Source organism: Aphis gossypii, chromosome 2, assembly GCF_020184175.1.
Source record: "Aphis gossypii isolate Hap1 chromosome 2, ASM2018417v2, whole genome shotgun sequence".
Taxonomy (NCBI): domain Eukaryota; kingdom Metazoa; phylum Arthropoda; class Insecta; order Hemiptera; family Aphididae; genus Aphis; species Aphis gossypii.
The window spans coordinates 80,645,171-80,789,349 of NC_065531.1; the positions used below are offsets into that span (position 1 = coordinate 80,645,171).

General features: G+C 31.1%; 3 long non-coding RNA genes across 6 annotated transcripts; 1 reads left to right on the plus strand and 2 right to left on the minus strand.

Annotated features, from left to right (window-relative positions):
- Positions 1-57,082: 57,082 nt before the first annotated feature.
- On the minus strand, positions 57,083-63,140 carry LOC114123993 (uncharacterized). Of its 2 annotated transcripts, none has more exons than XR_007604273.1 (5): positions 62,447-63,140; positions 61,426-61,909; positions 61,111-61,287; positions 60,502-60,603; positions 57,083-57,302 (listed from the first exon to the last, which is right to left on the minus strand). It is a non-coding gene; the product is annotated as an uncharacterized LOC114123993 (long non-coding RNA). The 2 variants fall into 2 exon arrangements; XR_007604272.1 differs by having other exon boundaries at positions 62,468-63,135.
- A 234-nt stretch (positions 63,141-63,374) lies between these two features.
- Positions 63,375-80,184, plus strand: LOC126550235 (uncharacterized). 2 transcript variants are annotated; one of them, XR_007604275.1, is made up of 4 exons: positions 65,359-65,523; positions 65,963-66,144; positions 67,698-67,822; positions 79,515-80,184. It is a non-coding gene; the product is annotated as an uncharacterized LOC126550235 (long non-coding RNA). The 2 variants fall into 2 exon arrangements; XR_007604274.1 differs by lacking the exons at positions 65,359-65,523; positions 65,963-66,144 and adding an exon at positions 63,375-63,563 and having other exon boundaries at positions 79,515-80,180.
- A 15,237-nt stretch (positions 80,185-95,421) lies between these two features.
- LOC126550176 (uncharacterized) lies at positions 95,422-115,420 on the minus strand. 2 transcript variants are annotated; one of them, XR_007604216.1, is made up of 3 exons: positions 113,721-115,420; positions 97,340-97,423; positions 95,422-97,131 (listed from the first exon to the last, which is right to left on the minus strand). It is a non-coding gene; the product is annotated as an uncharacterized LOC126550176 (long non-coding RNA). The 2 variants fall into 2 exon arrangements; XR_007604215.1 differs by lacking the exons at positions 95,422-97,131; positions 97,340-97,423 and adding exons at positions 106,497-106,762; positions 106,900-107,031.
- Between the last annotated feature and the right edge of the window lie 28,759 nt (positions 115,421-144,179).

Genomic DNA, 144,179 nt, shown 5'->3' on the forward strand with positions numbered 1-144,179 from the left:
TCGTGACCTCGATTTCGACCTCACGCATAAATGGTAATGACTCTGTGAAGGGTCGACCACAAACCAACCAAATACGCTGAAACTAATTTAAATTAATTTAAATTGAAAATATAAAATAAGCAGTTCAAGTATATCCCTGGCGACCAAATAATAATAATAAATATACGTGAAAGAGTCAGCGGTATTTACTATTCCGAAATTTGAAATGTAGTGGTACTCTGAACGCGGTTTTTCGAGTTCTGGGCATTAAAGTTTCATCCTATACACACCTAAAACATTAAGATCGGGTGTAGGAGTCTGAGAATCAAAACAGTAAAACATTTGGTATTAATACTATACATTACCAATGATTATTTATAACTTAATTTACTTTTACGAGTTACAACGACAATGTTATATGACCCCACACACGTCTTCTCAGCAATGTAGCCGGTATTCATATGTGTCTGAAATTAATTTAAATTAATAAGATAAATTATATATATGTTGAAATTGACTACATTGTTGTCGTTCTATAAGTGTAAACGTATTAACGTTACTAACAGCGGTCACAGTAGTGGTTGACAATCCGTAATAATCGTTACTGAAACGATTGATGTACAAGACTCTTAGTCCGTTCAATATCAGCCTATGGGCTATGGCCACTGTTTCAGCAGTATTATTTAAATAAAAAATATCTAGATTTTAGGAATATTAATATAAGTATTACATTTGAATTGTTGAAGATATTTAAAAATATATTTTAATAATAAGAGTAATATTTTGAGTTCAGTAGTTTATTGATCGGCATATTATTATAATACCACTGTTATTTAATATTCAATCATGTATTCTCCGATTTGCTCAGCTTGTTTTTTTTAAATTTATAGCTTATATTATGTCACCGTTAATAAAAAAAACAATTGGGTTTTTACAGCAGTTCATCAAGTTTTAAAATAACAAGTCATAAAACAGTAGGTTTTAAAAGGTACCTAGGTACTTTGATTTATAAAATCTTTTGCGTTCTTAAATAAAAGTGAAATATTAATAAATTCATCAACCATTCTCGTCTATACGTATACTTACTATGTGCTATTATACATTTGACACACGAAGTGTCTAGTAGCGAACCTATATGTATATATATATTAATATATATAGGTATTATCGTTTAATTTTTACAGTTTTACACATCCCGTAAATCTCGTGTTAATAAAATTTATTTGTTTTTCACGAAACTGCCCGTAAATCAATGCGATGCTTACCTAAATGGTTATAAAAGACGCTATAATGAAATGATGTGCGGTGTAGTCGTTATTTGTTTTATTACAAAAATAATATCGTAAATCGATTTAATTAATTCCGGACGATAGTATAATAAAAGTGATATGCCAATAAAATATAATCCCATCTCAATTTGTAGTCAATCCAGTGTATTATCGCTGAAATATCGTTGTTTCAGGTACAACGCAGACGTTTTAAAATTCATTTTCAAAACAGTTAATGTTTACACTTGCGCCGCAGTCTCCAGATGCCGTGAAACACTTGAAAAAAATATATTCCACTTACGGTTCAGGCAGGGCTTACCGAAATGACATTGTTTTGGTGTTCTGTTTGAAAAAAAAAATAGTATTCGATTATTTCGATTGTCACAATAGTATGCCGTTGCGTAAACAGTCGCGGATTGCGAGTGCGGGCGGAAACTTAGTACGACATCGATGTAACTTAAAATTGTAAATACCACTGACCAACACGCAAAAGAACAAAACTGTTAAGTACCTGTGTAAAATATTATTATTATTATTATTATTATTATGTACGTGTATGTAATATTTGTAGCATAGGTATACGTAGTATATTTACATGGGTGATCGTCTATCACCGCCGCGCCGCCGTCGTCATTGGCCAACGAAACGTTTTTGGCTTTTTGTATCGCTTCCAAAAATGTGTGCAATGTTTTTACGGAGAGACGATGGGTTTTCGGCGATTTTTGGCAACGGCTTCTCGGCCCTCGGTCGTTTGGAAATATCACGGCGACACGCACTATATAAAACAATAATAATAATAATAACGCAATTTCGTTCACGAGGCGACGATGACTCATCGCAACAGCAGTAGTTAAAATATACGCCAAAGTCTTTCCGCCGCCGCGGCCGACGTAGTTTGCCAGAAATTTGATTTTACATTACGTCCGTCCATATAGTATATATAATATTCCAAAGTGGTATACACGTAAAAATGAAGTACGCGACGACCGTCTCTCGACTGCGTCGCCTCGACACAAGTTGACCATAAATTATTATTATTATTATATTCATCTACGCCGTGACTGCAACTACATAATATTTACGACGCAATAACGAAATTCAAGGTGGAAAACTGAAATTCCTTTCCAGCAACCATATACGCGTACCTAAATATCATTCACTATATTATATTATGTCATGTATGATGTATACAAACGTGAATTTATTGAAATTCTGATTTTTTTTCGAGTTTTCGAATAGGCATATAATATGTTCAAAGACGTTTTTGAACGTTAGGATTTTTTACAGCATTTCAGGTAGATTGTTATGGGCCAGATGATACGCGTACAATCTTTATTTTTCGAACGAATACATCTCATTTTTATAAAAATCGAACCAGCAGTTTTCGAGTTAATTTATTTTGCGATGTTCACTAGTAGTTATAATATTGTTTTTACATATAATATAGTAAGTATATTGATTGTTTAATGAGATTAATATAAATAAAAAATATAATAAATATAATTTGAAAAAAAAACTATGACGTATTATCTAATGTTACATGTATATGACAAAGAAAATTATTAATTAGGACTTTATTATATCTTATATGACAGTGGCATAACTTATATATAAATATTTAGTTTATTAAATATGAAAGTAGAATCACGATAAAAACTAGTTAAATGTGGCCCACAAAATTATATCCTCTTATTTTTCAATACAAAACGGTTGAAAAATTATAAAAAATATAACTGTACAACAATGCGTTTCATAGCTTTCTTCAAAGATCAATAATTTAAAACTCCAAATTTAATTAAATTGTATTTAGGTACCTATATACCTATTATTTATGGTATTATTTTCGTAGCTGAATGAAAAATACGAATCGGTAATTGTGTAGGGTACACATTGGCTGTTATTCGTTGTGCAAAATGTAAAAGAATAATGTAATATTTTGTAGGACTAGAGCAGAGATCTTGTAACTACAAAAATGCAACAATATGCAATTAAAAACAAGAATTAAAAAAAAAAAATGTTTAATAAAGAAGATTAAGATACCTTAATTTTAGTCGTTTTGAATTCAAAAATAAATTACTAAATAATATAAATTGCAAATAGAACGTATATTGTTGTTTATCGTTTATAGAAGCATGCCGAGCACTAAATATAAAATGTGATAATACATCGAAATATGTGTTGTGTCCGCTTATCGGCAGTGTCAATCAGATTTTGTGCCATGAACCTAACTCTATATAAATAAAATAAAAATGTCGAGAAAAAAAATTTTGTTCAAATTAATAATAAATTAAAATACGTAACAAAAAGTATAAAATTGAATAAATATACCTTAAAATTAAATTATGCAACTACAATACGAGTATACAAAATAAAATTACAAAATTAGCTTTTTTCTAACATAAAAATTATTTATTTCTCAATCTGCACGTTTTGCGATAGTACAAAACAAATTTGTGAATAAAACTTGACGTCTTGTGTTCTATATAAAACTATTTTAGTATCAGATAATCTCTGAGATTATTAATATTATTTAACATGGTCTCTTGTTATATTGAAACAAACTGGTTTGTGGATTTTGAAAGTTTTCCACCTTAACCCCGCGGATTTGGACTATTTCTGAATTTCAGCCACGAATCATTCAATGCGTAATTTCAACTATAATTCAGATATTGTGGTTTATTAACAGAACAGCGAACAACTAATCCAATAATGTAATTTTCTTTCCGATTTACTACGTGAAATTGTGCTACGCACGAATGCTGCAAAATTGTCTACACGATTCGCCGTGTTAATACGACCTCCCGTTCAGAATATTATATAGTTGCAGTGTCAATATTCCGGTGTAGAGGTATCCGACAATAATTTATTATTATATTATAATGTTATTATTTAAGCATATCTTAATATACTATTATGTTAATTTTAAGAATATTATTTTTCGTTATTTTGGTAGTAGATAATTGAATAGATTCACCGAAAATCAATTACCTACTGAAAGTAAAAATATTCTGTAAATTTAATCGTTAGGTGGAAAATTACGTATGTGCAGCATTGAAATTTTTATAGATTCACCATTCATAAATATATTTATTTAAATAAAGGCATGGATATACATATTCTGGGTCATCGGGACAACAACGAATAAAACAATGAGTTGGTTGCCAAGACCTGTAAAGTTTATAATATTAGGTCCTAACTTCTAGGATTTACACTTTATAACTCTAAGGTTATTTTACTTTCGAACTACTTACCACTATTACTAATACTAGATGATCAACGTTGATGATCTCTTTAACCCATACAAAATCGTACTTTTTCAACTAACCACGATTACGAGTTCTGAAAGAGAAAGCGAGTAAAACAATTTCTTGTTTCTTTTTATAAAATGCTTCCCTCCGGCCAACGCTTTGGTACGTACCCTCGATATTAAATGCTCTAAGAAAAAAATTTAAGATGTTTAAAAAAGGAACAAGTTATTTTTGGCTAAAACAAAATTTAATTTATTAATTAATAATATTAATAATTGTAATAATAATGTATAAAAACTGTTATACTACTCCATATACTCTTCACGATTAAGAATAAATAAATCAAACAAATCAAAGGTTAAAGTATATTTAGTGTATGTTTTTAAATAAAGATTGGTTTTATACTATATATCCCTTTCACTGACACTGTACAAAAGTTGTGTATATGTCACCGAACGATTCAACTAGATAACTATACAAAACAATGTGGATTTTACCTGCATGTTCATGAATAAGGTAATTAGGTAGGTACATGTGAGTTTTGCGACTTACGTAAAATATCCAGAAATATTTTCAGCACCTGTTACAAGTAGCTTTGTGTCGATTTTGTTAACGTGTAGAGATCGCTGCACAGGACACGATGATCAGTACCAAAATTATTATTTAAATGACGTAGTACTTTCGTTGTAATTTTGAGACTTGTTGGGAGAAGACAGGTAAGAAATAAGTTAAACACTTTTACTCGTTTATATTATGATAACGTTGAATATTTTATTCATACAAATCGAAAACATTAATTTACTTAAACGTACAGCCATAAGCTCACGAGACCTTCGACTGACGCTGACTATTTTTTCTTGAAAATGATAAGTGCTCTACTCGTATTTGTAACAATTTTTTATCAATGGCATATGGTGGCGTGATATTCTATATTCTAATTTCATTCACTTTTATTGTCGTAGAGCACTATTATGTGAGAATGCGAAAACAACTTCATCTAGGCTTTCTGATATTTGTGCTTTACACCTACACCATATTATTATATTAACAATATTTATATCTAAATTAAATTTATCAGAAATCATACTAACTATATAATTTAGGTATTGTGCATTGAAATTCATAAAATAACTACATAATAACACTAGATTTTGGGTTTACTACAAACGTTATTATTATTATTACTATTATTACTATTCAGCATACCTTTAGGCTATAATTTGTTGCACGGCGTGTTGTATAGGCAAAATAGGTACATGTAAAAAATTTTAGGGGATAAAAAAATGTAAACTTCTCTAAATGGTTTCACACCTTAAAAACACACGATAAGTTTTACACTTATGCAAATTTCTCATTTTAAAAAGCTGATAGAGAAAGTTTAAATTGCATTTATTTTATATTTTATATGATACATATAGTGAGGTCTTTTATCTAATCGTCAATAAATTTAATAATAATAATATAAATAGTTATATAACAAAAAATTACAATGCATTTCGTTATATAAAAACAGTTTTAAATTTTAGATACTGAACGTAATGATGAATGTATTGATTTAACAATGATGTATGTTTTTTTTTTGTTTCTTAGCTTTGACAATTATAATAATTGAAAAAAAAAATCAATTAAATTTAGATTTTTAAGCATAATTATTTATCAAGATCTTGAATATTTATATATGATTTTGTAAATTTATAAAATTGTTGGTATTCCTTAATAAGATTTAAAAATGCAGTACAAGAATCAAGAATATCGTATCAGTTGTTATTATTAATTCAAAGTTCTAATTTATGTAATACAAAATCAGGTATTTAAACTTGGGATAATAATTTTAGTTATTTTTAGATTCTGAACGGAGTGAAGAATATATTGATTTTACAATGATGTATGTTTTTTTTTTTTTTGTTTTTTTTTGTGTCTGTGTACAGCATAACTAGTCGAAATAATGCTCCAATTTCAAACTATGGGGGTGGTTTCCGATGTAAAAGAGAATATCCTTGGTGCATTGTAAAAAGTTAACATTTTTCAACAGTTTTCAAAAAAATCAAGAAAAACAAAAAAAAATGACGGAAAACGGCAATTTTTACGCAAAACCAGTTTTCGACCAAATCGATTTTTTTTTATTGTTGTAATTCAAAAACTAATCACTGAAAATTCTTGAAATTTTCACCAAATGTTAATGTCAGTGGTATCTGTATATAGTTAAATTTTCAAAAAATTTTGACTTTTTTTGAGTTATTTATAGACCACTGAAATTTTCGATTTTTTTGAGATATTTTTTTTTAAGTGTCGATAAAAAATTTTAAAAAAATACATAGGCACAATTTTTTTTCATTAGTATTTAAAGTTCAAATATTGACACAAAAAATCGTAAGTGTTTGCAAATTATTTTGTAGGTATAATTCATAGAAAATTGAGTGCAGTAACTGGTTTAAGTGAGAAGTCGGAAAGGTGGGATATATAAGGTTACACCATTGCTAACAAAAACGATTCTGAGTGAAGCTCGGTGGATAGCATTACATTATCAACAATCTATAATTTTTTATATAGTAAAATAAATAAATATGTACATCTAAAATACAAAAGTAATTTAAAAAATATCATATTTTTTGTTCTCAATTAATATTTGTTTTATATTGTATTTTACATTGGTAGTTATGACAGCCAAATTTGTTACAAATAATTTTAAAATATTTTATGTACTATGTATATTTGATTACCTAGGTAATACGATTTATGAAAAAAATGAATTAAATTTGTGAAATCGTACGTTTTTTCTCATTTAAACGTTTTTGTTTCAAGTACCGTTTCGAAAATCGAAAAATGACCTCTCTAAAGTACCAGCTCAAGAACATAACCTTTCAGAAAAGATGTTTAACTTGATACTTTTGAACAAGTTTAGGAGGAGAAAAAGTGTTTCCAGTATAAAAAAGAAATAAACATCATTGTAAAACCAATACATTCCTCGCTTCACTCAGAATCTAAAATTTTTGTATAAGTAGCTATGAGCTGAAAATCTAATACAAGATTTTCCATAAGTTTAACTTATAATAATTATAAAAGAATTTAAATTTTGGTGTATCCAGGCCATTACAACATAAACCACCTTTTTTATCAACCACTGCAAATTATATCCTATGCTGACTAATCATATCCCTTCAGAATTGTTTTTTGTATATAATGATACCTATCATTGGATTTAAATTTAAAACATCAATTATAGTGACCTACTATGACACAGCAGAGCGTTACTCACTTAACCACTCTTTTGACATTTAAAGTATAGTGTTAATTCGTAAATGATGGTAAATATGATTTTTTTTTTTTAAATATAAAATATAATAAAAGATATATAAAAACAAATATAAATGCAAATTAAAAATGCATTATATCATTAGGTACATTTTTTTAATTTGTTCTTTGATTTTTAATATGCAAGAGAGATTGAAAACTATGTCGAATGTAAAGATTAGAAAGAGGAGGACGTTAAATCAATATGATTTATATGATTATATATTGATTATATGATTAAACGAGCATACGAGTCTACAATGAAATACCAAATTTTTGTCTTTGGAAACCGTTACCAGGGTTAACCAGGTAACCAGGGTAACCGTAACGCTTTTCGATTCTATGTGCCTAAGCAAAGAAATAAAATGTCAATAAGAAGCAGCAAATGTAGATTTAATAGTTTTTAGTAAGAACTATCGAAGAGAACAATGTATATTAGTAGGTACAAAAAAACTGGGAAGACTGTTTGAAAAACGACGTGAAAAAGATACAACCATAAATGAAACGTATGATTATAGCGGTAAACGAGGCAATGATGATGCCAATCGTAGAAGCTTAGTTAAATTAACTCCAAAACGCAATCATAAAATTAATTTATGTGACTTGTGAACATTTTCGCTATATTATGTAGGATATTTTCGGTATTTTTGTTACTTGTGTAAAAAATACACGAGAAGTTTTGTATTGTTAAAAGTTGTCGTTAAAGGGACCAGAAATGTTATGAAAAAATAAAATAAAAATACTATGATATCCTGCGACATAATATGATGTGTGTGATAAACCTCACTTCGTATTTGTTTTCATAGGTACGTTATAATTGGCCAGACCTTAAAAATATAAAATTAACCTAACCTATTTTTACCCGTTCAACTAATTTAATTATGCATTTACTAAATACCCTGCATTGTTCTCTTTTCGGCCAAACCTTTATAATTGTATATTATTATTAATTTTTTTTTTTTTTATACAGCCCTTATGTCTATTTTAGATTTTAGATTTCTATATACGATTATTTTAAAATGTGTTTTGAATATTATAATATATATACGTGTGTGTCATCAATAAAAAAATCCATATAAATTCTCTTTTGGGAACTATAACAACGCATTATAATAGGTACTAGATTATACCTAAAATTTATCATAAATAATGATTCACGGTTATAAATTATAGTATAGTAGTGCAGAGTTTTAAATTTTTTAATTTCAAAGTAAAAGTTGCACCACTATAATACTATATTCTTCATTCCATACATCAATTTTATACTTTTATGTAAAGAAAACAACGTATTAGAGCGAAAAAAAAAAGAAGAATTCAAATTCGAGAATACATCGGACTCGAAGAATATTAAATCAATAATATTCGCTAATTAGTTTTTATATAATTTATTTCGACGTAAAATATCAAATAAATCGATATAAACACTCGTATTTTAAGAACTAATTATAATCGCCAAATTATTTCTTGTATTTCTCTTCAAGAACCACCCACTTCTATAAAGTAAATAAGCGGAATATATTTAATTATTGACTCGCGTTGATTTTAATAGTTAGCAGCCTGAAAATTTTTGAGATCCGACTCACTGACTGCTAAAATAATATTGCATTTTAATGGTACATTTGAATACGCAATTATGACACTGTAGAGGGAAGAAAATCAAAAACATTAAGATTACACTCGATTTTCACAGACTGAAAGCATTTGAAAGCATTTGTTAGCATACCATGAATATAAATACAAAACAAATACTACGAGACGAGAAAAAAATAAATTAAATAAATGTTACAGTAACACACCAGTTCTAGGAACGCTATCACGTAAAGTTTTTGAATTATTTACGAAACATCATGCATAATAGTTCAACGCATAATATAGTAGTAGGTAAATATAGCAAACGGTTTATTAAAAAATTGAACAGACCAAATAGGGTCTACTATTGCTGAGTTATTGTTGTGGAACTACTGTATTGTAGTGCAGTCCTAAATACACGATAAATATTGAATGATATTTGATTATTTGAATACCTGTTGACGTCCGTGATTGCAGAGACTGGAAGTTTGTTTTATTTATTTTTTTACATTTAGGTATGTAAACACAATCGAGCGACCTATGTACATTGTTAAAAATTTAACATCGGCATATACGTATTATTTTTCAAGACGTGGTATTGTTAAAAAATAATTTGTTCACGCACTTAATGGTGTACAGTTTGTCGATTGTCGTTCGTCGAAGATTTTATCGAAATATCTATGCACTACGCACATACATCATTCTATTCGCATAATATTATGAAAACGAAATAATATTTTTTTTAGTTTTTTTTTTTAGTAGATACATGTCATATTAATCAAACTTGAAACGAGCTATATAATTGTAATTTTATTTATTTATTACAAATATTAAAAAGATGGAGCGGAGTTTAGTTTATTAATATTATTCGATTCGTTTCGTTTCTTCTTATTTATTTTTAGTCAGTTATGTAGGTAACAGATTTTTCGATCATACGCTCTAAAAGTTTAATTAGTAATCACTTAAAATACTTCATCTACAGAATACCGGTTACGTCACTCAATTCTCAGAAAATGTATTTTCAAACGTTTCATATTTATTTGTTAAACGGAAAATTGTTCAATATAAACTTTGAAAAATAACCATAATTAATATTTAATAAACGACGTGACAAAAATGTAATATAATTTTTGAAAATTTTTATTTTTATTATTTGTGGCTTGTATCCACTTATTATTATACCGTAATTTTTCATAATTAAAACTAACAAACTAAATAACAATAAAAATTCACAATTTAAAAATGAAAACCTAATGGTGTTCTAAGTATAGTGCGGTGAATGGATGAAAATATTTTATTTATCAACAAATCATATTGATACATCGCAATATAGTTTTTGTCCTCTTGAAAAAAAATTACCATCGATTCCACCACTCATTCTTATTAATTATTATTGGTCGGTGTAGAAAACCTTAAACTAAGCAGACATGTTGTTTGTAAAAAAATTTACCTAACAAGAAAAACACTCATGTCTTTCAAGTAAGTCAGATTTTGACATATTTTTTTTTTATTATTCAAAATATGAAGACACAAATTAATTCATATTGGAATCAAATTTTAAAAATAAAATATTTTCAAAAATTGTGACAAACGTTTACTATAACAAAGTTTTATTATCTAAAATTTGTATTTTCTTAATGTAATGGAAAGTTTATATTTAAAAATCAATGTTCAATTTTACACCCGAATAATATTTTCTTGAATCTCGATGTAAAGAAAATTATCAAAACCCGACTATTTCGTGGAACGTGATCGTTTTTTCTGTTAGGGAATTTTCAATTATTGAAATGTTTCGGTTTTATCTTCTGGCACGACTTATTGTGTACGACCGTCGCGCCACGTAACGAGAAATAATTGTGTGAATTTTACACCTTAATAAATAACCGGCTCCGAAACCGTTAAGAAAAAACTATTGTTGTTATTTCTTTTATTAGTGTTGTGTAATCTAAAGAAGATTATTTTAATTTAAAAGGAATTTTATAACCCACGAGTTTTTAAAAAAAAAAAAACGCCCAGTATAATCGAGTTAAAAAATCTAGATAATTTATTATTCTTTAATTAATTATAATTTGTCATTCCTAAAAAAAAATATAGTTACGTAAAGTATCATTATTGTTTTTATTTAAATCACTGCATTTACCGAAATTAAATCTTTTATAAGACGCACGTATGAAATACTCACATGAATCATGTGGAGTATAATATATAGTATTAAATTGTTTACGTAATTCATATTTAAATCTCCACAGCTTTAATAGTAATATATATTTCTAAATTGTATATTTATATTTAATACAATATGTATTTCAATCAGTTAAGTCTCCGTATCTTTTTTTTAAGGCATGCATAGTTGAAATCATAGTCTTCAATGTACAAAAGGGGTATGAAGTTGTAAATATATACGTTAAACAGATCAATTACCAACGTTTAAAACATTTTGACAAATAATATTATCCTATTTTTAAAATTCGTTTTTTTGACATTTTTTTATCTAGAAAAGTATTTGATTGATTTACTTTTATCGTGACGAGTCCAATAATACGTATGATGTGATAATAATTTTTTTCAGTATGTAGTTTGAATAATAATTTAAATTCTTAAAAATGACTCCCGTAAAGATAGAAATTCATTGTCCGGACACCACACACTAAATTTACTCGGGTCATTTATAGATATTTATGAAAATAAACACCGAAACATACTATTTATTTCAATACATAATTATTCGTAATGTTACACCACTAAAATAAAACTAAGGGACATTAAGTCAAATCTTCCCCATCGTCGACCGCAGGCGCCCTTCTATCGTTCGACTTTGTTTTGCTCGCGTGCCAATACAACATTAAAAATAGTTCGTTAACGTCATACGTATACCTCTTTTTCGTGTCACCCGATGCTATATTGTAGTCAACCAACAAGCAACGACTCCCGCACTTCGTCATTTGCAAAAATTACTAAACTTAAATCATTAGATTTTAATAAATATTCTTAAATATAATATAATATCCTTAGTATTCTACGATCGGCCGTCGAGTACAATATACTCTTCGAGATAAATACCTACCGACAAAATGGATCCACGACAGCGGTGTAGCTAAGTGGCCTATTTAAGACGCCGTGTGAAATATTTAATTCTACAACTTTCTTCGTTCCGCCTATTTCAGAAGAATGTCTCAATGACCTCTGAACGAATAAGCGCCGACGGTGGCAATACATATCAAATACGATTTTATCCTCAGTCCATACCGAATCATCCGCGGTGTTGTGATATAATAGAATTTTCGGTTTGTCTTATTAATATATTGACTTATCAACTGGATTACGTTTGCTCTACTCTTACTGTGAATTATATTATAATATGGCGTCGTCTAGTGTCAGAATTTTAATAATATATTTTCTCTTTTAATTTAATTTAATTATTGTTCATTACGTAGGTAGTGATTGTGAAAAAGTGTCCTCCGATCGCAACGTACAATATAATAATATTATTTTTAACAGCAGCATTGCATAGTCGCGTATAATTTACTCGGAGCGGGAGTAAAATTTTCACATAAAAAAGATTTTTATGAATAAAAATTATACTGCGCCGCGTCTATGAAGGTGACTAAAATGAAAAAAAAAATTATTTTTCTGCGCACCTATGTGCACAATAGTATAATCGCGCAGTCGTTAATGACGCGAAGAAAAAAGAAAAATAATAATAAAACCACCGTCGTAATTTCACACGCTGTTAGAAATTAATTTTATTTTATACGGGCAAGCTGCTGGTATAGAGATAGGTCTTAATCTCACCAACATTGTTTCGTCTCAATAAAAGCCACTCGATTTCGTTTGGCGTAAAATTCGTTTTCGCGTTGTCGTCGAGTTATTTATATTATACATACAGTGCATACACCAGTGCCGTGGTACGACGAAACTGTGTTTTGAAAGAAACTGACGGAAATCTCACTATACGCGATAAAATTATACATACAGTACATAATAATTTTAAAAACTACTTTGGTTTTCCAAGAAATTAAAATGTCCTTTTTACATTAATCAAGTCAGAAGAAAGGATTCGGCGACGAAAACTTTAGTCGCGCGTTTCTCGCCCATTAAAACTCGTAAAACCATGTCGTAGTGTTGTAAACGCGCATATAGTGCGTATTATAATAGTATACATGTATACAACAACAATGAAGTCGATTAACTTTGAAACGCCAATTTCAGTGCGAGTACCTTACACACACACACATACACATACATATATTTTATGCATATTATCTCACCGATGAAAGTTTTAATTAGAATTTGCCAAATCAACAACTATATATATATATGTATAATGTATATATACATTAAATCCCATACATATATATACATTGCTGTACGTCTATATGTATGTATATTATTCTGTTGTAGATCGTTTCCGATGGGCTTAAAATTAACTTGTACGTTTAAAATTAATTACTACACTTGGGGCGCGTTTTAGATTCAAAACGGAGCGTAGGATATATTGATTTTACGACGATGTGGATGTGTGTTTTATGTGTCTAAAGATACTTTTTAAAGAAGTAAAAAAATGCTTTGATTTTAAACTTGAGCATATTTTCTGGTAGAAATGTAAAACTATAGTCGGTACTCGTTGGCGGGTCGAAAGAAAAAAAATTCCATAAAAACTTTTTTTTAATAATTGAGAAAATTCTAATTACATAATATTAATGTGCGTTCTTATCGTATTAATTTAGTACGTACACCGTACAATATGTGGTCAAACGTATATTATTTATATGAAATATAATATGATATATACAATACTCACAAAACGAATTCGTTAAGATTTTTCGTTTACGAGAATATAAATTAAATTAAAACCCACACTCCGCACGTACAAAATATATGATTTAGCTATTATATTACCTAGCTAGGTACCTACTATTGATTTATGAATTAGGTCAAAAATTCAAAGTCCCGTCGTTGCATGACCATTTTTTTGTTTTTTAATAATCTTACTTTGCCACTATGCTATACAGTGATATAATGAAATGTTAATATAAAACAACAAAACATTATATTGTATAATGTAACGAAATAGTAAGATCTTATAAATTACGATCTGACAGGATAGCGTCGAATGACATGTGGTAATAAAATATTATTTCCCTATTGGTGAACAGCAAATCGGTAACATTATTATAACGAGACACATTCGTTAGAACTAACGAAAGCAATAAATAAATAGCCTCTTGAACTTTGCTCGTGTGTATATTACAATTTTTAAGAACGTAGAAACTACATAACAAGTAAACATTTTCACTCAATCTACACTGTGGCCTGTGAGACTGACTTCATCACACACGTCCGGTATAAAGATGATATTTCGTCCTAAAGTGGCTGTACGGTAATAAAAACCAGATATTTTTTTAATAAAAATAATTAAGTCATTTTGTGGCTATTTTAAGTGAAAATTATCGACGCACGGCATACAGCACGTGCTCGTATCTCGTATTATGTTATATAACTACTTATAAAAGCGCATATTATATAATATATGAGTATAATATTATTGTCGCACGTTGTCGTCCACGTGCGGCATTTCATAATATAAACTAGTAAAATACATTCGATTCGTCACAGTCGGTCCCACACACACATTATATATATATATATATATATATATTTATTATATAATTCCACCGACATTAATAATTTATTATACGGAATTATTCCGCCAACGACTTCCGTTCGACCATCTATATTTTATGATATAGGTGTAGGTAACCTATCTGTATAACTGTCGAGGCTGCGACTACGCGCACTTATATTTTAAGATTTGTTGAGAAAATGTATATATGTATATCGCACTTGATAACGGTACAATATATATAAAATGGCACAGATCTCAACGCGGTCTCCTATTATACGCCAGCCACGATTTCCGGTCTCGGTTGTCGTACTATTGCACTGCACGACGTCGATAATGATGATAATAATAATATTTTTAATAGCAGAGAACGTGGCTATATATTATATTTCATACGAGAATTCAGTACGCGTATAGACTGTCCTAGTACACTTCTCGACTACCAACGACTGTACGGATGACGGTCTTTGAGGGAAAAAAACCCTTACTAATACCTATATAAAAACCCAGATAAATCAATTTCTTTTTTTGTCGACTGAACGAAAATTAATAACTACGATAAAAATAAAGTACGAGGTATAAAAAAGATTACATTTATACGAGTTAGTAATAACACTATAACTGTATAACATTATAAGTAAGTCGCTACGTACTATTATTTTAAAATATAACTTAATCATTATTCACAATCGAAAATAAATTTGATTTGATTTTATCATTGCAGCTACATGTTTTCCACAGTTGTCCGTTATCGCGTGGTCTCTAGCAGGATGACAGCTCACTGTAATTTTTAATCTTGATCGCTGCACGGAAGATGCTCCTCGTCCCAATCTGGGTACAAGAACCAGGTACCGGAAATGAATATCAATTCCGCTATCCTAGTGATTGTTATTATTATTGTGATTGTCGTGATCGGCTAAAATAAAAACCATGACGATATTTAGACGCGATTGTTATAACAAAATCTTACCCTTTATAATAAATCGTTTTTAACGGTGGAAAATTGTACGAATTGCAGTCCCAGAGTGAAAACTTAGACATATTCGTCACAGAATAAGTGATGAAATATCTACACACGGATATTGATTCCAGTCATAACGTATAGTAGTAATAAACACTAAAGAAAATTGTATTTAATCGTTTGAGCGAGTGCAAATAACTTACAGAAATATTGTTATTTTTATAAATACATATTAAAGACCTTAGTTCGAGGTCGAAAGCACGAGTTTTAACAACAAGTAAAAAACAAGGCGAGCCCAGCACAAAATATTTGAGTAGACCTGTTTTGATCTGTAGTTTATCAGGTTCAACATGGTTACAAGTTGTCTGATCATTATAAAGAGGAATGAAATTTTAGATATTATTAGTTTTTGATATTGTAGTTTCTATAATATGATTTATATTTTTACTAAGAAAATACTTAAAAAGCAAATAAGTTATATCAATATACTTTATTTTAAACAATATTAAAAATTACTTGAAAATATAAAAGATCGGATTTGTAAAAATATTTAAAAAAAGAACCGTAAACATAAATATAACTTCAGTCTTTATATTATTTATTTTATATACTTTTTAAAGAAAAACTAATATCTAATACTATGATATTAAACTTTAGCTGGTCAAGTGTACGCAGTGATGATCGGTTATAGAAGTTAACTAACAAATGTTTATATTATTTGCAATGGGCTGCTGGACTTGCGAGATATAAACTTACTATAATGCAATACAGACAAATAATAAATAATTAGAAGTTTTTTCGGTCTGATTGAACCTGATTTTCAGAGATAATAAAGGTCGGCTGAGCATGTAATTATTAATTATAAACCGAATTTATACTTTAAACAAATTAAAAAAAAAAAACAAATTACTAATTAAGTAATTATTATTATAGTAATCACATAATAAGCGGGTGGCCAATTTCACAGACATGTAACAAACAGTTCTAATCAGCTACTACGCGACTATCTCGTGTGTATATTGTGTCCCATGTATGGCATACAATGAGGTTGTTACTTATTTGTGAAGTTATTATTATCATTATTGTTATTTTTATTGCAACACGCACTGCAGTGGTATTATTGTTGCAATAAAAATGTTTCGGTTGTTACGTTTCAAATGTTCACAGCTACATAATATATGAAATAGGTACACGTACGAAACTCGAAAATAAATGATATACGTTGTCGTAGAAAAAAAATGGACAAAATACTCTGTATCTTAAAATAATTTTGATCTATGTACAGTAAACGTAGTAAATATAATATAAAATATCCGAATATACAACAAAGCGTCTTAAAAGAAGTAACACAAATGTATTATGAATGCATCGCATTATACTTGAATGGAAACGGCCTGGCTTTTATTATTATTAGAAAAGAGAACGAATATATATAATATGTAGCCTGTGTGTATTGTATATACATATATGAAAGAAAATCTGAATAAGTTATAAAGTCGAATACGGGTTTTTCTTCAGTTATGGTCTATTTAATTGCGCTTTTTGTTATACATACATATATTTATATATATATATAATGTATGTGTAGTGTGTACGTCGAGTATTGTGAGAAAATTAAATTTTTAAATTTTACTCGAAATAATCTGCGTGTGTGTCGTAAATTTTATGTTTCAACGAACAATTATTTAAATAAACAAGTAAAAAATGCATTTCGTAATAATAAAATATTGTAATGTAAAAAAAATAAAATAAAAGTATAATTAAAACAATATTAATCACTTAAAACGTTAAAACTTTTATGAAATATTTCTAAACATGCATTATAATAGTATACATTTGTATTCATATTACATTTACATATTATTAAAATAATGACTTATTTTAGTATGATATGATGCTATAAATTATAATACGTATTATTCCCACGGTAAATATTATTATGTTATTGTTCTTAACAATTTTTATTTTTTTTTTCCTTCAGGCCAACTAAAAATAACACGAAAACCGACTGATCTAACAAAAAACATTCTTGATGTCCTTTATATGAATAAAATTCAGTTGTGGCCCACTATGAATAGGAAAAATCCTTGTTTAATTATTTTTATCCAACATGCGACAGTCGAGAGTCTATATGGCTATAATATATATATATTATAATATGGTATATGCATATAATTAATTGATTTTTTTAGAACTATAGACAACTGTTGTATACATTGGTTCATATAAACTAAAACATATTATATTATTGTTGAAATATTGTCTAGCGAAGAAGTTACAACGCGTTTTACGTTTTCTAATGCTATTATATTATTTTTCATATTGAACTTCTTTGTTAGACATTTCGTAGCGTTTTTCTTATAAATCTATATTATATATAATCTATCATTTTCGTATTACTTTTTTGTAAAAATATAGATAACTGAAGAAAACACTCCTTAAGAATTTTATTTAGCGTTAGATATAATATTAACGCATTTTTCGATTCACCGAATTGAGTTGTGCATTACCGAAAAGATAAAAACATTTTGAATTTTTAGCATAAGTCGCTTTTAATATACGATTTGAGATTTCACAAAACTTTTTAGAAAAATGTAATTTATAATTTGTTTACAAACTAGTTTTGCTAACAAAATTATAAAAACTTCAATAGCTCTACTTACCTTAATAGCTATTTGATATGCTCGTCTGTTTACGATAAAAACTTGATTTATATATTATATGTTATCTAACACGAATTGGGTTCATTGGATCGTTTTACACTTAATTACTACAGTCTTCTTAAGCATTCAATAAAACAATAACACCTGGACGTAACTAAATAAAAACAAAAATATTTATACTATGTTTAATTTTTTCCCCAATTTCATAAGCACCGAATAACGTCGATTAACGTTCATATGTTCATAACACTCATAATCACCTTGACATAATATTATTACATTACTATATATGATAAATGATCGATCAGACACCTTGAGATATTAGCAATCAAAATCAATCACTCAACGTCACAGACGTTATCGTCCGAATATTATTCCAGTTGCTCGAATTAGTGTCAAAAATATTATAAAATATTGATAATAAAATTTACAATTGCACATTTTTCAACAACGCAGTTTTACGATATAATGGCCAATGGGTTTGGAATTTATGATGATTTTGAGATAGCCTAAAAATTTTAATAATAATTAATAATTAACAAATTATTTTTAAAAATGGTCTAACTTTAATAAATACTAGATCCAGTATTACACATATTTTATAGTTTTGTAAAATCATTTTCAAGGATTATTATCCTTTACAGTTTACACAAACAGTTCAATAGCTGAGAAACTATTAGTTTTAATTTTTAACTAGGTGTTTTGATTGAAAAAAAATGTATTCACTAAATACTTTACGGTTAAAAACAGTGATTTTCATTAAAAAAAAACCTGAAGTTTGTATTGTTACAGTACCTATACTTCTTAATTGTTTAAAAAAATCTCAAAAATATGAAAATAAAGTATCTACCTATATTAAAAATTCCGAAAATCAAAATTTTAAGAAATTCATTAAAAAATGAAAATGACTGATGATCATTGATCATACTTGGCAAATCACCCTTGTATATTATTTGATTTGAAATACGATCGAAAAATGAACGTATAATAAAATACAAAACATTATTGATAGCAATATCGATGATAACTATAAATAAATATATTGATCAAAAAATATCAAATGAAATATTCAACAAAGATCAACTGAAAGAAAATATTAATACTACATTTCTTTTCGGTTGACTGAAACACCCAATGGAATTATTTACCTGAATAATATTGTATCGATAAGACAAGGAGTGTGTATAATCCATCCAACCATGTCTACGGCGATTTTACAACAAAATTTCATCAGAGATACATTTATTTTTATCCTAGCGGACAAAGTTAAATAAATTATTATAATATAATTCTTATGAAAATAAAAATGTTTTTCTAATCTAGTAATATTCTCAAAACAAACTATTATATAACTATGGTTTGTAATTATTTTACATATTTATATAAGTACCTACTTACATAATTCTATGGGAATTTTAGCCTGATATAATAATTTTCTTATTCGATGCTTTTCCTCGACTTTTACTAATATTATTCTAAATATATTTCTATATATTCAAATAATATTACTAAAACCAGTTTGCCACGAATAATGGTTAAACTATCCATATATACCGTGCCACAAAACTGATCACAGATTTCTTGTCACACCCACAGGAGTTTACCACATCGTTTTACTACCTTTATTATTTGCAATAACATCAGAACAATCTTTTTTTTTTTATCTCGCAAAAATCACTTTTTCGGTGCTGATGGGAATGGCCTACGACGAATAGGTCGTGATTTTTCTGCTGCTGACTTTATTTCGACGGTCTTGGATACTTCTAACCCGTCACTTCCAGCTATCTTTTCTGGAACTTATTTTGGCATCTAAAACCTCAAATTACATACACAAGAAATTCCATGCAGTACCTACACATCTTCTAAATGTCCGTGGTCCGTGAATCAATGACAAATGTTTGAACTCCGGAATATACTATTTCGGTATTTTTTTTTAACCGCCATAATATTTTATGCAAGATATGTAACAATTACTTTAGTAAAACTATATTTAACCAATATGAAAGCATAATATTATATCATTCAAGTATTTTTTTTTTTTTTTTGATTTTACAAGTGAAAAGGACAAAATTTATATGCGGTGAGTAATGTTTTTATGGTCTAATTTACTAGAAATTTATTGCTAATCTTTTTCGACACAATTCATGGAACATGCTTACTGCTTAGTTTAAACTAACCCTCATACTCGTCATAACAAAATTACTGATGCGCGAGTAAAGCTGCGGAAATAGCTAGTTATTAATAAAGTAAATTTAATAATAAATTGTATACTTACTATTCATTATTAAGTATTAACATACGAATCATTCAAATCGTATAATCAGGTAATTTCTACGCGCTAATAACAAAATGTTCTAATTTTTTAATTGGTTCATTACACACATGTATATAAAAAAAATTAAAGCTATTATGTACATATAATTTTTTTTAATATATGAAACGTTCATCAAGTTCTTCCTTAACTTTTATTTTTTTTATTTTTTAATAAAACAAAACTTCAGTTATATGATTTATTTTACATGAAACGATATTGTACATGATTAACGATGTTAAATAAATAAACGAATCACGCGTGAATCCCGTGACATTTTATTATTTTTGTATAGTTTAACTGCGAACAGGATACTTAATGAATAAAATATAATGAATTATCGCAACTCGCTCGGACGTGTATTGTATTATAATTACTATTAAATTAATATAAGTTTTATTTTTAAATGCAACCACCGTTACACGGAAACACATTTGGTAATCTGCGGTGTATGACTCATGTCGGTGTAAAAACAAAATATAAAATTACTATTATTAAATACATTATTATTATATTTTATATTTTATATAAATCAAAACGATAATACGGTATACCTAACTACGAGTTATTGTTATTGTAAGTTATTAAGTATATTGTATATTGTATATGTGTGTGTGTGTATTAATAAAAATAAATAAATCACGAGTAAAATACAGGAAACAATATATTATTATATATAATAAATTATTAGACTTCTAAATTTCTAAATAGACAATTAAGTATTAGTATAATCAACAAGAAAAAAAAACCATTTTTCTTCCGTACCACGAAGGGATTCATCGGTGTTTTCATACATGTTTAATTAAAACTTTTCGTCCTATACTTATTCATTTTTATTATACAATGAACCGTTCGTCTCTTGAGCTTGTTTCCTTAAACAACTGTACTACAATATCAAGTCGTGTATTCTTACATACCATCATCTCTTTAATAATCCAATATAGTTACGTTTTCTCCCCCTCGTAGCAGCTGTTCAACGAAAGTGTTATGATTATACGTCTACAGTCTCTGCAATTTGTATGTGTAAGTGTGTATCTTCTGCAGATAAGAAAGTCTTTCCTAAACAACGTACTTCGAAAAGATCGTTTTCCATATAACTCTATTGGTATTTAGCTTCTCTGTATAGATATCATGAAGATACAATGTAACAGAAACCGAAGAAATCGATTATACAGATCGTAAGTTCAATGAATATCGTTTTTTTTTATGTCACACGTTTATGATTTATTGACTCGTCACTATTATATTCTACGCCTACCGTATAGGTATTTATGTGATTTATAAAAATCAGATCCTGATAAATTAAATTTATAGTTTTCGAGTTAAAATATACTGAAACGTTTATAATCATACAAAACGACCGAAAGCTTTTAAAATACACAGAAAATTATGTATACCATCACTTATGTGCATAACGAAACACACATTGTCGACAACAATGCCGTGACGAAAGCATTCCGCGCGTTTTTCAAGTCCGCTGTACAACATTTGTCGCACGTCATTATATAGATAGGCACACAAACCAAATATTCGACTATTTCAGACTACGGTAACACTCGTAGTGATTATAAAACTTATACTTTTTTAATCACTTTTTTTTCAGTAAGTCTTGGAAATTTTGGTAATTATTCGTTTCTTCGTTGTTTCTACAGCATAATATATATAGGTAAAATAATATCAAGCAACAGTGCGTCGTCTGATCGTGACTCGGTCATTTTCATTTCTATCTGTGCGTCGGATGATATTTTGGTAAATTCGATATTAATAGGTATAGTGCCGATGTGCAGTGTTATAATATAATATTCGTAGATATACGTGAATAAAAAAACGACCGACCGTTCGATTATTTCAGTCGATTTCGGCGGTCGCGGCTGTGCGGTTCGTGACGAAACGATAATACGTATACGCATAGTACTATATTATAATTTATAAATAATCTCCAAAGCCAGAGTGAAAATCACGATCGGTCGCGGCGAGTTTATCATATATAGAAAAAAATGTGTATAAACTTCGTCCAATACCAGTGCTGCGTGGATTATTATTTTGGAGTAACTATTATCGACAGCGCGTAAATTGTGGTCACCGTAAATATACTTTATACGACTACTGAATCAAAATAAATAAACTAAAATGACACTTTAGAAAAAAAATCGTCATCGTTATACCACCAACGGACAAATACGTCATGTTTTTTTTTATTACTCGAGTTGTGTACCGCGGACATTATCATGTAAATCCCGAGGCCGTAAAAACAGTTTAATATTATCACTAGGTATATAATATATACGACGTACCTCTACCTACGCGGTAACGGGTCGTTTTTCGATATATACATTGTAAGGTGTGCGTTATATATTATTATATCATGATAAAACCGTGTGGTAGATGCGTTTCGGTGAGCGAACAGAAAATCGTCGTTTTATGGTCCGAGTGTGTACCTATGGTCGTACCGAAATCGATAGTGCGCGAACGGTTTATAATAATTCGGTTTTTACTTATCGTACAAGAATAGCAAAGAGAAAAAAAATTATCAAATCGTCTTTGTTCGCGTTAAGTGCGATGAAAACTACTGTTGTCGTTATTATTTGAAACACGAGCGAAACAGTTCAATTATTTTACAAATAACTTTACCTGCGTCAATACACAGTCGGTTTGTTCCTACCCAAACATAGTTAATACTATACACAATGTGTACGTATAACTACCCGTATGGCCTACACTCGATACAATAACGATTGCAGTGATGGGAATTTGTGTTTACTTATTAAACGGTCGAAACGTAGTGCGACGTTTAAAGAGACAGCTTTTTAGGCTACACCTTCCAATGTCGACGGATCGTGAACAAATTTTGTGTATCTACATAGTAAATACATTCTCGACGAAATTCAATCGACAACCCTAGCTGTGATATGATAGTAGAAACACTAGAAATATTTTATTTTTATTTTGCTCGATATCTACTCGAATCTCATCGCCGTTTCCCAAACGACGTTTTGTAGAACGCAATATTCCACTCGTTCCGTCAAAACAATAAAATAATAATATGATTCCTGTTATTGATTTAAATCATCTAATCGAATTCTTACCTATATACGCGTATAATAAGAATAGATGGAAAACGTAAAAACAATTTCTCTGAAAAATATAATAGTAGATCCTACCTATAAGAAATTGATACACCGTATGAGGCAGACGCATTTACTAATCTATATGCGTTCATATACAATACCGTATTTCATATTGGTATAAAATATTGGTGGTGTACCTATACGTTTCTATATAGAGGGAAAAACACTGTTTCGATTCGACCCCCACAGTCATCGAAAATTTACCACCGTTCTACCCATAATATTTATAATTCATAATTTAATTTACCTTTTGAACACTCGGCGGAAATTAGTAATTATTCTGCTTTCAAAATATTGACGTAACAATCATCAATTAGTCGAATTATATTATAGTATTATAATAACAAAAAAAAAAAAAATGTATTGTTGTACACGATATGCCATTATTCTACTTGATGTCGTACATAATGGCCAATAGGTATATGATGACGTGTTGCAGTTAAATCTTCCGTTTTGTTTGTTTCCGCGATGGGTATAAAACAAAAGCCATTAAAATAAAATGTACCTATGCAGTGGTCGTGTGATTAAATTTGTTCGTGTTCGCTAGTTTTTTTCGCGATCGCTTTTATTGTGAAAACTCGTTGAGGCGCGGTACACAATGTTTACACAAATGTTTCCTGCGTTATATTTCTGATAAAATATACTAACCCGAAAACAGAAATAACCCAAAGATCGAATGCAACGTCACGCTCTCGAAGTGTAACTGTGACACACTCACTTTGTACACTTACACTATATACGATGTACAAAACATGTATTGGACTAGAAAATCCAAAAACGCATACGTTAGACTTTTTAGACGGACTTTCAAACGACTGGAGTGTTCTGAGATTTGAGAGTTAGTTATGGTTAAATTTTAATGTATATTCATAATTTCTCATATTCCGTTTTCAATAACAGTTGTGGGAATCATAAAAGTCATTGAATACGTTAAAGTCGATCGAGTCTTGCAGAATATCGACAAAATCCTAAGTCGTACAGATTACGAAGGTATCTCTAAATCGGGTATGGGGTGCGTTATTAGAACGCATTACACGCAGTACGACGTTCCGTCAACCCTTAGGAGGACGGGTTAAGTTTTTCTTGATACGACGTACGCTATCGAACCTATACATCAGAACAGCCTTAGAACGTCCGGCATCCGGTTCGAACCGCGGCATAACTATGAGGCATAACTACATAACTCGCGCGGTCCCTTCAAGTCTTGTCCACAGCGACTAGGCAAAACTGAGAACCTAACCCTAATACTCGAGCCCCATACCCCAGAAAAACCCATGCCCTGCTACGATTACAGTTTTTCAAAAAAAACTGCGGACGGTCTAACGTACAGTCGTATCGTCACAATTTTGAACTTATTATCGTGCTGCTCCGCGGACTTTGCGTCCTCGAATATTACATAATATAAGCCTCTGCAGGTGACGGCCGTGGAAGAGCGGAGGGATGGAGGAGTGCGTTTCGCAGCGATCGCGAGCCGCCGCCGCGTTTTTATCGTGCCGTTTGCATTGTCGTGTCGTCGTACGCGAGCGCCGCGCCCGCTGCGGCCAAAAGAGCGATGAGCCGGCGAACGAGCGATCGAGCGAGCGTTCGAGCGCACCACCGACACAAAGCGGCTTTTGTTGCGTCGCCGGGTTCGACGACCCCGCTGCGGCGGCGGCGGCGGCCGCGACGTTCGGCCGTCGTCGGAATCGGCCCCGAACGGAGTCGTCGGCGGCCGTTGCCGCGTGGTACACGCGCGCATTTCTCCGCGAGTTCGTTGACCCGGGCCGGCCGCCGCACGCGCAACCCGCGCGCGCACGCACGCACCGGCGCGCTCGGTCGCCGGCACACAGGTAAAACGGCGGGTAAGCGCGAGCGCTATCGATTTGACGACATTTCGGGAGGTTTTTCTTTTTCTTTTTCGGGTTTTCGCGTTTTTCACTTACGACGACGGCACCCGCCGTATCGTCGAGCGCGTAATAATATTTTAATATAATGTGTTCCACCCACTTGCACCCGCCGCGCGCCACGCGTTTTCTCGGTCCGGGCACGCTGCTATATACAACAGTGTTACATAGTATAATACGAGCGTTTTGTTCACTGCTACTATAAAAGTCCCTTACTGGAAATATACGATTTCCGTTCACCGAGTTCCGATAACATTATAATATACCTAATATTGAACATCGCATATTTCGACAATATAATATAATAATCATATGGTATACTAAAATAATTGTATTATTTTTTGAGACGACACGACAAAAGTGAACTTTGTACGCAAAAATCAACTACTTGTCCGTTCGATGGCACGATTGTTACTAAAATATAACATATTGCGAGTATCGACACGACCCGCGTTAATAAATAATAAAAAAAGAAAACGACTAATAAAATATGTAGACGACGGTCCTATATCAGATAAAATACAAGTAGGTAATATTAAACCGTGTGCCCTCGTCTGTGTATGGGTTTGAAGATTATCGGATTTGAAAATGTCTTACGTGACATAATATACGATGATGGCTATATTATTATTGTTTGTCTTGACCGACGACGTCATTATTACGCGTGGTTAATTTTTTTATAGGGGAAAAGTCGGACTTTTTTCCAGTATCTTTCCGACGACACTTATTCGGTACAATGATATATTATATCGTAAAGTACGACGTTGCAGAAAATCTAAAATTTTACGCATATTCATACAGTATACATTCCATGACAGAAATAATATACGCGATGTACAAAAAACAGACTCCTTACAGCAACTGCGATGCATCGTATCTGGCATAGACCGTGGAAAAGTTTTAGATTATAAAATATGTTTCCGAACGCAATACCAACCATTAGCGTTATTTCTATCAAACACGATTTAAACGAATAATATTATACATTATTATACTGTAAATGTGATCGTACGATGTTTAGGGACTCGTGAACGCCGTTACAAGTGTCGCATTATAACGATTTTTTTTTTTTTTTTTTGGTAAAAATGCAATCAGAACGTGCACACGAAATATTATACGACTGTAATATTATTATAATATGTTAGTGAATAAGAAGTAAGGACGGTATAATATCATAGTAATTGATTTTTAATATCGCGTAGTCCAACTACACGTGTCGACATCTGCTTCTCCTTCGATATTGCGCCGTATGATGACCCCATAACACGCGTATTATATTAATAGTTATTGTTATCGTTTAAAACAGCTTTCATCTCTGTTCCATCTTAATTCGTGCAGAGTAAAAGATTCGACGCGTGTTTCGAACGGTTCACTTATCTCTTATTGACTGTACGTCCGAGATCTCGGTTAGAAATAATTATGAGTTGCAACCGAAAATAAGATAGTAAATATTATATTAATGGAAATAATCAATTCATGTATGGGCGTGGGAGGTCAAACAGAGCTTAAGCAAACAATTTACCGTAGTTCATAGAATTTTGAGGACGTACTCCACCCACCTTCTTTTTAACGCTCAACAGTTTTAATCATAACGTATTCTTTTATATATATTAGCCCTAACAAGTTCTCTAGTATAACTTATTTTGATACACGAATGAACCAAACGCTAAATGTAACTCTGTCGTGTGTAATGTGTAATGTGTTGGTATGGTTGCGTTTCACTAAACATTCACTACTCAATTCTTTTTTATTTTAAAGAGAGATTAATAATAATATTATTTTAAAATAATAAATAATATAATATTAGTAGGTACCTACATAGATTTTTTTTTATAATTCCATAAGTATAAATCTCGACATTAATATATCTGTTACGTAATTTAACTTAATTATTATAGTATTACACACTGCATGACGCAGATTTAAATACATATTTATTTTGGTGAGTACTATTAAGTCTATAATATAATGATGATAATAGTTGTTTCGATAAGAGAAGAAAATGAATATCCACGACATTTAAAATTCGTTACTGCATCCAGCTAGAATTATAAAAAAAAACTATTTTTAAATAACACAAATTATTTATTTAAATAAATCGATTGTTTTTGTGTACCGAATAGTTTTCTCAAAATGTCATAAAACAGTCTTATCTTAAGTATTTTAAAAATATTATTTTCAACTGTTTACAATCCTCGCCGTGGTTATTGATTAAATGACAAAACTTAGTATTTGATTTTTTTTTTCAAATTCTATAAAAATAATTAATTATTTATATATTACATTATTAAATTATTTGTGATCTTCCTATAATCATCACGATTAAATATTTATTTAAAGTATTTCATTTAAAATGCTTTTCAACACGCATATTGTTTGAAGTGCGTTAACGCTTTGTCCAAAATCCGAGAAAAGAGCGTGAGGCGTTACAACGATCGTTTTTCAACGGACCGATTCGGTCGGCGATTTTTCACGAGCGCTAGGAAAATTCATACTCCTTCTTCAAAAAAATCTTCAAAAAATTGGCGGAAATAACATAATATCGAGCTGGAACGATTCTAACCACGACGGTTAACCGAGTTCTGGAAAATCACCATTCGACGACTGTTTTTCCGATGTGAATACGATTTATCACTGCTTGTTATAAAAGTACGCAGGATTTACCACGGTTCTTTGCCGTAATCGGCTGGGCTACCAAACGAAGCGAAACGATATTTTAATGTTCGCAGCGGACGCGGTGTCTCTGTTGCAATATTATTATTATTATTATTATTTCATTGTCCGGATTTCTGTTTCTGTTTAGTTTCAATCTGCATACAGGCAGTGCGACAGTATTATTACCGAATCATTGTGTGGTATACATTCTATAACGAATACGATCGATGAAAAACGGTACGTTTTGTGTGGGGGAACTTTTAACGTTATACCATTAATATTGTAGTGCATAAATACCGCTCGATTCAACATAATATAATATAATTGTATTATTTACGTTCCGATACTGTACGGCGGACGGCAATTGTATAACCTATATACCTACCTATGTATTATAATATGTTATAATAAATGATCGTCAAGCACGAGCGTTTTTGTATTTTGTAATGATATTAATTGTGTTTTACACCTTTGTCGGTTATAATAATATTGGCAAATAAACCACATCGCGTTTTCACGAGAGAATCTACACAATACGATATGATTGCACGGATCGACGGTCGGCTGTATTTGTTATACGATTATTATAATAATAAATATATTTTAGTGTGGGTGCGAGTGCGTACGGGATGCAAATCACCGGGATTACGACATATTATAATATGTCACAGCACGTCATACTTCGAAGTCCAATTCATATCATCGAGCTAATACTGTTCGATCTGTAATATCACATTTTATTTATTGAAATGCGTGTATTCAGGTGGTATTTTTCGTCCGAAAAAAGCGCTTAAATGATCCGGGAAAACGACGTCGGGAATGGCGCAAACCGTTACCAACGTGTTACAGCCGCAGCGCTTTTGCGACGGACTTTATACCCAACTCTGCACAATAATATCGTTACGATCATTACGGTGGTTAACGTCGTATAATACAGTATATACGTATTACCTACGTCACTGCGCTGCAGTAGGTATTATACAGTGGCGAAGGGTTTTTCGAGGCAATCATTTACCTCGAGTCCAAAACGGACGGGTGTGGTGTGATAAATGTTAAAAACGCGTAATAAAACATAACAATGTCGTTTTTCAGCTGTAATAAAGAAATATATATATATATTCATAGGACATAAAAATCCATATTTCGGACAGTGGGTCTTTAATTCTTGCTCTCCGTGTCCAGAGATTATCGTTCGGTATTGTTACAGCGGTACATGTAGACTGCAGCATAGTACATTACACGTATAGTACCTATATTACTATCGAGTTTTTCCTCGTTTAATATTATGCATCGCTGCAGCTGCATGCAGCGGAGACCGGTACGAACGCGCGTTGTGGTAATAATCGTACGAATATTAACATCATTATCATCATCATCATCATCGTCGTCGTCGTCATTATCATCGTCATTTATATTATATATTTCGACGGTCGTGCTGCAGCGTCCGGCGGACGCGCGTGAAGAGATTTCCACGGGCGGCGCGCACACACTTTCGAAAACGCATTCGTCGGCCGTGGCGGCAGCGGCGGCGGCGGGGTGGTGTATAGGCCACTGCCGCGTGCGTTGCCTTCAGGAAATATTTGGAGGTCGACGACCCCGGCGCGATAAAACGAGCTCCGCGTGCGTCGCCGTCGGAACGCGATGCAACTATAATAATACAGGCCGCCGCACAGTAGCCGTCTCGGTGGAAAGAGGCGAAATAACTCGACTGTGCGGCGGGTGGGTAGTAGTTGAGCGAAGGGAGGGGGATTGATGGGAGGTTGTCGAATTTTTTATTTTTCGATTACTTATTTTTCGGATCAGGTGGGACGTTTCGCTCAACAGGGGGAGGGGGGTGCGGTAAATCATAAAGGTATATAATTTGACGCATCTATGTATATATATATATACCTATTTATGATAGTGCAGTGCACTCGCATAGAAACGCGAAGAACGTACTTACAACTGAATTGCACTCTCGGCGTATAATGCAGTGTTATTGGTATATTATATTGTATGTAACGTCATATTGTAACCTAACCTCGTCTATATACTAATGGCGAGAATATAATACAATATAGATAATGCTATATAATAATATTATTTATTAGTGCTAGGAAAACATTGTATAAAATCTAGTCAAAAATGTGAAACTAAATACATTATATACAATACCTTTAAAGTTTAAATAGAAAAAAAACTAATAATATTAAATATTATTATTGAATTTTTTTGTTTAAAATTACATAATGTTGGATTTATAATTCTGATACTATACGATAATAATAATACAAATAATAATAATAATAATTCGTCTTAAAAATTAAGAAAAAATAATTTTAAAACGCGTATATTCTTAAAAATCATTAGAAAACTAACAATTTAAAAACCATTATTAGGTATAATTTTATATACTTTTTATTTAAAACTTTAATGGATATGAATCAAATTTTATAAAACTAAATACTTATATATTAATCAATTTATGTACTAAAATATTTTAAACTCCCCAGCACCTAATTATCATTATTATTATAACCAATTTATTATACTTCAATGAAAACTGTATAATACGGACCCAGATAAAACAGAAAACTATCCAATACGGAATTTATTTTGGTCCCGGCATGTTCTTAAAGTTTTAAATAGACGTTGAACCTCAATAAAACGAAACGTTCCGAACTTGGAAACAGAACAGTTTTGTATGTCCCATACAACTAAAAAAAACCCTGTATGAACAAAAAAATGACAAGCGTTACGTTAATATGAGTATAGTAGGTACCACAAACTTAGATATCTTAATCCGTGATACTGTGGTAGTTACCTACGTTGTTAAATGATAATTTAGATAACTACATACATCAGTAATGTTAGGTCATATGTGTTTTTGATTATCGTATCAGTGATATGAACTTTTTCCTTATGTATAGTTGTTCAAAAGTTATGCACTAACAGTCTTACGCTGAACAGTTTGCTTGTACAAAATGTCTTCCGTTCAAATACATATAAAAATGCCAAAATATAGGTACGAGTCTATCATCGAGTGAAAGTTATCAACTTATCGAGCAAAAAGGACATCCAGTAAAACAATCACAAAGCGCATTCTGCAAATGTGGAAAAATATTTAATTGTAACATAAATTATCAATAATTTTGTAATAAAGTAACTAGTAAGTCTATAATAATTAATGAATAACTCAAAAATGAAAATTCTTCTAAGAAAATGTTCTAAACTAATTTTGTAGTATGAAAAATTGATACGAATTGATAATCGGGAATTTTTCCGTTTTAATCAATAAAGCGGAAAACTTTAAACTGTTTTAAGTGGAGTTTTCGGTTGGTCTCATATGCTATTCCGCATTAGACAGTTTTCACTGTATTGTTTTTAATATCCTCGAAAGTGTCTCATCGTTGTCCGTTTCGCATTTTGTTAAAATATTTTAGGTAGACACATAATATTGTATCGGCCACTCCATCACTGCAGCACTTGCATGTCTCGTTACGCATATTACCATAATATATATTTTAACGTGTAGGTTATTATATATAATATTGCGTTTATACGTCACGACGTTATGAATTAACATATATAATATGTATAATAATAATATTTTACCCGAAGCACTTGCAGCAGTGGTGCAGTGTGAATAATAATAAACGCGTTCGGGGCGAAAAAATACGCATAAAAACAGGTTTCTCACACAGTTAAGACAGGTTTTTTTTCTTAGCAAAAAATTTGAATTTTATCGTCCAATTGTGAAAACGTCACGAGTCTGATCGGCACTGATGTGACGCGTGAATGACCAGTATATTTATAGGAAATGTAAAAAAAAAACGGCTACTACTTACTACCTGCATAATATTCGTATACTTTTTATTTAAAAGATCTTAAAGATCAGTTCGAGTTGAACATGGTAAGAAAAAAACAAATCAATACGGTGTGGTTGGGTTAGGTTCATATTTTTCCTTTAACAGCACCTATTTAAAATTATAATTTTTGCAATTTCTAAGTAGGTATTAAGAATAAATTTTAAAATATTTAGATATTTTATGCTATTTCAAATAGTATTATTTTCTGTAACGACAGAAACTTCTATTTTTTTTTTCAAGTAAGAACCAAATCAACCCTGTTTTATTTTATCTATGCGTTTAACAATTAACAGGAGAAGAAGATAAATCTCATTTGAAAATAAGAAATTATATCGCCATACGATACTCTTTAAGTGATATAGAAAAATATGAATATTTAAAAATTGCAACATCTGAAGTATAGTTAACAATTTAAAAAATGAAGATGTTAATAAATATTTATTATTAAAGAAAAAATATATAAACGAGCCAGTGAGTGTATTAGATGAATACCTCAGTATTCTTTTGTTTGTTTTCTTACCTGCACGATCGTCTCGAATTGATCTATTATTATATAATAATATACGACAAAGACTAAGTATTTTTTAGTTTTGAAGTTTAATTTTTTTATTTTGTTTCACATGGTATAATTTTTTTACAAAGCTGTGAGAAATAAAAATAAATATAGATACCTACGAAATTGTCTCACATAATAGAATTGCTGCAGCGATGCCGAACAGTAAAGATAAATAAATAATACCAGTACACACGTATAAAGAATACGGTTGTGCTATTCCAATCGTATATATTGTGTAGGAATTCGATTGTTTTCCTATCAGCTATCGACTGAAAATGGTTTATTTTGAAACTTTTATACCGTCACTGTCTCGCGTGCATAAATAGGCTAATGTATGTAAACTATTAAAGTAACTACTTACACAGAATTTTCTCGGTTTTTAATCAACTATTATTAAAAACCGTATCTGTACCTTTCTATGACATTAAACCCGTTACACACATATATATTCATAATTGAGGTATGCTAAATCTGCTATTTATAACTGTAGAAAATTGTGTACGTTTAAAAATTCAAAAACCATATTTGAATATAATAACATACATACATACATACATACGTATATATACACATGATATATTGTATAGGTGTACTAATAAAATGACTTGTACAGATATTATACCTAATAAGGTATAGGCGAAAATTAAAATACGAACAATAAAATCGTATTCAACGAACCATTTTCGGCTAGTATATTCCTTTACCGGTATTGCGTTTAAGGCTCTGAATCATTGGTACATATTATATACAACTAGTTTAGACTCATAATTTTCCGCGTATAGAAACTTATTTTGCAATAAGTTGCATCACTTTGATGTCTTCAATATTACATTTTATGCAGGAATGTAATAACAACAGTACGTAAGTCTCCGTAACAATAATAAATGTTTGGAACGTCTTTCGGCGTAATTATCTATAAAATTACTTTTGGCTTTGGGTACCCTAAAGTCACGAAGAAGATTACTCGAACATAATAATTACAAAACGGATAATCTTTTCTTCAACTTTTACCGAGGAATACTTCAATGATTTGTTAATTAAAAAAAAAAAAATCTTCAAAATGTTTTTATACGAGTATTATGACTTACAAGGTTATATACACCGACTATAACTTATAGGTATAGCCTATTATGGTCTATAAATATACAACATAGATGAAACTCTCAGGGTATACACTTATTACTTAAGATATTTTAGTTTTGATTCTTGTATACTAGTCGTGAAATATAAATTAGAAAACATGATATTATATATATATACTTACTAAAATATTCTCTCATGGCTGAAATCATTCTAGTTCCGATGGTCCTACAGTGGTTTATTTTTCCAACAATGCCTTCATGGTCTGTCGAACAAGTTGAAAAATAACTGTACACGGCCGGTACACAGTTTTCACATATAGGTAGGTACACGGAGTAGATTTTTTTATACGGGAACAAAGGAACGAAATTCACGTGTAAAATAAAAACACATAGCTACACTGTAATTGAATAGAAAATTACTGAAATATAAATACGATTTCTCAATTATGTATGGTTTTAAAGGCGGAAAAAATATATAGACTCACGTATTTTGGTTGTATATAATTTACCTATATCAATTTAATATATGTATCGATTTAGTTGAAAACATTTAGCAGTCTGTAATATTACTCTTCTAATAACTTTATACACTCAAAATTACATTAATTTAAAAACGTATCATATTTTATATATTATTATATCAATAATTCGTTTTCCATCAGCAATGATTTTTTTTTGTATATAATATTAAATATAAATTAATTATAATAATTATATCAAATTGTTGAAACATTTTAATATGTATTTAAAAAATAACAATGCATTTTTATAAAAACCAAATTATGATAAAAAAAGCATAATATTAAAAAAGACAATCTTATTGTGTATTGGTATGTCTGTATTTAATAATAAAAAATACATGGCATGTAACATTTTTTTTTGCGTTTAACGTCAAAGTAATAGATAACATAACGTCCGCGCAATTTTACATATTGCAGTAGAAAATATTATAATACTAAATTGGATAAGATTAAACATACGACATTTGTTCAGACTTTCAATGACCAGAGACCGGATACATAGTGGCCATATTATACACGCGCACATAAAACCTATTATTAAAATATATTATTATGATATATTATCAACGTGCATCACGTAAAACGTATATTATAATATGCATAATTTTATCAGAGTTTCAGTCGTCTTAATTTGCATAAGTATGGAAATTCGTGACGGACGTACATCTGTCATTCGTTGTCACAGTCGTTTTTTATTTTTTATTTTTTTCCCCTTTTCGCTTATCTTGAAATAAAAATATTAAGCTCCATTTTGAATAATTTAAACAATACAGTACGTTGCACACATACTTAAAGCTTTTCGCGCACGATCTACCGTATAAGAAATTATTTACCGGAACCATGCATTTAGGTTTGATTTTCGTCGTCTACGTTTATAGCGACAACAGCAACAGTGTCGCACCTTGCAAAAGTTGTGTGGGTTGTGCAAATCGCGTACAACATAAAATATTCACTTTGTACCAATTATTATAGTTGATACAAGCTGGTTAAAAAAAATGAACAGTCAGGTTTTTTTCACCTGTTAGTTTATCGTCTGTATGATACATTATTTCAAATAATATATTTTTACTATAATATATTATTATTGTTTTATTGGGTGTGACATAACATATCATTCCGACCAGACAGTAGTTATATAGTACATATTTTTATTATTGCGAATTATTCGTAGAAATGAATTGTATTAAATGATTTCGACCATTTCGGATGAATGTATGATTGGTTGTCAATGACCAAAGACATTTCAATCACAAATTATTTATTTATTATAACATAAGATCGACAACATAATATAATTTAAAGACCAACTGACTACCGCGTTAAGGCACTAAAAAGTACAAAGAGTCTCAAAATGTGTATATCCTCGTACAGTCCACTTATACTATTATACTCATATGCTCCTCTATATCCAATTCTAGCTGTATATAATAGCCATGGCCGTAGTCCTTTAATACCGTAATCGTCTTTTTTTTTCGAATCTTATTTCAAAAATATCAAAAAGAAAACTATTACCAACGAAGACAAACATAGTATTATCCAAACAGCGGTGTAATATTTTGTTTCCTATTTGGGAATATTGTAAATACGCATAGATTCAGAAAGTTCAATTTAAACGCAATAATATAATCGTAGCCAATGTTTAATGTATGAATTGTATAACCAGTTGTTATTTAATAATCTTAAGCGATTGGCATAATTTTTATTATGTTACTCGTATATTTGAGCATAACATAATGATTTTCACGGATATTTCATGCAACAATTTCATCATAAAACATTTATGTAGTTGAAATTTTATTACGTGTTATATTCGTTTTACTTTTAAAGTGTAGCTTAAAATCAAATCTGTACGCTAGTTTAAAACGTCGTTTTCGGTGTATCATATATATAATATATAGGTATGTAGATAATACCTGACAATATTTACAAGTCAATGTCCAAAACTCTATACTAGGACTTGAATATTAAATGAGAAAAAAAGTGTGTTAATAAAGATAAACAATACGTCATGCGGTCTATAGACATTATTGCCGGGTATAAGTCCATACTATTATATATAATATAGTTTAATCAATATATATATTTATTATAGTGCTCATAGAATATAACCCTTCTTCTCAGATCTCAGTTATGTATTTAATAAAATGTTTGTTTTTCGTTATAGGTAAATAATAGTTTATACTTTATACACTCACATAGAAACGGTTTGGAATGTATTTACAAAATAATGGCCTAATAAACATTCGAGCGTATATTATATTATATACATATTGTACGTGAATAATATATTATAATCGATTTTCGATTGAAATAAACGCGTTTCCGGTCACACTATTTTTAATTATGAATGATACGGGCTTAATATTTAATTTGTTAATTCAACAATGTAGTACTTTGTTACCATACGTGGTCTTTTATTCAAACTTCTAAATTTTTTATGTTTTTCGGTGACATTCAAATAATCTCACTAGGCGATTCTGAACATACCTATAGAAGTGTAAAATATGACATGTCCTATACGTATACTATACTATCTAGCGGAATTTGAACTATATATTGTACTGTACTTATTAGAAATCAGAATTAGTGATGTGAAAATTTAGGTATTAAAAATAGCATAGTATTTATAATATTTTTGCCAACGTAGATGATTTAAAACAGTTAGGCCAGATACTGTGTTTGTGTGCTATGAAATGTAACCTTAATAAACCATCTATTACAAACATCATAAACTTAAAAATGTAAATGTTTTAAAGTTATTTGATAAGAAATTCCAATCAAAAAAGTAGATAAAAAATATTTTATCCTTAAAAATGTGCAGGCGTACCAATATTATTGGTATTCAAACATAATATTGAAAATCATAACTCAAATAATATCAGTAATACGATGATAACTGTGTATATAACTATATAAAGCCAAGTTTCATTGTATACTAAATTTTTAAAATGTTTGCACATACTTATTTAATTTATGCTATTTGTATAAAACACACGTCGGAACACTTGTAAATTAGTAAATATGCGTACAAAATAATCAGTTTCAAACACAAATTGGTTGATTAAAAATTTGATATTTTCACATGTCAGTCATTTTTTCTTTTGTTTAGAGCTATTTATAATCTACATCATACAATATGGGTACCTATATGAAATATATATTACTCTATGAAACATAATTTTTGTACGATGTGAATAAATATTATGAAATCAAACCGCAAAAACGAATATAATAATAATATAGTCTTGTATACGATTAATTTCTAAATCATTGTATAATAAATAATCGTGTCGCCCCTTTTATGGATAAGTGAATGAATTTTAAATAAAGGAGTGTTATTGTCCAAATTATAAGGCAGTTTTTTGAAATTCTTCAGCTGCTAGTGTATAACTTGTGCTTTTAAAACCTATTTTTGTTTGTTTTAAATATGCATATATATATATATTCTGTAACTATGTATATATAATATAGTAAACATTCTACAGGTCACGTTTAACTCGGATTCATAATTCGATTGAAAAAAATGATAAAAAAAAAAAAAAAAATCTCTAATAAATCGATGGTTTCAAATGTATAAAAGACTTATGACAGCAGCGTCGGCAAATGAAATATTTTAAAATATTATATTATATAGTCGAACGCGGCAACCTGTAGAACGTCGTCATCAATTATTTCTGCGGGAAGTACACACAACGTGTGTACACAATAAAAACCATTCAAACGATTATTATATTTGTCGATTCTGCAGCTGCGGGATCTGCATGATATTAAATTTTCGGAAGTGGAGTGCTGTGAAAAGTCGCGTTAGTTATAGCAGGTTATAGTCGGCAATAGTTTGGTTTTCGTTTGTCGTTTGTCGTGCGCATTATACACACGGTTTGGAAAACGGTACCGCCAAAATTTCGCGTACCCAATTATTTCAGCGTTCGGCCGGGTCGAACGATTACGTTTCGTCGGCGACAAAACGGTGCGAAAAACCCCCAAAAAGTCGTACATATTTGCAATTTTCGGGGGGGCTGCTGGAAAAACGGTGTGACTGGTTGTCGGCCCAGTCGGTTTACCTGTTGGTGCAGAGGGTATGAGAGTGACTGACGTCACGCCGCGCAAGACGAGCACTCGACCGGGTCGTGCCCCGCGCCGACGTCGTGCCCCCCCCGGCCGAAGGTGTGCGGCCCGCGAATTATTATTACTACCGTCCGCAAGCACACACACGCACAACTCTCCTTTGTGTTACGCGCGACGGCGCACACGCAACGTGTGCGTATAATAATAATAAAAAAAAAAAATAATATACACATTTTCGATGCCGCTCTCTGTCAGCACGATGCGATTGCGTACACTATGCCCCGCGCCATCTCCGTTCGTGCACACGCAGGCTCGCTCTTTTTTACCCGTACACGGTTTCCTATTTTATTTTTTTATCCTTTCTCCTCCTCGTTTTCTTCCCTATACACAATAACGTGCATTGTACACGACGACTTGTAATATAGGCATATATATATATATATATATACTGTTCGACATCGGCGCGTTATGCCCTTCCATTCTTCCGCTGCCGATGTGTGTTTTCTGGTCATCGGTCTCGCGGCGGCGGCGGTCTCACGCGCCACAACTGCGCCGCATCACGAACCCGCGTGTACAGTACTATTATAGTGTATATACGTACTTATATTATACGTATATATATATACGACTATAGGATTCAGTGGCGAAAGAAAGAGTCTATAATAGAGAGAGAGACAGAGTGGGAGAGATGCGTACGGACGAGCGAGAGACCGAGAGAGAGTAAGATAGATAGATAACATATACGTACACGTAATATTTATCTATATAATCCCGAGCGGATAGGAAGGAAAGAAAGAAGGAAAAAAACCATACAATAATAATATGATATGTATATGTACTGGTGGCGGCAGCGCGGGAGAATATAGTGAAAGGACGTTGTCCGGTCATAGACCTCTCTCGGCTCTCTCTGTATATATACTGCACCACAGCCGCCGCACGCACGCGGTATATATAATCGGTTCGGGATGTGTTGTATTATATGGTATATACGCACGCACTTTACAAAATACACACACACACACACACAAGCACACTTATATATATATGTGGGTGTGGGTGTGTGTGTGTGTGTGTATTGTATATAATGTAATACGCACTCGGAGAACAAACCTTGGCGGTCGCCGGTTGTCGGCGAGTGGTACGGTGAGGGGGTTACGCGCAGGCCGTTGCGCCGGACGAAATTAATGTGCACGCCGATATAATAATATCGCGTTGGGTTCATAATATAATATAATAATATTGCGTTGTCGTGGATTTAAAATTTTTTTTTCAATATAAGTATTATTGTTATCATTATTGTTTGGTCCAAGACGTACGCTCTGCGCGCGAGTAAAATATATAAATGGCGCCGCGCACACATTGTGACGAAGCCCGCCACCCCAGTCGTCTCGATATAAAACGTGGTTTAAATCCGCGCTGTAACAGGTTTATAATATAGTACCTACCGATGTATGATGAATTTATAACACTTCGTAGAGCTTATAGTCGCCCAGACGTCTTATCGAAAGGACAGTTTTTAGAACCATAAAAATCCCACTGACCGGTTTGTCTTTTAAATATATAAGACCTTTTTTTCTCGTTTTCTTATAAACATTTGAAAATTAAAAATGTTGATGTTTTAAATCATGAACCGGATAAAAACTAAAAATAGTATGACAGCTTGCCGAACGTTACCCTTTTCGCCCAAAAACAATTTATTGTACTCTTTTATCACGTACGAAATTTTGCAAGGCCTGTCTCAAAATGGTTTATATTTGATATTATACTTAAAAATTATTATTGCTTCGTATTTTTACTACTTACGCAAATTAATTTATTAACTCTAAATGATAATCAATATATGGATTAAATGAATAACAAAAAACGTTATATTATAAAGTGTTAGAACTAATATAAAGATATTTACGAGTAATACAGTGCAGCGTTATATTATGTGGACTGTGACAAATCTTATCTGTTTATAAGTGGTGATTTATATATACCGATTGATAGAGTGGTCTGTGTGGAGTCAGTACCAATAAGTTGATAATATAATTACCTACTGATAAATGATAATTTACCATCTAAAAAATTCAAATAGTGTTAAAGTCATTTTGAATTAGTTTTACGCCTATTGCCCCTCCTCCACACATCCCTGTAGGCTATAATACATAATATTACAAGTTACAACCCTTATAAATGTACCTATATAGTATATATATATATATATATTATACGAAATACTCATTGTAAATAAATATATACACACGTCACACATTTTGAACAGTTTAATTTTCCACATGATGCAAACCATCTCAACGTATTATGTGATTTTCATTACATTCATATTTTAGTGAAATTAGTAAGATCGAAACATGAATACTGGCAATGATATCATTCATTGTCTCCCCCTTTTTTATGACGTGGTACAGTTATTTCCATTTGATGCGACAAATTGATAATGAGAATACCTATATTGTTTGCACAGATTACGTAATCGGACAATGGCTTTTGGTTCCTCGTTGAGATTTTATGATAAAACATAAAACGACATGGTTAATACAAAAAAACTTTTTTTATTACATCGCAATTAATGAATTTTTCTGTTATTCCACTAATTCAAATAAAATCAGTTAAAAACAAATAATCAATTTCAAAATGTTCTGTTTTTTAATTAGGCTATGGCTACGATTGTATACGAAGAATAGACCGAATCGCTGCAAGTATATTGTATACTATACAATGTTTGAAATTAAAATTGTGAATTGCATAAAACGTTTTGTTTTAGTATTTGATTTTTAACGATTTCATCATGCACCTTATTACTGCGGTAATACAAATATGTAATAACATTATTCGATGTTACTCGAGAGCTATAGTTACGTTTTCTTTAATATTTGTACGATTAATGCGGTAAAAAAAAAAGACTTGTGAACATTGTATGCCAATGAAAACTTTATGAACTATATAGTTATTTTGAATTTAAATGTGACACTGTTGTACAATATTAAATCTAAATAATAAACAGAAACCAGTCGATGTCTACACAGACTGCTGTATTGCTGCAGGAAGCGGAAGGATAATAGCGTCATATTATATTTATATGTGCAGAGTGCAGCGTTGTGTTATTGATGTTGCACAACGAATTTTTCACTGTACACAGTCATTAATTATTGATATATATCGTACCGTGTGTATACCATTTGTATCAGCTCTCTATACAGTGTAATTGCTCAATTGTCATAGGTTATACATGTACGCAATAGTTTACAATTATTCCGATCATTGAAAAACTCATATTATAATATAGTTAACTGGTTATAAATTTTAGATTTATCTCCACACGTTCGGTCGTATAATATGTGTTGAGATAAACTTATCGACCACTTATTATTTATTTATTTATTATTTTTGTTAGATAAGACGGATTTATGTGTGTCGTTTATCACATTATGAAATAGTTTTATGGTTATATATATATATAATTTTTATTTTGTTCACCGAAGAAATTCTTTAAAATCGCGGGTTTTCTATAAAAATAAAAATATGTGATATATATTACATACATCCGTGCACAGAATAACCTAAATAACTACATATTAAATAGTGTTTTAAACTGTTTTTATCTGATTATAAATTGTATTTAAACGTACATGCATAGTAGTAAGTTAAAATACACCAAAATACTTTCTGTATAATGCTATTTACTTGTCAATTATTACGTTGTTGACGGGTATAATATTATTGTTTTTAACTAAATGAGATGAAGTCGTTTGTGAACTAAATAAAACTTAAAACGGGGCTTATAAAATGAGAATTCAATAATTAAACAAAATGATTCATTAAAATAGCTTGAAGACAGCACTTTCTGGAGCATAAATTTACGTATTATTTCAACTTATTATTCAGTAATATTTAATATGTATAATACATACAAAACCTGATAGAATACAAGATCTGGAAATAAGGATAGATTATACTATACATTGTATTCGTTCTAATTAAGCGAATTTAATTAAACGAATTTTGACAATTTCCTTTCATATAAAACTTGTTTCACACAAATAATTGTATACATCTCATTTCAAGTGAATTAATTTGCAGAGGCACTACAGGAGCCAACCCAATACTGTCTGTTAAATCAGTTTATGATCAAATATTAGGGTTGAATTTGAAGAGGAATACATTGAATACTAATTAAAATTAATTAATTTTTGAATCTGATCTGCATACTATATGCGTATTAAAAATTATACACACTCTCGTGCAATATATTTCTAAAACATAAAACGATGAAAACAAAATTCATAGAAAAACATATTTCGTTTGAAATATTATTTTAATTTACAGTAAAAAAATCATGAAAAAAGCAGTTTTTTAATCAACCTTTAAATACATTTATTTGACGTAAATTTGTTTTCGTAAAATTTCACTGAGAGAGTTTTATATAATACATCAAACGTATAATATTTATATTTTACTCTATTATTTTTAATTGCTTATAATTATTTTGATTATTTTACTATTAACAGTCTCCTAAATAATTAAAAACTCGATTCTATTTCAACTCATCGCAAAATAACTTATACATGTTCTTCTTATACAAATTATTAAATGGTATTATGTCTTGTTTTCCACTGCTTGAACATACATGTTTCTATGTACCTCAGTACTACTCACAATCATCGTATATATGTGACCAATATTTCATATAAAAACTCACCCACACAAATTATAGTCAATAAACTCCATTGAATTTACTCTCTACTGAATGTGTTTATTTTTCTTCTAACTTGTTTGATTACATTTTTTTTTTTTTTTATTATAATATTGTGTTATTTTAATATTATGTCTTAGTACTTTATATCATTCATAACATGTTATCATAATTTTGTTAACTGACTTATTATATCTGTACTCGAACCTTCGGGTGTTTATTCAAATAAATAAATTATATACTATACCTATACGATGATGGTGCATGACAGTATATTGCGTTGTTTAATTAATTTATCAAAAAACCTAATGACTAATTTCTAGGAATGCTTGTTCGATTTAAATCGAATAGTTTTATTAGAGAAAAAAAACTCAATACACTAATATTTTCGTCATAATTTTTAGATCCTTTTATATAATATTCTGTACTATGTTATTTTAAACAAATTATAATAATATCCGGGTATCGAGGTGTTTTCTATGTAATCCATCTTCGACGTGTTTTGGGTTGTTTGGGTCTCGTCGATGAATTTTGTTTTGTATCATTTTACAGAAGTGCGAAACTATACAACAGTAGGTATATTTCATACATATTATACTATTTTTTTATTTTCTCTTATTAAAACGTTTTAAATGTAAATTGATTGTGCAGTATCATCCCAAACAGTTATCCCATTGTGGCATTGTAACTTACTTGCATGGTGCATCTATACAATAGCACGTGAAATAAAACAAATAGGTTAATGATTCTTTTGTGCGTTTCACGTTTAAAAAATTACGTTCTATGCATTCCAAAGCACTTCATTATAATAATTTATCGTAAGCGTGTAATTTTTCTTTCAAAAACATCATGAAATATTTACAAACACTCAAGCTTATTAGGTACAACATAATAATATATACAAAAACGTATAAAAGATATCCGTATAATACTATATAGGTATATACTTTGGTCTTTGGCCATAATAATAATTACATATTTATGTAATATATAATTTCAAGGCAGACCAAAACCGTTCGTTTTATTTATGACTCAATAATCTCTGACGTCCGCAGCCATAATCAAAAGAACATTAATATAATATTTAGTAATACGCATGTAATATTTCAATATAATATTATTATCACTGTGCGCTTATTAAAACCGTTATAGTTTATTTATTATTTTTAATTCGCCGTCGATTCGTTCTAGTTGTAACTATAAATGATACCTCCACAATATACAGTGTTTTAGTAGTATATATAATAATATGTAGGTACCACTTATCGGTTCGATACCGCTGCACAAAAGTATTATACTCGTAAAGTCTTACTACATTTTCTCAGAGATTCATTATAATTGCATTTGTATAATTAAATAATGTGTACCTTCGGGCAACAGGTAAAATAAGCAAAATTTAAATTACCTAATATTTGTATCGTTAATAAAGTCATTAGCTATTCTTATGTTAATAATTTGTTTGCGGTAATACCGTAACACATATGTAAATACACGAGCGAGTGTGTGTACTTGGCGTTTGCTTACCTCTTATCTATTTTGCTCGAGAAAAATAATTCGACTCGTCATTTTATTTTATTTTTTGAGGATTTCTACGGTTTTCAGTATTATATATTTATTATAAGGATTTATAATTTTAGGCTTTCTCGATGCGATCTTATTCGACTCCAAAAATAATCAAAACCACCATTCGTTTACGATCATGCACATTTTAAGAAATGTCATAACACATAATATTATTTTGCCTATATCTTTATACATTTAGTAATTTAACATCCGGTACTAGCTGATGTCGAGAATATAATACTCAGCGGTAAAATAATGAGTCATTTCGTGGTAAGACATGACGAGATCAATCGTCATTGAACGGAAAAGTTAATAAATCGAAAATAATTGTGAAATATAATAGTACGATCATATCCAAACGTTACCTATAACTCGCATTATCGAAAACGCAATAATAATTATTACTCATGTGTACAGGTGTAGTAATATAATGAGTTGAATAAAAAAAAAGTACTGGTGACGTTAAAAAACCGTTAGAAAACCAACGGTCGTAAAACGGTAGGTACACGGTGTATATAATATGTATATATGTAAAAATAAAAAAAATAAAAACGAAAAAACGAGTTCCTAATATTATACAGTCAGACGTCTCGGCGATCATCGGCTATATAAGTACGTCGTGAAGTGGGATCATTACAATAATACGAGTATCGCCGATACGTTTTTGAGTCGACGTAATATGGTAATATGTAAGTACCAAAATATAATAGTTTTAATATATTATACAGGTTACATAGTGTATCGCCTTGGTTTTCCAAGTACGCATATTATACTTGTATCACCCCCTTTCGCGAAACTTTAAAAAATCATCCGACATTATGAAAGAAACGAGCAGGATATTTTGACGTTTAAAACGTACTCGTAGACTAAATCTGTGCGCAGAATTAAGAATATAAAAACTGACCACTTGAGATTTTTTTGAAAACGTTCGTAAGCTCTCGTTTGTAAGCCGTTTGTCCCTTAAAAACGGTCGTGCCAAAATGACAGTGCGGTTTTCCAAATTTCACCCTTTAAGCACATCATACGTTTCTCCTGCCGACCATGTTGAAACGCTTAAGTACGTTTAATATAACCAGGCGGTGGTCCAGCTATAAATGTGCAGCTGCGACAGTCGTTATAATATTATTGTCAACGCGCCACCGTCTAGCGCGTATTATATGTATAATAATGTATACGATATTTTTATTATATTATTAATACACTGTACTCTCTCGTCGTATAGAACACGATATTAACTATCGGTAATCGTGCCACACACAACGAAAACGGCCGAGCGGCTAATAGCCATCAACGCCGCTTACATATAGAAAGGCGTGTCGTTGGAAACGCTATTTTTTATTTCGTTCGGAAAATAATATGAAAACCCAAATGCCGACGGATACCTGCAGCAATATCGACCGCGGGTAAAAAACTCGCGTTTTTTTCCTCTTACGTCTTGTCAATTTATACGTTATTATTATTATTTTTTTTTTTCATACGTGGGCAATGGACGTAATGTCATACACACGAGTCGTAAATGGACCAGAGAGACCTAACGAGCAGTGCGCTCGCATGTTATTTCGTATATAAAAAAATGTTCGTGTATTACGACTACCGGATACCCCCAAGGTCCCACATACACGAGTATATATAAATAGGTATATGTACTAATGTACTATATAATGTGTGCAGGACACTATATACTGGATACGACCGATTGTCGAGATGACAATAAACCGTATAATATGTACAAAATGCACCAGTCACCGTTGAAGTAAACCGGCGTCGCCGCTATATATTATAATATGTACATAATATTACATATACATATTGATTGGTGTCACCGAGCATCGAAGACAGGTGAATTGATCTATTCATCATTGGGAATAGTAAACTAGATTATTAATCACTAAAAAACATCTATCTTCTATGGTTTAAAATAGATATTTTTGGACCCATTTTGATTGATGAAGGTACTAACGACATTTTCGTCTTCATTTATTCCAATACCCATGCGAATCTCTACCTTGCTTTGCCAGCTAGGATTTCATATAAATATGAGTTCTGAGACGCTGCCAAATTTGAATTAGTCTGATCACCAAAATTGTAGAAATTGTCGTTGGGCCTTATTAACAATGTTGATTTTCTAAGCCCATCTCCAGTATTACTTTAGGGCTTAATAACAGTATTTTATTGAACTAATTTCTCGGGTAGAGTTGTATATAACTCTATCCTCAGTTTTTTATAAGTATTAAATTTTTATATTATTTTAATAAACAAACTTATATTCGATCTACTCTATTCACCTTCAACATACACACTCCTCAGATCCAAACGTGAAACGACTCGGCGCTGCTAGAGTAGTTTTTATTATTCTTCGTCGCGTGACTTTGAGACACCAAGAGGTCACTACACCGTGTTATTATAAATTATTATTGTTACATAGTATAGCCGATGGTCTGTTGATTTTAATGTAATAGGTTGGTGCTGACTACTGACACGATTGTGTTGACATAATTAGGTGTACAGAGCGATTTTTTTTATCGAACAATAGGTACTCAATATCTCAAAATCTATTAACATTTTTGAAAATATTTTTTTTTTTTTTACATAATTTCTAGTCGAAACAAAAACAACAATTTTTACTTTTTTGAATATCATACATTTTTGATTGATTTCATACTCTAAAGCAGAATATTTTCGAAGTATTTCGATACACAGAAGTCGAAACAGAGTATGAAATTAAAAATCATGTTGTCATTCAAAAAGTAAAAGACTTAAAAAAGCATAATAATAAAAGGTCGTATATAGACCTTTGAATCGGCCGTTTTCATCATATCATTCGCTATCGTTGTGTAGTATAGGCTTTAATGCTTTATGTAGGTTCTACAAGACTACAACTATGCTTTACATACTATATATTCGTGTTTATCTCCCGTCTCGGTTATAATATTTTATCTGATCTGTTCTCCGAAACGCCTTAAAAATTATGCTCAGTGTATAAACGCATAATGAGTAATGACGTACGATATGACGTATTTATAATAATAATAATATAACATCTTCGCGGTACTCCTGAAATAAACAACATGCGAGTTTAATCGTCTCGTTTGGTACACGAAATGTAGAAGATTCGGCCACCGAAATGATTAATTTTCTTGTACTCATCGACAGTCGATTTATTGCAGCGCGCCGGCGCACCGCAATAATAATATAACAGATAGGCACGTTGCAGTGTACTACAGTGCAATTATTATTTCAACATTCCGACGAGTCGCTATATAATATAATCTCACAATACATTATTTCATAAACGCTATACAATCTTCGAAATATGCGTTTAAAAACCTATTATATACTTTTCATCGACGTCCTTCGCCGATTGATTTTTTTCTCGGCCTTTAAGAGTAATTATTTATTATACATATACTGCTGTATTGCGTATTTATTAATGTACTACGTGAGCGGTCATCAAATCATACATCATAATGTATAATATATATATATTCTTCTCGGTAGTTGGACATCGTTTTTCTTGCGAAATAATTATTGTTTATTTATGAGCTAATACTTAATAGGTGGTAGTTGGTATGCAATAGTTTCTGTCGAAGCCTTTATTTCACATTCTTCCGCCGAGAGGATAAAAAATAAGACATACAAACATGTATCAATAAATTGTACGTTAACTTAACATATTATAAATAATGTGCTATTCTGACTTTCGAATTAAACTAAATACATTTGACTTGGTAAAATATGTAAACAAAAAACACCGAGAAATATTTTCTGAGTTTGAATTTTTTTACAATTTTATCCTTTCCGTCCACGATTGTCACTTGTCAGCTTCGCGTGGGACCGTTATAACAGCAACGTTATAGTCTGCGTGTATTCTATATTTGTACATTATAGTATATAACTATCGAATATTATCCTCATGTCATATACAGAACTACAGCTTATAGGTACATGCCTAGTACATGCCTAATCATACATAGTATACGTTCTGACGCGATAAATGTGTATTTAAAGTCAAAATGTTTAAAAAAGGTAAATATTTTTTTATTATTATTATTTTACACGTCCATTTATAATAACTATAATGGCGTATTGATGCTTGTTTTATAATATACACAGTATAGAGCTCCCTGCCAAAAAATTAAATTTAAACTAAAATCCAAACATTTCAGTCAAAACCCCTTTGTCTAATCGCAGACTGCAGATGCCACAAAACTATAAAGGTATCCATTTTGATGGCCATATGCGAACGGTACAAAACACGGCCATCTGTTTACAGTGTATACAAAAATTTTTAATTTAATTTTCGCAACCAATTTATGAAGTTTATTTATAAAAGCAAATAAAAAAAAAATGATTTGATTTTCGTAAATCAAAACGTAATCGATGTGTATACCGCCCTGTATCGACTTATATGAGCTGTAAAACGAAATAATAAAAAAAACTACCCGAGTTTTGAGAAACGTAAATATTTGCGAAATTCGGTAACGATTAGTGTATAATATTTTCCATGTCCATGAGTCTATCAGCCACATACAGACTTAAATCAATTTATACGTGAATGTGAGTGTGCACTGTGTACAGAGGATAATTTATAGATCGTACATGAGAATTATAAATAAAAAATATAAAAATAATACGTATTATTATGTGCTTCAGAACACGATGCCATTTACGTTATATTGACAATACGCCAATATATATAATTATCGTGATATTTAGGTATTTTACTTCGATCGGTAACATAATGTTATTGCGTGTTGTGCTGTTGGTGGCAGATAATCATCTGATGTTATTAAATGTTATGAAAATAATATAATTGAGCAATAATTATTAACTTTCATTATGACAATTATCCTGTTTTTACAAATATAATAGATTGCCAATACAGTCTATAAGTCGGGTCTGTTGCATTTCGTGACGGCATATATTATTATAACGTCTCAAGACATTATATAGTAGCGGTACACATTAGACATTGCACAGTTCACAGTACTCGTTAAAGTTAAGTACCTACTCTAATAAGCTGCAGATCGTCGTTTCACAAACGCTTCCTAATATTTCGTACGTATTTTTAGTCCGTCGTGTCGGAATAACGTCCTGATGGCTGATTTTGTGAACTAGTGCGTGTGCACTATATGTGCGTTCGAAAATTATTATTACCGATTTTGCGTTGGGGCACAATAATTACCAACACGCTTCGAAACCCGACGATCATATCAAAACATCAAAGAGACGCGACATAACGTTTTGTCGTACATACTAAATTCGGTATGAGGAGAAATTGTCTGTGTTAAAACGATTCATATAATATGTCTTTCCTATCTTTACGTTACGTTCTGCGATAAAATATTCGGCCGATGGAAATTCTAATGATTAACCAGCCCGAGCGAACGTGCTGTAATGCTTGTAATCGACATTAAGTCATGAAGTTTAATATCATATATACGTTCGTTGAAGTTAATATGAACTATTATATGTAATTCTGTAGAATTTACTAATATGAACATCAAAAATTACCCTACGAATTGGTTTTGAGGAAAATAACCTCAGTTTTAACTGCGTTGTAAAACGATTATTAACATGACTAACTAGAACAGAAACGAGTATTAAAATCGTCCAACTCCAGACAAATAACATAAAAATTTAAGACCGCGAGAATCCTAACTCTAAGACTGCACTTCCTTATTTGTGAAAACTAATCGTGTAACTAGTTTAATTGTTGAGAACGAACTCGAACTGTTATTTTTTTAATTTAACGCACCCAGTTAAATCGTACCTACTATACCCATGTACCCAAACATATACTAATCCAACTACAATTTTAAAAAAATTAAAAACTACTTAGCATAACTTTAAATCGATAAAAATATTACCAAAAATCATAAAAGATTTTATACTTGCTAAACAATAATTTCATTTTATATTTTTTTGTAATGTTTTTGTCGGTGTAAAATTATGCTTATAGTTTTTAGATTATCGAACAGAACTATTATGCGTTTGTTTAGGTTTGAATATATACAATTTTCTGTTAACTTTTTCGAACGATTTGTATACTCAAAATTACTATTTACATCAAAAAGTCGGGTAGGATAGCAAGCGTAGTAATACTGTGGACACGTCAAAATTGATCCTTAAACGTCCTGCAGCTGTGAAATACTGTGTAAAATATTTACACGTGTAACCATATTAGTATTCATTACTGAATTACTTATAGCATATTATAGTATTAATTGTTGACTTATTTTCACTGTCGAAGTCGTCAAGTTTGTTCGTTAACAGAAGTGTACTTAATTTTACAATATATATACTAAATTGACGTGTGTATATAGGATATATATAGGTACAACGCACGTCTCTAAGTCGATGTATATACATCTGTTATATAATGTACTGTACGTACCTACGCGATACTTTACTGACCTTTTTTTTCTATCGTTTTCCCAAAAAATATTATTGCTTTTTCACAACCACAATTTGCACAATACAAGTTATACGCTGTACATGATATGCAGTAGGGGTCGTTTAGCCGTCCGCATAAGCAAAATAATAAACGACAATAGAAATACAAAATATTTAAATATATTGTTGTACTACACTGGTACACTACCTATGTATTATATTTCTAGTGCGTTTTTTCGGAAGAACGATTTCGATATCTACGTACAAATTATTGTATTTATATTTCATGGTACATTCGATCGAGCGTAACAAACCAACTCTTTGTATTTAATTCGATTATAGTAATCGAAAAAAAAAACTAGAAATATATCTCTCTCGCGTTTAACATAATAATATAATATAATATAAAATATAATTCCTACGTTATACTCGTAATGCGCCACGTGTTATCTAAACGCAGTCGTAATAGTAAATCTACATATTATACGGCAAATATTTTTGAAATTCTTTTTAAATCTTTTAATTTTATCAATCGATTAAAAATATGCTATCTCATATCGTTTATCGTTTTCGGTTTATTTTTTTTTTCAATTATAATTATTACAGCTAAACGCGTGGTTAAACATAACCGAACACTAGAAATAACATAGTTAATTATTATATTATGCGGACTGGAACAGAATCTTATAAAAATCTCAACACGGCCAACAAATATATTCACGCCAACGGGGATCACTAAAGAAATGTATATTATCGCTGGAGAAGATTAGAGCAGTATATACGACGTATTATTACTGTATAATAAGCTTGTTGATAACAATACGATACGGTTTCTGACTTTTTGACATATTGATATGGAAAAAAATTAAAGTTATTAAATCGGTGTCCTCGTAATAACGTACAAAAATTATTTAATAACGTGTCGCCTCTATCGTCGAGCAACGATATAAAATATAATAATAAAATTCCAACGGACATCTGGACGTTGGAATTTCATAATTTTTAATTTATTGTAATATTTTCTAGATACACAGTGAGCGTATAATATTCTGTTCTTTACACTATTACTTTGATCACTTTAGATAATTTGATTACTTCAAATCTAATTTACCCATACGCGTTAAAACCGTTAATGGCTTTGTGGAAAATCGCATTTAAAATATTAAAATATCACGCTTAAATATTACAACTATAATAATTGAGGATTATTCATACGAAATGTAATTACCTAATGACAATAATGACTTTACATTAACATAATGATAATCGTTTAAACGAAACGGTTTCACTATAACGAGTAAATACCGTAATACACTTATACACCAATTAAGGGCTAAACGTGCGGCGAAAACACTAAATAAATATTATACGTTCGCTCAACAGAAGACATCGACAAATATTGTCTGATGGTATAAGAAAACGGAAATCGTAATACCGAGGTTAGAGCAGTAGTTGTAATGCACTCGGTATTTGTATTATTAATATAAGCGACGTAGTGCTGCAAACGTATCTGTGACCTGCGGCATCGTTCCGGTCCAGCTGTAGGGACTATATACGAAAAATTAAGATGATATTCCCTGTGCGTCTTTCTTACGAGTTTTCAGTGACTATTTCTGGCGTAGGTGTATTACGTAGTATAACAGAAATAACTGTCAGATATTTAATTATATAACTTATTAACTAACCTTGTAATATATTTTATTCTTCTCAATTCATGATTTTTTTTTTTTTTTTAATTTAGACGTATCGTTAACTATTTATAAAAAAGATAAACATGTAATGCTTTTGATAAAAACAAATTAAATTATAAATATATTATAATTTATCACATGGTTGTAAAATAGCTATTATATATTTTTCAACTATTTTTCTTACTCTCTTTATAATTAATATGTTAATGTATGTACCGGACGTATTGGTATGGCATGAATTATTCTATACAGCAATATGGTTTGAGCTGAAACTTATACTTTCCCCAATAATCAATATATTTAATCTCATTAGATGTAAGAGATAACTTATATTCCGTCGGAAATGTGGTGAATCCATGTAAGTCGAATATTTTATCAAATTTTACAGGTAAAGCAAACACCTAACTTTATTGAAATGTTTGAAATACGAGTTGTAGTGTTTCATAATATATTATATTATTATATTATTTTAGGGAAATTACGTTGAAACTTTTTTCTTATAGTTCATCATCATAGCTGATTAAAGTGTCGCTAGTGAGTGACATTTTCTTTACATGCAAAAACTAAGAACTAAAAATTATGTTTATTCTACAAAAAAAAAAACAAAAAAATGTATCTACGTCTCATCAGTAGTCATACTACTCTTATCCACTTAGTATGATCATATTTTTCAGGAAATAGATATCTATTTTATGAAATACAGTCAAAGTAAAACTTTGCTCCGTAAAATGGTCATCATTTAATCATATATATATATATATGATATCTCATAAAATGGAAAATCTTATTTTATACTGTTTGTAATATTTTTCATTAATTAAGTACATAAAATGGATAAATTTTCATAAAATTCTGATTAATAATATGATATTATTTTATTATAAATGTTTTTTTTTAACTTGATATATTAAATTAAATGATTAAAATACAAAGTACTAATAAAAACAAATTAATTGAGCTTAAACGAAAATAGAAGTTTTGAATTATTAAGTATGTATATTATATTATTATTAACAATATTCATTGTATTATTATTTGTTATTACAATTTATTAGGTAGTATAGTGTTTTGACAACGATAGTTACACATAACAAAAGCTTAAATAAACAGATATACAATGTTTTGTTTCACACTTCTCTATTGCTGTTCTTGTAATTTTGTATTTATGACTCATTGACTTATACGTAATTTCAAGTTCTTATATAAAAACCATTAATAGTTTTTCTACATTTTACGTTTTTTCTCCAAATTTATCAACATTATTGTTATTAATAAATTCTTGTTAAAATTCGAAAAACGAATCAAATCCTATAATATGTCAAATTAAATAAATGTTCAACTGTTCTATAATACTTAAAAATCGCACGTATCGAGTCTGAGAATGTATACTGGCATTATTCATAAATAAAAATAATGGGAAAAAAGGAAGACCGAAAAAGAGATGGTTTGAAGTTATAGAGTGCGATATGAGAATGACTGGTGTTTGTGAGAAGGATACATAGGATCGTAGTAAGTGGAAATTGAGGACCAGGGTGATCGACTCCAAATAGTTGGGAGAGAATGCGAAGGAAAAGAAGAATAAGAAGTCTGCAGTACACCTATAATATAAAAATAATACGTTAAACAAAATAAACTTGTATAATATAATAAGATTAAACAGTGTAATCATTGAGATTTCACGAAAAGTTAACCATACGGTACAATTTATTTAAATATTACACAAACTATTATATACTCGTTTCATGAAAAACGCGCTAAGTGAATGCAACATAATATAAATCGCATTTTATTATTAATGTACCTATCAACGTAAAAAAATAAATGTACAAACATTATAATATATAGATTGTGCATAATGACATTGATCGACTGTATAATGTAGAAAGACTGATGTTGCCCAATGGTTCGTGATCTATACTTAGTTTTACTGATAATGTTAGACATGGGCATGCGGCTACTAATAAGCAGTATAGGTATACCTATATCCCGGCGTTTGTGCATCTTCGCGCGTTGCAAGTAAACGACGGTAAACGAGGCCGTAGATCGCGCACGCGCCTTAATTTTTTCTCACATAACACATTATTTTTATACTTAATTAATGGCATAACGTCGTCATAGTATGTATTTTTATCACTGTAAGAATATTGCCAGGTCGACTGCGAACGGTAGCAAATGTTCGGCGACGAAATTCGTGCGAACCACTTGCATGTAAATGTGTTGTGCAGACCTGCACGAACTGAACGCGTCCGCGGTGAAAACTCTCAATAACGGGAAAACTACAATAATTTTACAAAATCCTTGGCGAAAAAAAAAACGCGAAGAGTTTCGTTTCACATTTTCTTCAGTTTTTGTTTTGAAATTTGTAGTAGGTATATTGCAATTTTTTTTTTTCATTGCCTTACGCCAAATCAGCGCAATCCACTTCAGCAATAACAATGACAAATAGCACGTTGTGTGTTAATACGAATATAGCTATATTATTTTGTATACCAACCGATACACGACGACTGGCATTGTACAGTTTTTATTATTATTCATTATACCGACAGAATTTTGCCATCATTGCGTTTGACGCGCGCTCGTCCCTTTGCAGTACTTTGCGATGTACTGCAGTCGTAGGCCGTCCTAGGATATAGAATATGCTGCGTCCGCTTGATGCTGCGCGAACCGGAAGTCGTCCACGTGCGTACATATATGACATTAAAACGGATAATAACTCTATTATGAAGGCACACAAATAGGTACATTGTAACAATATTCATATCGTAGACACACGTGTCTCTCCCGACTCCACGATATACATATTAATATTATGGAAATCTAAACGGATTTCGTATATTCGCGTATCATCGATGTCTCCGCGCGGGTTTCAGGGATACACCTACTACATATATACACACAAAGTGTCTCATATCCAGTTTACGCTGATATCCGTAGCCGAATTGGAGAAATCTCGTTAGACTGTGGCCAATTAATTATATATTATTAGACAATGTCGTGTGTAAGTATGGTCGAATAAAATTCGCATTATCGTCAATAATCGCGCCGTCGAGCGTTTGAAACGGGAATTTCAAAAATTATTGGACTGAACCTGATCGAGGTGACCGTACAAATAGACACCCTACATAATAAGGACACGATGCGTTACAACACTATATAATATTGAACGACCGAATCGGCATGCCTGTAAAGTGTGCATCTGTGTGCAATGATGCAATGCAATATGCACATATTTGTATCGTGCGTATTGGGCGTACGTATCTGTATTATGTTATGAACGGGTCGGACGCAATATTGTATTTAATTTTGTGCTATGTACGATTGAGACAACTAACGTAAAAACTTTTAGATGATCGAGCGTGTTATACTGATAAATATAATATATTACGCGTATCAGTGACCAGAGTGTGGGTTATTTTTTTTTTCTAGGCTTGCTGCAGTTTGGCCGCGTGTTCTACTGTTGTGTCTGCCGCTCAAAGCTTTAATATAATATACAGTATATCGTATGGTTATTTATAAACGCGTCGGCCGGCGCTTTTGATCGTCGTGCAGTGCACACCGGTCAGCTTGACAACGGTCCAAAGTTTACTTTTAGGCTCGGCTGCATGTCGGCCGCCACAGCAGCCGACCGTTTCGCGTATAATAACGATGATAATAATAATAATAACAGTAGGTATAATTATATAACTCGGTATACGACGTTTCGCAGCAAATGGGTCGAATCGACACGACACGCCACGCCCTCACAGAAATGTATACATGTGGGTCGACCCTGTGACCTAGTTAATAATACGTAAAAAGCCTCTAAGTCGTCACTGCGCGGCTATATACACACTAGCCATTAGACACGACAACGGCGCTAAATACGCCTATATATATATATTATGTGTATTGCGTACGGCAGAACGCTGGCGACCGCAGTGTGGACTTGGGTTTAAGACGGCGTGACTTTTATTTAATTACGGCAAAGGTCGTATATTATAGTATAACTGTATAACACACTAATAAACGCTGCAGGTTACTGGAAAAAGAGACGTACACGTGGAAATGAGTAATTTAGTAGAACTAAAAACAAAACGTCTAATAATGTGCTGGGCTGCAGTAGATATATTATAGTTCATTTCATTACATTATAATATACTGTATCATAAAACATTTTATGGTTTTGTTTTGAACTTTTACACCGATGCTGCCGCAGTGGTTCTGATTATAAATTAACCACATTGCTGTTTGTTACACATGAAAATCTGATAACAATTTGATCAATGCAATATGCTGTGATTTACATGATTTTGTGTTTTTTGACTAAAACGAAATAATATATAAATTATAAATAAATATAAACATAGTATTTAGTATTTACAATTACATTTTATTCTTGAATTTTCTATAGTTATTGTTATAGCACAAAAAAAAATATATATTTTTTGGTCAAACTTATGTATAAAAGAAAAAAAATGAACCGAAATAATAAACCACATTAATAATGTATTCAAACATTCCAGTTTGCTTTTATATTCACACAGGTTTGTGCGAACAGTTTTATGTAATATTCAGAATCACTGTAATTCAAAAGTACAACCTTCGGATGGACCCCAAATTAGAAAATTATTCTTATTTAATTCTTACTTAAAAGGTACGTATCCAGAGAAACACTTTGAAGGACGATATTATTTCAAAACATTTATTATACAAACATTTTTCTCGTACATTGTGTCGATAATAAAAGTACCACATTGCATTGTCAATTATTTACATCAGTAAAATTATAAAATTTTATAAGAAAAACAATTTTTTAAATTGATATTATAGTCTCTCCTAAGAATGAGAAAGTGAGTTTTTGTATCGACAGGACTTGGATCAGGGACCTCCGATGTAAATGATCATATACAAACGTATATACAAGAATATCACTATACGTATACTTTGCTATATAGGTCTTGACCGAAATACAGCAGACGAAATCAGAATAAAAATCAATACCTACGTAGACAATATCAGTTAAAAACGAAGTCGTAAACAATTAAATACACTTATAATCCAATTATATCATTATAATAATATGGTAATTTGTACGAAAAAGGCGTTCTCGTTGTACGCATATTAAATTTCGTCAGTTACACGAACTAAGAGGAACCTGCGCACGTACGTTTGATAACTTTACTGCGGTTTTTCTAGCGATGGCTTTATCTTTTTTATACAGACCCACGAAAAGTGTGCTTGATCGTAGGTACTACTATAAAGACTCGAAAAATGTGATGAACTTTCTAGTATACCGAGTCGACGTACCTTATTATGGGTACGAGAGACGCGTTTTTCGTTGTATAATGTAATACTGTGTACGTATGTGTTATTTATGTTATACGGTGTGACGCGTTTCACCTTTTATATGCCCTTTGAAGTGTTGCTGCTCATGCCATTTATTGTTTATGCGTCGTGTGTGCGTCGTGCGTGTGCATACGATTAAAACGAGTCCATGATATTATAATATAATATAGTATATTATAGCATATTATATACGTACGGCGGTTTCGAATTAAACAGCAATGATAAATAATAATCATCGAATTCAATCCCAATTCACGGCTTCAGTAATACAATAATATTATAATAATTTAATTTATGCAATACAAATATTGATTTTCGTAATAATATTATAACACGATAATGATAATATGACGGTGGCATAATATATAATATTATAGTAAATTATTTCATTGTTTGCGCGGGCAAAGCGGGTGTATTCAATTAGTTGAATTGTCACTCGTCAATCATCGTTTTCACATTTTTATCGTGTGCGATTTTTCTCGTATGTTTTCTATAATAGAATATTAAAATCATCAGACTTAAAACGAATTTTGCTTTATGTGTAACGGGTGAATTTAGCGATAGAGATTGTAATTGGTATATATTTAAAACTAATGCGTATAACTACAATACACCCATAATAAATTATGATACGTATTTAATACCTATTGATTGTAAAATCGAAAAATATTATGTTATATAATCGTATAATTCAATAATCGTCTCATACATCCGAGTAAAAATCGAGTACGAATGAATCGTAAGATCGTCGCTTTTCCGCCTCTAGACGGCTGATTTGTGTGTATTACAATTACTTTAGAAGGCATTATTTTAGAAATTAAAATATTAATGTAAAAAGAAGCATAAATTGAGAACAATACGTTGGACATACTTGACTGCGTGTTTAAAAAAAAATGCACTTAAGATGATTACAAAGACGATGTTCGCAAGAAAACATTTTATAACTATATAAATGTATGTGTGCACTGCGCTTATATGTATCTATATTCTATATTTATAAGAAAACAACTTACATTTATTTGAAATTATGAGATATACAATTTAAAAAAACTTCCATACATCTATTACATTATGTTTAAAATTTCAATTTACTAATACATAACTCATTTTTTTATTAAGTTACTTTTTAAGAATTATTTGTATTATAATATAACTATTAACTATAATATTATCTTCCCTTCTAAATCTCGGTCTTGAGTTCTGCATGGACTTAAATGAGTAATTTTCATTGTAAACATTTATTTGTTTTAACTCAAACCCCGTATAAAATATTTAAACCATTATCAAGCATAAAATTCAAAGCTAATAAAACCTGAAAATTGAAAAACACATTTTGACTATATATATACTGCTTTACACGCAAGTACTCTTTGTATCGGAATCGTCCGTTTATGAACTTCTACCTACTTCGAATTGAACAGTTTCCTGTCTTAAAACAATTATTCGAAGTGACCGGGAAACATTGTACTGACAACAATAATACACGCATTATAAAACTGCAGTAACAATGATCGTTACATGCCGAGACGTTTAAACGAAATAAAATCTCGTTGTTCGTTCTCAACCGAAAATTATTCTCAAAATGTCTAATAGTACATAATATCAACAACGCTTCACTGCGTTCGGTCTCTGACTTGGTCTTTTTGTGGCTGTATAATAGTATTATTATTACGAATCATGAAACGATACGATTCCTTCGTATATCGCACATGGTAGGTATAGTATAATAATATGTATACATATGCTTATATGATAATATGCTATCCTTAAACTACGACTAATAATTCTGAGTTCCGTTCGTTTAACTCGTCACGAAATGTTTATGGACAAAATAAATAAAAAAAAAATGTACCGATGATCAGCTCTCCTGTCGAAGTACGTTCCGATAACATAAATCACAATAATATAATACAGTTTATCTCAGGTCGTATACATTCGTTACACATTTATAATAATATATTCGTGTTTGACGTCTTATCATCTAATCCAGGAGTCTCCAAACTATTTTACTCGAGGGCTATTTACAAATTGAAAAATCTTTGCTAGCCATAACATATAATTATAAAATCAAAATAGTAATTTTTTTTTTAATAGAAAATTTATAGTTTAGGACTTGGTACAAAAAAACCTAAATAAAAATAAACAAAATAGTTTAAGTATTTAATTTGTAACTCACTTTTTACTGTAGTTAGCCAGCCAATGAAAACTGGTCTCGCAGACCGTAGTTAGGAGTATTTTTATAACCCGTTATAGAGAAGTCGTATGAAGAAGAAAAACACTAGTAAAAAATATAATATATTATTATCTGCAATAGAGTGATATTTTAAGCATGCTAAATGATCAGTGTTCATCTGTATCATCACATATATGATCAAATCAAGTGTATATTCAAACTTCAAATCCTAAATTTGAAAATTTGTAAGTAGGTACATTCAAAGAATATATTTTTCAACTAGTATAAGCTTATGACGTTTAACGAAAGTCCTAGAATGATGTGTGATATCTTTATTTTTAAAACAATATCCTTATTTTTGTTTTTTGAATCATTAATATTTTTTTTTTAAATGCTGATTTATTTAAATCGATCTATAAATCAAAAATTCGAAACTCAAGTGGTTATTTGTACACAAAAATTAAAAAATAAATAAATTTTCAAACAATTTGTAAAAAAAAAAAATTTCAAAAAAACCAGCAAACACAAGGCGAGAAGCACGCTTAAAAAAATCACTCTGTATAAGTATACGATATGTTTGAGAATTGCATTTATCATAGTATTATTATATACCGAGGCGATAACGTCGTGCGAGGACCGGTCGTCGCCGTTTAAAATACACGAATAATTGCGTGACATTCGGATGAGGTCAAACCGTTCCAGGAAACCCGTTTTGTTTGCTCTTCGGGACGAAGAAATATCGTAAACGTTGACCTTCCGTCCGTCAAAAAGATCTTTGTCGAAACGCTCCTATGCAGTACCAAAAACAAATTCAAATTATATTTTACGCACCACACTGTGCGCACGAATGGGTATTTTAATATTACGATGTATAAATAATTGTATTATATACGGTCATGTGAGTTATGGGTACTATTATTACCATACCATAATTATTTATAATCGATGCGCTATTATCCACGTCATAATTTATACTGATGCAGTCTTTAGGCGATCGTCGGCTGTATGCAGTCGGTCGCAACATAAGTACAACCGTACAGAGCAATGACGAGACATACACAAAAAAACAAAACAAAACACTAAGTGCAGGTATCCGTTTCGATTTTTCGTGGACGCCGAGAACTATGAGGGTAGAGTTAAACGAATCACAAATAAGTGCATCGATAAAATATCCGATTTTTATCCGAAGTGCGTTTAAATCCTCTGTAAGCTGACCGTTGTCGGTGACACATTAGAATAAACAGCGTTCAGATCGAACGATCGTGTTATCGTTTTCTATAAATGTTATTTGTGTGGAAAAAATAATAATATTATTTTTCAGAAATAAAATTATTATAAATTGTCGTTTCCCATCGATGTACGGTCGGTATCTAATAACCAAATTGTATTTTTCAAAACTCCCGTTGTGGCACTGAAACAAAAGATATTATATTATAATATTATTAATTCAAACGCGCGCTATAATATTATAACATATGTGCGTGTGCGAGAGCTGCATCGGCGGTATCCGGGGCAGCGCGCGCACACTAATGACTACTATAATAATAATGAGCATTGACTACAAACACTTCCGGCGTGCGTTTGATCTTCTTCGGGAGGTTGCCTATATCTAACTCCTTAAAAACGGATTTTAGCTTATTAAATTTTATTTATTGCGAAATCACGAGCGCGTCTTCTGATGCTGTTACAAGACTAGAAATAATCGTGGTGTATTACATTGATGTTTATTTTTATTTTTTCTCGTCCAGTAATCGAACTCCCGGAGTTACCCGCGTATATCCCACGGTGCTTATAGCACGTCAAAGAACATAATATATAATGATAAATAATAACGCCGATACGAGTTATAATATCGAATGATATTATGTATTGAAAAAAAAAACCGTTCCTCTCGAGAGATTTATTGTAATAATTATTCCGTCGACAGAACGCACACGCATATACATACCGTTCCGCTACCGTTACTCACGTCGTTCGTGACCTCGGCTCGGTCTTCTCGCTGCCGACTTGTTCGTGTACGCGAGCATATTAAAACCGCTGTTATTTGTTTCGAATCTCAGCTTAAATAGTTTTGGCGGCTTTTCACGACGACGACGACGACGACGTACACATTCATCGCGAAGATTATGCGGTTAATCACTCATATGGCAGTTCTCGTTTCGTTTGTCGAACTCGAGGAGGAAGACCGCGGTAATCTCGCGTTCGTCGCCAAATTCGTCTACTCGTTACGTCGACACTTCCCCGTCCGGTAATCCTCCAAGACTTTGGTACCTGCAAAGTCGAGACGAACAAAACTTATATTATGTCGTGTGTCTATACGTCGAACGCGGTCGACGACGACGACAATCGATCCACCGACGTTTTCGAGCAGAGAGGCGTATTGGATGCTGAAACACACACCCCGTCGGCCATATTTAAAACTAATGAATGTGATGAAATAAACTACGCTTCAGATCTTCACGAAAAATGGTCCTATTATGGGTTTCTGTATGACGGTTATGCGACGGAGATCGTAGTACGACCGTGGTAGTGGTCGAACGAGACACGTTCTCTACTCCGCCGCAAAAGAAAATAAAAATTTCGGTCACAAGTACGCTGCGAAAAGTCGGCCGCTCGCGTAACGACACCGTCCGCGGCGGCGGACGTATATAATTTTTTTATTTTGTCGGTTGTACCCATACTGTAAACGGCGCACACGTGTGCGAATAATTTTTTCGTCCGGTTGCCAACACTCGTGCCAAGGTCAATGCGTTTATCTCTCGGGCTACCACGAATGCCAAAACAACAACAACTCGGCACACGCGCAAGCACGCAAACCTTATACGCGCTCACGCACGCACGACAATAATATCACAAATCTGCAGTGGCGTAATTAAACGCTTGTCGGACGCATGCGACGACCAACAGATCACCCGGAGCAGTATTTTAATTTGTTTTTAAGCAACACGTCATATCGACAATGTCTATTGAAGAGTCGAGACTCTAAATGTATAAATCCTATACAAAAAACAAAACTGTTAATGAACCGCAGACGAAAAAAAAACGGAGGAGAAGTAGCAATATAGGTAACGACTTTGCTACTATTATTATTAAACGATTCAGAGCGAAGACTCTATCCGGTTTTTTGCGGCTGACCGATAAGCTAGACGACCAAACGGTTATATTTTAATAATCGTATTAGAATATTTTAACGAGTGATTGTCTTTGTTTTTTTCACCTCGTCATTCCCGATTATATTCTAATAATTACAGGAAACTGTCAGTGTTGACCTATAATACCAAAAACGCCAGTCTATAGATTCAAATCACTGCCTAACCTCTATCGAAGTCGATGATCAGCTCGTTTTTGCTCTATACTATAGAAAAAGTGCATCGCCGGTAATAAAATTTAAAAATACACACACACACACACCTCACCGTAGTACCAATATACAGTTATCGCTACACTGGTAATCTAAAAAATTAGTTTTTTCATTATCAAATTTGTCGAATGTAAAGTGCACCTTATAATCAGTGCGACGTATATAGAAGGGGGTTTTAGGGGTTCAAACCCCCCCCCCCCTGAAATGTATGGTTGGTATGGACATTGGTTTTGATTGTTATGATTTTATATATTATAATATTATCATACATTGTTTTTTAACCTCCTCCGACATTAATTTCTTTATACACCACTACTTATAATATTCGGTTGTTGTAATTTATTTGAAGTATATATTGTAGGTACTGTTGCGCCAAAACCGAAACCAAAATGTCACGCGCACACTGCACTGACTATAAATTATGAGTATATATATTATAATAACGATAATAATATATTATAATAGTGTTGTCGGCGTGTACGATTTGCCGACGTCCGACGAAATACAGTCGCTTATTACGATCGGATAATATTATGTCGGCGGCGGACCGCGCCTATGTTATATTGTACGTACAATAATATTATATTATATCGGTTTCAGCGCACGGCACATTCCGAGCCCACACTTTACGGACTCGTATGTGTGCCCCCTCTCCTCGTGTTGACTGCGATGATGATAATAATTATAATCTTCACTTAATATACGATATTCGCGTCAGGGCCGTTTTCGTCGACTGTCGGCTGCTCTTGCACTTGATACTAGGAAAAAATTAACGTCGTCGGAATACAAACGTCGGGCGTATCGTAAAAACTTCAACGTTTATTTAAACCGAGTATATTATTGGTGACCGTGCTTTGTACACGAAAAATCGACGGTTTTTATAACAATGAGTAGGTACTAATAATATAATATTATAGTGAGCCTGGTTTTTATCAACTCGACTTTACAGTGTGAACGACGGTTTGCGTTAATCCGCACTAATATAAATACGGTTGGTTTCGAGACAGACATTTTTCTTGAAGTCCTGTATACATTGTTAATCAATAATAATACAACTAAAATAATAAATAATTACACGATGAAGACAAAGAAAATATATTTATTTCAAAAAAATTTTTTTTTTGATTTTATTTCCTTGGCATTTTTACCGTTTCCCGTTGCATACGTAACTCATACCTACAATGTTCACTGGCACAAATCGTATCTATATTTATATATTAAAGCACAGCAGAGTAACACTTATAACACAAACGCTCTTATAAAGTTCGAACGCTAAAAAGTGTATAAGTTCAATATTCGTATGCTGCTATAGTTTTTATACATGCATCAACTTATTAAGAATAGTATTTTATGGTTCTATGTGTAACACTTAGTCTGACATTGTTTATGACTTGCGTACTATAAGTATCATTTCGTTACACCGTCGCACAAAAAGCATTTTTAAATTGGTGTGGGTAATTGAATACATTTTTTTAACGAGATGTGCAAATAGCAGATAGTTGATTAGTCGATGCCAACGCACGGTTTGCTATTTTTCATTTTTCATTTTATATGAATATGTGAATATATTTGAATAACTGTTGAAGTACCGTAGTCGTGCCAAATCTTAATAAAAGGACATTTTAAGTCCCCAGAAGAAATCATCGTGTATAATGCCGAGTACCGTAAGTGGTTTTCCAGATACGTAGTTAATTTAAAAGCTTGCAGCCGACAATTTTTCAGTGTTTCTGCTATTAAAATTATATGTGCTCATGCATCGATAGTGACGTATCCGAAGTCTGCTGTGAATATAGATGTATAGCAAAGTGTCTCATATAATTGTGTTTTTTATCGACCGTACACTATATTTATAAATATCTAAAATCTCTGCACGCTCATCCGCATTCCGCATATAAACCTTACAACTTCCATTTCTATTGTATACTTTTATTATACAAATACTATACACTATTAAAACAGGAAATCAGTATAGTTTCAAAACATTTTCGCATGTACGTATTTTATCAATTCTGCAAATCGGACTCCCTGCAGTATGACATACTTATATAATATAGAATTTTAGCAAATTTAAAATAAAACAAATCGCTTTTGTTCTTTCTTCAGCTGTACAATCATCGAAACAATATTACATTTCCACAACACTCTCGCATGACGTAGGCACATTGAACGCGGTAGTAATACATTGAAAACTCCAGAAATTTATGTTTGAAAAAAAGTTATCGACCCGAACAAACACGCATCGATACATCCCGTATAATGTGTATCATACATATACACATACATACGTACGTATAATATGAGTATAATATTATAATATATTAAATATACTATAGGAACTTCTTATATCCTTCGTCTTCGACACTGATGCAACAACCCACAGTCAGTTGTTATAAATTATAATGTTCTACATACATTATTATTGTAATATCGAGATGTTATTATTGTTATTGTGACGTGTCGTCTGCGACTCAAGAAATCGTTTATATACAACATTATCATAGTATAATGATTATGTGTATGATGGTTCCGATATTATATATTATGCGTTATTTTATAAACAATATTATACATAGAAGTAGGTACGCTGGTACGCAGCAGTAATATTATGTACTGATACGTTATTCATATATTATATAATGTACGTACAAACGCGCGTTATCGACCGGACAATGATATGCGATTGGCATAATATACCAGTGTAAGAACCTACGAACATTCCACTGTTATTACTTATCTGAATAAACGCGCTTTTCATTCACCTTAAACATGGAATATATACGGTACACCACTGTACACTGTACAATATTATATTATAGGTAGGTATATAAGTCTCACGGTACTGCACACTTTTTTCTGTAGTCAAACGACCGATCTTGCAAGCGGAGTGAATAGATGGGAAAGAATTTCAAACACTTTTGGGATAATATACAACATACTTTCACATATCTGCTTAATGCTCATACTTCACCCCGTGAAAGTAAAGGATGATCAAAATAATGGGATATTATACATGGTTAGGTACCTATAATATAGTCCACGAGCATCATATATTTTCGAGCTGTATATTTTTTCAAAGTTAAAATTGCAGGATTGTTTATTCGCTGACAGTTATTAACAGTAACATCGGTAGTACTGTATGATACCTTATATAATAAACCTATATATATAACCATTTATTAAACTAAGCAGATATTTGCCACACAACGTTACCACATAATAATAACTTAATTAAAAGCGACTATGTATGATCAATAAACATAATGATAATAAGAAGGTTTAACATCTCAATATTAATAAAGATATATATTGTTTACATTAAATGTTGAGGGTATATTCATTCATATAAATGCAGTATATTGCAGTAGACGTGCTAGAAACTTAGTTAAGTGCAGTATAGAAAACTAATATCATGTTCGTGATCGTAAAACATTGAACAATAAGTCATTAAACGCGCATACACTTATATAAAACAAAAATTCGAACAGATAATATTTTCATAAAGATTTAACGGTCATCCCGATGTATAATAATATATATATTACGCTAGAGGTTTCTTAGAGAGATTTTTAGGGGTGTTTGTCCTCATATACACCACATATGCCCGTCTACTCCAAAATCTTACTTAGAACTTTTGCATTCGAAATTTCATTTTGACTGGTTGCAAATAGAATAGATAAAAACACGATAAAATCCCCTGCTGTTCAAGCTGCAATATATAAATTGATTTTTGCAGTTCGATGATAATAAACTTCTCGTCATCCCAAACGATATGCGTAGAATAATATAATAATAATAATAATATGATTGTTTTAATTATTTTAATTTATTCTCTTTCTAGTCTTTTGTTTCGTCGAAAACATTCTATGGTTTGTAATGTGAACGTTTATATAATAATATAATGTAGAATGTCGCAAGGTACACCGTACACCAGCGCACCACCCGCGAAGAGCGATATACACAGAGGTATGTGGTATACTATTATTATCATTATAATGCAGCCGAATCGGTTTATTATTATACACGAAAGGGTAGTGAAGCGTTTCGTAATAGAGCTACGAAATTCGTTTGCGCACGCCATTATATATAAGCGCATACACCATATACCTATATACATGTATTATAATATTGTATGGGACAATGAGTAGCTAAGTACTCGCCGCAGCTTATATTTTACACGAGTTTAGAACAATTATTATGTTTTTCGGGGGAAAAAAAATATGACCACGCACTAAAAACACGTCGATCGATTGATAAGACTTTATACAAAAATACAATATTATACATACACTTTCGTGACCGAACGCGATTTACAATGATATTATACACAAAAAGATGGATTTTTTTTATACAGAAAAAATGTATAATAATTATTATTAAACAACGCGAGTTTATATAGGTTGGGATAGATGGCTAGGTTTTTATACGATTTTAGGATATCACGACTCACCGATCGTACAAACAGCGGAAGAGTCACAAAGTGAACGGCGAATAACAGCTTTTTATCGACAATATATTTTTCTATTATCGTCGGTGGCAGTGGCCTATATATCCATAACATTATTATAAATTTATAACTATATTTAGTGTAAGACAAAAAATAAATGTAAATATTAAAGTCGATTGTTTTAAATTTCTATGTGCACATTACCTAATAAGAGATAAAAAAAATATACATCACGTCTTTAATATAACTATATACAATTACGGTTATTAACATAAATTAATTTCAAAACGTTCTTTATGCGATTATCTTACAAATGTATTCATGTTAAATCGTGTAGTTATTATTATCATAATAAAGCTATTGTAATTCGTTTTGCTAAAAATATTCAAATTGTTTGTTCGTATTATGACTCGTTCGACTGAGTTCTCGTTTAAGACTCTAAGTATAATACCAAACTATATATACTATAATGGCGGGAGGTGCCTCTATCTTTACGAAATATGATTATAAACAAACGTAGCGGTAACTGTATAATACTATTATTATGACAGAATTCATCATCGACTTTATCGGTCAACCATCGTGCACAGCCGGCGGTCTTAAATTCAAAGGATTGTATCACAGATAAAAAAAATATACCAAATACAATGGTAGGTATAATACAACGCAGCGTTAAGTATATACTAGAATAAGGATAAAGAAATATAATAACTTTATCTATGTATGTGTGCGTAACATCGATTATCTAAGGAACAAATTCGTAGAACCCTATCGATATTATTAATTATAATAATTGTTCGGTCTTATAATTATTTTTGGTAATAAACTATAAAATTATAAACATCTGCGGTAATATTATTAAAATAAATTTATAATATTCAGGAACGCTTGATTTAAACGAAAAACAATAATTAATGGAAACATTTTTTAAATTTTAAACCATAAGTCATATTCAATACATACAAAATCGCATGTTCTGCATATTTAATGTGCATGCACTAAGTTAACATTTAAAATAAAACTACAATTTTCCATAATTACTTAGAATTGAGTTAAAAATTAATATCAATCAAATACTACGTAGATAATCTATGTAACCATGAATATTTTCGGTTTTTTTTCATGTGGACCCTTTAATATTGATAAAAATCTTTTAAGTCCAAGCCAACCGTTTAAGAATTATTAATAGTTTAAGACTACACAGAGAGCTTTCAATAACTTTAATAAAATCGGCTCAAATCATAGAATTAGTAGAAGGTCAAAAGTGGTGTATGCGTTTGTTAAATAATTGGAAAACAAAAAAGTGTTGTCTTCGACAATGAAGAAAATATTCAATTATATTCTTAGAGAAAGGTTGTACATTTTAAACTTGGGTACCTATTTGGTTGTATTGTAGAGTTTACTGTCAACTAATTCATTATAAAAACGAGGTTACGTATACAAACAAAATCCATTATTCGAGCATGTGGCGGTTCTAACAATAAAAATGTCTGTAAATTTATCAGAAGAAATAAATTAAACGAATTTTTGAAGTGATAAAAAAAAATTACGATTTTCGTTAAATAATTTGATTTTCCTCTCATTTTTCACCTGTTATAGCTTTCTCGTGTGCGCACATGTAATATAATGTGCAGTATATTATTTATATACAAGTATTCAGCTATATTCAAAACTATACAACACTTGCACAGAATCAAATAGATAAACGACGCGCATGTCACGCTTGTTCATCTTAACGTATAATATATATACCTATAATCGACAAACTTATATAAAATCCATAATACTTTGCCGCCTATATTCGGTCCAACTACGGTGAAACACAACAGACGGGACCATTTTCCTACAAAAATTAGATTCCGTTTTTTCGCCTCGTAAAAGTCTCCTTTCCATTTCCCTCTAAATCTTACTTTTTTAACTAAAATTATGTATATTTTTTCCCCGAACATAAAAATTAATTAAATCAAAAATGATCGATAATTAAACCCGTCACCAGTGTTATAATGTTACATATAAGTATGACAACTAAATAAATAATAATATCAAACAACAACAACAACAATAAAAACGCTATATTTTATATTTTTTTTCTTCATATTAAATGCGTAGTATATGACAAAAAACGTATTCTCGATTTCTTATTAGAGGTAAACTGCGTTGTAGATACCTGAATATATAATCGGAAAAATCAATGGTTATGTAAGCATTGATTATTTCGTAGGGTGGTGACTACCTACGTATATACATATGTACTCTTCTCAATCGACACAACGGTGGTAGAAACGTTTATAAATATAATATTATATCTACAGACGCGTATTACTGCTACTGAACATAATATTATCAAATACTACATAATATACCTATACACAAACCAAAACGTATAACGTTAGCCCGCCCGAGTGCGCACTCGAATTCTCGAGTGATGTAGTAAATATTTATAATAGTTAACCAATTCGTTTTCAAGCTTTGTAGAAATACGAGTGAATCAACAAGGAGCTTATAGTATTATTATTTACTCGCTTGCTCTACACACACACACGGATTTTGTTTGATCCTTTGACCGCGAAACGAATCACGCGGTGCCTTCAAAAACACAATATTTTGAACCCTATACCGTTAAATATTGGTATACCAGCTATTATTTACACGGAAAGATGAAATGTCGGGCAGCAACATTTGTGGTTTCGAAAACAAAATTATTCCTATTTATCAATCATTATTGCCAACTCCCCATACATTATTTATATATACACGCTGCGATCGCAACGTTATCATAATATTTTATAATTATTTGTAAACTGTACGGTCCGAACATAAATACGTATATTATACAAACTACAATATTTCATTTGTTTTATGTAGATTCTGCTATATGTGTGCATGACCTCAATAATATATTATTGGAAAAAATCATCGTTACGCACAATAACTCGCGGTATAAAAACGAAGAGACATTGTTCTTTTGCAAATCAAGAGTTCGCCACTGGTCACTCCCGAAATGGCTGCATATTATATGGAAAAGCCGCGCGTTTGATTACGCGGAATTCAAGATTTAAGTATATTACTTAAATATTTCGAAAATTATAATCCAGACGAATGCATAATATTTAAGGATTTAAAACGGGAGTGAACGTGTCCGATGCATCGTTTTGCAGGTACGCGTATAGTATGCGCGCAATTATACATATAACACTCGGTCGTAAGTACCATTCGACTACCCCGCCTAAAAAGTTACACTATATATGTATATTATGTGCTAAGAACAGTATACACACACACACACACGTCGTGCTGTATTATAATAATTTGTAAGTCGTAAACGTATGCGCGCGCACGAGTCTCGGCGACGAAAAATAAGCGGTCGATAGAGCGTTCGCAGCAGTGTGCGCGGCGCGTTTAGGTATATAATAACGTATAATATACATATACGACTTTAATATACGTTAACGCTGCAGCACACGCACTCAAGGTCCAAACAATTTGTACGTCCAATTGAGTGTTAATTGAAAAAAGCCAACTGGGTCAGCGCAACCGTCGGCGACGAATAAGCCGTCGCCGCCGTCGGATTATCGGGAAACAGGCGACGTATTGCCAGAGCGGGCCGGAGAGATAGAGAGAGCTCATTACGATTTCCGAGGGGCCTAAAACCTTACAGTAACGTTAATATCGTATAAACGTGTGTGTGTGTGTGTGTGTGTGTATGTGCAATGGTGTGCGGCGCACAACGCGAAAAAAGTTCCGACCCACATGTCGGCACGACACGACTGCGACGACGACGATATTTAAAATAGGCGAATCTTCGTGCGTGCGACTAAATGCGTGTTATATTATATGTGCGCGACGTTTGTTAAAAGTTTTTTAACACAAACGCCTATATGCAGGTTATAAATAATGGAGTTTGTTTGGTGGTGGGTTTTTCGATTTATAGTTTTCTAGCTGGGGGTCGCGGGACTCGCTGCGGGGAGGGCGTGCCGCGCGTGATTAACGCGATATTCGCCGAGTCTCATCGATGATGGCACCGCCAACGCGTCCCGTTTCGACACGACCGTTTTGAATTTATATAATATGTGTACACATATTATTACGGATAGTTCGTATAGTTGTCGGTTTTGGGGTCGTGTGTCTAATGCTGTTGGGCATATGCACCGCCGCGTAGGCAGCTGCGGTGAGAATTCGTGATTTTGCGAGGAAGGAAATCTCCACCCCCTTTATGCGACAAAAAGGATATTTTTTTACACGTTTATGTCGCCTCGAGTAGAGTTATCAAGTCTCGAATTCGTAACACTATTTATCGACTCGAGTCGTTAAAAACTCGCATAACTACTGTTATTCCGTTGGAGCGATTTAGGTATATCGATTTGTCGATTTTGCAGTGGGCTTATCGTCTAAACGCAATTATCAAATGAGCTGTCTTCTCTTGATGACACAAAAATATTATCTAAAATCAACAATCTATAGAGATCTGGTTTAATATTGTTACGATGTGCAGTGATAACGGAAAACACTAACTCGGAAAGTGAGAATAATTAATCGAAACATTTTTCGAAAAGTTTTTATCTCATTACATTTTCGAATTTTCGCTCAAAACAAGAATATATTTAATGCAATATGTGAACTGTATAAATTATAATATATGCTTTTTTATTCAAGCATATTCCAAAATTAGTCCCTTATTGATTTGCACCTAGCGCGCACGCATAATAAATATTCTGATGTACATTACATCGGTGTGGGTATGTATTTTATTTATGTTAATGTGTTCGCTACGTTATTAAAATCACCTACCTGCAACCCCACAAAATTAACTCATCTCAAACACGCCACCGCCATATAATTATATATCACAATGTAGCGCAGTTGTAGCTTACACGTGTCGCGGTAGTTTCGAAAGTCTGGTTCGTATATGATGTCGTAGAGCGCCATAATTCTCAATTGGTCGGCCGGTCGCGGTTGTATTTCCAAATGAGAACAACTACGACTATTACATAGTTGTGCAGCTTTTTAAGAGCATTTCATAAAAAATCATAAAATATTTAATAATTATAACCCGTGACGTAAATAAATACGAGTTTCGATATTATATTACCGTTTTCGTTATTGTTGCCACATCTTACTTTACTATAAGCTGCAGTACACGTGCCGGTGTCTCGACGTATGGATTTCCTCACTTTCTCACTGCATCTCGCTTGTTCGTCTATGATATCGTAGCTATAGGTGATTAACTAGACTTTGTCGACGTTCAGGCACAGATAAATAAAACATTTTTTAACGGCCTACGAATAATAGTGGCACTGCGGTGGAGTGTGTAATGGCTTGTAATTTCGCATAATCGTATAGTTAATACTATATGAAGTTATACTATAGTGAGCCATGTCCTCTGTTCATTTCGTTCATCATATTATCTTCTTCTCCGTCGACCTATACCAGCCCACAGAAGACTTTGCCTCCAATGACCCAATAAATGCCACCCTCGGTTTGTCTCTTAAAATGTAATATTCGAGTAATTAAAAAAAAAAATATTTAAATTTAAAATACGACGTCAAAGTTACGACATTTTATATATATATATATATACCATATTAGGATATAGCAGTTTATATAGGTACACTACATTACGTATGCAGCCATCTCCTGCAATACGAATTATTTTGAAATCATTTTCATATAATTACCGTTCAAACCCTTTGACTACTGCTACACTGACCCTCCATCCAATAACCTTCCGGAAAATGAACCCCAAACGTAAATACGGCGCACACTACACTTTCCTCAATATAAATTGACCTAATTTAAATAAAATTTAAATTTCAGAATTTCAATACAACACAAACACAAGACATTATATACTTTACGTATATTTGAAATCTTTAGCATAGAACATATTATACTGCACAGTAGTGTATTATTAATGATACTCATTAAATTCATTATACCCTAATCGAGTACATAGAACAACGCGCAGAGTTTTCCCACATACCTATATATTTTCTTCTCGTACGCTAATGGCGATAGGCGCGTTCATAATATATCACTCGTAAAAATTAGGCCCACTCAGTGTCAAAATGCTATTCCCTTTCTTCATAAAAATATATTCTCCTTTAGGCTGCACACCTTTCATTTTATTTTTTTCGAATCCTTAACATATATTACCGTTCTTTTCGATTCTTTTCAATTTATATTAGAATTTTGTGGAAACCTGCTCTGCATTCACGCCAAAGAAATTTAACGACCAACTAGTTGTACATCAGTAAAGAGTAGGTACTCGATTATTATAACCGTTTAATGAATAATACTATTATAGGTCACGTTTTCAAATATTTGTGTATTATGTATACTATATTAACAACTACACATTATTGCAATAGAAATCGGATACAACGACGGCGACGGTCGTTTAAGCCACCACGTCCTGTCGACTGCATTTATATATATTATGTATATATAAACGAAAACAATTAGTTCGGTGAATTCGAAGACAACGGGCTTTACAATGCGCAATTACAACGTTTCCTGTTTGAACATTGTTCACAGACGATCTATCCGACCGCAATGACCGAATTATTTATCACGGGAAAGTAATATATTATTATCTTAATAATACATGTAATACGAATAGTTTCGAATTTCGGCGGCGCGTTTTCTTGGCACTGTGCAGTATTATAATTCGTATACACGTGCATCCCATCCACATTGATTTATACGCACGCTTACCTTATGGTTGGAATTCAATTATCCTCGCTCTTGCATCTGGTTTTGCGTAAATAGGTACCTACATGACGTTTTGCTGGCGACGTAGGTTAGGCGAGCATCCTGTTCACATTAAACTCCTACGAAATTAAAACTTCACCAATGGCCAAGTTTACCTTTATCAAGTCGTCAATAATGGACGAGTCGGACACACGAATCCGCCAAACGAAAAGTTCAGGGTGACTATAGATGATGCAGTACGCTATTCGAAAGGTCAGCTAGACGTAGACGTTCTCACCTGTAAATAGACGACTTGGACTTCGGTTTGATTTTTTTCGAAACCTGCTGACATTACTCGCGGTTTGCGCCGCAGAGTTGCCCACGCCAAAATACCGTAGACCGACAAAGTTTCCCACTGCATTCCAGTACACCAAATAGTATTATGCATTTTTTTTCGATTTTAGTTTTTTCCAAAACGGCTTGAACTAGCTCGTAGTATATTACGCGTAATCATTACAAAATAGATCATACTCGCACGATAAAATAATAATAACCTTAATATATATATGCAGTAACACGAAATGTGAGAATGCACGTTACAATATTATATTATATATATGTGTGTGTCTGTTTTTATATATTTATGAACGAAACAATCATCTATAATGCGTTCTCCTGAAGTACATTTGATAAGTAGGCGTACCTATGTAGAACTAGGTTATTCAAATATTTGTTTGCACTGCACTATGTACAACCGCGTATACTTTATAACGCACATTATCACACTGCATGCGTATGGTGGAAATACGTGAAGATTATAAACTATATTGACCTATGCACTGTATGCACTGTTTTTTCCACAAGTACCTCATTCAATAGAAATATTATACAGCCAAATCAGGAATACTTTCTGGCGATTATTAACGAGTACAATTATTAAAACTATGTACGTTATTATAGGTATATAAAAAACAAAGTTTAATGTGTATGGACACAACTCGATCGATATCAAGGTCTATATAATGTCTGCACATTTTTACAGATATATAAGTTAATACTTCTTAATATATTTATAGCTATCCCCGATATCTACGTAATACATATCAAATTTATGATTTTTGTAAGTTGTTTTCAAAATTTAGAAAGATTATTAAATCCGGACACTAAATAGTTAGATAGTATTAATACTCACAAAAAATTATAGTCATGTACATTGGGGACAAAAACAATTTTTCTTTGCTCTCGTGCACTGCATTGAGATGTCATCATCTCGATTGATTTTTCATTATAATTTACACGATCACTTCAACGCGGGCTCTGATATCAGGACAAAAGCCACGTCAAAACTAAATCGAATGAGATACGGAAGCGGCGGCCATAAGGAGAACGCTGCAAGATGAGTGACAATAAATTTTCATGAATCGGCGTTAGCCCACGATCCGGGTTCTGCAGGATACTGCCGGTCCTGAAGTGCATTTTAAACAACGCGCATTTTATTTTACCGATGGTCGTTTCGTTAACAGTATGACGGAAGGAGAACCGAAAGTCAGTATGGGACTATTTGTCTAGCGAGTAGCTCTAGCCGGCTTACAAAGAAAAAGAATTGGATACTGCGAGTCCAGAGCAGTGGGTTTAAGACGGCTGGAAAAAAAAGCTTATCCGAAGCTATCGTTATTCCATTGGCGTAACCACGGAGATGCAAAACACGATTATGCCACTATGCCCTGGATTTGGAAGAGCCTTCAATTTTCGCGAGTACAATTTGTGTTTACAAAAATTTTAATTTTATTCGAAAATTCTCATCTTACTCTTTTAGGAACTAAAAAAGTGCGAAATATATCATATTTCATATAATAGTATATGGGCTGAATTTAATTTTTATATTGTTAACTAAAAAAATGTAGACAACGCAAAATAAATCAAATATACATTAAACTTTATTTTATCAGTATGAGTGTGTGACTGTATACTGTAAGACATTATGTGTGTACTCGTATATGCACATTTAAAATCGCATAAATTAAATAAACTAGTTTTTTCTAATTAAACAATTAAACAATTTTGGTGACATATACAGATGGTGTCCAACACTTATTTGATATTACCCCGGGGACTACAATTTATTATTATTATTATTAATTACACCTCTGTAATCGTTCAGTGATTTTAAAACAAAAACGAACATTTTTTACTCATGACAACAACAACGATAACATTTAAAACCTCTGTGACATATTATGATATTTTATCAATGTCTTTTAAACAACCGACACTGTATAATTTAGGTTTACATGTGTATAATTTACAAGAGTTACGTCGAATCGCCTTCGAACGCGACTTCGTATTGTTTGGTCAACGACGAGCGATAAACTACAATTATATGTAATCTAACGAAATAAATGGAAATTAACGATGTTTTAAAATATCTAATGAAAACAGTTTTCTTAATAAACCGTCCATAGAGTAATATTGCGTGTACTATGTTTGTACTGCCGTATTTACACTCTTCTGCGCTAAACAATCAAACGTATAGAAGCAAACATAATTATAATATAATACAATAAAACAAACAATTGTTCGTCACATACAACGGAAGAACAAAGATCTCGTTCGGATGTTCGTGTCAAAGCATCTAAATTATAAGACGTGAGCGACCGACTCGTTCACATCCGTCTCCGAATCGTCACAATATTGGATATAGGATATATATATATATATATATTATATTCAGTTAGTTTATAATTATATATATATATAACTCCTAGTAGCGCTGAACCAAAATGAAATGGGGGGGAGGTCAAAAATTATTTCTCATTACCCACCACTTTTTGCGCCATATCCACACACGACTTACCAAAACGCAAGTAGTACGCTGTGTATGTTATTTGTCGGCCAGTTATTTATCCCTATTCTTTCGGTCCTGGTAAACATGGATTATACATTTATAACATAACGAATAGTTTTTTTTTTTGGATACTCGCAGGCCCCCCAGAAGAATTATTAATTACAAAATTGTAAGCAAAAAAAAAAAATGAACTTTATCAAACTGTATTCAATTATCTGCGTGTAATCGAATGCCATTTATAATTAATACATGATATTTATTTTCAAAAACAAGCTATATACTTTCGTCTCGCCAAATTTTTACTACGTTTTTCCTACTGCCGAGTTGTAGAATTTACCGAACTCGCAAGTCTCAAAATAATACATATTATACCGCACGCGTATAATATATTATACGTCCGTCTGCTGACGGAATCGTATATTCTAAGTACCTACACGATGTACCTACATACAATTGTAATAATGTACACGGATTATAATATTCTAGTCTCCTCGTCGTACGCGCGAGTAGCTCGACTTATTTTTTTTTTACTGCCATTTTATTAAGATAAAAAAATAAAATAAACGTTTCCTCGCATAGAAATTCTTGGCACCTCTCCTGAGCGGCCGTTTACCCAGACACATTAACCTATTATGTCGCTGATACAGCGATATAAAAATATGTTTACGTGTCTATATGTGATGTATATTCGTAAATGGCGCGCACACAGTTTATATAAAGTCGCTTCGTCGGATGCTGTACAGCCGCGAGACGTAACAACTTGTAGGTACAAGGCAAGCGTTTCCAATAAGTTGCGTATTTATATACGAAGAAGTCCGTTTTAATGTAAGACACGTCTTGTTATTTCGCAAAACGTTTCTTTCGCGTACAACTTCTAGTCATTGCAAAACAATCATTTTTTTTTTAACTTCTTCACTGTTCTGTATATGACAACATACATTTTTAATTTCGTTCTCCGAACCGAAATATCTAATTTCAAACGATTCGATCAATCAAAACCAAATTTCTGATAAATATAATACAAATTACGAGCGATGAAGCGGGTTACCACTACTATACGACTCCAATCGGCTAAGAAAAAAAAATTAAAAATTAAGTTATTGTTAATTTGGACAAGTAAGATAAAAAAAAGTCTTGGAGTTGGATTATTTTGTTGTGCTCGTCAGAGGACGGTCTGTATCAATCGGACTCCGAAGATAGGCACAAAAAATGATATTTCCCATATCGGGTAAATACTATACAGTCTTTGCACAGCTTCGTCCTTATTGGCAGACATTATAAAATTACGTAGGAACTATATATATATCTGTATTAATACAGCTTGATATCACTCAACACCATCGTGTGGAGCATCGTTTGTTGAAAATTCACAAACCGAGTATATAATCATGGGGCGGACTGTGACTTAATAAACTACTTAAAACGTATAATATCTGCTGTAAAAACCTTTACAGCGATGTCGGCTAATATCAATAGGTGACAATTAAACGATGTGTATTATACAGACATTATAATAAATCTTTAACTAGTTTGCAATGATATATTATTATATTTATATTTATTTGGTTATTTAACTAAATAAAAAACCACCTTTAGAGTTTTTTTACCTATATATTACGTTATTAAATAAATTATTCTATCGTATAATAGTGAACGGTGGGTTGCATTATTTTCAGATTACGGTGTGAAATGGAACAAGATGATGCGCAGGACTTGGCAGAGAACACCATAGACCAGACTTCTCAAACTTTTCACTACTGTACGATGAAATATTTACATTTTATCAATCTATTACCATCATTTACACGGAAATTGGAAATTTCCGTTTATTTCTCATGAACTCACGAATAAACAATTTTGAAATAGTTATATTCCAAAATTATAATTACAGATATTACCTATCACGTATTCGACTTCATTCGACTATTTGATAATAAGTAATAACGTTGTAATAAGTGTAGTTTTATTTTATTTAAAAAAAAAATACTGTGTACCGATATGATTTATTTTCATATAAAATATCATATATTTAAAAAGCGCACAAGACTTGACAAAAGTTCAAACGTAACGCACAGCCAAAGAACCTATGGCCTTTAAATCGTAAATACATTATGACAAATAAAATATAAATTTCATTTTTTTTTTTTTTTTTTATAGAAGTATATTATATGGATAATGGAAATGAAAAAAAAATTCTGAACAATTCGTTTTTTGACCAGTTCATTGGCAGCAGATATAGTGTTAATTTAGTGATGTCGTAGTGTTGACGTATTATATTTCAGAAGGTACAATCTGCATAACATTTATAAACGTACGGCTCAACGACATAATACCCGAGTGTCTACAAACAGAGAAGTCAGTGGACTATCAGCCCGCGCAGTTAGACTTTTAACCGTATTAGCCGTCATGGATGTTGGTCTTGCAAAGGACGACCTCGAGGTACCTAAGATAAAATACGAAAATTCCCGTTGCTGTCGGGGACGCAAACAGGCCGAGTGACTACATCACGCCATTTATATCACGTCTTCTTTTCCGGGTGCGAGATCTTTTATTTTTGTCGCACAAAAGCTTCCAGGAAGCCGCGTTGTTCATTCATGTCAAATATTTAATTGTATGATATACACGAACCGGAAGTTTTTTTTTGCGGAGGAAGAAGAAAAAACACTTCCACCGCTCTGGTCATATTATACACTGCTGCCAAGCGGAAAAAATATGATGTCCGGCCGGGAAAAACACGGCCGCTGCCAAATGACAATAATCCGTGACGCGAAATTTAAATATAAATCATTACGCATATTATAATATCTATAGTCGCGATCGTTGTCCATGGACGTGATGAACAGCATCAACACGTTTTTCAGGAGCAAATGTCTACCACTATTATACTCGCACCATAACAAATAGCTGTGAGTAATAGAACGTATTATATTCTAACGCACTCGTCTTAAAAACGAAATACATGTATATTATGCATAAATAACATATTATGCTAATTACGATGCGTCTTTTCTCTACCTTTTTATGTGCACAAAAACACCAGGCACGACACAGGCTACAGATCGACTCATGTCGACGCATGCCCGACTTGCAAATAACTCCACCACAACCGAATTGCACTTAAACCGAATAATATTCTGTTACCGTATATGCATTCAGCCGCAAGTGGTGGGTAGCCCAACAGGTATCTATATTTGCCGACCTGGTCGAATTTTCAGATTATTCATGTAGTCAGCTTTTGACAACTTTACTGAGTTTTCAAAATAAAAATCTGCCAAGTAATCATTGGGTACCAACACAAGAAAACACTTATATTTTATTTTTCTTATCGACATTATTAAGACGAAAAAACTATAAACGTAAAAAACAAAATATGATTATGACGCTTTAGATGGAAAAAAAATGAAAAAAATGGAATGAGCATTAGCTATACTAAGGTGTAGCTTATATCAGCAGGTCTTAAATTTTGTAGAATGATGATGGGGTATCGAATACCCTTTTTTACAAAATATCTTACGTTATGTGTCGAGGCCGGAACCACCGGTAAAACTCGTGCATGACATGAATGTCACGGACCCCCATGAAGGAGTGTGCTGCAGCTTAAGAACCACTGGTTTATATTATTGTTCATGGATTATTACTTCAGAAAGTTACATGAAATATTATATTGCTCGATATAATATCGGGTAGACAAATATTTCGACATCCCTTATTGTTATTATACTATTATCCGAACCCTTTTTCAGCTGCATATATTACATAAGCGTAAATGTATGTTTGTGTGTATGAGTGTGTGTGTGTGTGTGTGTAGTGTGTGTGTGTAGTGTGTGTGTCCAACAAAGATTTAAAGGGTAAAATTATTGCGCAATACGAACGGAGGAAACGTTGATAGGATAAAACATCGGATACTGGTTTTATTAATCTTATGAAATTCTGTAAATTTCAGTGATTGAAAACCGCGAGTTTATATATTGCGTGTATAAAATACTAAATATTAACGAATCGTGTCACTGTGTTTTTCCGAAAAAGGGAAAACGCTGTTACCTTTCGCATATTATGCGGGACTGCATTTTGTTATCGGTATCGATTCGGATTGAATTGCACATATATCCTTGTGGATAGTTTATACGTATCGAAAGTCCAAGCATAATAAATATTATATTTAACATAATATCATGATGTTTCTCTATCGTTCTATCGATATCCGTTCAAATGAGCGTCGACACACGATAATATACCATTTCGTATAATAACTACATATATAGGTAATAGCTGGTATGTATATACTATACAAGTATATACAATATATGTTTGTTTGTGCGTATATGAATAATGTATATGGAGAAAAAGTTCCAATTGTGCGTTATTATTTTTCAAATATTTTTTTGTATGTGTACTTTGAATTAGAAATCGTGTAGATAAAAAAACTGTTAATTTTTTAAAAAGCCTATATAAATACCTATATTTTATACCAACTGACTAATGTATGTCTTGTTGGTATACGCAAAACTTTACTGGTGGATTATGTATATTTAAGCCGTCAAATGTAATAAACCAGCGTTTATGGGACCAAACGAATATAAAAAATCAACCGTTCATTTTTGTAAGCTAAAAAAAATTATCATAAATTTGATCGGCCGCGTGAGTTGTAGAAGATAGGACTCGCATACCGATGTGATTATTACGGATAAAAGTCAAGTCCGAAAAATGTTTATGTGACCTTTTTTTATCATACATCGTACTCCCAAACGAATCATCCGATGCTTTTCATCTGATCTCTGGGTCATCTTATATTTCACCATGATGTGACAAAGTGTTTTGGGGATATGTTCAAGAAACTGCGGTATATCATCATTATCGACGACGGCACAGACGAAGAGGAATTGAAAAATTGTCGTAATCGCTATACGACGGATATGCGTGGAATGAATTTGAGTTCCGACTAGATTTCGCATTTCGTGTGATCAAAGGAATTCATATGGAACTTAAATGAGTACGAGTACCATCAAACAAATCCGAAACACTATTATTTTATTTAATGAACCATATAATTATATAGGTACGTATTACACTAAATCTAAGAACTAAAAACATGTAATCATTTGAAAAGGTTGAAAACGCCATTCGAAGTGCATTCGCGTTACGCTTTTAAAACAAACAATAATAATCCAATGACTAACTAAATCAATGAAAATTATTATTAAATCACGCACGACAAAACAAACCGCGGTAAGTATGATAAGTAATGGGAAAAAATCATTATAATCATTTGACAAACGCGCTTTCGAGACGGTGCGCACAATACACTAAGTACTCACACATATAACACACTATACATTATGTGCACTAATACTAATCACATAAATCCAGTGTACATTTTTGTCGTTATATAAACCGTACGCCAACTCGTCAAATGCCACATGGGCTCGAATAAATATAATATAAATAACCATCACTTCTCCGGTTCACGGAAAATTTTGAACCACTATAAGTACCCACACGCGAACGCCCCGATATCCATGGGGGGATATACAGTATTACGCTCGGAAACGTTTCGCCAAAGGTCTCTGCGGCGCAATCAAATCAATATTATTACATAATATCACGTCTTATGAAATTCGCATAATGACTTCCGATCGGCCGGAAAACGAGCGTCCGGCGATAATATACGCGAATGCTTATACACTACAGTAATACATCACACGATAATCCGCAGCTTCGGGCGACCCCAGCAATGCACCGGAAAAACGCCGTCGTTCATATTATAATATATTAAAATGACATTATTTACGCGTAGGTAATCGCGCAAACGCGTATTCGCATTTGGTACCTACGGCATGTGTGTGCACAATGATTACGAAAATATAATATTAAACACACGTATTATATTATGCGTATAATAATATCGTAAGGTCGTGCGTGGGTTAGATTTAGACGTTTGCGCGCGCATCGCACTGGTAGGTACAGCGGAAAAAAAAGATCAGAAACGACGGCGATGGCCTACAATATAATATATACCTACGTCATAATAATATTATTATTATTATTATCAAACGACGCATGTGTTGCAATACTCGCTATTTATAATAACATATTATAAGAGTACGGTGATAATAACGTAATAATATGTAACGCGAGTAAAGAAAAAAAGGCATCGCTCAACGCGCGTACGGCGCGCAAAGGGCGGCCAAAGTGCGACGTAATCGAGAAAAACATTTATGAAAAAAAGGTTAGCGAGTCATTGTGTTACGCATAATATATGAACTCGTAAGTGTTAAAATATATCACCATTTCTTCGTTTATTCTATCAAAAATATATGTATCCCACGTGTTTCGATTTAGTTTAAAATTGTAATTGTAACAGAATAAGTTGACGTTTTTAAAGGAAAAAAATATGATTTTTTTTCCCCCAAAACGATTTGCGTTTATACGATTTCATCGTGATTCCTGCAATCCGAATACTTTCCCTAAAGCGATGCACATAATAAACATCGATAATATCTTACACACACATCTTTTATTAATATGCCCAAGTTTGCAGTGGATAATAAGAAGAGTATGATGGCAATACAGAAAACCTATAAGTACTTTTTAACGCCAGATAAATTGAAAATGAAATAAATATTTGTTCGATACGAAATTATGTGCATCGACACGTTTGCTAAAGAATAATTTCAGTGCTTCAGATTACACAGAGTGAAAAATAAAAAAGACCGACGATGAAAAAAAAAATCTGAAAGTTGTTCATTTTATATGATAATTGTTATTTAAATTGCCTTTAAATCTCAAATATACCCTCAACGCACCACAACAGGGGGTTATATATCATTTATATAACCAAGGCTTCCACTTATAAACGTTAAACATGACAAAAAATGATTGTAATTTTTAAACGTATAATTAAAACGAAAACTGCAATTTAAAATACCATTAACAATATAAAATAGAATATTATTATAGAAAAAAATAACGTAAAAATATATAATTAAAACCATTTTATATTTCTGCATCGTAAAAATAAAATTTATTTTTTCATTACTAACGTATAACACAGACAATATATATACGTGAAAAGGAATCAGTTTTACTATGCTCTTTAAAAAAAAAAATCTCAACAAACATTTATCTTGGGCATCTCGAGATGTATTCTTGATAATTTGATTTTGAGGTTTTATGCAAAAAAAAAACCAAAGCTTTTAATTTCAAATAACGTGATACAAAATTTATTTCAAATGTAAGTACTAGATAATATAAGCACTTATCCTACGCTGCAATATTATATTTTATTTTGTAGAAGTAAAGGCCAAAGTTCGATAAAACAATGGAATAAATTATAATTAAAAAGTGAACAATACATCTAAATAGCTGATAATTATCAAACATGTTTTAGGAGAGTATAATAAAAATAGTTGTTAGATAAAAAAGGGAATATTATAGAAAGAAAAATTATTTTATGTTTTTAATTTAATTTAAATTAGCAGCTTAATCGTGCAGTGTTCGAACTGAAAATTCGAATGGAATTCACTAAATAATATTCTTATGATTCACAAGACAGTTGTTAAATAAACGAATCGAAAAAAGGAACAAATCAATTATAAGTTCGAAACATTCTTCTACCGGGATATTCACTCGGTATTTTCGACTGTTAGCTAATCGAGGAATTTTAATTGCAATTTCAAAATCATTTAATCTTACACTGAGATCATTAAATAGCTTATATATAGTACGATTATATTGTTACATTATATAATATTATATCGCTAAAATCGATCGATGTCGTCATTGTCAAATATGATTAAACAATAATATTATAATTTTCAATAAAAACCCAATACACGATCTATCGCTTTACACGAGAACACGACTAATATAGGGGGTCCGGACCCGCGGGGACCCTCCTCCCTTTGGCCGCGCCGCCACCGGGGCTCATTATAATAATGTGTATTATATTATTTCAGGCGTATACTGTATTATAATATACGTTATATTATACGATGTGGTTATAATATAGGACGGACGTACCATAATATTATGCGCAACGCGGGCGGAGGAGACGCTCGCGAGGTTGCAAAATAACGATAATGACGAACAGCGGTTGCCGTTGTGCGAGTGTGTTTTGCGTAGACCTAAATAGCACATATAAGCCATATGATATATTATAATATGAGAGGAAAAAAACGCACACACGCGCACACTTCTGCCTCGTCCAAGGACACATTTAGGAATGGGTTACGTAATATTATATTATTATTATGTTAATTACGTTCGGCGCACAACAAGAGCCGTCGACGATCGTCGCAATAGTACGTATACGACGCGACGTCCGACAATATAATATAATATTATATTATAAATCAATGATGAATTATACACATCACAACGCGCTTTTAACCTCCAACTCGTTAAGTAATATTATGAGCATATTATCATTGATTAATAAATGGTATTAAACATATATGTGTGTGTGTGTGTGTGTGTGTGTGTGTGTGTGTGTGTGTGTGAATAGGTATATTTCACGCGTGGTGCTCGCGTGTATAATATGCGTCGCCATCGTTACAGCACACGAAAATCCCCATAGCCAAATGGTATTATATTGTTTTATTTTATTATTTCTTTTTTTTTTTTTTAGGCTTAAAAATAGTATACGTACAACACGTAATATTATTATTTTGTGTACGGCTGACGGTATATATGTATATAATACATAGTCGAGTACGACGTATAATTATATACGAGGATCGGATGTCATCGCTGCAGCATATCTTATTTCCCGCTTTATTATTTCGAAAAACGATGCGCCTGATAATAATTTACATCGTCGAGGGCTAGGAATAAAACTAATAATAATTATTATGTGTGTATGTCTGACCTTTTATAATATTGTTCCATTACCTAGGTATATACATCGAAAACGACTGCACCGGCCCAGCTCAGGTTATTCGGTACAAGCTTATGATGAAAAGCGCTGCAGTTGCGGCGCTGGGAGGGGAGTCTTGTTTGAATCGATCGTCAGCCGGAACTATATATTTTTCTTCGTCAAAATCGGTTTGGTTTTGAAGGCGAACAGAGTATAAACAGCAGTCGTCATCGAGTAATACCTATATGTAGTTGTTACGTACAAGATATAGTATGTATAGTAAATTAACTTTATAAAATTTGTGGACGGGGCGAAAGAACTCGACCCGATTAAATTGGTTAATTTAATTCCGGTTCTTAACTTAAATAACAAGCGGTGATGCCAAGGCTCGGCCCAACGATTTGACTAAGTCCGCCGGTGATTCGGGAGATTAGACTAATTATTGTGCCCGCACAGCATCGATAGAGCTGGCCTGCATATTGCTGTATATGCGCACCCTTATACTGAGTCTCGACTGAACGGATACACTGCGGTAGAGATTTTAGGTGGTATATTGGAGGAAGCCGAAAACGTGTCGGTTCCTACATTATTTATGACATAGAACTATCATAAAAAGCTACGATATGCGATAGTGTCCGCTTCGTATGGTTTCTTGGAATCGATGGTCGGTTTCGAGTGTTTCGACAGCTTTCTAGGTTTTCAATCATTATATTCTATATAGGTAATAAATATAATTTTGTACTTCATTTGTATAAAAACGGTATGACGCTATGACATCTATAGTTCGGCAACAGCACGTTGAGAGCAAATCGTAGAAAATTTAATAGTGAACATAGTAAAGCAGCGATCCCTTTAAGATGATATCAGTCGACTTTTTTTTCAAAACGGAGTTTCAAGTCTCGAGTAGTAAAGGTTGACTGTCGTCGCGTGTAATGTATAATATTACCTCTTTGTTTGTAATAATGTATAAGGCTTATGGTTTTTGAATCTTAATTTATGGAGAATTGTAGTGGAAATTTGAACGTGCATTATTTCACAACTTTGTTGAACTTTGATTGGTTCTTGCAAAAGTTGTACTCCAAAAGTTTGTCTGATATTACGTGCTAATCTATATAATGTATTTCAGGAAATATAATAAAAATTCTCTAACGTACTTGCAATATTTTGTGTCATAATTAGTGTATTGCTCTTTTGGTATATAAAATTATAATACTCGAATTTGAGGATATAAACTTATTACTAAGGTTTAAGCACAATTGTTTTATTTACACATTGGTTTAGGTATCAAATTGTGTAATTTAAAGTTATTTTGACAAATAGATTACATAATATTCTTTATAGCTATCTAACTGCTTTATACCAATAAGTCCTAATATAGCCTTTCGTTTAAATACGTGTTCTATAGAATTTAATACTTACGTTTTAATTTTCTGTATTTTTCGCGCTATCGAGTTTTTAAGATATAACAAGTTATGACAATTACTATCTGAGTTTTGTACGCATTCTCTACTCATGGTTTCTGTTTTAGTTAATAAAATATCATTGCATTTGTGTAGGTTTACGTAGGCTGTTAAATCCCACTGAGACGTTACTATTTTAATAGGTCCTCTGTTCTCGTAGTGAACCAGTATACCTACCTGTACAGTGTACAGTATACTTGATGGACGATGGTTGTAATATTTTTTCGTCTTTGAAACATAATGTTCCCGTAGTGGCGTGTATAAGATTATTGTCATTCTGAAAATTTTTTCTGGTCATTAAATTAGTAATTCTAATAATAATTAATTTTTTTTAAATATATATTAATTTTTGAATAATGTATATGTCTTATTTATTTTATTAATACTGTATATTTTTTTATAAATTGTACATGAATTATACGTCTGTACCGAGAGATCATGTGTATGTTGCATAATTGAGTGTTTATTATTATAAGATTAGTCGTATACCTTAGTTAAATTGAGTGCCCTTCTTTTTTTCTGAAATTCACCTATATGGTGGACACTATTATTGTTTTCGTTTTTATGTCAAAAAGTATTGTAAGTCAAATATCCTTAAAACGTTCCACCTTAGTATACTGTATGTATTTTGAGTAATCCCGAGCATAAAATTGTATTGTCAGAGCTACTTTCCCGTTTGTTTCTAAACGTCGGGTAATAAAGTTTTTAATAAGGTTATGTGTAGTTGTGAGATTGGAATCATAAATTTGAGCAGCGGGTACATGTGTTACGGTTACTTACTGAAAATGCGTACTATATTATGGGCCATTTTCTTCCATTCCTACTGCGTGGTAGCACCCCACACCTGTCACCGAAATTTGAGTTTATAGTGACTTCAGGTACTTGTACTACGCATATTGGATACATAATACAATTTGTGGACAGGGTGCAAGAACTCTATCCGAGAAATTAATTAATTTAACGCCGGTATCGGGTGTTAAACGGAAAGTGGCGATTTTAAGGCGCGGTCTAATGACTCGGCCAAGTCCCCGGTGCTTTGGGACCTAAGAATAATTCTTCCGGCACGACCTGTACACATAGTGTCTCATACCGAGTCTCAATTGGGCGGGTAAATTTTAGGTGGAGGATCAGAGGAAGCCGAAAATAACGTGTCGGTTATATACATTTATAAAAAGTTACGATAGGTACTTAATATACTAATATTGTCCGCTTTGGGCGGTTTCTTGGAATCAAAGAGCGGTTTTAGCGACGTTCTATGTTTTCGTTAAAACAGGACTGCAGTTATGTTGACTCGATTACAAATATTGTAGTGATGTATAACAACTGCAAGACGACGTCTATAGGCTCGGCGACAACGCGTTGATCCTAGAAAAACACATAATACAGTGAATAGTAAATAGCGGCGTTAAATACATCGCATTATTACATTATTATAATATCGCGTGGCACATATAATAACATCATTAATTCATTATTAAAACATACAATCGCGTAAGCTCTGAAGGTACCTACGTAGGTACTCGCTTATTATTATCATTATTGTGTATGAGTTGGCAGACCTGCTGCAGTCTCCTGCGACATCGCGGATAAGCGCGGCGAACAGGAGCGGAAGGGTTTAACAGTTTTCTGTTTTCGTTTAAAAAACACTCGACCGGACGAAATTGTATTATAAAAAATAGGTACATATATATATATATATTTATATACTCTGTCGCGGGGCGGTGCGGGGCTAAAAATAAAACCGGTTACGTCGGGCGTATATATAATATTATATAAATATATAATATGCGTGTGCACGTCGTACCCGCCACCAATAACAATACGAGACGACGCGGGTACGAATGTTCCTCTTTTCCATTCCCTCCCCCTCGCACGCGTCTGTATAGGTGGTTTTTATAATATGTATTTTTCGTCGAACCGAAATCTTCTGCACCGGCTGCAGACCGCGCGAAGAGGACGACTGCCGACGAGGAGGTGGTGGCGGACCGCGGTTTTACCGGCGAGCCGTGAGGGGGAGGGCGCAGCGCGGCAGACGGACGCCGAAAATTTAATGGTGGAAAAATAATAATATATATATATATACACACGATTTGTGCAATGGTATATATTATACGTATAGTGTGTACGAAGCTCTCTTCGTGCTATCGTTGTACTAACATATCATAATATATATATATATAGTATTCGAACCCCCCCCCTTGGATTTTTTCACTGTACCTATGCGGTATACGAGAAGTGAACATTTTTTTCATAAGACATGTGTTTTTTTTTTTTTTTTTAATACGACCGGCGACCTATTGCGGAAACGTATGCGCGTATATACGCCACTGTTCATAAATTATACATAAGACGGATAGGACAAAACGATTTCGGGGGCGACGTGGCCCTGCAGACGTGCAGGATAACCTGCGACGGCCGTCCGTTTCGGTTGCGACACTTGGTAATATTTCGAAAACGTCGTGTGCACAAAATTATTTAAGCAGCTGCGGCGTGCGAGTGACTTTTATAATGTTTTATCGCGATACGACTGTGATAGTGCTGCGTCGAAGAGTTTTCGCAATAAAAAAAAATCTCCAATGCACGTGCTAAAACCGAATTATTTACGATAGAGTCGAAAAAACGTACATTGGCTAACACCATCTGCATTCCTGGTAACAAATATATAGATGCTCGTCGGATGATCGGGTGAAATTAATATTGTCTTTCGAGATTAAAAAAATTGTTTCAACCTAACCTAACCTGACGTCTAAAAACATCGGCACTCGAGAAGATTATATAAAATTCGAATATGGCGTGTTATACCTATATGCGTGGAATATTTTTATGTTACAGTTTTTCTCGTACAAATGATAAGTCACATCATAGACATGGAAGAATTTAAAAATAGAGATAGTCAATAAGACAACAATATTATTATCGCCCGGAAAATTTCTTTGCGTGGTACACATAATATTTTATTATAACACTTGCTACCGCACACAACAGTTATATACATTTATTCATATATCTCGTCAATATACCTCCAATAGTTAAATATAAATATCAGTCGTATTTGAGTGGACTTATAGAAAGATTTTCACAAACGTTCATTCCACTTGCAAGAACACCAAAACCTCATCGATTTACCACTTTCGCAAGTATAGGATGTTTTTCATGCGAATAACGCAGCGATTATTGTAGCAATATTATTGTACTTCGCGTTTTGCTTCGAAAGCGGACGCAGACTGAAATCTATACCTATACACAAATAACTCGTCGGCGACGGATGTATAGTGGCGAATCCATCTATAGAGGGGAGAAGGAATGAGGCAATACGGTTTCGTTATAAAATTATATAGTCCCCATACCGGAAAAAACGTCATGTCCCCCTCGTCGTGGTCGTTTAAAACGTAAGGAACCTGCGGCATATATAGGAGGATGCGCGTATTCGGCGGCAAACCCATTCGCAATTCGTTTGATTAAAAAATACACAGTGCGTGGACTAATAAGTCCCCCTAGTGCATTATATATAATACAACAGGTATATAATATGCACATTGTCCATGATACGTGCTGCAGTCATGTGAAACAAATTCACCTACCTATATTATACTCTATATTATAATTTATATAATTAATAAATATGAGCCTACTTTCTTAGCGACAATTAATCAATTTATGAAATTGATAAATATATTATACGTATTTACTATTTATGCATATATTATATGTGTGTGTGTGTTTCTTGTGTACGCCTGTGTATATAATACGTGCATAAATGCAGACTATTATATTATATTATGCAGTATAAAATATATATATATATAACGTGCATACGTGCTGCAGGTGCAATATCGCATAAGATACTGTAACAGATATCAAAACTAATTATTAGACCAATATTCATGCACCCGCCAAAACATACAGACACATCGGCAAAAATCTAAAGAATCAAAATCCTACATCAACTCAATGTATTCCTATCGTTAATATTGTTACATTCCACGTTGTATAGCACAAAGTGTACTTGTACTGCACCCAGTAGAAGTTCTGTTATAACTATTCCGCCAAATACTTACTCTGAAGTATTATAAGTTCGTACGAACAAATAGATGGTACAAAATTGAAAAATCGATCAGCTTGACATGTGCGTCGGGGAAAATCAAACGTACAGCACCCGCGTATACAATAATGTACAATAATCGACGGTGTGTATGATGTATGTGTTATAAAATATCAGCTCTGTGCAGGTAAATGTAATTTAATATATTATATATATGTCGTGTAAATATATATAGGTAAGGTTATGCGACGAGTGCAGTGCAACGCCGATAGAATAATATTTTCGGTTTTACTATTATATACGAATATTGTCGTTTACCATCATCGAAATCAATACCTATTGGTAACCGTGAACGTATACAAATCGAATAACGAAACGTCGCGTGTCTGCAATGACAAACGGAATAAAAAATAAAATCTCGGCTTTAATTTGTTTTTCGTTATTACCTAACCCAATACGGCCAATATAAACTACATATTAGTATACTTACATTAATGCGTAATACGTAGGTATCTTATAACACTGGGTTTAATTTTTTCCTATAGATACTACCGTTCTATGTTACCTATACGATATTGACGAGAAAATTTACCGCGTACCTATACGCGTATCGTATAGTATCGTCCGTGATCGATTTGTTTTTTATTTATAATTTGCATCGTCTGCATACCGGTAGTTATGACGGAATAATATTAATCGGTGCGTCAAAATAATAACAATGTATCAAGTAAACAATAATGTTATATATGTGTTACAGTGATATAAGTAATATAATGTGCAATACGTACCGTTAAGTGTATCCTGTTTTAATTTCTTTACTATATGTGCATACGCAATGCGTATATTCTTGTTAATCGTTACGAATATGATCTTGAACTGGATCGGTAGGTATGGCATTATATTATACCAGAACGGCTGCAAGGTGTTGTTTTTCCACATTTCAATGTCAACGCTTTATTTGTTTTTATTTTTTTTTTTTTTTTTAGACACACACGTATTAAATTTCATGACTCAACTTCATACAATATTGTTATGAACACGAGAATATCGACATTTATATACACAGCGATAACTATATACCTATATATAATGTATAATGTACATAGTAAATAATAATTTATTTACAACAATGAATGAGTAATATTTACAGATATATTATTATCACGAAAACGACTTTACTGTCGTCCACCATATATCTATAACTGTAGCAATAGGTATATCAAACTTAATAAACGCGTGAATATATGAAACTACACATAATAATATATCATTTTATGATCTGTTTGTTCGTGTATTCCAGTTCCTATAAGCATATATAATTTATTATGTTATATGAGTATTTCAAATTCGGATGGTTAAAAAATGTGTATTGAAAATTAAAGAGAACAATAATATTTCTTCAACAATCATATTTTATCACACAAAGTATATAAGTACGTGTTAGTAAATACATATATTTCACATTAATAGAATTTAATATTTTTTTTCTGTTACACATCGCAACAACTTTTTTATGTAACTTCATGATACTTACATTTTTTGGTAATTTTCATTAAACAAATCAATAGAAACATAAGCATCATTATAAACATAATATGTACAATATTATTATATATAATATATAAGTACAAACAGCTGTGTTTCAGCAATAAAGATAATACGAATACATACCATTTTCAATGCATATAACCTTGAATCTGATTCAGTTTTTTTCTTTTTACGTAAAGGAATTCAAACTTTTAACCGTTTTTTACCATTGCCAACATTTTTTTTTTGAACCACGAGTTCGTAACCTTCCTTATTGAATTAAAATTTGAGTTACATTATTTTCTCGCATAAAATAACTAAATTACATATCTTTTTCAATGTGCAAAATAGTAAACACACTGTAAAAATAAAGCGATAAATACATGTATAGATAAAAACTTTTACTTATACTCTCAACCTATCAATTAAAAAGATCAAAGTCCACTTCATGGGTGCATTAAAGTTATATAAAAGAAATAATAATATATCTAATTGAAATTTAAGCTCAAATAAAAGGCTAGCCATTGCAGCTGCAATTCAAAAATTATTTATTTTTTTTGTGCATTCGACAAAACAAAAAAAGGTTTAACACATGAATATTTTTAAAACTAACATAATTATTGTTATTGTTGTTATAAAAAATACATACATGAATTTAATTCAATATCGTATATTCGAATTATTTCATGTTACATTTATCTTTGAGTACACTATACACATAGTGTATCTAAATGAAATTATATATGTATATACGTATTCAAAACATACATAGAGTTGTATATAATATACTATTACTATAGAATACTTATATACATATTATAGTAATATATACTATAAATACACTTTCTATTATATTCGTAAATATTTATTATCTGTCATCAAATGCAGTATAAGAGTTCCCGTCACTTTATGCATTGCTATTAACATTAAATTTAATTTAATAATATAAATACGTAGGTACTTATTTTGTAATGTGGGTTTTGCTTAACGATAGACGTACATATTATTATCTTTAAAGTAAGCATTTTTTTTTCTTACGAATATTATTTTGCATAAATAAATTTATGTCATTTTAAAACAATATTTTTGAAAATATATATATAAAGAGCATAAAATACGAGTTATTTTAATTTTCAATAATATACAAATAAAATTGATCTAGCTGTGTCAACAATACGTTGATTAGTTTGAATGTTAATGAATTGAAAATTTTAAATAAACATAATATATCTATATATCTATTACCTATATTTATTATAGATTAGCGAGTTTTAAACAAATAGCCGTATTTATATACTTATACTTACTTATAAAGGAAAGACAAAAAAATTTTAAGAGCAAATAAGAAATTATCGTAAAATTATTGTTAATAAGATGAATATAGATTTTACAGATTCAATCAGCTAATGATTCTAAAAAAAAAATTAAAACCTTTACCCGTTTTAATCCATGCGTAAAGATGTACATACTATACCTATATTATTATTATATTTAAATTCACGGTTAATTTAAATTAACAAACATTTGTGAACTCTATTATAAATCGACTAGATATATAAAATTCAAAACAAATTAGAATTATTAAAAATGCTGAGATATGAAATATCTTATAAAAAAATTATTTATTTATATATAATTTATCTACATAACAGTAGTACATTTAAGTACAATAGATGATAATTCCTGCAGGGTATTATATAACCACAATCAGTATGAAAATATATCAGTTCTATTTATATTTTTACTATAGTATAAAACCTTTATTAAAATTTATTTTAAATTGAATTGTCCTATGCATGAATCGAACTTTGTACTGAGAAACTGTATAATACTATACAGTTCTAAAATAAAAACAAACATTTACTTAACAAACAGCCTGTCAATTGGCTGTCATATTATAATTATGCATATATTCAATATATCATATTTATATTGTATGTATATATGACAGAACCATGCGATAAAAATAACATGGGTATATCTATATATGGATTCACCTCATATTTTAAATATTTTAAAAGTCCAAACAAAATCGCACATCATAAATTTTAATCATGTTAATTTATTATCATATATACAAGTTAACAAGATAAATGTTATTACCGGTCAGTCCCGTATTTTTTTCCAAACCAACGCGATTTGCATATAAATCCTGTGTGTGTAGGAAAATGGAGCTTATGTATAAATATTAACAGAAATAATTCAGCCGAAAAAAACGCAACCGGAATTTTGTAGCGGGACATTATTTCTCCGAGTCATTTTTTGCAACGAAAATATCATAATATAATATATATAACGATCAATAGCACGAGTTTTGCAGCTCACCAGTTACAACGATCAAATTTACGAGTATATATAATCACGGAAACTGGTGTATTTTTCATATTCAGTTGGTGTGTAACTTAATTTCTTATATAATATATAAAACATACATACACAGAGAGAGAGAAAGACCCTAATATGTACTTGTGCACCGAAAGCTCGCAAATATAATAAACTGTCTCGATACGATTGTTATCGTTTGTGATTCGTTTAACCGATTTCGTAAGATGTATAGTGCACGTTGAAAACAACTTATCAAACAATAATAATAGGCATAATATCATATACGATGCGCTTACAATATTGCTACAACACAATATAATAATGTAAGAAAGACTACGAGTACAAGTGGTTGTTCGTTAAGTACAGTACATATGTTCAGCTGTCGTACATAAATATAAATATTATACCCGTGTATATATAGGTATACGTGTTTACTCGTATACAGTATGCCTCACAACGACTTTTCCACATCAACTTTGATGTATAAGCTATATATATAGTATATAATATAAGCAAATCTCATATACGACCAAAGTTAAAATCTCACATTAAAACGCTTAATGAAAATATTAATATAATACCTATATTGAGTTTAGTCGAACTTCTGTTATCATAGAACTAGTTAAATCATTCAACTCACGATGTTTACACAAATCATCTCAATGATTTAGAAAAAAAATTAATAAAACACTAAAGTATATAATTTTTTTTTTTAGTATGTTGTCTACGATATTTATAACTATCTCTCTCTCTCTAGTCTCTCTCTCTCTAAAACATAGTTACGATTTGATTCGGGTGGTGTTTCATAAAATATATTACACATATAGTACTACACTCGAGTGTATAACATATAGGTAGGTATTATAATATACATTACCTGAGATAAAAAAATGTTGAAGACTGCAAACGCTCGTCGGGGAAACACCCTATATTGTTTGCATATAATTTTATACGTATGTTATGTACGTGCTATAAGCGTTGACACGGCAGCGTATTGACAACGTGTCTAGCAATGTACACGAACAAGGCAAAGGGAGTCGTGAAGGACGTGGTCACTTATACACTGCTCGTGTGGGTTGCGCGACCTGCAACCGATGAATGACAATGTAAGTATAACGAATAGTGACGGCAATAACGGTTCGAAAACATCATATTATTATAATATTATAGGTACAATAGGTACACATATACTATTTTAGCTGTGCACGTATGAGTACACGACGGCTGACGTATATACACTAATTTAAATAAATATTATATTATTCATATATTATTATAACATATTGTAGATACCTTATAACTGGCTTAGCTACTGGCTGAAGACTGCGACGATCAGTAATCCGTGTTACAATATCGGTGATGATTGGTGCGAGAATCCTGTTAAATATCACAATACGTATAATACGAGGCAAGTTAAAAGGTATTATTACTTATTTTAAACACATTTAAAATGTGTATAATATGTTATCGTCCGATAACATATTGTAATCGTCGAAGACGAATCGTAAATATTTTTGTTAATAATGTATATCTTTATATACATTCGTTATACATAATATAGATACTTTACAAGAATATAAATTATACATAATTTTTTTTTAAAGTACCTCAATATACAGATAAATAATATATGAATTCACGATAATTTGTATTTTGTAACCATTTTTTATAGATATTGTAATATATAGGTTAAGTGGCTAAATTATATTCAACGATAATATTTAATTTATAAGCTCATCTGCATAATACACACTTTATATTTTTACAAACAAAACGAAATAACATAAAAATTAAAAAGTATTAAATGTATCGTGAAATATTGTGTGCGTAATATATATATATATAGATAAACCTCTTTTCGAACAATTTAAACTTTTAAAGGTGCAGGCTCTTATTTATTAATATTTGTTCAACCTTCGTGTATAGGTACATCACAGTTAAAACGCCAAACAGTAAACATAACAGCACGCGTCAGTGCTTAATAATAAAACATATTTCTATGTAATTGAAATGAAATTGAAGACTTCGCTGTGGGTGATGATTTATGGCGTACCGGCCTTGAATATATTCACACCTGATTCTCTGCATGTGATTTTTTAACGTTCAGAATTAAAATAACAAAACATTATTTATAATAATATATTATACTACAAAAACAAAATGTGAGTAAAAACTATACCAACGACGTTAAAATTTTAATGTTGTATTTAAAAATATATACTATATATTATAATGATGTATACATAGGCAGTCATTGAGAAGGGGGCTTCCGGGCACTTAGCTTTGATAAATTTAAACGATTCCTCTCCCTCTCAAATGCAATTCTATGTACCTACATCCAAGGGACTGTGGACAATGTAAAATAAATATAGCAATCGAAGTGCGAGCCCGCTTTACATTGGATAATGCCATGTTAGCCCACCCGAAAATTCTACCAAATGTCTGACTATAACTTTAATAGCTTTGAAGTAGGTATATATAGTAAGTATACTTAGCTATAAACCAAAGCAAATATATATTTATATCCGCTTTTACGATGTCTAATTATAGTAAGTCAACTAAATAGCCAGCTGTTAAATTACATTTTTGTAAATTAGATTTTATAAACAAAAAAAAAAAAAAAAATAAGCAAAAATGGTGGTATAACTTATAAGACAATATGAAAAAAACTCCATTTCTGTTTCATAATACATCACTGCAGTCTCTCGGATTTTTCAACAGAATGTCTAGAAAAAAACGAGGCGTTTTTTTAATGGGTTGACCACCTGGCAATGTAATAAAACAAATTAATTACAATATTAAAACAAAAACAACCTTCTGCGATGTCTATACGGCGGTAAACAATTAATCTTATGATTTGATGATTGAACAGCATACTTGGTAATTGTCAGGAATTGATGTAAACATAACTATTCATCATCGCAGATAAACTATAATTTCCTGCTATGATTGAATGTCATATGTCGTAGTACGATGGTGTTTAAATTTTACCTTCAACATTTAAAAATGTAAAAAATGAGTTTTTAAGATTTGAAAGAGTGTTATAGACTTGTAAAATTCAAAAACATTGACAATTCGTGAACTAGCTATGCTAGTCTTGATGCAGTGAAAGATATTTAATCGTTGTTGATGTAAATCTGCGATTCTCAAACTTTTTTTTTCACAGAGCCCTTGATATGCTAAAAATATTCACGGAACCCCAAAAACTTGAAATACCAATTTTACAACTTAAACAATTATGGATCAATAAATTGCTTGTATAAAAATTGTATAAAATGTAAATGTAACTTGTAACTATTCAACTAAAAATAATATATACAAATAGGTACTTAAATCAGATGTGCTCACGGAGCCCCTAGATTAGTCTCGCGGAGCCCTAGGGCTCCGCGGAACACAGTTTGAGAACCGCTGATGTAAATTATTTCAAACCGATAACGGAAATATCTATGATGCTATCGTTTACCACTTTACGATACACTACATAATATTATGTAGATTAAACAAATAAACCGAATTCGAAGTGTTTGTGTGCATGGGGTATAATTGTTTTCTTCGGTAATCCGAAGTTGAGTCACAGTTTTTGTCTCTCCGTATATTTTATTGCGACTTTCTCGAAAACTTTAAAACGGGAATTTATACACAGTAGGTATATATAATATATATGCGTAGTATGATAAAGTAATAAACATATTTATACGAAATTACATTCGACATTTGCATACCTTTATACTATAAGTCAGCAGTTCCTTACAAACTTTTACAGCAACCATTAAAAAATAGATTTGTGTTTCTCAAAATCCCAAATGTAACTCGACTGCAATTTTTAAGCTATTAACCGAATAGACAGGTAGATAGAAAAATAAAGTCACCAACAATATAACGTTTGACTTAAAACAAATAACAGTTTAAAACAAAAGGCTGTATTTGTATTGCATGAACAAATACTTTTAAAAGTCGTATAATGGTGTGTGCAGAACACCCTTATGAGATAACGGTTAACTGTTAAGTTAGGTTTCTTGCCCTTTTATACATAATTATAATATAGGTTCCGTACGAAACACATTTTTGGAACCACAGCTGTAAAAGTTATAAAAAAATATTGCATCGAAATCTGAAAATAAAGATCTTCAATCGCTGCAGCTGCAGTATAATACCTATATATATACTATAGTATGTGCGTGTTTAAAAATATATTATATTATACATACGTCGTAACGGCAACGCATACAACCCGTTCGGTATAATTTTAAGTTAATTGGGTGCTGCGATTCTAAAACACCATTTTCGTCCACATATACAATCCTATATATATTATACGCCATCCTACAAGCACAATACCAGATAGTCATTAATTATTAGAATACATATATAGAAGCGCGTGCGGTATGCGTTTCTCGTTTTGACACTCTCGCGATTGATCAAGAACAGCACTTCGTATACAATACATATCGTATTTTATTGTAATATATTATACTGCTGACTGCGTGATATATATATATATATATATTATAATAATGTCTAAATATCAAAAAAAAAATCAGAAATGCACACGTGTTTAAAGACTAATGTTTTTTCGAGCAACGCAACAGAAATAACCGTAGAAAAACAGTAAACGATGTACATTATATACACATATATATAACACATAGGTTATATAGAGTAGTCGACAACTTTAGTCAATATCCCGCGTTGTGAAAAAAAATATATTTCAGCTGTACAGCCGATGAGGGGAAACAATAGGTCGGTGCAATAATATTTATAGCGGAGACTGTATAAGACATATACCTACATATATATATATATAAGTATATGTGCACAGTGTACACCTACGTATACGAATACACTGCGAAACGATTCTTTAACAGCGCTCATTATTATATCAAAAATACCAAAAAGCATTAACGTTTAAAAAAAAAAAAAAAAATACAAAGTTGAAATTTAATTGCATATTATTATTATTTTTTAAGTATTTAAAATGTTTGAATTATAACATCTTACATTATTTTATAATGGCTTCATAACAATATAAAAAAAAATATTTCCAAAAATATTAAAACTTTTTTAGGTACCTATACTGCTAAAAGAATCACTCAGTATACCTATATACTTATATAATGTAAACCCATTTAAGTTTAAACTTATATTATAAGTTCTATTCCAGAAAGTATTCGGAAAGATGAGGTCACATTTTTTAACCATCATGCTCAAAAAAATTTCTTTATACCTACTATACGTACCATCAAACATCTAACCTAACCACACAAAATTATCTAATAATAAATTACATAAAAAAAAACATTCTTCAACATAGGTATATTTTAAAAATGTACAATATTATAAATATATAATATGGTACAACTAACTGCAATGCGTATATTATAATATCAAGTAATTTAAAATAGATACAATAACTGGTATATATATTATATACATTATAAAATATACACCTTCCAATCGTGTTAGTTAGCAGTTAAATGAAAATAAAGTTCCAGATTAATCGAGATCATCGTGTAGCCTACTAACTGTAGTATATGACTGTCTACGGCAATCATAATTATTTCATCCTGCTGCATGTAGGTACTTATGTCAAATCGCATTTGAATTACCTACCCATATCAAACACCACATTCAATTTAACGAATCTTGATATTATATTTGGTAGGTTTTCATATTTCGACGATTATCATTATATTATACTCAGGCGTATTATACGGCACAATGAGCGAGTACCAAATTATTGTACATAGATACATACCTATATATATATATTATACATATTGGATTTGGTTCACGAAATAAAGTTTGTTGTGAGATAGTACTTTGTATAGGATTATACATTTATACTATAAATAATATAATACGAATCAACGTGCGTCGTGCGGTAATGCTTAAAAACCGATTTTGTAAGGTATACAGTATACGCTATACATAATACATATATATTATATATTATATTATTCAAGATCATATAAACCTATACGGATATATAGTTAAGTGAAAAATTAATGTCGACTGACAAATTATATTATATTATTTCTACATTAAATACGGATAACTGCAGATAACATGATTAAACTCATCTCTCTCGATTTCGACTGTTATTATTATATACGCACAGTTTTACTGCAATTAGACATATTATTATTATTTCATCATATACATTTATTTAATTAGTAAATCTAACGAAAATCTAATGATGAATTTTGAATGAACGTCTTTAGATACTAAATACTTTATAATATCCAACCCCAAGCGTTGAGTATGTCTATACTACAATATTTGTCTTGAATGATTTTGAAAAACGCGTCTATACATATCACCGCCACTGTTTCAAGTTTCAACCATGGATTAATCTCAATATGATGTAATATATTATATCATTCAATAATACTCTATTCAAACATGATCATATAAATTGGGAACGATACTATATATATTCTATACATCACTGCAGACGCATATAATATAATACACAAAATATAATATGTATATTTATACAATAATATGAAGTAAGTATGTATATAATGTGTAAAAATACATATGTATGTATCGAAAACGGTTTTATAGCAGACATCTGGGCAATGTGCGTTTATAATATTGGTGAAGCGTAGAAGCTACAAACTGGGAGGTGGAATTAGGTATTTTTATATTATTATATGCGTGTACGAGGGGAGAGACATTTAATGCTGGTCCAAATTAAATGAGATTAAAGAACGTGTTTTAATTTTGCGAAAAAAAACTATTCTGCAACTATACAATATATATCCATAAACATATAGGTACCTACTACTGAATCGATCTTTATATACATGAATGAGGTTTAAACCAAAGTAATAGAATAACTCAGTTTTTCCAAGATTTGAACGAGTTTTCTCAAACTTTAAAAACAATACAAGGTACTTGAATTATTAAATATAGGTACATATATATTTTTAGTACTTACCCATCTGTTTAACCAATATTTATTGCTATGCTTCTTGCCTTTAGTTGCTTACGCAGATCTGTAGAAATTATTCACAACACTTGCTACAGGAAATACTGAACCTAAAGTCTACATATAAGTACAAATAGTAAAATACCACAACGGTATTAAGGTAATAATAGGTATCAACAATTATATTCAATACAGGTATATATTAAGGACAGTATACATATAGTCACATATACATTGTATACGTATCGCGTTAATTTCGATTTGGATATATACCTTGTAGTATGGTTACTCTTAGTGAATTACTGTAATTATTACCTATTTAAATTAATATTATTATAGGTACATATGTATAAGTAATTTTGAAAAATGCACAATATTATTCCTATCGATTGAGCCGATATAATATTGCACGAATACATCCGATAAGAATATTACAGACAATTCAAACACATTTATAGTCGCCGATTTTTACATCGTATTATTATAGCATCATCAGATATTGTTTTTACATCCCATATCGTTGTAACCTGCAGTCATTTTGTATACGTACAAATAAATAATAGGGAATTTCGCCGAGACCTTGAAATTAATATCGTTTTACCCAATATGTCGTCGTTACGACCGGTGTCGTTATGTAGACGATATAGGTACCGACTGTGTGCTGGGCCCGTCGAACGGAGCTAATATACCTATATACGTATATATATTAACAGTACACACGTATAATATATAAAAAATATTGAACATATACACACTCATTGTTCGCATATATATATTTATATAAATATATTATATTTACAGGTATAAGGAACAGTGTTGTACACGCCCATTTCGATTGGGATAGACATAATATATATCGTATAAAAAAAAATATATAAATACATATGTGCGAGTAAATTTCGGGTATCCGTGTGTGTGTATAATACATACTATTTATATTATATGCGTGTATATGCGTGACGCCGCCATGTTGGATTTTGGCCCCTTGAATGCGTACACCGGCACCAGGGCCAGACTAATCGCTATTGCACCCTATTTATGTGTGTGTGTGTACGTCCTCCACCACGCATCCCCTTCACCGCACACTGTACAATCCTCGTAGAATATCCTCCGCTCCTACTCCTGCACTACTATATATACGTTAATATTACATACGTATATATTATATCTTATGAAGAAACAGTATCATATATATACATAGTATTATATTAGTAAACTCATGATCTACTACATATCGCTGCGGTAAGCAAGAAGTTGATCAAATCACCAAGGTATTTAAGTATTTATATAGTTTAAATGCCTATATATATATACCATCATCTGATATAGTTTATTGATCCATTTAATGTCAACAAATATCTATATGTACCTATATGTTAATATGTACCTACACTATTATTATTATTTTAGAAAGTTTAGAAGTAAGATATTTTGGTGCATACAAAAACAGAATTTCGAATGAGTATTTAGTTAATAAGATACATATAACTATATGTATACAAGTGTTTAAACTTAAACGATATGAGATGCGGCAAAGTAGAGTATCACAGCGATACTTTACTGTGTATACTGTACGAGTAATCCACTCATCCGAAAACTTATATAAATTGTATATATCTATATTTGTTCATAAATTGATTTTTGTACAAAAATATACTTCAAAAAATATTCTGTTTCAAAACAAAGAATCGAAAATGTAGGAATCCAATTCCAAAAAAATAAAACGTTAAAAAAATTATAATGACAATTATAGTTTTTTTTTGAAAATATTACTTTTTAACGACTAGGTAAAAAATTATTTTCAAAAATGCTAATTATTTTTGAAATATTGAAAGTAGTCTATGTTGTAGCAGTATTTCATATATGCTGCAGTGCATTACACAGGGCGATTAATATTATTATCTTAATAGTCACAACTGCCGAAAACCACCATTATTGTTTTGAAAAACTGCACAAATTAAATAATAAGTTCTTTTCAAAATCATATATATATATTTTTTAATTTATGATAGACCTATACGTGTACAGTTATAACCTATATCTTAATAATATTATATGATATATAAAAATATATATATATTCTATAAGTTTAATTTTTTCATCACGACACCTATGTAACACTTTTATAACGCAGTTAGGTCAAATTTTTAAAAATCAAATTTCTCTATCTAATATTTAGTTACCCTATTCAATAATATAATAGATATAATATATAATATTAATCTCTTATTATTTCTGCAGCACGGCCAAATTTACGGATCTAAATTAAACTCCATTAAACTGAACTACTGAAGTAAATATATATATATTTCATATAGCATAAACAAATTATAGACCCGACGCTAAAGAAAAACAATTATAAGTGTCCGCCTACTCAAAACAGGTTAAAATCATATAATATATAAGTATAGTCACCTATTTCATATATACGCAACTATAGATAATAAAAAATATAATGTATACTTACAACTATGATGCTATAGGTACCTACATAATATATATAATATATATAAATACACTAAAAAAATTTTAATATAGGCGGTACCTTAGCAATTCGAAAATTATTATTATAACTATTTTATAATATTTTATAGCACTGTGATGAAAAAAAATTGAAAACTGTAATTTGGCAGCTCATTCTATAATATATAGAATAATATAATGTATATAATACATAGGTATATATAAAAATATATAATCAATTAATTTTAAAATGTGTGAAGAAAGATAAACTTAGATAGATCACATCAAATATTCAAAATTAGAATATCTATAAACTTAAATATTATAAAAATATACCTACTTCGCTACCCAAACTAGTTTATACAATAATAATGTATAGATAACTATTTTACTTGCGTATAACTTACTTGAAATTGTTTAATTTAAGTATATATATATTATATGATCGGTTACTTGTATTATATTATACGTATAATTAAAAACTATTTCGAATAACAATGTTTCTCTTCTGAATATCAAATTAATTATTCTATTACCTAAGTTATAGGTAACATAACAATTATTTAGAAAACGTAATGAAAATTACATTAATATCATTCAAAAGTTCAAAAACTGAGTCTTCTATGTAGGTAATTACAATTAATGTGTTTAATCAGCATCTACATTCTACTTGTTCTATATATCTAATTATAATTGTTATTTTATATACCTACTATTAATTTTATACTGTTGTAATTAAGTAGAACATTTGATTATTACCTTACCACCTACATTAATAAAGCGATAAGAAATAATATTTTTCATCATTAAGTAGTAATTTTTTAAAAATGTCTTTCATTTTTTAAATTAGATAGAAAGTTCTAATATTAAACCATGATTTTATATGTTTTAGGTAATAATGAATTAATTCAAATTCTGATTAAGATTATCACGTAATAGTAGTTATATACACTAATTAAGAACTTTTTCAATTACAAGGATTTGTAAACAATTTAAGGAACATCATGTGAAGATACAAACTTTTTTCGTTAAAATTTCGTATATTATTATAGTTTGATAAGTTACTGAGCTATATCGTTCAAATGTATTACTTAAATGATTTTACAAAAATATATATTATATTAAATCTATAGTATTTATATTATATTGCGAACAATTTTTAAAAATTGTAAAATACTACAAATAGGTTAATATTAACTATATAGTTTGTATAATACCTAGGTAGGTAAATATATATATATATACCTTTTTTTTTTTTTTTGCAGTTTGGAACCGACGACCCGGAGGGGACTGATTTCGCATTACTTCCTCCCAAATACCTATATAATATATAGATTATAGGTGTTAACATTTTCAAATCATTTTAGCCTAGGTATATATTAATCTTCCAAACCCATTGTCATGATCCTATACATTGCTATTCTTAGTACACAAAATAAAATTATTAAAAAACTACCTGTTGAAGATTGGATTTGGATATACATCAACATTTTCAAGCCATCTGTTGGTAGGTACCAAATAATATTCTTAAATGGTATAAAAACTATAAGTATTCAAAACTGTGAACCTCGAGCAGTATACTTAAATTCTAAAAATCAGAAATTAAATAATTAGTTCATTATTAAAGGAACTATATAATATTATAATTAGGGTAAATATGCTTATATAGTGAATAATCATGAATTAATGTGTGTATATAGTTATATGCACATAATATTATTATTATATGCAATGAATTTGTTAAATTTTATTTCTACACTTACGTAGTTTGTTGCACACGATCGTGTATGAGAATAAAACCGGCATGATATAGTAGTTAGAATCATCGTAGGTACCTATCTCTTGCAGAAAATACTAGGATTATAAATATTATTTATATAATAGAAGGTTTTTTTTTAATATAGTTGATATACCTAAGTACCTATAATAATTATTCATTGCTGTTAAAAACTTAATTTCTAAAAACATATAAACATCAGTTTTATTTCCCACGCGTCTTGGAACTTTTTCTAACATATACCTATACATATAAGTGTATGAGTATATAATACATATAATATATATAATGTAACCTGCCTATATACACACACGATATACATCATCACATTTCTATATAGGTATTAATATTATTAGTTATTACGATTCGTCACACCTATTTATACTAAACATATAATATATATATATATATATATATATATATATGTTAATTATACATGCACTTCTCGTTTTACTTATATATTCTTAATGGCATTGCACACCATGTATAATATACAATATTGTGTAATAAATATATATATTTTTAACATTATAACGACGTTAAAGATACAAATTTACGTAACAATTTCATAAACCAACTAGCGTGAGTGTGTGTTAGTAAATACTCAAGTTTATATAGGTATATATAGGTATATCAGTGTATACGAACGAAGCGTTATATAATCCTTTGATGAGTATGTTATTATGTATATCTACTGGTGCAAAAGAGAAGGAAGTATAACAAACTAATTAATATAGGACGTCGTGGGACTCAATTGGATTCAAGGAACCGACTAAATTGAAACCATTCAAGTGTTATTAAATTATTACGTACACCATGTTATATATTATATATATATATACATTTATAGGTACCACAACATTATATTATACATGAATACGTCCATATTGTGCGTGTTTTGGGCTCGTCTAAAATATTTCTACTATAACGTGCATGATATAGTGTGTATTACCTAGGTATGTGTATAATTTTGTGCTACATAAATTAAGATAGAAATATGTCTCTGCAAAGCATTGCACCTATAAATTATATAGTTAGTATAATATATGATATTCAGCGATTATATTTCAAGACAAATATATACTATATTATACTTTATACATATTTTTATACGAAGCTATAATATAGTTAAACATAGTTATCCTACATTTTTTTAATATAACATCATGAATGAAAAATAATCATGATTATAAAATTTTAAAAATTGTAAATTAAACCAGGAATCGTATTTATTTTTTTGTTAGTTTTAAGTATAGGTATAAGGTATAAACATTTTTTGTAATGTTATCTACAGATAATAATAATGAATAAAAACGAGAGAATAAAATATACCCACAGTACATTATTCGAGACACAGCAGCATAATTATATAGGTATTATAGGTATTTTATACGTATATAGATGGAAAACCAAATTATAACGATCAATTTTAAATTAAAACATTATACCTAAGCATATTCAGATTGCATATTTTTATATATTTGTTGATTTTTCAAATTATCATAAATTTTACGAATGCCCTTATAGTAAAAACACAACATTATACCTATACTTAAAAAACTTAAAAAGGTAAACCAATATAGTCAATATAGAATAGTTTCTATCAAAAATAAAATAAAACGTGAGTGCTGTTCATAAACCATTGTTTAATGCCTTACTGAAATTTAGGAATTTTATATTTATTAAAACTACAAATACTTCTACACTGCAATAATTATATTATTAGCAGTAATATATATGTAATACAGGTGAATACATTTATAAACATGCATAATGTAGCTAAAAATAATTTGTGCCAAATACTCTATCATCATTCATCAGGTATAGTATATATTATACAGGCGAACAATTACAAACATTTCTATAATGTGACTGTATTCCTTATGCGGCATATAAATTAAACGGCATTATAATCATTTAACAATTAATTTATTATTATATAGCTATATAATTTGTGTCGTGGATCGTGGCTATCATTATAAAACAAACAAAGTTAAAATGGATATACTAGCACAGCTTATGTATTTAATTATATAGATATAATGCCATGGGTAATCAAAAAATAATTATTTTTAAATCATGTGATAAATTAAAATTCATTATATAGTATAATATAGTACCTATATACAAACATATATATTGTATACATCAAAGACACTTAAATCTATAATGTCTTCTTTTATTTTAAACGAACAACTTACACAAATTATATTGTATACACACTCATAAAATGATATAAATAATGGAAGTCCAACTCGTACATCCAAACTGGTATGTATTACTATATAGAAGCCAACGTAGAAGTTTTCGGAGGGTAAATAGGAGAGAGAAAAAGACTGACTAATAAAACACATATACAGCCAAAGCCTGTTAACTCTCTCCGACGCATGCCCTTCCGATCAATATACATTCTATGCGATCATCTTGTCTGATCGCAACGAGATGATCCATAAATATTACAAAACCGTCGTTTATGTCGTTTAATTTTCAAAAAGATTTTTTTTTTTTTATAATGATACACTTGTTCTTCCAGTCGATTATAAAATTTGTCACATGCGCGAGCACGTATTCGCCGCTTAAATAACTAGGTATAATAACGATTGCGATTCACACTCGAACATATAAATATAAGCGAATAATGTATACAATAAAAATAATATAATACGATATTACTCAACGAACAGTAACGATTTGCAAATTAACATACATCCAGATAGCGAGAGAACGAAAAAAAAAAATATTCATAAAATATAATATTATACCGCTGGCAAAACGACGAACCACTGCTAAATAAAAACACTATAATAATAATATAATACGACGCGTACACGTTTCAGCGTACGCAGACACCAACGAAAGACGCCCCCACCTTCTCCTCTTCGTATTCAGTCGTTGACGGTGGAAGGAGCGGGTGGGGAGTTAACGAGCGAGAATGGAATGCGAAATAAAAATGGCGTCATCCGACATCGAATGTATGCGAACGTATATCATATATATATATATGTGTGTGTATGAGGTCACGCGCGGAAACATGGCGGGATATGTATTTATATATATATATAATAAAATATAATGTACGCGTATGCGGCGGGCGGAAAGGGAAGTGGTCGTAAGAGGACCACAGTTGAAAGGATGAAAAAAAAAAATGTGTTAACGACGAAAGTATACTCGCCCGTTGCAAACTGCACGCGGGCAATATATTTCTAACCGACGATTTTCTCTCATTTCGCATTTTATATTTTGTCGAGCGCATATTATTATTACCCACTACTCGATGACCTCGCGCCAATTCCCCCACCACTATAATTATAATAGGTACACAGATATGAAAATATAATATGCGTTTTTACACGACGGTGATGAAATTTCGTTAAATATTAATTTTTTTCACACTCTACTAATTGCGCAGCAAACGCGCTCCCGTTATTCGCCGCGCCCACGACGATAAACTACGTCACACGAGGCACCTGCTGCATATAACGTTCACGACGCCTAATCTCTGCACGATGACGACGAACAGTTTATTATATAAAATACGATGACATATAATATTTGTATAAGTGTTAATGTGCGGTAACTATAAATATGTAAAAAAAAAAAAAAAAACAACTTAAAACATATAATATCAAAGTTAAATGATACAAATACGAGATATTATGATTTAACGTAACAAAAATAGAAAAAAAAATTACAAAACATATTACAATATTATACCTATAAAATAGAAAAAAAAATATAATTATACATAGCCACCTGTACATGTGTGCGTATATTTTACATCTTACGCAATATACACCTATATAAAATAGGTACCACGCACGCAGTTCCTTGAATCATTGAATGCAAAAACAACGAGAAAAAAATATCTTCACGAGTCTTCTCGCAGTTAAATAAATTGTTCGCGTGTATGCATAATATTAAAAGTAAAATGAAAAAAAGATAAAACAAGAAAAAATCGCACAGCAAAATTTACAAAACGAATTGCGCAAAAATATACAAGTACAAAATATGAAAAATAAAATAAAATATAATATATACTATAAATTAAAATTAAAATAATAAATTATAAAAAATACAATGATCGTAAATACAACGAAAAAAAAAATAAAGAATAATGACTGAGATGAAGAAAAGAAAAAATAATAATGTGATGTGTGTGAAATGATGATGATAAATTAGCGAAAACGGCGGAGAGAAGAACGTACAGCGCGATTGAGAGAACTGAAGCGAATATCGCGTAGTGGCCGTCGCCGTCGAGCGGCCGGGTCCCGGGCCAGCGCTATTCGCACGGTGGCGCGCGCGCGCGGCGGCGGCGGCCATGTTTGATGCGCTGCCATTGGCCCGGACCGCCGCCGCCGCGCGAACCCGAACACGCATCGATCTCGCGCAACTCCCCCCTCCCCGCACACCGACGACACCCGCGACCCGCACCCAACGTACTCGCGCGCACAAGATTAGCGGGTGCGCGCGCGCGGCGTTTGGCCTACGCGCCGCCGCTCACTCGACTGCACGAGGACGGGCGAGTTGCGTGCGCCAACGAGTAGAACCTAAGGCGGCGGGAGGGAGATGGAGGGGAGAGGCGCGCGCGCGCTCACGACCGACGCTCCGTTTCCACTCCGAACGGGCCGCGGCAACGTCGCAAACACGACGGCGGCGCAATTATATACGTATACACGCGCGACGAAAAAATACCTCTTTCCTTTCACTCCTTTTTCGTGAACGCTCCCTCACCACCTTCGCGCAAACTACACCGTGCTCTCGCAAAACCCGTCCAACGCGTAACCACCAACACTACACACACACACACATATACCGTCGACCTCGCTGCGTGCCACTGCTCGACCGACGACGACGACGTTCGAACCGAATTCTGCGAGAGCACACCGCCGCTCGCCCCGCCACCTCGTCCTCACTTCGCGAGAAGCTTGTGTCCGCGCGCGCCGCACCTGTGAACACCTACACGCGCATGTATGCGCGCGCACCTACAACCGAATTGCCCCCCGCCGCCGCCGTTCACGCGACACGACCGAAAAACCCGCGTTGCAAATATAATAATAATAATTATTGCCCTCCCTCCCACCCGCTGCGGCAGAGGTTATTGCGGGCTGGTGGCTATGTTATATTATATTATTAAACGCGTCGTATACAACACGCGGACAAAACCTGTACTTGCAGCAGCCGCAGAGGTTAACTACAATAATAATACGTGATGATGATATAACGTGCGATTTAAAAAGAGATTTCGTAAAAAAAAAGAGCCCATTCCGACCGAAAACGTACGCGAAACAAAACTGCAATATTTAACGGATATATTATACGTATTCATTGTGTTATGTATGATAATATATATCGCGCGCGACGTGTTACCGCACGAGAGAAGTCTGCTGCAGGTCATTAGTAATATACGTGTATATACAAGCTCACCACAGATCTAGACAATTAACGGTATAATTATACGGTTAGGTAAACATTGTTAAACATACACACAACCTATATAACTACACGTCATATACCATGAAAGGCCAAAGCTAATTATGAAACAGCAATAGAGCACGTCCACTTGGCACAAGCATTGTTCGGTTTGAAAACAATTAGAAATTCAACGTTTTTAGAAATGACAAGTTTGGTTAAATTATTTCTGTGAAATATGAAAATACGATCGCACTAAAATATAAAATCAACACGTCTTATTCTGTATATATGATTTAAGTAGTAGGTTAGGTGCGTAATATTAATAGGCCAAATACTAACTAAATACAAAGAGAACGTTCTGAAGTAGCGCATACAGTGATGTGATTATACAATTACTTAAGCATACAACGAATATTATTATAAATTACACAATAAGATAGTATTATAATATAGTGAATGAATGAAGAACCATATAATTATTTCAGTCATCCTACATGACGTGTACTACTTATGATTTGGTATATTAATATACAGCAGTGAATATTTCACCCTTTGAAGTGATAAACATATTTCATTAATTAATTAACAGATATAGTAATATTATCACTAACCATTAACATAATTAGGTATTCGAAATTAATTATTTGTTTAATTACATCTGACAATAAACACGCAACAATAATAACAAGTACAAGTAAGTATATTATTACATTATATCATAGTGGTTACTAGTAGTACACAATTCATAAAAAAAATAATGCGACGCGACGGTGAACAGTTTGACCCGTCGCACCCGACGACGACGACGATTTAATGATAAATAATCATCGTATATGACGTAAAAAACGTACACGCGCCACAATAATTAAAAAAAAGAAGCAATTAAACGAATCGACGATAACACACTCGTATAATAACGTAATGAATTACACGATGGAACTCGATGCGCAACTGTCGTAAACGACGATCCATCACATATTATTATTTAAGAAGGAAATTATCGGATTAATAGACGACGTATAAGTCGCCTGTAAAAAAAATAAACCCAAAAAACTTACAAATACCTAAGACGAGGTTCATTTGCTTACCAGACGCATGACATCATTAAAGGTTATAAACTGCGCAGCACTACACACATCTGCGTCGGACGTGAAACGAAGTCGACGGCGTACACTCGCGATGATGGACTTCGTGTCACGTACAAGTCGTATGACGACGACACGTTGAACCATTACAACTTACTCTCTGTAGAAGACGGACGACGCAAAATATAATATTATTGTACGTTTCGACTTTTGACCGGTTGCCGCCGCCGCCAGTAATGCGCATGCGCCGCGCCGACAACCTCCGTACGACGCGTCGTCGTTGGCGGAAAATCGTCGGAAAACGGAAAAACAAACCGTCGCGACGGGCGGCCGCGATCGGACCGACGGTAACCGCCGCGACCTTGTTTCTTCGAGCGAGCGCATCGCTCCGCGCGCGCACACGGCTGGCACATGACCACCGCCGCCACCGAGAAACGACGGTTGATAACGATTGAACGACTGACCGCGGCATCTGGTACACGTGCCGAGGTCACTGAACCGCTGCGGGCACGTCACACTAGAGGTCGCCGGTGTTCCCGCCGCCACGTTGCGCTTCCACCACAATGAAACGATTCCACGTCCCGCCGCGCGCGCGAATCGATAAAATAATAATATAATATTGTGTCGTAAATTTCACGGCGCGGAGGTGGCGCCGCCGCGGCCGAAAATGCGCGTCGGTTTCGCGACGGAATGTCCGTACGGCGCGAACGGGAGACGCGACGCGGCGAAATACCAGACTCGTAAGAGCGGATAAGACGACGCGTAGGGGTGCAACAAGTACGCGATCGTCATCACGCGTACAATAATATTGCTGGTTGTCGTGACGACGTCAATAACATTTTATTAAATACACGCGTTTTACCCGAAAGAAACTGTACACGACCGTGCCGGCGTTGTAGCTAGCCGCGTGTGATCGCGGCAAACGGCGAGACGTCGGAAGAGGGGCAGAAATGCGTTTTGTTACATTACCCGTCGTCGCGGCGATCGGGGTCAACGGGCGACGACTGTGGCATTGGATTTAGGGCGCGTTCACCGGGCGTGCGCGCGCATCGCTCCCGTTCCGCGGTAACGGTTTTTAACTGAAAAATACATTTTTGAACAGTGCCGACTGGGTCGGCGCTTAACTCACCTATCGGCGGCAGATGAACTTCCGTCGGTCGTCGAATGGACTGCGATCACAGTGACTATCGCCGCCGCCGCCGCTATTGTCGTTTCCGTTCCTCTTACAATATCTAAACCGGAAAACGGCGAGTACGGGTCTTCATCTCGACGAAACGTTTGAGACCGACTGAAGCGGCGGTTCCGTGGGCTGCAGTCGCCAGTCAGCGATGGCGTTATCGTTCGAAACGACAACGCTGGATGAGAACCACATCAGAAATAACGTAGGCGCGTGACGGACGTGACGAGCGTTGGGCGCCCGTAGTGAAAATGTAACGGTGGCGCGTCGTTTGGCCATTGGCTAGATGCCGAGCACCGCCGTTCCGTTCCGTTACGCCGGCCGCCGCGACGACGGCGCACTCCGACGGTCGGCCGGCGCACTAGTAATTGGTCGAGCCAGTGCGGCCAACGCAACGGCCCCGTGTCTGCGCGCGGATATTCATGGTTCCGACGCGCGACTAGGCCGCTTCGAATATTCACCGCTCAAACGGGCACCATATTCAACTGATCGAGTTATTGTACCCGTGTAGTCTTCCACCTGCTCTCACCGATATTAAAAATAATAATAAGTACACGATAATAATGCGTCTTTTGGGTCGATCGGCGTACAAAAGCGCACGCATTCTTCACGCCATTGTACCCGCGGATACACACGTGCATATTATATAAATTATACTATATAGGTGCACCGAAATACCTAAGACTTACCTACCTGCAGCCAGTCAATATGTGTTTCGTTATATTGATTGAAAATATTTTACATGACCCCATCCGGAGCGCCATGTCCAGAGCCTTCGTAACCGACTGCCGCGGACTGTAATAAAATATATACGACGAATGTCATAATACGTATAATGGGTACACGCTGCGGCGCGCGTGACAAAATGTACGGTACATAGATTTTAAAAATCGTCCAAAAATTTTTAGTTAGAAAATACGGTGATCGAATTAAATGAATAACGCAGTTGTAACTTCCTAAAAATCTCCCATGTTACGCGGCACTATCGAGTATATGGTATAGGTACCTACACCTTATTGCCGACCTTTCAGACTGTATTTCCATCTTCTTGTGTCTCAAACTCTCAACTATATGATAATATGATGTAGTAAAAGTGCAGTAAAATATCGCTAAATGATTTGATATTCTTTTTATTTTTCATTATTTAATACGGCGATAATTTAACAATAATAATTAGGTTTGCAAAATAAAATTAAAACAATATTATTGTATAATAAAGTTATAGATTTAAAAATATATAAAGATATCTTTTACACACGTCTACAATCTATCTCTTCTATAGAGAATCTATTATAGATCATTATAATAATATTAGTTATTCGTATAATAGGTATAAATTTGTGTAGAATAGTGTAAGACAGTTGACTGATGTAAAAAATATTTATTTTTTTTGTTTTTATACATTTATGAAATTAATAAAAATATTGGGTACTATATCTATTTTTTGAAAACTCAAATAGCCAAACTACATTTGTCACTTTATATTCTAAAAAATACTTTTGGTCAAATATGCAAAATTGTTATAAACCCACCCATATATTATGCATTTGGTAATAAATTTAATGTAAGTTAAAAAAAAAACATTTAATACATTTTAATCATAGTAATATTATACATTGATAAATTATATACATACTTAAGTAACCACATTACATTTACCTATACATTATAATTTATAAATTTGTTATAAATCCGTAAAACAAAATACAAAATTTAAAAAAAGCTATTATATATATTTTCTGGAAGAATATATTGTATTATTGTCACTACCTATAATATTATACAACACCCAAGTATGTAACGATGGGAATATAAAAATCGTTTTTTTTTTTATATTTTGCAGATTTTCAAATTGGTTGTTTTCATAATACTTGTGTTTGAATATAAAACATTATTTTTATTCGTATAATGCTTATCTGAATCCAAAGTACAATATTGAATACAGGTACATCCGATTTACATCGGTTATGCATAAATATTATTAAGGTATACAATATATATTTTGATTTTTATAAATATATGAAAATAATAAAGCAAAACAAAAAAGTTGTACATTAAAAAATTGTTGTCAAAATTTGTGATTCATATAGTAACAAAATGCTGGTGCTATCTTGATGACCAAGCGATATTTTAACAAATTCATATTATTGAAATTAATAATATAATATTCAAAAATAACAGTGTACATACCTAATTGTACTGGAATTTTACTGTAAAAATAAACAAAATAAAACGAACTAAAAATTCTTTGCACTACCATTCCTGTAGTGCCTTTAACGTTTAACAAAATCGAAATACGATAAAAAAATGTCAGATGGAACGATATTTCTGGGAATCCACGAGGTATGTGCCTCGACCTAACCTATATACTGCGCAGCAGTTTATTATATATTATATACGACGCATATTTTTATTTCATTTTATAAAGTACCTACTTTAAAAAAAATTTATAAATCACAGATTTCAAAATTCCGAATAAAAATAATTAATAGAGACTCGTATTACGCAAAATCCAAAGATCTTTATGTTCTGATAAATCCTGTATGTATTAGAGTATTCTTGTTTTATTGTTAAAGTTTTACACTACAGTAAATAAACATTATTGCACGAGTATATATTATAAATCTTCATAATTTGTACGACATCTAATATAATATTTGACAATTGTTAAAGCAGGACAATAGAGTCCATGTCTATTATATTCGACAAAACACGCGTATATTTCACAGTTAAGTACGTAATAAACGTGTGTAGGTGCAAATAATTTAAAAGAAGTCGCATTATAGGTGTATATTATTATATCTGTAAACCGTCGTGTTTGTTAGGGGATGCTTCTACATCAATTGATGCAAGATACATTTTATACAGCTCCAAACGACCAAACATATAAAATAATATGTGTCATGCAAAAATGCGATGTCATATCAAAGTAAAATTATTTCGCGAAATGCACAATAAAAGATAGGTACAATACAAAAAACTGATAAAATAATATTATCCAAACTGACAATAAAATAATTGGTACAAGACACACAAATAAAACATCCGTGAATTAGGTACATATATTATTATTCTATACCATTATTATATATTATATAGTATTATTGTAACTGCTTGATTCAACGATTTGTTTGTTGTGTATTTAAAAAAATATATGTAATGTCACAGTCTTTATTGAATAAAATATATATATTTTTGTTTTTTAATTTATATGACGCAGTGTACAACAGTTTGTTTACATAATAATATTTTAAGTATAAAATACAGTCAAGTAAAGTATGGCTTTTATTATGAACTATACGTCTATATGAATACAATTAAATTTAAATTCAAGTCAAATAATGGCTTTATTTTATTCTATAAACTAGCAAATATTAAATATATAAGTAAGTTATAACATTTATATATATATATTAAAATAATATTGTATAAATACTTTTTATACATATATATATATATCGTAATATATACTTTTGAATATTGAGACATTATAAACATACAAAAAAATAGTAATATAATAATTAATAATACATAGTCATTAATATAATTATATATTATACGGTTGAATCATTTTCAACTTTCAAGCTTAGGTATTCGTTTTAAAATACAATAACAAACATTTTAAAAGTTTAAAGTATACCTAAAGCTAATGTCAAATACCTAAATGTTTATAGCTGATATACAAATTACAATTAAACGATTGAGAGATTTAACTATAATATATTGAGATATACCTATGTATATTAATTATCATTATTGTTTATAAATTATAATACTAATGTGCGAATTTTTTGTACTTGCAAATTTATAGATAGATTATTTTAATCAATGCAATAAATTTTATAGTAATTTTTTGTATATTATGTGAAATATATCTAATGTTCAATCCACAGAGGAACTACATCTACCCAGATAGGGTAATATCATGGAATATAATATTATTAAAAGTTTAGAAAGTTTGTACAGTTCTAAGGTTCTAACAGATGTACTTATATACATATAAAAAACCCTCGTCATTATATATTAAACGCATACTCGTATACAATGTACATAAATATATTATAAACCAATATATAAATTTATTGTTCCGTTAGCAATAAATAAAATAATTCTTTTTTTTATGATCATATACGTCATAACTCATAAGCATAACGTCGTTTAACATAGTAAATCCAGTGTCGTATAAGTATCACCCATAAAACTTCAGGTATGACAATATGAGACATTATAATCCATGACGAAATCATAATAATATTATAAAAGATTTTGAAAAATAAGCTATGTGTATGTACATAAAAAAAATCTGTGTGATACAAGAGATGGATTTGCCGCCGGAATATGTATATAATATATTAATATATTTAGGTATGTCTATTTAATTTTTAAATTAAATTTTTATTTAAACATATAAATCTTTTAGTAAGATCAATAATTTAATATGTATTAAAGATATAATAATAAAATAATTAATGTACCTCAAAGTATAATTTTTTTACTATGTATTATTATTTGTTCATATATATATATAAATACTAAATCAACATAATAATGTTTAGTTATTCGAATAAATTAAGGGTTATTTATATGAAACTATTGAAATGGAAAATAATACATAAGATAAAGAAAATAACTCTATGTTTTATTTTTCTACAAACATAGTAGGTAGAAACACAGAATATATATTATGGGTATATAGAATTACAAATAAGGTGCTCGTCGAAAAATAATCACTGGATTCGATATAGGTATAGTATATAGGTAGTGAGGTATCTACTATATACAGTATACACCATAATGCGTATAAAACCTTTAAAAACCCTTATAACCGTTTCATAATAATGCAATATAGACATTAGATACTTATAAGTTTTAAGTTATTTGAGCCAATGACTTCGAAAAAGTTAAATTATTCGTTAGGAAAAAAAATATTTTTAATTAATTTCAAAGAAATATAATATTGTGTAGTTATAGATTTTTTAACAGCTATTATATATAAATATATGATGTATATTAATATTATACATAAACAACATTAATTTGAATACGAAAAATAGTCTTTAAGACAATAGAAACTAATTCCATCATCTGTGACGTGTCATTTAATTAATTTTAAAGTATTTTAAACCATTTCAATATGAAAAATAAATCATAAACAGACTTCATTACTTTACTATAATAAATTTAAAGCATAGTGATTCGTTTAATAGTAAACATTAGTGCACTTATTATTTTGAAAAGCATTAACGTTTTTGAAAAAGAGTTAAGTTTGAAAAAATATATTGAAAAACTTTAAAAGGTAATTTTTAAGATGTTATAAGTGTTTTATGTTAAAATAATTGTCCTATTCGTGCACGTATCCTCTTCTGTAGTAAAATAACATAATCGTGCGCATTGAACTTACAGCTGAATTATAATTTTAATTTTATAAGACAAATATTATAATTATTGTGTGATACGCCTCAGGCTTAAAACGTTTTAGGACATTGTTCAGTCAACATATAATTATCATAGAATAATATCAAAGACTTGCGGCAATTGCTAATTTATTATACTTCGTTTAACTACGCATAACAGGACGTAATATGTATAAATATGTCTCTTAAAGTCTTAATAACGTATCGCGAAACATGAGTAAGTCAATTATTACGGTTTATACGAGTATGTCATGTTTTATTCTATTATGGATTGAAAAATTAATCGATCAATAGAGTTAATATTATTATATACTTCGTTATTATATTATTATAAATTGACTCAAAGTCTAACTAAACAATGCTGTAGAGATTTATTCTATGTATATAATATCTTATAAGGTATAATTATTTACTTATTTTAATTATATTGTAAAATCAATATTTTTAACTAGGTACTCTTGAAATTCTTGGAACATTTGTTCTGTCGTAAATAAACCTATATAACAGTAACATACTGCAACACATTTATTAAACAATGAATATGCTGTAAAATTGATGCATTCCTTGCTTTAATTATGATATAAAATCAAATCATTCGAAGTCCTAAAACAAAAAATTCGTTTTTGACTTAAGATTATAATACTAAACTTAATACATTTTATACGAGTACTTGATACGTCTTGGGGTACATTGATCATGATGGTATGGCAGTTTTTCAGACTCTTTTTATATAGTTATTTGATAATTAAACTATTTTAAAATATTTACAAACCTATGTATTTATTGATTTTTTTATACGAGTAAAGGTCATTATTGTAGTATTATGATATGGTTTCAGTTATAAAATGGCTAATTAAAGATGTGCATATTTGATTTACGCACAGTATTTACTTTGACCGTATCCTCTGTATTCATTTTAACAGAAAATGTGAAACAAAGGCATCTAAACAGTAAACTGCCTATATAGCTTCGTGTCCTCGTCTTTACAACAAAAACATTAAAAATTAGGTTAACTGTCTATTGTTTGTTTTTTACATCGTCACTTATAGCTTATTATCATTATTGTTTTTTCTAATGCCAATAACGAGTAACGACCATAACGTTTTTTTATTTTGTTCAAACATGTAATTTCCGCAGTCGATTTTAGCTGATGCCTAGTATGGACATTGTTTTAACAGCAGTACGATATGTCATTTTGTGGTCAGTACACATTCTCAAAACATAAATAAATGTATTTTATAATAATCACACTCTGAATCATTTGCGTATTCCTTTCGATCAGTATGAGATTATAAATATTAGTATTATGTGTAATATATGTTTATTGTTTGTATATACATGCTTTAGAGTATAGTTATGAAATTTACATTATTTTTAGATTAAAAAAATGAAACAAAACAAAAATGATCCGTTGTGTTTTGTTTTACTATGGGTTGTGATTTGAAATTATAACACATGTCTGTCAACAACTCGCAAAATGATTTACTTGATAAATTAAATACTGTAGTAAATAATATCGATGACTCTGTAGAGTGACATACGTCCGGTTATTTTCAACATCAATATATATATTGGAAACAGATAAGTAGTGATGATAGAATAATATGTGGTGACTTGTGATTATTTAATATATTTGTTTATAGTATAAAATAACTATGAATAATAGTAAAGGACATCCCAGGTTAGGTATTCTTTTTTTTTATCACGAACCACTCATTATTTTAAAAACATACTCTGCAAAATGTTTGTCCAACATGGTCCAACTCGACTCATCTTAACTTTAAATACTCTTTGCTCAAAAACTTCTTGTTTAAAATTTGATTTTTAAATATTTAATAGTACTCAAAATAACGATCTGCTTTAAATCTTATGTAATTATCAATTTAAGTTTCTTAAAAAAAAAAAGTAAAAATCTTAAAAGAATATAATGATAAAAATAATAAAAAATTTTTTTAAATAATGAATGGTTTGTGATAAAAATAAAAACCAATCGGTATCATAGACATTATTTCAGTATTTTACTATTGACTGATATCACAGATGACCACAATAATAAACACATAATATAACATACAGAAATAATTGAAATGTCATTATGATTTTTTAAAAATTAAGTGTTAAAGATCTATAAATATCGTAATTCGTAATTATAAATTTTAATAAATTTTGTTCCGTTCGAGTAAATTTTAAACAACTGCATATTTTTTAAACTTTATACCTATGACTTAGGTTTCAAAGAGAAAATGTCGTATTGAATGTTGTATTATCACATGATGTATTTCACAAATGAGCATTTTAAATTAAAAAAAAAAATTAATTCTATTCAATAATAAATACGTTTTAATGTGATTATTAATCATTAACTGCAACTTATACGAAGTATAATATGCATGTATGAGCATAGATAGATTAATTAGGTACCTACTGAATTGTAATTTGTTATTTGTTATTTGTATATAATATATATTATATTATATACCCACTTAAAATATTTCACGATCGTCCGATTGAAAAAGCGATGATGTGTGTATTAAGTATTAATTAATAAGGTATCCCCAATTTAAAATATACGCAGATAAATAAAGTTTTAGAGATAATATGAAAATTACAACAGTTTATATAGATAGTTGTATCTATATTCAATAGTATACATATTATAAATATAGGACTTATATATATATTATAGGTATTACTGAGTGATTATTTTAACAGTAAATATCCATTATTTTGAAAATGTAAAAGTTTTGAAAATTAGGTTCCCATATTTTTAGTTTTTACATAATTTTATTTTGCTAGATTCTATCTGCATATAATATCGCCTACCTATACTTTAAAATAGATTTATAGCAACAATTGTTTTTCACTTTAGTTTTTTCTATAGTAGAATAAAGATTGATAATGTAGTGATGGTTCCCATACATCAAATGATATATATTAAAAGCAAATTTATCATATTTAAAACAAGTTTCTCAGTCTTTGTTTCTACACTTTCGATTGAACACCCCAATCATAATTAAAACTCGATACTTCAGCCGCTAGGCGCTAGTCTGTAATCATCATTGAGCCTAAAATATTTTCGTATTCTATTCGATAAATGAGAGCAGCTAGATTGTTCAATATTTTATTGAAACGCAATTAAATAAATTGAGAATAACGTCAAAATCCTATAGAGTTTTTTAAAGGATAACTTTTAAAATGTTGTTTTGCTTATTGTACTAAATAATTAACTTATATGTTGTACACTTTTACATTCATATAAGATCAACAAATTATTATACTGCAATTGGCCATTTGTTCAGAGTTTAAAACACCTTTAAATAAATTCCGATAATATACCGTTGTCTGCTTAGGAACATGAGATTAAAAATGTAATTTTCTATAAAAAAAAAAAGTGAAAAATCTTAAAAAATATATAAGGCTAAAAACGATAATAAGTAAAAGAAATTTGATATGACAAATGTTGTGATTTTCATTTTGCTTATTAAATTTATCATATATAATATATATAATATATATATATTATAAAATATAATAAGGGTGATTAAATACTTATTAGTTATTACTTATTACCCAGGAAAGTAAAAAAAAATTGAAATTGTTTTTTTAAATATAAAAATATAATATTTCTGTAGTATTTATAATTCATTATTATAGTAAAGAACCTGTAACCACAAATATTTTATATAATGCATGCTCAACATCAGAACTTTTCTGAAAATCGTCTTAAAATAAACACACAGAAAAATGGATTGGTATTTAAATCCCTCAGTATTCAAATGGAATTAAACACGTCCAATACATTATTTAAAGAGGGTATTTGTTTTTAATTTAAATTTAATTTCAAAATTCATAATTAAATCAACTGTTTTATACATATATATACGCACTCCACCAGTGTCGATTTTATGCATTTCCCGCGGGTATATTTGTATATGGCGGAGATCGATGATATCACCGAGTTTTACTTTACTGGACTCTGGACTTTGTAACCATGGTTACCCTTAGCAACCAGCCAGATTCGGCAGTGTACTACGTTCCAGAATGTCGTGCATATTATACTTTATACAAATTACTTATATATAATATAACTTCCAATACACAACACAAATCACAATTATATTTCTGTCATAGTATCGTGTTTGTCGACGACGGGAATTCATTAAAACTGATCGTAATCAGTTTAAATATTAGTACAAGTCAGCATGACGCAAGGAAAAAAGTTGATAAATATTGGATGGCATAATCGAATAAATTCAATTTTGTATCAGACATTTTTATTTTTTTTGAAATTTGATTTTAAGATGAATTATTCATTATATTCTTTCTTTGAAAAATATTATGAATATAAGCGATTAAAATTAATGTAGAAAAGAATTAAAAGCGTGATTTATTTTTACTTTTCACGACTTTTAATTTCAAATTGTATGATTAATTTAATAATAAAAATATCATTTTTTATAAAATTAATATAATTGCATTTTATACAATTATTTTGATTGATTGATTTTTTTTTTTTTAAACTTACTTTTAATATTGTAATTCTAATTTATTGGCTATAAGTTGAATTAAATAATCGAAGACTTGAGTCATATAATATCCTAACTTGTTTATGTATTATATATAAATATATTTAAATAGTTTCAGTATAATAAAATATTTCATTAATTTTAAATTTTGAATGGAGCAAAATATAGATTACAGATCTAACAATTTAATTTGAGATTTTTAAAAACAGTTATTGAAATAAAAAATGTATGTAATTATAATGGATAAGAATTATAGTTTTATTAACTATAATTTTAAACCTAATTCAAACAATAACCTAGAGGCTAGAGTGATTGAAATATTATCAAGAAAATCTGTTTAAAACATTGTTGATACATTTAGTTATAAATATAGGTTATAATTAACAATAAGTTAATATATAACTTGTATTGCTAGTTAAATTTTCTTACGAGTATTATTTGATTTAAATTTTAATAATTTTTATTTATCAATTGCATTTGAAACTTCTGATACTAACTTATGTAATATGAAATAATAGAGGTGTTGGATTATCTAGAACTTTAATAAAAGTATTTTTTTCGTTGCTTTATTTAACAAATCTACTCTTCATTAGCAACATATATTTTCATTATCAAACCACACCCAAAACTAAAACCACAGTGTAATTTATGGACCATTAATCGCGTGCTAAAATATAGTATATCTTTTAAAATAGCGTGAACAACAATTATGTTTATTTTGAAATGTTCCTAATGTATAATTTACTTAAGTTAGATTAATCATTGAATAGAAAACAAAAATATATATTGTATATGATATATATATATATATTACTTAAAAGTAATAGCAATATAATAACAATAGTATACCATGTACGTAATATTATTTTATGATTATAAATTTATGCAGAGCATGTTTGCAAATCGTAAGGATTCAATATAGGTGCTTTACATGCTGAACTTTAAAGCTTATACCATGAATCCCATACTTGTATCCACCTATCATCCTAAATCTTAATATATATATATGTCTCCAATTGGAGGATATTTTTATGGACAATAAAATATGTACATAACAATGTATTTATTTTTATTTTTATGTTATGTATTTGACACATATAATAATATATATAAAACTCTCCCAATGGCCACTACTGCTGAGGGTTATATTAAAATAAATATATGTGTACATAATAATCGAATCTTTTAACAATATTTATACTCATTATTTTAAGAATTATTGCCTTTTTGAAAAAATGTACCTAAGCCACGTGCTCCACTCTAACATTTTATATTGCTTCAATTATTTTTTAAAGGTACGGAGACGTATACAGAATACGTACCTACCTAGTTTTCTAAAAATATTGATGTCCAAAATAACGCGTTATAATTTTAATAATAAACACATTTGGGTATGTCTTACATACATTGTTTCAAATATTCAACAAATAGTTATTTACAGTTCACAGTTTAAGAGACGACACTGGCTCCGCAACCTTTGAGGAAGAATCCTCCTCATTAATATTATTAACATTCAGATGACACTTTATTGCGACCACCAACGCAACGCATCGCTGCAGGTGTACTACAGCTCAGCAGCGACTTCCAGTATAGGTACACAAATTTATTATTATAATATATTTTATATCGTCGTCGATATCGGAAATTGGGTCAACGGGCACCCGGGGGCGTGTGATACGCGCGGTGCGTATGGGCGTTCGCGTCGGTTGGCGTCATCCGTCGCGGCCGGTCCCCGCCGTGATTTCGGGGTCGCCCAGGCGATTATATTGTACCGTTGTTACGCAACCGAAAAATGCGTACACGCACATTACACTATATTATTACTATTATTATACTTGGTCGGGCGCGGACCGAATGTGTGTCAAACGCGTACCTACCCACACACACGCATATTTATATATATATATATATCATAAAGTAAGTATATTATATATATTGTGCGTGTGCTGATTTTTTCTCTTTCTCTCTCGCGCCCCATTTCCCTTGCCGTCTCACTCCTTCCGAGGCCGCCTAACGCAATTATTACCCGACGTTACGATCCATTATAGGCATATATACTGTTATAATATTGTTACTGCTATAGGACCTGTACAGGCTATATTGTATAAATGCCGTCGGCCGGTAATATTGTAACTCGCGTATACCTACGCCAACTGTGCGTGAATCGCAGTGCGTGTGTACAGCGTTTAATGAGTTTTGTATTTATTTTTTTTTCGCGGTGGGCGACCGGAAAGTCCGTTATCCGCGTCGCCGTCCGCGGCCGACCGAAAATGGGTTATTCGAAATATTCGTGTAGGCATATTTAGGCATAGGCGTGTGTATAGATATGATATTTTGTAGGCCCGCAGGTCGAAAGTAATAATTTGATATGGGCGATTTCTTTATGAAATCACGAGCACCTCCACCCACCGTCCTGAAAAATTATCTCCAAAGTTTGTTTCGGGCTAATTTAAATTCATAGTACTGGCCATTGTCTATGTACATACATGTCCACATAAAATATAAGTAGCCAGTTAAAGGTAAATACACTGTATCTGTTATATAGGTATACGGTTCGCAGTCGATCGCATATGCTTAGTACTTACAACAGAATAATATAAGTATACGTGTATAATACTATATTACAGTATATAATATTATTTTATTATAGGTTCTTCTGACCTCACACTATTATAATATTATACATTTATGCTGTTGTATGCTGGTGTGTGCACTGTACCTATCTATACATATTTATGACTCTTTTTCTCTTTTCTCGGCGTGTACGCCATTACAGTACTCGTCCGTCAAACAAAAAGAAATAACGATACATTTTCGATAATAAAATACGATTACAATTGGAAAAAAGTATAAATTGCTTTTTTTTGGATTTTTATAACAACCACAAAAAAGCTAAAAAACAAATAAAATTTTGGCACTCTAAAAAATATCCGCTGATATGTAGTATATTATTATGCAATATCGAAAAAAGGAATTTATTCCAAAACTATAGTCGTCATTGTCCGAAACAAAAAATACAATTCGTTTTATATTTATTATTTCGAAAGTTTGACTTGAACCGTATACTTACAGCAGAGAAACAAATTGGTTAAATCCAATATAACAGATAGATTTCTATAGTAAAGTTCTTGCTAGAACTTTTATTTAAGCTTGTGTCCAAACGTATAAATATTTGCTTCACGTACTTACGAGTTACAGTATGGTTAAAAGTTATTGCACCACTTTTTGTTCCCCATATGTAATGTAAATTTGTAAACACACTAATCTTCTTTGTTATTACCAAAGTTTATGTTCTTTATAAATTACAGTTTACGAATCGTAAGTATAAGTAGTCGTGATAAGTATAACCGATATCTTATGTAATATATTATATGATTTATAGGAAAATATACATAATAAATTAATAATTAATAACAAACATTTATTTGAATAATTAAGATTATACATATGAAATACGACATTTAAATAAACGTAATTTACTATAATTAATAAGTAAGTTCCTATTTGATTTTATTTAATTATGGTTCTATTCTAATACAAAATTGAAATATTTTCAGAAAACAAATTTATCAAATTACGATTACACAATATGTAAGTACCTATAAAGAGTCGGTTGGACTAATATGTCCCTGTTAAACTGTATTAGAGAGGTCATTCACCGAGTTCGTCATTACCAAACTTTTTTTTTTGTTTTTATTTGGTCTTAATAAAAGATAACATTAAAAATAATTAAACAGTTTCATTTTTTTTCAATTTCAAATGAGAAAAAAATTATTTTCCTCTTAAGATATTACGCAGCGGAGTTTTCTCAATAGAAATCAATTTATGACTGAATTGGAATGGATGAAATGTGTGAGAAATATGTTACTTGATGTACAGATGGTCTTCTTATACCAAGAGTGTTTTTGTGAAAAAGCTAAATTGAAAAGATCACGACATTCATTAATGAAATAGTGGATACAATAAATAAAGGGCATTTGGAAAAGACAGATGAGCGCAGGCAATCGTAGGTATATGTTGGTATTGGAGTATTACGATGAATGTATTCTTGCTACTATATAATACTATAGTACTTAGGTATATAGCTTTATTGTATCAGAACATTCTTATCGTACACAGAGAATTAGATTAAATAACATATGTTTAAAAATTAAGAATACATTATTATTTTCAATGATAATATCTGTTAACCCAGTTTTAGTTTTCGTTAGGTTCGCAATTAGATTCAAAGCGTATTTGGTAAAAATCAATAAACAAAAAACCTAATACTTCAACTCCTACCACAGAAACATTTTATTTTTTTGGTACAATATGAATATGTAATATTTAAATGGCATTTGACATGAATAAGAACATGTTTTTTCGTATAATATAATTTTTATACATCATCAGATTGTATCAGTTCATATTTATTATTTATTTGAAAATTAAATTTTGTCATTTTTTTCCATGTATTATATATTATAGTTTCTTTATCGTGTACACTGTACACGCGTACCTATGTTATTAACAAAAAAACACTAAATAATTTTGACTGTGCACATTTTTTTAAACATGTTTTAACAATTTACTGCTACAATAGATTAGAGTATGAAAGAATTTTATTGAAGTTAAAAAAAAAAACAAATAATGTATATAGACTTATAGTGTCTTTTATATACAATTTCCGAAGCTCAAGTGTGAGACATTTCAAACATTTGTTCTTATACAAAAATTTGACTTTGTATCCGACGTATACGATGACTAATAAAAAAAAAATAAAAGTTTTTATAGTTTTTACAAAATACCTATGTACTTATCATCACACGACCGGTGCATTAGTTTTTCTTCAGGCAGTAAAAGTGCTTCAAAAGTTCCTACTTTCAGCATTTACAAGTGGACACAACTCACTATAATAATATGTGATATACCTATTACTTATACATTTGATACAATGCAATTGTAAAGTTGATGAAATTGTCAAAACAGTTTTTATCTCTGTATAATAAGTTTTTTATTCCGTTATTTTTTTGTTGAATAACGTTTTATTATGAATTACATGAAATGAATCAATTTTAAAACGATTTAATTTTATTATTTGGTTCTGATTAAAAGTGCTTATTCTACTTGTAGTTTATTATTTATTTTTACTTTCAAAAAACTATTTTTAAGGCTGTACAAAAAGTGGTTCTCAACTCCTTCTATATAGATTCTTATAAATAGGTAGATACAAAATGTAAACCTAAATGACAGATCATTTTTCTAATATCCCATTAATTGTCTTATATATAGTAGGGTACCTACCCATGATATAAACTGCAAAATAATGGACGGTAAAGGTACTAAATATTTATTTTAAATAATACGTCAATCATTTCAGGGTAAAAAGCGCTTTCCGTCGAGGGCGCGAGCAAAACGAGACGAATGCCCCCCAAAGTCTCAATACACTGCGGAAACTCAGTGTAATACAATAACATTTCTCGGTATTATTTACCTATATATGTTTTTCACAGTCGATGATTCTGTTTTCTTGTTTAGTTATAACTCGTAACTTAAAAGGGTTTTAAAATGTTCATTATAAAAACATCGATCTCAAATCTTGTTAATACAACTCTTGTTCCTGTGTAAAATATTCAAATTGGTTGTATAATTTAAAGTATGCATTATATATATATTGTACTATAAATATAACTCGATTTACAACACTTTGCAGAAGATCAAAGACATGTAGCATTCAGCGGCGAGGTGAAAATCGATAGACGGTTAATTAGAAAATAAACTTTATATAATACAATATTATATATACCTGTCTGTAGTAAAGCTGGATAAAATATTATATAAATCGTCGAAAACCGTCGAAGCGAGTGTAATAAGTAGTGATGTAACTCGCGGAATGTATATATGTTTTTCGTATTGTAGCTCCTATAAATAAGGGAAGTTTCGAAGGGATGATATAATTGGGGGCGAAGGTTTTTCGCTTTTCTTTTAGACGACTCTGTATATTTCACACTATAAAAATACACACGAATATGTAGGTAGGTACAATAACGAGGAAAGTGCTGAAAGCACCTATATACCTACGCCAAACTCACTTAAATCATTATCATTATTATATCGTAATAATATAATCGCACGATCGGCAATTCTAAAGTCTTAGGAAAAAAAGTCGTGTTCGTTCTGGGTCAACCCCGCGGCGTATACCTAATAATAATAATAATAAGTAACGTTCAGCCTATATATATATATATACGCAGCACGAACACATAATACGGATAATATTATTATTATTCAAAACGAAAACCGCGTCGTCGGACGAGTGTATCTTAGGGGGGTGTTGTAAGCACGAGCACACGCGATATTCTGTATATATTATATAATACTATATATATATGTGACGTGTGTGACGGGGTGGCTATTGCACGTTTATATACTTCTGTTGTACGTACGCGTTAATATATTATAATATTATTATTGTTATTATATTATTGTGTGTGTGTGTGTGTGTGCGTATAATATGATATACTCAAACGTATAGTGCGGCGGGAAAACTTTTATCGCGGTGATAAATATTTACGGAGGCGCCGTCGCGGCGTCGTCGTCGTCGTTCGGTCGGCCCACAGCAACAACAGCAACACCGGCAGCGGCGCGGCGGCCGATTCCACTCGAACTGGGTCACGGATCAATAAACTGCACGTGCAAGTTAACCCTCCCCCCCAAATACCACCACCGCGCGCCGCCGCGATCGCGGGACATGCAGACGCCGACGATTCGGCGCACGCACCGTCGGCCGCGCGCCCGCGCTTTCGCCGCCACCGCCACCCCGCTCCGGCCGTAAGTCGCACCCCGTCGTCGGCGCTTCTACGCCGCGACCGTCTTACCGGCACCGCAAACTCTTCGCGCGCGTACGCCGCCGCGCCGACCGAGCGGGCCACCGCACATTCGTCGTATATTATACGATATTACCATATTTTTTATGACTATTTATAACTTACTCGTTGTTGTAAGTAGGTATTGAAATGTGCGATAGGTAGTAATAACGCTCGCCGGTTTATAATCGTGGGCGGTATAGGCATATCATAATATTATCATGAGCGTTATATTCCGACGCAAACACTGCGATATTATTATAATATATATAATATACGACCGCATATCATAACGCGATGTGTCTTGTCGACTTGACGTGCGTATCGTGCAAACCGCAGAAGGGACGTTTGCCATCGGTTAATATATAATATAGGCCTAACCCGCTAGGTACGGAAACCGGGTTTCCTCTGACGCACCACTACGCCCCACGTCGATCAACTGCTATTGGGTTTTAGTTTTAAACTTTTAACAGCGGTGTTATTATATTCGTTTATTATTTTAAAGTCGTATTTAGACTCAAAAAGTCCTCTGTATGAATGAAGAGCACAATCTATTTGATTTTTAAAGACGATTAAAGAAAGGTGACTTACACATTTCGAACTTGTGCACGTGACATTATTTTTACGTTAAAAAACTGAGAAATTACAAAACAACCTACAGATTTTGAAGAAAAGTCACCTGGAATATATACTACAGGATGAGTGAAAACGTTTGAACTTACAAATTACTAATTTAAACTTACGAATACTCACAAACGTGAAACGACTTACTAATTATAGACCAAACTCAAGTTGAATATTTTAAATTTGGGTGGCATAACTTGGTACGGACATGTATGATATACGCGTTTATATTATATTATGATAAATACATAAGCTATGTATTATTTTATTCTATGTAGGAAAATAAAAATGCACAGTCGTTTCCGGTCAGCTTCCTCAAAAAATTTCTACACAGTTAATGTAATAAAACTTGATAGGTACTTACTCAAATATTGCATTCAACTAAAATGTAATTAACTTACGACAACTCGAACACGAATTCCAACAAATTGCAGCAGTAGTCGTTTTTTAAATTTCCTAACAAAAAATTAAACTTCGATCAGAATAGTTTTTAATACTCTAACGATGTACAATATAATATATAATATATATATATAGGTACATTTGTGATTTAAATTTTAAGCATTTTTTATTTTGTTTTATACACTGCGTCTTGTCCACTCCATTTTTTAATTTATAAAACGCTGATGTGTTCTTTGAATGCTTTGACGTTTAGGTGTATGGATTTGACATAGTTGACAAACAGTTCGTTAATCATACATTTTTAACGTTGAAATTTATTGTATTTAAACGAAAATCGGAAGGCCGTCGGACAACAATTAATTGATTACTTTATACGTTCTATGAGTAGTCTTTAACACTGTAAATACTTAAAGATAATAAAGTCATTGCACAATTCTTGAAATACGAGCTAGTAAAGTGAAATATTCTACGATATTAGATATGTAATAATGTTATATAGTATATATGCGGAATCGAAAATACGGACTGGAAATGTATATATAGCTTCGACGACAAAAGTTGTATTACGAATTGTCGTCAGATCACGTTATTGCGACGTTCACTGTTCAGTATATTTATTTATTTATTTATTTATTTATTTATTTCAGCAAAATCACAAAAATTAAATTACAAAAATTAAATTAAATTACTACAGTAATAGTGATAAGAGCTGATACGTATACCAACTGAGCAAGCTCGTTTCTGGTATACGGAGTTCCTATACATAATACTTATATAATATTATAAAAATAAAGTGTCATGTGTCTTATACAATGTCTTATACAATTGAGAATGATGTATTTTACTACTCTAAATAACATTATCTTATAATTATATAACTAAACGATGCTAATAGATAATCATTTATATTTACACATAGATACTTTTTAATAATTGATTTTTACACACATTCTCATCTAGGTCATTTACTATTTTAGTAATTACATTTTTTATACGATTTTTGTTAATTATATTTTTTTCATTGGTTTTATTAGACTGATTTTCACATTCATACTTTATTAGACTCTTTACATCATTTCCTAAATTGTTGAATATAGTTTTGGCCATATAATCGGGAGCACTTTTTGTACTGGATAGTGATATATAAGGTAATTTTATGTTATTACCTGTTCTACTGTCTATTATATCTGTATTATTCAGTATTTGCATTTGAATTGCTTTTATAAGTATTTGTTTAATGTATAATTTATAGATTGATAGTATGTTAGTATTTTTAAAAATATCTATTGAAGGGTATGTCGGCGGTAACGAGTAGGCTACTTTTATAGTAATGACCTATAACTATTCGCTATAATATTTTTTCCAATTGACGTTTTTATCATTCAATATAGACAAAAGATCTATTTGAATCTAATAAACGAGTAGTCTACCACCGTCAACACAATATTATGCATATATATACCTCGATATTGCTCTGAGTATATTGTACTAATAGTAAACGCATATCGCCAAAACCTATACCTACGTGTATAATAATGCATATTAAACACGAATACGACATAATATTACACAGTCATGTACACAGTTGAATATTATAGACAGTAATGTTCATTCGTATATTATACACATCAGCAATGTTCGTTGGTATATACATTTGAGCTTTAAACTCGCACGCATCGCATTGTTTTATTACATTATTTACGCGTGCCTCTATAGATAATATATTATAATGCGTGCAGCGTTGTGTATATTATATATTTATACTTATATTATGAACTGTGGATGGTGGTAGCGGTGGTGACACGTAAAGTGAATATAACGATAGTATATATATACTCTTGTGTGTGTGTGATTACGAATCCCGGAGAAATCGGGTCAACCGTAAGGCCGTTTTTATATTTTTCGGGGCCGGTGGGGGGAAATCGACCGACCGGATCGCGTGCGGGGCACGGGGAGGAGAGAGTACCGTCTATTTTCTTTTTGTTCCGATTTACACGCGGCGACGACGTCCTGGAATTCGGATTATCTATGTATAGTTATTATTTATCCATTATTATTGTTTTTTACGATAGGTGGAGATATATGATATTATTATAACGTCACGAATTGTACACAAAATATTACATCCTTGTAGTTTACCTATATAAAGCTATACTTGGTAAAATAAATTTCTAGTTCTAATAAGCGTTTTTTTTTTGTTTTTAGTTTTATTTTTTATCAATTTGTTATCCAAACTACCGTATTTCTGAATTATTTCGCGATCGCATGTCATGGTGTGTCCCATAACGAATTATTATATTTGTTTTGCATTTTTATTTTCACCCGCGCTCATCATCATTACGTATTATAGAATCTATATTATAGTGATAATGATTAATACTAATGATAACAACGACAATGATGATTTATATTATTTGTATTATTATAGTAATGTGCGTTCCGACCGTCCACTAATACACACACACACATATACGAGTATATATATATATATATACACGTATATTATATATTATGGCTTGTGAGTATATATTTACGAACCGCGTTAGCGTCGGAAGTTTGACCTACATTCAAAGCGTACGACGGATTTCACTATATATGTGTATATTATATTATATTATTCATATATATTATATATATTATATACATCATACATAGGTAATCTATCGTATATGATAAACTATTGTGTAACGTATGTACAATGTACATACATGTATATTTATTTACGCCTCCATTGTTTGTGTGTATTTACTCTTAATATATATAATATATGGTATGATATTATGAATATATATGATGTTACCGGATCGACATCCCGGATATCACGATGATTTATTATAGGATTGCGAATTTGACTTCTACGACAGCGATGTATTATTATGGAATATGAGTAGGTATACATCATATATAAAGTATACGCATATTGAGAACCCGAGTTGCTTGCTGGATAAATGCTCCGATATACTTTATCACTTTTTTTTTTTGTTTTACTCGTATCGACTCCGAATAACCGCTACAACCCGTAACTCGAGTATTACATATTTGCACAATAACGAGTGGTTTTTCTAAGTTTTTCTATTGAAACATCACATTATTCAACTATAGGTACTTATACTACTTACAAAAGGTACATTAACGCGTATCGTAACTATATAATAAGACTATAAAAAAATTGTTGTAAAATGCTTTTAACGAAAAATCGTGGAAAATGTCATTATTACTGCAATGATACTGTAGGTATATACTCAACAATGCTTTATCAATGCATCATAAAAATAACCGTATTGCTATGATTTTATTTCACAACAAAATAATGTATAATAACAGCAATTAATACTTTTTCTATGGATAAAATATGAAAAATTTTAAAAAGTTACTATTTCTTACAGACTTCTACATAAATTTGAATAGTAATATAAATAATATATTTCTTTTATACGTTGTAACATTTATATTAACTCTATACCTATCATATTTTATACTTAAGATCAAAAATAATATACAATCAGTAAAAAGTAATTCATTTTTTCTCAAATATTTAGAATTTTATTTTATAAATATACGGGTACTTCAACTGTGATTTATTTTCAGAAAGGTGATTCGATTGATACCAGCCATGTAATAAGTTAGAACGTATGTACACATATAGAATTTTAGAACACACTTTGTATAAATATAATGTGCGCAAAATACATAAAATGGTCCAATATAAATTCGAGGAATTTTATTAGGAAAAATCGAACGAAAAAATAAAAAATAAATAAAAATGGTATACTGTATTTGTCCAGTATGAGAATTTTTGCATAAGTCACAAGTGTATACATATAAATTATTTTGACTTTCGGAGTATTTTATTGCGTGAAAATGTAAATTATACTGTTTTACAAACTATCTGCAGCACATCTGTGAACTCTAAATACATTTTGATTCTCTCTGCTAGCGTATACTTTGTCTCATCCGGAGTTATTTTACGGAAATCTTACTAAAAATCCTCGAAGTCTTAGACAGTCAGACTTAATTAAATCCATGGTTTACTTTTAACTTCCTGAAAGGTTTCGATAAAATGTGTAGTTTTTTTCCACCATAATAATACAATCTGTTGGCAAAATTAATGAGATTTTTTTTAAATTTCGTTTTGTTTTCGGTTTTATAATTCTGTTTTTTTGTTTTGTTTATTTTAAAAGTAAGTAAATCTTAATTTTTAAGTACTTTTCGTAGTATAGAAGATATGTAATATTCCTAAAAAAATAAATCTTCAAAACAAAAATAAAAAATAGTTAATAAAAATTAGGTATATCCTGGTGTCTAATGATATTCAATACTTTTTAGTAATGACAATGAAACCTATATCTGGCACACAAAAAAATAAGAAATCCTTTACATCATTCTTAAATTCAAAAACGTAATACAATGAATTCGTTCAAAAAAAAAAAAAATAATAATAATAAAACAGGCACTGTGTCATACACACATATAATATATATATATTATATGTATGTGTATATATGTGTATATTGTATATATTTATAATTGTGTATAATTGTTAGTTATATTATTTTATTTTGTTTTGTTGCTATCGTTAACTTTCTCCTAACATTGTTTTTAGTATGACACAGTGCCTGTTTTATTTTTTTATTGAATGAATTCATTGTATTACGTTTTTGAATTTAAGAATGATGTAAAGGATTTCTCATTTATATATATAATATATATATATATATATATATACATTATAATGACTAATTAATAAAATTAAACTTAACTGTTCAACTACGTTATTAATATAATACATCTATGTAAAATATTGAAAATATATAATTTTACACTATTTAACAACAAGATATCTATACATCGATATATATTAACAAAATATTTATTTATACATTTATCAATAATACATTATCTTGCAGGCTCTATATAATTTACTGCTTATCGAAAGATATAAGATTGGAAGTAGAAATAATTACTCAATTTAATAATAAGCTATAAAGTCTTTTGGTTTGTAAAAGTATTTAATTTAATCCATTAACTTACAATTAATATGTATAAGACTCTATAGATAGTAGTATATTATTTTAACTCGTGGTTTTAAGATACTATATATTATTATGAGAAAAGTGTTTAACTGGCCCAAATTGTCACATAACGTCGAGACTAATAATATATGATGTCTAAAAAAAAAAAATCCCAAAAATGTTATAACTTTTACAACAAAGTGAGTCATTAAAACTTCAATAACAATTGAATACGAATATGAATGAAATAAATAATTTAAACATAAACGTTTTCCTTGATGATGATGCATAAAACCTTATCAAAACCTACAACTACGGAAGGAAACGAATTTCAACTTCAAAGTAAAAAAGTAAATACAATTTGTTATCTGATTTCTAATATAATAAGTCGGACAAAGAGTTTAAAGAAACCATATTATAATATATATTTTAACTATAAATAATTATGCATTTATGTATTTTAATAATACATTACTGATGTCTTAACAATCACCTTATTAATATTGTATTATTATAATATTATATTGTGCACTGTATGACATATTATGTACCTACATAAAATAAACAAAATAATGATCAATAACAATAATAATAATTAACGATTACACACACACACACATTTGATATTTATACAAAGCTATTAAAAATATATAATACAATTTATCTATTTATTTATTTTATCATAAGTACTGTTGTTATTAGGTTACTAATAAAGCACTCCTAAAATTATAATTTATATTATATTATTATAATACACTGTCCGATTATTGTCGTTTATTAATTTCCCAATTGACAGTAAATATTTTATACGTTTATATCTACATAATAAAAACAAAAACAAGTAAAGACAACAAGCTCCTCTTGAAGCATATTCGTATTTCGTGATGTTTTGTTTTGTAAAACTTTACCTCACTTATTCGATTAACAATAATACATTAAAGTCACCTCTATTAAAGCGTAGATGTATATTAACATATTTCGGGCTTCAGCGTTATCTATTAGCAGTACTCGTGAGTCGTGGATAGTTCTGAACAGAAACAGGATTAATAGGAAAAATATATACAGTTAATATAATATTACGTATTATAATATTGCAGTTACATATGCGCGTAAAGGCAATTAATATTCGTTCAATAATTTTATTATGTGAATCGCTATACTCTTATAATATTCCGCCTACTGTGTAGTGTGTACCAACCGTATTCAATGTAGTAATTAAAGCAAACAAAAGAAAAAAATATATATAACAATTCGTATAAGTATAATAGGTGCCTATATTTTTTTGTAATTTATTATTATTAACTTCAATGTGGTTTTTAAAATAAAAGAGAAATACTAGGAATATACATGTTTGAAAAAAAAACAGATTGTGACTTATATGGAATCATTTGTCGACGACCATAATTACAAAATATGTATAATAACATGAATAACTCGTGTTTTATGATAGCACTAATTATGACACTAGAATATATGCGTTTTTATCAATTGTATTATGAAACTCTTTTACTCGTAGCTACTACGTTTATTCTGCTTTTCAAACTACATCATTAAAATCAAAAATAAAATATATACAATAGTACAATATAATATAATAATTTAATAATATGAAATATGATTCATCAACACCTAATAGTAAATAATATATTTTGTATGAAAATAAAACACATTTTAATTTATAGGTACACATACTATATAAATTAAATTATGCAATATCTATAAAAATAAAATCAATCAAATATTGATGATAAAACGTCATAATTTAATATTCCTACTATGTTTGATTAAAAGAAACAAATACTGTGCTCTTTCCCACATTTTAAATGGTTTTACGATCAAACTTTCAAACTTATTTTGATTCTTCATAATATTATTGTGTGCATGCATCGTCGGAATATGGGAACGGACTTATTCCCTCGAATTTCTGCCAGGACTCCCCGTCCTCAATTCAAAACATAAATCCTAAACAATACTAAGCATCATAGCTGGTATACCGGGTAATCTATTTAACGTGAGATATACATTTTTTTTTTTAAACCATCACTATTTTTTAATAGGCATCATTTTTATTTTATTTTTTTAATGACGACATCCGTTTTTTCAAAAATAACGTTTTGTAACGATGACTTAAAATTATACAGTAAAAATAATTTCAAAACGTTAGTGTTTCCTTAAACAATAATGAGTAGGTATATCACGTTAAACGGATCATCTCGTTTATCATTTTTATAAAATATATATTAAGGCGGGGAGCTTCGGTCCTATGTAAGCTTTTATAATATTATTATTATTATTATTATTATATAGTGTTGTGCTTGTGACTGAAACGGCCATCCGGATAATATCACATTATTGTAACGCGTACACTGGAGTACTGAACACAGTAAGCCGTAGTATAAGGGTCCCCCTCCGACCACCGTTCGGTTCGGTCGGGTTGCACGTGCGAGTTCTCATGAGGATAACCCGACCCGGTCGATGGGGAGGTGGTGGTGGTGGTGGATAGGGGAATCGAGCGTATACGGCGGGGCGGAAGAGGAGAAGCAAAAGAGGCCTCTCGAGGGAGGGGAACTCCACGTGCACCGAGAGCGGTTCTGTTACGCCATCGCTGCCGCTCGGGATGGCCTCGTTTCGCGCTGACACACTTTTCGCGCGGTATATAGCTACGGCGGCGGCGGCGGTGTACCTATACACAACATTGTACGACGATTATTATAATATCAAACCAAAAGGATTTTCATACGAATAACAATGTCTCGATAATGAAACGAGTACGTTGATAATAATAATAATAATAATATGTGCAGATGTGTATATACATATATCGTTTTCGATAGATCGGCATGATTATTAATATTCATCGTAAATAATGCCCACCGCAGTAGTATGATACATAATATACCGCCGTACAGACATCCCAGAATATTCGGTGAATATTATTATTGATATTTATTTTGCACTCGAACGTGCCGAAACACGCGTGTAAACAATCGCAGTAGCTATAATAATTTCATATACGTAAATATATATTATACGTACATGTATGATATGTACATAAATTACTAGCCGTACGAGCCGACTTCACTCGGGTAAAAAAAAAAATTGAACAAACATAAAAGTATAAAATACGGCGCTACGTCGGTGTACATCTTGCATTTTTTGTACACCTCGATTCGCGGACGCCCTGGCGTCGGTGTGCCTCGGTTTGTGAACTAATTCGATAGAGATGGGCAATACGTAGCACTGCTATATTTTTGAACGCGGTCCAACTACTCGTTTTCCTAATATTCTGCATAAAAACCGTCTCTGAAATCGTTGTGATAATCGATCGAGTAGTTTTTAAGTACAACCTATAGACGCCCTATACGGACGTTATTGCCTTTTGTTGTACATATTTTGAATAATTAACAATTATTAATTAGATATTATTATTTTATTATTTTTATTATTACTATAACCTATTTAAAATAAGACCCACGGCAACGTGTATGTGGTGACAGTTCGGTTAGTCTTTATATGAATTTTTATTTTAAATTTTATTTTTACAACTAAAATGGCTACACTAATTTATTATTCTAGCAAAAATATAATATACCAGTGGTTGGGATCGAGAATTACGTCCTTTTTTTTTGTAAGAATAGTAAAGTAGCAAGGTATATAGAAGCAATGATTTTTAGTGAATTTACCATATATGCTAATTTTGATATAACAAAATTAAGAGGGGACATTCTATAGTTTGTGAAAGTTAATTAACTATAGAGTATATATTATACAATACTATATAGGTATATAGAGCTAAACCCAAAAAAATTAAAACTAAGTAGGTATAATTCCGAACGTTATTTTGTTTGTGCATAAAATACGTAGGTATTTTTAATATGACATTGATTTTTACGCTAATTTCGTTAATGCGTGTGTCCTATAGGTACTTTTATTATAGCAATTTTCAACGTTGTTTCCATCAGAGGTTGCTTGGTGTTTGTGAAAAAAAAGTTACGGCCCATTAAAACAGGTCAAAATTACAATAATAAAAAAAAAAACAATGACTTAAAATTATTATTATATTAGGTACCTACCTATGTCGTTTATATATTATCTTCTTTAGCATTATCGCGTTCAACAAACATACAATGGGAATCGGATTAGAACACGAGGATCTCCTCGAGTGTTTCCTGTCATCTCGAACACATCGTGTATTGTATAAGTGCAATATTATTCTATTCATTGTGTATAAAATGTACACGCGTATATAAACGTATTCTGGTATTCAGTTGAAATTCCGGCCGCAATACCCAGGTATAGCCTGTCATTAACGTGTTTAATTGACAAAGTGCAGGAAGCACAGACGGGAAATTACATTAAATTAACATTGTGTACAATGTATAGGTATATTATGTGTATGTACGCGTGTAAAAGTACATAGATAGGTATACACGCGGGATTAAAAAAAAAACCATCATATACGAAACAATAAGAACCCACTTTTAAATTATTATACCGATTTATACGTGAACATAATAATATACATAATATTATTATAATATGTAGTAGTACATAGTTAAATCTTGAATTAAATTAGACTGACTATGTTGAAACATTTTACTGTAGGATTATTATTTATTAGTAATAATTTATTACTATGTCATATTATAACTTATGCGTTCCCATCTCGTGAAATAGAGTAATTAATATTATATATTTCATAATGAATATAAAACAACGATTTTTAGTTTGATTAGCATAAATAAAATGGGGGTGTAAAAAATTATTTATGATAACAAAAATTTAATATTGTATGAAAATATACGACTACCTACTCAAGCGACTAATACATCATAATAGTATAATATCATAAAATAATGTTTATTTATACACATGACTGAGCAGCAGTCAGTTTATAAATGTATATTATTTCCATGTATATATACTATATAAGTAGGTATCTCGTTAAAAAGTTAAACTTACTCGATCTAAATATTATCCTTGTAACGTGCTCTGCAGCTTCAAACTTCTGATGTTATTATTTATATTAAATAATAAATAGATACACTAAGTGATCGAGAATATATATTTATATTAGAACGTATAAGTGATATAGTGGTCCGTGGGGACGTGCTTGTCGCTCGTGTCGTAACTTGTAGTCATGATGCTTTAATACGTAATACGTATATAATCGAATAACATTTTATAGAATTAAAACTTGAAAATATATTAGATATATGCGTATGCGTGCGTCTCAAATTCTTAATAATTGTCTTTATTAGGTATATACGATGTATTTGTTAAATTAAATCTAAATTGAACAGACGTTGCAACACGTGTACATTAATTACGTGTTTACTACACGAAACAATCGTACTCGTCGATATAGGTGTTGAGAACTATCTGTTGAAAATATATACGCATAATATATTTATATTGTAAAACCGTTCGTTTTGATAAACAGGTCATCCGCCTGGAAACCAGATTGCTGATGCCAGATTTATGAGTACCTAATTATATACGGAGCTGATACCGACAGATTACTATAAGGAGATTTTTACTATACATTATACATACTAAGCATATAATATAATATACCTAAAAGGTCGACCAAATGATGATGATGATAATCGAATCGAAATAAGATTCAAAAATATCAAAAATAGCCTGTTACTTATTTTTAAATGTTGATTTAGAGTTTAAATTACTTCATAGTTTTAAATCAAATCACGTTTTATATAAACACTTATGTTCAAACCGCGTTGTATAGACAACTGCATACATTATAAATATATGTGCACTAATGCACTATACCTAATACTTCAAAACGTCTGATAATTATACTTTATTATTGTGTCTATTGATTACAAAATGGAATTCCTCCATTTGGCGTGTTCTTTACGTTTTACATATAAATTGTTAATACGGTACATGGTTATCGAAGAATTTAATAATTGCATATTTTTCCCGTTTTATGTATAATTCAAATCTGATATGTGTAAGTATTATTAATACTAACTATATATTAGTAGGTAAAGTACTTACATATTATAGTAACTTTTTTTTTTTAATAGTGTCATTGATTGCTTTGTATTATTTCTATATGTGAATATTTCATTTTTAATTCAAATTTAATACTACTCATTAAAATTCAGCTAGTATATAGGTACCTACATATAATAGTATAATTTATAAGATTTAAAATTATAATTGATTTTTTACTATAAAGACTAAAGTATCTATTAGCTATACAGATAAGAAAATAAAAATCTATTACTGTATGTACTATGTTTCTAAATAAATTTAATTAACTATAGTATATTAATTTTATTAATATATGTATATTACAAGAATAAACATAAACAAAACGAACACAAATATTTGATTAAAAAACATTTTTTTTATAATGTGTCTCGTCTCTGTAACAAAAATCAATTATTTCGTCTGGCCTTTTATTTGTTGTTGACAGATATTCATAAAAAC